Source organism: Nelumbo lutea, chromosome 1 (assembly GCF_056320005.1).
Source record: "Nelumbo lutea isolate HS-2025 chromosome 1, American lotus-T2T, whole genome shotgun sequence".
NCBI classification, from domain to species: Eukaryota; Viridiplantae; Streptophyta; class Magnoliopsida; order Proteales; family Nelumbonaceae; genus Nelumbo; species Nelumbo lutea.
The window spans coordinates 166,552,561-166,683,158 of record NC_142684.1 but is presented as its reverse complement, the minus strand read 5'-3'; the positions used below and the strand labels follow the sequence as shown (position 1 = coordinate 166,683,158).

The window sequence follows — 130,598 nt, the reverse complement described above, 5'->3', positions numbered from 1 at the left end:
GATTATGTCCATAATCCAATTTGATGAATACTTTGGACCACTTTGGATCAGTCCAATTCAATGTTTGAACTGTCCAATCTATTTAAATTGATTTTAATTTAGATTAATTCCAACCTAAACCTTGTCCATTGACACCTGTACTCTTATCTTCTACCAATGGAGCAGATATTGATTCAATCCAATCCAATCCAATCCAATATAAATTGTTATGAATGCATCAAGTCCAATCCAATCCAATAAATACTTTGGATCATTCTAGACTGGTCCAATTCAATATCTTATTGGTCTGTCCAATCCATCCAAATTGATTTTGATTTGGATGGGGTTCAACACTTCAACCCAAAACTGGTCCTTTGACACTCCTAACCAAATGAAAGCATATTGGAAGTTTCTGGATTTCCACCAAAGATAGCTTCTAAGCTTTCTTATGTGGGATCCACCTTGAAAAGCCATAAGCCGTGCACCTGCAAGAAAGCTCTCCCAAACAGGCACTTAGTAGCTTCTCTGATTGAAGGCAGCTCAATCAAAGCTTAACTGCAACCCTCTAAAACGAGCCGAAAGGCTTATTATCATGTAAACTCTACAAGCAAGAAGCAACTATCAAACCCCGCAAAGCCGCAATAGGCTTTCATCCATTGGATAATATACTCCGTGAAAAACTTAGTGATAACTATACTGATCTTAAAAATCTCAAACGGTTTCTCAACAGTACAGATGGGCTTATGTCTTCCTAATTTTGGTTTTACTCAAGGTTCATAGTATCGACACGTATCGGCCTGTATCGGCCGATACATATCATTCCAGGACCTCTCTGATACGCCCCTATAGTGGGTGTATCCGAGGTCTGACCGGTTCAAGGGGTGGAGGAGCCCTAAACCGCCCCCTTGAACCGGTTTTGAAAAATATAAAAAAAAAGTAAAAGAAAAGGTATCGATATTGTTCGACATAACCCTACCAGCATATCAGGCATAATGATATTTTGAACCTTGGTTTTACCATGATCTGAATGCCAGTGGCCCTGGGATGGACTTGAGCCCTAACCAAAATGGAACCCATTATATTAGTGGATTTCCAAAAATTAACATGTTAAGGAGAAAGCGAGAATAAGAAAACCTCTATTAACATAACTTTTTTGTATCAATTTTGACAAATAACTTTTTATATTTGGCTGTGGCAAACTTTGAATTTTCACAAAAAAAAATATATATTTTAGATCCTAAGGCTCAGTTTGGAAGGAGTATAAATATAAATATGTACAGTAAAATAATATAAAATATAAGGATTTACACTATACATATTTGTTACTCCATCCAAACTGAGCCTAAATAATTAAAAGGGTCATTTTTGCCATCAAACTATGATAGAAAGACCACTTAAGGCAAAAATAAATAATGTTGGAGATGTCATTAATAGATCCATTAGAAGATAAATAAAATAATAAAAGTATACTTATGTGTCACTAATCAAGTTTGAAAAGGCCACTTTAGACCCTATAGTTTGTTTAATAAAGTTAATTAAGTAAATTAAATAATTATATTAATTAAAATAATTAAGTCAATAATTTAAATTAAGCAATTGAATGAGTAAATTAAATAAACATGTAAACTAAATTAATTAAGAAAGCTAAGTTAATTAAGAAAAGTAAATAAATAAAGCTAATCGATCTAAATAAGTAAATTGAGCTAATTAAGCAAGGTTTTAAAACCGACTAAAAAACGGAACCACTTTGGCCACCATTTTTGGGTCAGTAGTTTGATCATCCGGTTCAAACAAATCAGTTCTTGATGCTTTAAAAAATAAAAAAACAATTAAAAAACCTCAAAAACCATTCATCAAGAGTTTAACAATTCAATAGTCCAGTCCAAACAGATCAGCCCATGACATTTTAAAAATAAAAAATTGAAAATTGAAAAGGCCTCAACCATTCACTAAGAATTTAGCTATTCAACCATCTGAGTCAATGGTTTGCTAACCAAGTCAGCATTTTTTTTGAAAAATTCCTGGTTTGTTAATCAAGTCAGTTATTTGAAAAATTCCAAGCCAAGTATAAAATGGAATCAAACATTTAACCGGCTATTGAGTTGAATGGTTCAACTGCCTAGGTCAACAACGATTTTAAGACCATGTAATTAAGTGAATTAACTATTTGATTAAGGCTAAGTTTGGGAGTGCTTAAAAATAAGTGTTTATCTGAATAAGCACTTATTTTGGGTTGGGACACATCAATAAACACTTATTTAAGTTTGGGAAATAAGTCTGAAATAAATGTTTATTCTGAGAAGCCCAAATATTGGGCTTATTTTTAAGTGTTTATTCAATAAGTGCTTATTTCCTTTTTGGCCTTTCTTGGCCCACCACATCATTTGAAAATACTTATACTACCCCTGTTAGAATAAGTGTTTTTTCACCCAACTTTCATAAGTGCTTATTAGAATAAACATTGTTTTTAAGCACTTATTTTTCAAATAAGCACTCCCAAACTTGGCCTTAAGTAAATTAAGTAAGTAGAGTAATTAAAAAACCAAAGCTAATTAAGGTAAATGATGGAGGATGATTTGACCCGACCCATTGTGACGATGACACGTGGATCTGACTCAGCATGAGCAACAGCTCAGCACCATAGCCTGACTGCAACTAAGTAACGAGCCTGTAGGACAGCTCGCTACATCATAGCTCACTATAGGGGGTAGCTCACTACAACGCGAGCTCCAAGTCCCCCCGAGCTACCGAGAAGGGAATACTCCAAGTATTTTAACTTGCGAGTTGGGGTAACCAGCTCGTTCCAACACTTAGGCAGAAGAACTGCCCCAAAGTCAACCTCGATGAGGGCCACCTTGAAATATCCTTAGGAGCTCGCTACAAAGTAGCTCGCGGCAAAGATAGCTCGCTACACTACAGGGTGGCTCACTACAAGGCAGCTCGCGATTAGGCAACACGACGCTCTCAGGAAGCTTCTATCTGACAAGACCATACCCATCAGACTGCAACACATCTCTCGACTGACGGCGCAGTCCCTACTCGTTTGATAGTCTGCACCCACATCTCTCGACAGATGGTGGTGTGCCTGACCCTTGGGGACGTGTCACTCATCCAAGTGGGTAGTACGTTATAACGATCACCTGCGCAGCCCTGGCAGGTAATGGCTGCGATAGGAGCCCAGTGGCGGTTATGCCCAATTTGACAGGAATGCCCCTATAAAATCCCTTTAATCGAAGGGGAGAGGACTGTCTCAAATCTGATATGAACTTGAATTCTTACTTGCTCACGAGTTAATCTTGAGACACAGTGATCTAGCGCGACCTACACTCTTAGCCTTTTATACTCTTTTCTTCCTCCCCAGAGTTCTAACTTAAGCTTCGGAGTATTCCCGCCAGGCAAATCCCCCGGGAATCCTTCACCTTCATCTTCTCAAGTGCCGTCTGTTGCCAGCAAGGAGCCAATCAGTAGCCAGTTAAGAGTGCTCGGATCGTGCCGCATCATTTGGTGTCGTCTATGGGAAACGCTTCTGAAAGCCTTCCTCTAAGCTTTTACGGTTTCTTTTTCCAAAAACTCGGCATTCATGGCTTCTTCCAGTAACGCCGGACGTGGTACTAGCCAGAGTGCTTCTGTGGAGCAGCCCCAGCTTCCTACTGTCTGTATTGGATAGTTCACCGTCCTCCTCTCCGTGGACGGAGTCCTCAGTTTGAATGTGCCTCTTACGGTGGCACCCGCGGTTGCTCCACTCCCTTCCACAGTTGGAGCAACCTTTGCTGAACCCTCGGTTGTGCCCCCAGCGGCCAACCCGAACAAGTTGGAGGACTTAATGCAATACATGCAAGCCATGCAGGCTCAAATGCAACAATTTCAACAATTCCAACTCTATCAACAACAAGTGTTGCACCAGGTTTCTCAATACCAGTACCAGCAGTAGTTCCCCTCTTTGCCTCAGGCCTAGTCATCACTTCCCCCTCGGCATCCGATCACAAAGCAGACCAAGCCTTCCCGCCGGAGTGAGCGACATTGCCGGGGAGAGGCCTCCCAAGCTCAAGATCCTGCTAAGAGCCAAGCCTCCTCCCATAGCAAGAAAGAGAGGCCAACTACCCCTGCCTCGCAGCCTGTGGACAGGTTAGGGGCTTCCTAGCCAACCAAGCCCGTATCGCCCCGGCCTTCATAGTTTGAGCTCCCGCTCGCAGAGAATTCATTCGAGGTCCTGGCCGCTGACTATAGGCAGGGCCCTTCGGTCTAGAGTCACCACCGACAGTCTGATCCTATCGAGTTCGTCGATATTGAAACGTCAAGCACCAATGCCGAGCCAGCGAAGCAGTAGCGGAAACGCCGGCGAGCTCACCGAACTACTTCTTGAGTCTCTCCCGAGCTCAAAGGAAAAGAGGAGGTATGCTCAGGTGAAGTGGAAGCTACCCCTCTCCTCTCAGTTTCTTCCCCGTTATCTCTAGAACTCCTTGCTGTCCCCATGCCAAGGGACTTCAAGCTCCCTCACTGGACAAGTATGACGGATCATTCGATCCAAATGACCATGTGGACGCTTTCTAGTCCCAGATGCATCTGGCAAGAGCTAGTGAGTCTTGCATGTGTGTGGCCTTTTCCACCACTTTCAAAGGAGTAGCCCACACCTGCTACCGAAACCTCACGTCCGGCTCGGTAAGAAGCTGGGCGTAGTTCGTGCAAGTTTTCACCTCCCACTTCGTCACCAACAAAAGGTGCCTGAGAACTCAGGAAAGCCTCCTCGGCATAGTCCAAAAGGAAGGGGAGTCCATTTGGAGTTACATCAAGCGGTTCAATGACGCTTGTTTGCAGATACTCGACCAGGATCCCGTAGTTCGCCTCACCACGGCCAAGCGAGGTATCACCCACAAAGAGTTCAAGTGGCACGTAGTTGTCAATCAACCCAAAACCGTGACCGAGTTCCTCAAGCTCGCAGATCGGTTCATAGGAACAGAGGAGGAAATCAACCAGAAGGGCGAGCAGGCCCTTGAGAAAAGGAAGAGAGAACCAGACCCCCCATCTCAGGGAGACAACAAGAAGAAGAAGGACCAAGCTCGGGGGGCAAAGCCAAATCAGCCTTCCCGAGCTCCAGCAGTAGAAAGGGACTATACACCCCTCAATGCGAAGCGGGCCAAGATCCTCATGGCGATCAAGGACGCTCCGTACGTGAAGTGGCCACTTCGGCTGAAAGCCGACCCTAACGCCAGGAATAAAAATTTGTATTGTAGCTTTCATAAAGATCACGGTTATAGTACCAAAAGTTATAAAAATTTCCGCAATGAGATAGAAGAACTTATCTGCCCCGGATATTTGAGAAATTTTGTACAAAATAATAACAGTAATAAAGCAGGTCGACAAGGGGAGCAGAGTAGAGATGCTTCCGAGTCTAGCAGGCAAGCGGAATAGCCGCAGAAGCAGCACCCCGAAGAGAGATCAGTTCGGGGGACCATCCATGTCATAGTCGGAGGTTTGATTGTGGTAGGCTGCACCTCAGCAACAGCTCGCAAGACCGGTAGGGAAAAGCGAAACCCATCGAAGCGGCCAAGGACAGAAGACCCCATCTTCTTCACGAGGGACGACGCGTGCGAGGGCCACTACCCCCATGACAATGCACTCGTCATAAAGGTGAAGATCAACAACTTCGAAGTTAGGCGCGTCCTTGTCGATTCAGGCAGCTCAGCAGACATCCTCTTCAAAGCGGCCTTCGACCAACTCCTGCTTCAGGAGTGCGACCTAAAGCCTGCGAACACTCCCCTGGTAGGCTTCAGCGGAGATGAAGTTCGGCCCCTGGGAAGGGTAGCAATACCTGTGGAAGTCGGCACCTGGCCTAGCATATTAAGGCTCAACCAAGATTTCCTAGTGGTCGCAACCCCCTCCCCATACAACGCCATAGTAGGTCGGCCGATTACCCATGCCTTACAGGCTGTGGTCTCCACCTACTACTTGGCCATGAAGTTCCCAACGAACTTCGGCATCGGAGTAGTGCGAGGTGACCATCTTGAGTCTCGCAAATGCTACGTCGCCGCCCTCAAGGGAAAAGCCAAGGTGGCCGTTGACCTTGAGTTGGAGCGACCTACAAAGTAAAGCGAGGAGCGAGCTGCTCCCACAGAAGAGACCGTCTCTATCCCAGCCTCAGCGGAGGACCTTGCCTGAACTCTTCAGATCAGTGCTTCCATTGAGGAGCCTCTGCGATCTAAACTGGTATGCTTTCTACTTGAAAAATTAGATGTTTTTTTCATGGTCCGTAGTAGAAATGCCCGACATAGACCCTAGCATCATAACTCATAAATTAAATACCGATCCTGTAGTCAGGCCCGTTAGATAGAAGAAACGCAACCTAGCCCCAGAGCGATGGAGGGCAGTCAACGAGGAGGTCGGGAAGCTCCTTGCAGCCAATTTTATCAGGGAAGTCCATTACCCAAGTTGGGTGACCAATCCCGTTTTGGTGAAAAAGGCTAACGGTAAATGGTGCATGTGCGTCGACTACACCGACCTAAACCGAGCTTGCCCAAAGGACTGCTTCCCACTTCCCAGGATCGACCGTCTAGTGAACGCGACCTCGAGGCATGAGTTGTTGAGCTTTCTAGACGCCTACTCGGGCTACAATCAGATCAGGATGGACCTGGCAGACAAAGAAATGACTGCCTTCATAACCGAGCTGGGCTTGTACTGCAACAAGGTCATGCCCTTTGGGCAAAAAATGCTAGGGCGACCTTTCAAAGACTTGTAAACAAACTATTTGAGCCAGTGGTTGGCCAAAAGGTGGAATTTATGTAGACGGAATGGTCGTCAAAACCCAGTTTTCATGTGATTTAATACAAGACTTGAATTTAGTTTTTGAAATCCTGCGTAGATTCAATATGAAACTAAACCCGAATAAGTGTGTCTTTAGTGTCACTTCGGGTAAATTTCTGGGATACATCGTAAACCGGCGCAACATTGAAGCCAACCTAGACAAAATAAAGGTCATATTAGATATGAGACCACCCCGAAAAATAAAGGAGGTTTAGAGGCTGAATGGCCGAATAGCCGCCCTGAGCCGCTTCATGTCCAAGTCAGCAGATCGCTACCTACCATTCTTTAAAGCAATTAAAAGCAAAGAGTTTGAATTGACCCAAGATTGTCAGCTCGTGTTTGACGAGCTCAAAAATTTCCTTGTTAGTATACCGGTCTTAACCCGGCCCGAAGAGGGCGATGTTTTAGAGTTGTACCTCTCGGCAATTGACAAAGCGGTCAGCTCAGTACTAATAAAAGAAGTAGATCGGGTCCAACGACCTATCTACTATGTTAGTAAAGTGTTGCAGGGAGCAGAAACGAGATATCCAGAGATAGAAAAACTGGCGTATGCACTGGACATTGCAGCCCGAAAGCTCCATCCGTACTTTCAAGTTCATACTGTTATCGTCCTCACCAACAAACCTCTGAGGCAAGTCTTACTCAAGCCCGAGGTCTCTGGTCGACTGACGAAGTGGGCCGTTGAGCTCAGCGAGTATGACCTCCAATATAAGCCGTGAACTACTATTAAGGCCCAAGCCTTAGCAAATTTCATTGTTGAGTGCACTTTCAGCTCCGAAGTCCCAATGCTAGTTGAGCACTGGCCCCCAGCTCGGGCAAGCCCAGAGCTTCCAGGCTAGTTGAGTCCGAGCACCATGAGGTAGTAGCTAGTGCGGCATCTCTCCTAGTTAGGCCAATCGCGAACTGGGATGAGGAGCCTTAGATCCTTCACGTAGACGGCTCCTCGAACCAGCAAGGCAGCGGAGCCGGAATAGTTCTGCACGGTCCAAGTGGCACAAAACTAGAGTACGCACTGCGCTTCGAATTCGTAGCATCCAACAATGAAGCAGAGTACGAAGCATTGATAGTCGGGCTATTAGTAGACCCAAACTCAATGCCCTTAGAGGTGGGAGTCTGGTCAGGACGCGACCTCTTCATCGTGGGCTTTTGGTTGCTCGAGAGAAGGCGACGCGCGTCAATACTGGACATGATGGCTTCCAAAAAACCACAAGGTCCCCGGGAAGGTGAAAGTAACGGATTAGAGACCTGAGTCTCTCTACCATCATGGAGGAGAGGCCACATCACCGGAGGTCTCCCGTCCGGAACCTGCTCCCAAGCTCCCCCTGAGCTCGACGGGGTATCGTCGTCCTAGTTATTGTCCCAGGAATAAACATGGTACAGATACCCAGACATGATTGACAAGATGATTAAGACTCACCGAGAAAAAATGAAACAATGTAAACAAAAGAGCTCGGGCAGACTAGATGGATGCGCGACCTCAAAATCCGAAGACAACAAGTTATCGTGAAAGAAAATGAGGCCTGGGGGCCCTTCTATTTATAGCCACTGTGCCCCTAGACCAACGGCCCAGATTGGGACAGATCTGATGGTTCGCAATCAAGCTGACCGTACGTCTTCTGAAACCGAAATGTGTCTGACTGCACGTCTCCCATGATTGAGGTAATGGTGGCTGCACAACATCCGGAGTTAAGAGCCGCTTCAGCGTGTTTTTCAGTATTCAAAAAGTCATAAATCCCCTGATTCCCGTGCACGCATTTAATATGAGCAGTCAATCAAGTTTGAACTTTGATCAAATCAACCTGTCACACTTCATGAACTCCTCACGCTAAGGTAGCACTCTTAGCCCAAGGTGTGGGGGCCAATTGATGGAGGATGATTTGACCTGACCCATTGAGATGATGATACGTGGACCTATCTCAGCATGAGCAACAACTCAGCACTACAGCCCGACTGCAACTAAGTAACGAGCCTGTAGGACAGCTCGCTACGTCATAGCTCACTGTAGGGGGGAGCTCGCTACAACGCGAGCTCCAAGTCCCCCCGAGCTATCGAGAAGGGAATACTCCAAGACTATTTAAGCTCGCGAGCTAGGGTAACTAGCTTGTTCCAACACTTAGGCAGAAGAACTGCCCCAAAGTCAACCTCGATGAGGGCCACCTCAAAATATCTCTAGGAGCTATCTCGCTACAAAGTATCTCGCGAAAAAGATAGCTCGCTACACTATAGGGTGGCTCGCTACAAGGCAGCTCGCGATTAGGCAATACGACGCTCTCAAGAAGCTTCTATCTGACAAGACCATACCCGTCAGACTGCACCACATCTCTCGACTGACGGCACAGTCCCTGCCCGTTTGACAGTCTGCACCCACGTCTCACGACAGATGGTGGCGTGCCTGACCCTTTGGGATGTGTCATTCATCCAAGCGGGTAGTACGTTGTAACGATCACCTGCGCAGCCCTGACAGGTAATGGCTGCGACAGGAGCCCAATGGCGGTTATGCCCAATTTGACAGGAACGCCCCTATAAAAGCCCTTTAATCGAAGGGGAGAGGACTGTCTCGAATCTGATCTGAACTTGAATTCTTACTTTCTCACAAGCTAATCTTGAGGCATAGTGATCTAGCGCGACCTACACTCTTAGCCTTTTATACTCTTTTCTTCCTCCCCAGCATTCTAACTTAAGCTTCGGAGTATTCCCATCAGGCAAATCCCTCGGGAATCATTCACCTTCATCTTCTCAGGTGTCATCCATTGCTAGGAAGGAGCCAGTCAGCAGCCAGATAGGAGTGCCCGGATCGTGCCACATCAGTAAATAAGTAAACGAAGTAATTAAAGAAATTAATGTAATTAAGAAAATTGAGTTAGTAGTTAACTAAGTTAATTAAGTAAATTAAGTGATTCTTAGTCTACTATTTGATGGAGCGCAATTTGGCCGGTCTTAGCTGTCAATGATTTCGCCTCTGACTGGAGCGACGGGGAGCCTGAAACGGAGAAGATGAGGGAACTCCGGGGGGAAGCCGGTGAGATAACTTCGAAGCTCAAGTTAGTATTTTCTCGAAGGCAAAGTAAAGACCAGATGGCACAAAGTTTACATACCTTGTTGTTGGGGGTAGGGGACTTTTATAACCACTTTGCGCACTCACTCCGAAGCCCCTTGTCAGGTCGGGTATGATTACCTTTGCTTCTGCCAGTTCGGGTGTCCTTTCTGCTGGGACAGAACCACCACTACTCTTTGTCGGAGCCGTCTCTATAACGGGAGATGGCGGTGTCAAGAGGCGGTGGCAAGTGGCCGTTTGGAGTGCGGCCGTCAAGCGTCAGATCCCAAGTCAATCAAGTGCGTCGCCCCTGGGTACGAACTTCCTCGGTGTTAGGCATGGTAAGGTTTGTTCGGTTTTGGCGTCCTGGAGGCGATGTGGAGTGGTGAGCGAGGTGAAGTCTTGAGTTCGGAGGTATGTCCTGTTGCTATAAGGAAGACCAGTTCGACGAGGTGTGTCCCGAACTGCTATAAGGCAGGCCAATTCGATGATGTGTGTCCCGAATTGCTATAAGGCAGGCCAATTCGGTGAGGTGTGTCCCGAACTGCAGGCGGGCCAATTCGGCGAGGTGTCTCGAATTGCTACATGCAGGCCGGTTCGGGTTACTGTCTGTCTTGGGGCTGAAAGGAGAGTTCGGGCTCCTAGTAGGGAGTTCGGACTGCTGGTAGGGGAGTTCGGTCCGCTGGTTTCTCCCCTTGGTGCTCGTGCCTTAGGCGTGCTTTTGTGTCGAGCTGTTGCCTTTGTCACATGTTGCGTAACTGTGAGGTCGGGCCAAATCTTCCTTCATCACTATTAGTTAAGATAATTAAATAATAACTTACTCTTAATTATTGTTAATCATTTATTACTAAACTAATTATTGTTTATTTAATTATTCTAATTTGATAAGATCCTTAATATAATTTATTTCAAGGTTAATAGAATTTATTTTTTAACTAATAATTTTTTTAACATCTAAAGTGACCCTTTCATACCTGAGCAATGCCAATAAGCATGCTTTTATATTTTATTCATTGTTTAATGGAATTATCAAGGACGTCTCTAACATTATCTATTTTTGCCTTGAAGCGGCTTTTATATCATAGTTTGAAGGCAAAAATAGTTCTTTTAATTTTTTAAGGTCTAAAGTGATTTTTTTTTTGGCAAAGTTCAAAAGTTATCAGAACCAAACACTATTTGATAACCTGGAAATTATGGCAATTGAGAATCTTGAAATGGCCATGATCCGCTCACTCTCCCTTGTGAGAGACTCTGGTTCAAAATTCAAACCTGAGATATTGCAGGACCTCCGTGAGTGTGGACCAATATAACTCAATTGGTCCAACGTATAGACTGCTCTGTTCCTCTTCCCCACTTCTCTTTTTTTACCTCCCCCATTTAGGCACTGAGTACCATATTTGGGACAAGAAAATAAGACCTGCTATGCTTGTATCTTATAATGTACTTGAATACATTCATAGATACATGCATTCACTGGTCACAGACCATTTTTCAGGCCTTTTGTACCTTCCCTGACAGACCATTGTATTTGCATAACAAATTAATGCATCTTTGAGTTTGAAACTTTGAATAAAATGCCAAAATTTGCAGTAGTTGGAAGCCTTAAAGAAAGGGGGCAAATAAGAAAGGAGTATCAGAGCAACAAGTGCATTACAATTCCAATTTGCCAAGTGGGTTGTTGGTTAGTAGAATTCTGATGCTTTAAACATCCTTGAGTTGTTGGTATATAATTGTACGATGAAAGCTGGGCCAAAAGTTTCTGCAATTTGAAAACCCAGATTCCTTGATGAGAAGGTAAGATAAGGGAACTGCATAATTGTCCTTTCTGCTTGTTGAGATGAGAGCCCTGATTCTAACTAGGTTGTCTTTCTAAGCTTTGGAATTTTTCAATTAGGATGTATTTGGTTTGATAGAAAATATATAAGAGAAAAGTAGAAAGTTGACCTGAGGGGAAGTCCTAAAGTCTATGTTCATAGTGTTAATTTCATTTGTACTGGTGTAAATACATGAGTGCAAATAATAAATTCTGCTTTACTTTGGCTTCAGATTTTGCTGTCTTATTTGCTTCTAAAGAAGTGAAATAGGAAGAAAAGTGATATTGTCCCCGCCTTATATGAAAGAGAAAGGAGGCAAGAGTAGGGTTATTATCTTTGGAGCGAGGTAGGAAGAGAGGTGACAGGGTTCCCCTTTGAAAAAGAATTGAGCTGGGATGGAGGGGAGCAAATTTTGCCTCAGTTCTTGAGATGTAAATTTGTATTGCTAGAATACCAGTTAGTGCAAATGAGACAAAAGGTACAAATATCGTATTAGATAGGAGCGCTGATCATAGTTATAAAGAAATGGATGCAAAACTGAACCAGTTGCAAAATTTGTAATCGGGTAACAAACAGAGCCTTAAGTAATTTCACAAAACGCAGGCTTAAGGTTGCAGGTCTATGCATAAAAACAGTTGTTATCTCGGTTTACAACAAATTATTAATTATTAATTGTTCCGTTTGCAGTTGCACCCATCCGGAATTGAAGTCCTAATCTATCCATTTTTGCCCTAAAACAGCTATTTCCACGCCATGCTTTTCAAGTGTCCTTGAATCATTGATAGTAATTGCCTGAGGAATTCTAGCCATGTGGATTGCAAGCCCTACCACAAAACCTTTGTTTTGCATTCATCTCTAGTTCTTATCAATGTTTTAAAAATCAATTCGGACGCCAAACTAGAAGGCTGGGGTGAGGATTGGACTTGATCATCAGTTGTCTGGGTCATTGGTTCAATCACCCGGTTCCAATTATATGAAATTAGTTACATAAATCTTGTTTGACTATTCCATTCTGTTCAATGCGATATCTATCCTTCCTTCTAACTCTTCTGGCCCCTTCAACCATCTCAATCTATTAAAATACCAAAATGGTTACCATTTTCTAACATACTTGGGCCGTGATATATTATTATATTGCTCTCGTCTTCTGAGATACTAAAATCTTGCATTTATACGGAAGATTGTTTGCATAATTGACTGGTTAGTACCGACATAGATCAAACTAGGGGAGTAGGCTGTGATGAAGGCTAGCTAGCTGGTGAGAGGATTGAATCATGATCAGGATCCAGTCCACCTGAGGAAAGTTCCAATAAACAGTGGCCTGTAGTGATGACCTGATCTGAATTCTGGATTGTGTCAGCAAACACATATGGCCATTGCCTATAATCCAAGCAAGCATTAACAATACAACTTGGAAAGAAGTTGTGTGGTTATCTACTAGTGGGATCCATTTTCTGATGAATCTATAATCGATATGCGAAATAATAGGTATTAGGATATTTCTAGATCTGTAGGGGTGGCTTATACTTTGAAGTGATCTACCTGTTGCCACGATGACGGTAGAGGCACCAAGAATTAGGGAATACCAATGCTCACTGGGTAAATGCATGAAAATCCAAGACTCAACTTGAAAAGAGCACGGATACAAATATATACAGTGCAAATACATACAAAATAATACAAAACATAAGATTTTCCTAACTGAGAGTATCAATACTTTGAAGAACCCTAAATTGGCATTCGCCTAAATACAATATGTATTTGTATTTACATGGTCAAAGGTGTTGAGATCTCCAAACATGTTCTAATACTCTACCAACATGATCTGACACCACACATCTCATATATATGACGGTTTCCACTTTTATGGTGGGTCTCAATGTCATGGTGAAATATATGGTGTCAGATGATGTTGATAGGGTGTTAGAACGTGTTTTATTGACAGGAGATCTGGTATCTGGTCAAAGGTGTATTCCTTTGTGGATTATGGATAGAGGTATTAATAGCTGTGCCTGTCTGCATACCTGAGCCTCCGGGCTCATACTTTATCATTACTTTGTTTTATGATTCTCTCTTCTAAGTTGTAAGGGTGATGGATTGGGTTACGGGCTTTTGAATTTTGATGATATTTTGCAGTGAAGCAAATTAAAGAAAAATTTTATGATTCTTCTTCTAAGTGGGCCTGGGTATTGTTTTATGGGATAAGAAGGCATTAAGACTGGCTGGATGGCATGAAATTTACATAAAATGCTGGACTCGGGTAATGTTTAATGGTCTGCAATCTACATTTTAAGCTCATGGGCCAGAAACATCCAAGCATTGTTTGGTTTACGGTTGGAATTTGAATTAGAATTGAAAATGGAATCAAAATTTGTTAGAATCAGAATTGGAATGGTCTATTTCCATAGTTTGTTTGGTTCAGACAGGAATCAGAATGAGAATTGAAATCAGCTGAAATGGGATTTCATTCCCAAAAGAGGGAGAGGGAGAGATTGCATTCAGTCCTTACAAAACGGTATTCACACCATACTCACAGCCACTTGCGGCTATGCACTGGGAATATCTCCTCATGAATAAAAACATACAAATAGGGGTGTCAATTGGATTGGATTTTGGTCCAATGTGAGTCCATTATAAATGGACCAAGTCCAGTCCAATCCAATGAATGTCTTGGACCAATTTGGATCGGTCCAATTCAATGTCTGGACCATCCAATCCGTTCAAATTCATTTTGATTTAGATTGATTTCAACCCAAACCCAGTCCATTGACACATATATTCTTATCTTATATCAATGGACTAGACATTGGCTTAATCCAGCTCAATCCAATATAAATTTGTTACAGACGAACAAGGTCCAATCCAATCTAATAAATATTTTGGACCGGATTGGTCCAATCCAATATGTCTTGTTGGTCCGTCCAATCCATCCAAATTGATTTTGGACTGAATGGGGTACAATCCAAAACCGGTCTATTGACACCCTTACATACAAGTATGGAGATATCCCAAATTCCCAATACACGGTTGCAAGGGACTGTGAGGACGGTGTGGGCACTGTTTTGTTAGGACCGAATCCAAGTTCAGGGAGGGAATAGCCATTTCCTCAAATGAGAGAACGCCATTCTACCAGAAATGGGAATGGGATTCTGATTCCATCCAGACCCCTATTCCTGCCAACCAAACGAGCCCTAAGATCATTTACCCTGTAAATCTCCATTATGGAATCCATGGAAGTATGGATCCAAATCCTGCCATGAGGCCATGAATTGGATCACTTCAGACCATGGCCTCATGGATGGCTCACCCCTGGTGTACCAACCCTGGCCCTAGCTCCAGGATGGTCCGGGCCGCCATTGCCACCATAGAAGAAGGGTGGAACGGTGGCAGGGGTGAAGGAAACATCCGGATTACTTAGCCAAAATTTCAACATCAGAATCCTAAACTTGATTTCTCAGATATGAGCAACGCTTAGGATACAAATCCGCCTTACAGAAGAACACGAGGAACAGGATCGCTGCAAGATGAATTTGTATAGGTGTCTCTCTCACAAGCAATTTCTTCTGACATTTGGGTTGAGCATGATTCCAAGGTGATATTGCTGGGAGGAATGGAACTGCATACGAAGGTTGTCAATGGACCGGATTTGGTCCAATCCGATCCAATTCAATAAGGATCGGAATATTCAATGATACCATATCCAGGTCAGGTGGAATCCAAATTATGAAAAATCAGAATTCACATCTGCGCCCCACAAACGCCCATAGCACATCCCAACCGTGCATTGGGAACATCTCCCAATGACAAGTACGGGAGATGTTCCCAATGCACGCTGTGATGTGCATGTGGGGCATTTATGGGGGCACCCTCAGCCGTCTGTTAGGCGCAGATGTGAACTCGAAAAATCCAGTCATATTGGTCCATAATTTGATCTAACTTATCAGCTGGTTGGTAAGGTCTGTTGGTCATAGTGGAGACTTGGGATCTGATCCTGCCTACCCCTGGATGGAGGGGTTATGGTCCTTATGAGTTGGGGGTAGGGGTGGCCACAAGCCGAACTCTTTACGAGCTATTCGAACTCAGCTTGTGAAAAACTCGGCTCAGCTTGATTTCAACCGAGCTTCGAGCCCAATTTACAGGCTCAATTAATAAACGAATCAAGCTCGAATATATATATATATAATAAAAATATTATAATTCTTAATTATTTAAATATCAAATAAAAAATATTTTTTATATATAATTTTGTATTTTCATAAAATCTTTTTTCTCAAATCGAACTCGAGCCAAGCCGAACTCAAACTTATGAGTTTTTTATTCGAGCCGAGCTCAAACTCGATGTTCTATCTTGAACCGAGCTCGAGCCTTATACCATTCGGCTAGGCTCAGCTCAAATCCACCCCTAGTTGGGGATAGGCTACCCCGTTGTGTAGCGTGTAGCCTTTCAAAAGAAAAAAAAAAAAAAAAAAAGTATTTCCCTGATTTAGTTTTTCTAAGGTGGTGGAATCCACTTTAACAAGAGAAATTCATGTACTTAAGATTTGAGTTTTCTACACTGATGAGACCCACTTTAATAAGGAAATTTCATGTATTTATTTCTTGTACAATTGTGGGACCCCCGTTAAGGGAAGAAACGTAAAAAATTGCATTATATATAGAATTCATTTCTGATGGAGCCCACTTTATTTATGCAATTGTTTTAACCAAGATTTTATGCATTTGTTCACTTGTAGGACCCACTGTAGGACAACGAAGATTAGAAAGAAATTACCTACAGAAATTGTGCAACCAAGTAGTGCTGTAGTGGGGATTCATGATACATAGTTTTCTGCAACCGCGGTAAAATGGAGTTTGAAGATATGAAGTCTACGCCCACAGCCTACCATGCAAATGTGGCATTGTTAATTCTTTATCCAGCATAAAGGTAAGCCACGAGTATCACAAGTGCAACCTCATCATCAGTGGAGTGGCAGGAATTTGTGATAACTAGGCATTACAATGTTTCTCAGGAAAATAAAATAAAATAGTTTTCAGGTTACTCCTGTTAAAATTCTACGTTTTCTCATAAACCATCTGTGAAAAATAAGGAAAAGGCCTTTAACATGATTAAAATGTCCTTCAACATGATTAATGACATTAACTTCCATAGAAAAAGTGGGACTCTGCCCCTGCATGTGCAACACCTGCTGCAGAAATCATCACAGTATCTGCTTCAATGGAACCCCCACGGCGTGCAAATAGAAATAATACCAGAATAGAGAGAGAGAGAGAGAGAGAGAGAGAGAGAGAGAGAGAGAGAGAGAGAGAGAGATCCTTAGCATGATGAAGTTGCCAACAAACTGCAAGGCCATGATGAAGTTGATGCATGTTTTGAGGTAAGATTCTCTAACACCATAATTTTCTCATGAAGATAAAATTGGAATAATTTATTTTTCATCATAGTGGCTGAAATTCATGACACCTTTCAGTGTAGTCCTTAAACTCAGCATGCACCAGTAACCATTCCATCATCATTGAACAAATTCCAGCCACAATTCTCGTGAAGGACTTAATTTCCCAATGGAGTAACTATTAAAAAAAATAGGCTTGATTACAGAAATAGGCCACATGCACAATAGGCAAAGAAAGCAAAAGTTGACTTCTTTCTCCAGCTATATGAAGAGAATAGTTGCCTTTTTTTGGTAGAAGAATGTGCTACACAGTGGGGGTAGCCCCTTCCCAACCCTGGTGAAGGCAGGATCCAATCCTAATTCCCAAGTCCCCTGGTGAAGGCAGGAGTAACTTTTTTTTTCAAGTGATGTGAATAAGTGACTTCAGAAAGACTTCTTTATTGACAAATATTTTCTAATATTTGCAACACAGAAAAATTTAATCTAGAAGATTACAATTTCTATTTTCTCAGCTTCATAGGCAGACATGTTTCTACAATAGAAGACCTGAAGTACTTCAGTCTCAATGCACTGCTGATGATCCTTCCATGAGATTTCCTTGTCCCAAAAATTCCTAGACCTCCCTCCTAAGCATAGGTAAGCTGTTTCTATTCCCAGATTCCAGCAATGCAATAATAGCTAAGATTCTATAAAGAGCAATTGCCAATATATTGGTTTTAAAGGCACAAGAGACCAAAGCATCACACTTTCACACTAGATATTTAAGTGTAGATACCAGGGGATTGCACCAAAAGAGTTTCCAGAGATTAAGAGAATGCCTTCAATACCCTTTAAAAATACAGCCCTGACAACCAAATGTTTCATCGGCGAATCAGAACATCTCCAAGTTGTAAACGATTCCATGTTATATAGTGAAGAACAAATCTCAGAAAGATTGAAAATAGAAAGGGGGTACAATTTCTAACCTCTACATCTGGGACTTGGACCCCAAGATTAAAAGTCATGTGATTTTTCAAAACATCAAACTTTGTACTAAGGTCTTTTTACTGCAGACCCACCATCAACTCCAAATTCATTAAACCTGCTATACATCAACACATGATGAATCTAGGTTGGAAATATTTACTGCAATAGAAAATCTTTTCCTAGATAAAAATTATAAAATCAGCATAACATCTAAAATAGTGCTTAATCACATTAGTCAAACAACAAGTTTCATATGTTTACCTCAACATGTTAGCAGTAACCTAACTGTATGCCCAAAGAAGTTGGACCAAAGCAGGCACCCAAACACTATAGTTATCCCCACCTCATGACTTCAATCATATTCCGAAAGTTCTCTCATTTACAAATACATGCAATGAATGGCGTTGCCCTTATTCATCAAGCAAATTTTCAGAACCCTACTCCATCTTTAACCTTTTTTTTTGGTAGAATATAGAGAACTACCCTGTGCTTTGGGGGTAGTGACACCTAGGTCCCCGAACTTTCATTTGCGACAGAGAGATACCCTGTACTTTCAGATTTCAAAACTCCACCCCTAGTGCTAGCATTTGTCAGTATTGAACTTTTATGAGACCATTTACCCCTCCTTTATCTCCAAAACCCAAGTGTTGAACTTTGTGGTGGGTGCTTTTCCTCTTGCAACTCTCTTTCATCTCTCTCTTAAACAAATGAAAAGAAAAGAAAAGTAAGAATATAGGAAAAAAAATCAAAACTTGAATTTTTTAGGGAAGCAATAAAGGAGAGGGAAAAATGGTCTCATAAAAGTTCAAAACTGATGGAATGCTAACAGTGGAAGCGAAGTTTTGGAATCTGAAAGTACAAGGTCTGTCACAAATGAAATTTGAGGACCTAAGTGTCACTACCCCCAAAAGTTCAAGGTAGATCTCTGTATTTTACCCCTTTTTTCTTCTCCATCTTTATCCTTGAAGCTTGAGTTTAAAATTCCCATTAAGAAAAATGAAACCCAAAAGTAAGGTGGTATATTGTTTATAGTGTATGTTATATATAAATAGGATTAATTTATAGAGAAGTACATGCAGAGTGCAGCATAGATCTTAAAGAACCAAAAAAAAATCCATTGCATCCCCCTAGTTAACAGAAATAGAAATTGTGGAGTTGTAAGCATATAAAGAGTTTCAAGGTTCTCTGCTAATGGGCCTTTATATGCTCCTTGCTCACTAACCAGTCCCAAGTCCCAACAAGGATAAAAAATGACAAAGAAGTAGAAAATAGAGTAAGATTTCTGCCTATACTGTTTAAATGCCAACGAGTTACTTAACTATATCTGGTCCATTGTTTTGACAGATTTCTTGTTTCTTCAAATTGGGAGGAAATTTACCCAGATTTTAAACAGCTGACCCTCCCTAGACCAGTTTCAGATCACACTCCAATTCAGCTTGTTTGCGGGAATAGGGAAAAGGTAAAGACTCCTTTCAAATTTGAGAACTCTTGGTTTGAAGAAGTTGGTTTTTTATCTCTGCTGAAATCAGTGTGGAATGATTTCCGGGTGGAGGGTACTAGCTCATTTGTCCTTGTGAAGAAGTTGGGAGCAATTAACGAAAGGGTCAAGAACTGGAAGGCAGAAAAAGGTGCAGATTTTGAAGCGGAGAAAAATAATTACTTGAAAAAAATTTCAGAAATTGATAAGGAAGAAGAGGGAGGTCCAATATCAGAAGAGTTGAGATTGAGGAGAATTCAGGCCAAAACTAAATTTGATAAGGTGATAGTGAAAGAAGAGACTAAATGGAGACAGAGTTAAGATAACCTGGCTAAGGCTAGGTGATAGAAATTCCCATTTCTTTCACAAAATGGCTAATGCCCGTATGAGAGTGTCTTCAATCAGAAAGCTGGAATGGAAGGATAAAGTAGGGGATTCAGTAGCTGAAATCAAGTTAGTAGCTACAGCTTTCTACAAAAATCTATATAAAGAAAAATGGGACAAGAGACCTTTTCCTCTAGATTTACCCTTCAAGAAGCTGAGTTCAGAGCAGAAGATGTTCCTTGAGAGACCTTTTTCAGAAGAAGAAATCAAATCAGCAATCCGGAATCTAGAAGGGGACAAATCTCCTGGGCCAGATGGTTTGTCTAATTTGTTTTATATTAAATGTTAGGATTTCATTAAGTCTGATCTGTTAAAGGTGTTCCAAGACTTACACAGAAATGCTTCTTTACACAGAAGTCTTAATGTTACCTTCATCTCCTTAATCCCTAAAGTGGAAGGGGCCACAAATATCAGGGACTTTAGGCCCATCAGCCTTCTAAATAGTTTCTACAAGATTCTCGGAAAGGTGTTAGCAGTGAGAATGAAGCAGGTGCTAAGCAGTGTTATTTCTAATAATCAGTTTGCTTTTGTACCGGGGAGACAAATGCTGGATTCTGTCTTAATTGCAAATGAGCTTATTGACTCAAGATTAAGGGAGGGTTCCCCGGGACTGGTTGTAAAGCTGGATATAGAAAAAGCATATGACCATGTAAATTGGAGGTGTCTGGATCAGGTTCTGGAGAGAATGAATTTTGGTCAGAAATGGAGAAATTGGATAAAAGTTTGTGTTTCTTCTCCCAAATTCTCGGTGCTGATTAATGGCCAGTCAGTAGGGTTTTTTGATAGTACGAGGAGGGGCCTTAGACAGGGGGGCCCACTATCTCCGCTGCTGTTTATCTGTATATCAGAAATCCTGACCCAATTCTCTTTAAAGGCAGCAGCTAATGGCTTATGGGGGTTTTGCAATTGCTCCGGAAGCGGAAAAAGTTAACCTATTGTAATTTTCTGACGACACTCTCTGTTTCCTTGATGCCTCTTTTGACCAGGTGGATGTTCTACTTGGTATTCTTTGTTGATTCGAAGTTGTTTCAGGCCTAAAAGTTAATCTTCATAAAAGTAAGATAATCCCAGTGGGCCTTGTTCCTAATCTGGATTCTTTGCTAGATTGATGGCCTGCCAAGTGGATTACTTGCCAGGTAAGTACCTTGGCCTCCCACTAGGTGCCAATTATTCTTCTGCTTTATGGGATCCAGTAATTGAGAGAGTGGGGAAAAAATTGGCATCCTGGAAGGCAAAATATCTGTCTATAGGAGGGAGAGTGGTCCTTATCAAGAGTGCCCTTGCCAACCTCCCTACCTACTTCATGTCCATGTCTCCTATGACATCCAAAATTGCAAAGAAGCTTGAGAAGATGCAGAGAAAATTTCTCTGGAGAGGGTGGGAAGAAGACAAGAAGATGCACCTTGTGAATTGGGATCAAGTTTGTCTTCCTAAGGCAGAGGTTAATTCGGCTTTATTGAGTAAATGGTGTTGGAGATTTGCAGAAGAAAGATCTTGGTGGAGGACCTTAATTGCAACAAAATTTGGTGTGGATTGGGGTAATTGGAAATCTCAGGATCCATACACAACATGGGGTTGTTCGGTTTGGAAAGGGATTCTAAAATCTTTTCCTGTGATGTATGAGGGAGTGAGACTATAAGTGGGAAGTGGAAATAGGCTGAAATTCTGGAAAGATCCCTGGTGCATGGACAGACCTTTAGCTGAGGCATTTCCCCTTTTGTTCCAATGTGTAGTTAATCAAGAAATATCAGTGGCAGAGTCTTATGTGATTTCTAACAACTCAGTGATCTGGAACCCTCAGTTCAGAAGAGATTTATTTGATTGGGAAATAGAACATGTAATGCAACTTCTGCAGATTTTACAGGAGCAGACGATAAACATTGCAGGTGAAGATGAATGGAGTTAGTCCTGGAGTAAGGATGGCTACTTCTCAGTCAAATCCCTTACCTTGAAGCTTAGTAGTACGGGTATTACTGAGTTCCCCTACCAGCAAATATGGAAGTCCTGTGCTCCCTCGAAGTCTATATTCCTTGTTTGGACTATGGTGCTGAATAAATGTCTCTCAAGACTCAACCTGGACAGAAGGGGCATTCAGCTCCCTTCTCTGATGTGTGGGTTGTGTGCCTTGTTGCCTGAGTCCACTGACCATCTGTGCTTACATTGTCCTATCTCCTCAAAAGTCTGGTACCATTTCATTGAAGCGGCTGGTCTTAATTGGGTTATGCAAAAGTCAATTAAAGATCTGCTTACTTTGCTGGAATCTCCAAGGTTTGAAGAAAAAAGGTTGTTTAATTTGGAGAACTATTCCTGCAGCAGTGATGTGGGTAGTTTGGTCTGAAAGGAATAGAAGAATCTTCAGCAACAAAGCTAAGAGCACGGAGGAGATACAGGCGGTCAGCAAGCTGATTTCTTGGGTGGCTGTTACACTTGATTTTAAAGAGCTAAATGTTCCTGTATTAGTAAGTCTAATTCGATTTGGGATCTGTAACTTGTCCTGAAATCTGAGCAGCTACTTGTGGCTTGCTCTTTTGTTGTACTGAGTTCTTTTCTGATTCAACAAAGTTATTACTTTACCTTTCAAAAAAAAAAGTCCAATAGAGGGAGTGATCACTTCTGCACATGCTGAAACTGACCTTGTGGTAGAGCTGTAGATATCATTTCCAGAGGTAAAACTGAAAAGCTAAAGAGAAACATGTTCTGTGTTTCATTGAAGTGTTACATGGATCAAAAATGTGTTACATAGTTAACCTTTATGCCATATGTTATATTGCAATGTTAACCTTTACTTAAAGAAATATACATAAGGTGACAAATAAATGGGTTTTCTCCAAATTTCCCTTTTTGACAGGGTGAATCTGAAATTTAAACATAAATGGAATTAATACACTATGAAATTATGAATGTGTAACTCATGCACCTAGTTCAAAGCATTTGTCAATTCATCAGGTTGATTAAACCCATTAACAGCCCTATTAACACATAAACTAGCAAAGAACTAAGATATCAATAAATCTTTTTTTTTTTTGAAAACTGTAAAGTAAAGTGATTTCATGAAAAATCAACTAAAGAAACCTCTGTACAAAGAGGAATGAACAGAGGATATACAAAAAACCAGAACAGCCCCATACAGCCTCAATCCCCCCCCCCCCCCAAAAAAAAAAAAACTACTCACTCCTTACAAACAAAAGAATAAACTCAAAAAAAGCACTTGGATGTCTGCCTTTAAACAATGGGTGTACAGTCAGCCATGAGTGAATCATCCCCATAATTTTCCTCTGAACATCTTTGGAGTTTTGAATTCCTTCAAATAATCTGTTATTTCTTTCACTCCACACAGCCCACAGAACAGCTGTGGGAATAATGCTCCAAGCCACCTTTCCAGCTTTACTCAAACCACTCAGCCACCAACCTCTATGAGTCCCCTAACATCTGCCGAGAAACATAGCTTTGCACCAAATAATTCCACCACTCTTAATCACATCCAGTGAGTAAAATTGCAGTGTAACAGAAGATGACTAGATGATTCCACATTCCCAATACATAGGGGATATGCGATGTCTACCACTTCTAACCCTCTTTTGACTAAATTGTCTTTGGTTAGAATCTTATCCAGCACTGCAACCAAACAAAAAGGCTATCTTTGAAGGCACAGCTCTAACCCATATTCTTTGACTTGGGAAAGAGATAGCTTCTTCCTTTGAAACTGCTTTAAAAAACGAGTTTACAGAGAACACACCTGATTTCTCAAAGCTCCACACTCTTTTGTCTTCCCCTATTCCAGATATATTCAACTCATGCAGAAGCTGGAGGAATCTGATTCGGGATGCCACCTCCCAATCATTTAAATTTCTCCTGAACTGAGGGTTCCAAGAGAACTGACCATTCTGCCTTTCCAAACATTCAGCAACAGTTGCCTTTTTGTTTGTGGTAATTTCAAACAGGTCTGGAAAAGCATTCTTTAAGGGGCCCTCTTCACATCAGTTATCCTTCCAAAAGAAAACCCTCCAACCATTTCCCACTTTGTATTTTATTCCCCTATTAAACTGGGGCTGGATTTTTTGTATGGCCTTCCAGATTGAGCATCCATCCATAGGGAGAGCTTATCCCCTCTGTTTCCCAATCCCTGCTACTTGGACCATATTTGGCTACTATCAGCCTTCTCCATAGACTTTCTGTCTGTTCATTAAACCTCCATAGCCATTTACCAAGAAGAGCTGTGTTTACCTCTCTTACTGATCTGATCCCTAGGCCCCTATTTGTCTTGGAACACCATACTTTCTTCCAATTCACCAAGTGGCATTTTGATTCCTCCCTCCAACCCCTCCACAAAAACTTCCTCATCTTTTTTTCTAGCACAGCAGCCCATTTAGCCGGAATAGGGAATAAGGTTACTTTGCTGCCCTTGGATAAATATTTTGTGTTCCAAGAGGCTAATTTCTTGTCTACCCTCTCCAACAAAGGTTCCCAAATAGATTTGGATTTACAACTTTCTCCCAGAGGCATGCCCAAGTATCTAGAAGGAAGTTTTCTGACTTTACATCCCCAATCATCTGCCCATTCATCCATGTTTAACACTTCCCCCACAGCCATTAATTCACTCTTCAAGATGTTGACACGCAAGCCTGATACCACCTCAAACCATCTTAATGTTGCCTTCACATTCCAGATTTGTTCCCAAGAGGTGTAACAGAAAAATAATGTGTCATCTGCAAATTGAAGAAGAGCTATCTTCACCTTCCCACTGCCTACTTTAAAACCTTCCAGCATTCCTCCCAATCATGCTCTTTCTACCATCCTGTACAGGGCTTCTGTCACAGAAATGAACAGAAGGGGGGAAAGAGGGTCCCCTTGCCTCAGACCTCTATAACTTCTAAACATTCCACAAGAGCTACAATCACTAGGGCTGAGAAAGATGGAGAAGATAAGCACACTTTTATCCAATTTCTCCATTTTCTCCCGAAATTAAACATCTTCAGCATATAGTCAAAAAAATTCCAGTTTACATGGCCATATGCCTATTCGCTTTATCATTGATAACTAAGTAAATAAGCAAGGGACCTAGAGGCACTTCTTTTAGCCTTAAACCACTCAAGTCAACTTGACTGAGTGATATTGCAATTAGTCTATACAAATAAGCAAGGGACCTAGAATCAACACTTTAGACTTACTTCAGAGAAAGAGACCCAACTATTGTCTACTTCCTAATAGATGTGCTCTTTGTAAAGCTGATGGGGAATCTGGCTACCACCTCATGGTCTCTTGTAAGGCTGCTAAAACTGTTTGGGAGTGGGTTTTCTCCCATTTTGGGTGTTCTTGGTATCCCCCGGAGACTGTCCAAGGTTTGTTTTCTCCTTTTTTCAGTTGGCCTAAGAAGCGAGGGAAGACTATGTGGAGGTGTATTAGGGCAGCGGTGTGCTGGTCTTTGTGGGAAGAAAGAAACTCACGCATTTTTTCTGACAAGGAAAGAACATTGGAAGAAATGTTAGATCGAATCCTTTTAAGAGCTGTCCACTGGCTAAAATCTTTGGAGTTGTTTTCAGATTTTCCTATGGATGACTTGCTAAGAAACTGGAAAGAGATTGTGTTATGGACGCATTCCTCAGGAAGACGTACTGTCGCCACCGGCAGCAACAGGCACCTGACCCACCGCCAGCAGCAGCAGTGATTCAATGATTCCCATCCTACCCAGTTCGGCAACAGCAGCCTTATCTAGATTAGATTAGATAATCTTGCTTGTTCTTATCTTATTCTATTGCTCTTATCTTATCTTGTTAGTAGCTTATCAGATTAGGATTAGCTTATCTTATCCTTAGCAAGATAGAACTGGAAGTCTCCCTATTCAGCAAGGAAACTCCCTTTGATTAGGACTCCTGTAATCTCCTATTTAAGGAGACCCCATTATTGAATGAGGATATCAAATTTCCAGTCAAGAAAGAGAGTAAAAGGAGAGTTCAGTGATCTCTTGGACAAATCACCCTCTAGGATGCCAAGATAGGTTCAGCTAAGAAGGGGAGGAACAAGGGAAAACAGGAGCTTTTCCCCGTGGACCGACCCGTGACGAGATCCTATTCCCGAGCCCATAACAACTTGGTATCAGAGCCAACTGTCATGGGAGATCTGGAGCAGCTATCATCCAGGGTCCACAAACTAGAGCATAGGCTCGAGGAAACCAGCGTGGAGGTTCGTGAGGTCAAAGACGATGTCCGGGAGCTGCGACGCTTGTTGGAATCGTATTTCTCTAACAAGGAGAGGAATCCAAAAGGGGCTGTAACCACAAACAGCCGCTGACCAGACTTGACGGAGTCGTCCGGCGAACAGCAGGTCGACACCCTGGTAGCCGCGGTCGTTCCCAAGTACAGCAGGCTGGAGTTCCCTTCATACAACGGCGCCGAAGATCCTTTGGGATGGCTGTACAGATGCGACCAGTTCTTCCGCAACCAATGGACAGGGGACAGCGACAAGGTAAGTTTGGCCACATTCCACATGACGGAGGAGGCACAACTTTGGTTTTATAAATTGGAGCGGGAGGAACCCGGGCTCAGTTGGACCCAATTAAAATCCTACTTCCTCCTCAGGTTTGGGCCCCCATTGACGAGCAACCCGTTAGATGAACTGATCAACCTCAAACAGACGGGAACAGTGGCTGAATACCACCGCCAATTCCAGACCCTCCTTGCCAGAGCAGCTTCGGTACGACCGGACCAGCAGGTATACATGTTCACCACAGGGTTAGCAGAACCCTTGAGGGTGGATGTGGAGATGCAACACCCCCCCAACCTGGTTACGGCCATGAATCTAGCTCGCGCCTTCGAACGAAAGACGCAGCTCAGTCGCGGAACCTTCAGTATAGGGCGGCCTCCATCCGCATGGGCATCCCCGGAACCACTCGTATTGGCTCCATCTTCAGCAGCCAGCCAAGAACGAAAACCACAGACGAGCCACAATTCCAGATCAGCATTCAGTGAGGGGAGCAGCATTGTTGCACCCCCCATTAAGTACTTGTCCAGGGCTAAGATGGCAGAACACAGGGCGAGGGGACAGTGTTTTAATTGTGATGACCTCTACTCAGCAGGGCACAAGTGCAAGAGACTTTTCTGCCTCCTGGTGGAACAAGAAGACGAAGAGGATGAACCCCCTTCATTGGAACCCGATCCAAGAGGGCTAAATCATTCCACCTATCCTGGATTCCCTTGACTGAACTCCACGACACATATCCAGATTTCAAGCTTGAGGACAAGCTCATAGTCCAGGAGGGGAGTAATGTTATGGACACATTCCTCGGGAAGACGTACCGCCGCCACCGGCAGCAACAGGCACCTAACCCACCGCCAGCAGTAGCAGTAATTCAATGATTCCCATCCTACCCAATTCGGCAACAGCAGCCTTATCTACATTAGATTAGATCATCTTGCTTGTTCTTATCTTATTCTATTGCTCTTATCTTATCTTGTTAGTAGCTTATCAGATTAGGATTAGCTTATCTTATCCTTAGCAAGATAGAACTGGAAGTCTCCCTATTCAGCAAGGAGACTCCCTTTGATTAGGACTCTTGTAATCTCCTATTTAAGGAGACCCCATTATTGAATGAGGATATCAAATTTCCAGTCAAGAAAGAGAGTAAAAGGAGAGTTCGGTGATCTCTTGGACAAATCACCCTCTAAGACGCCAAGATAGGTTCAGCTAGGAAGGGGAGGAACAAGGGAAAATTGGAGCTTTTCCCCGTGGACCGACCCGTGACGAGATCCTATTCCCGGGCTCATAACAGATTGCTTCCATTGCTAGATCCAAGAGGACTCTTTGTCCGCTTTGGTCCCCTCCCCCCTTGAGCTTTATAAAGCTGAATTTTGATGGCAACAGTGTAAAGAATCCAGGGCCCTCCGGGATTGGAGGAGTCTTTAGGAATGAGGAAGGGATTGTTACTTCTTTATTCTTTGGCCCTATTGGAGAAGGTGTCTCTTAGGGCTGAGATCCTTGCAACGCTTGAAGGAATTCGAAGAGCAAAGGAATTAATATCAATCGTTTGATTCTGGAAGGTGATTCGAAGTTGGTGGTTAGTTGGTTGGAGACAGAGGACAGTGGCTTGTGGAACTTTAACAATGAAAAAAAACACAGTTCTTATGGCTGGGTAGGGACATTGAGATTCAATACAGCTGGGTGAAGAGGAGTGCCAACTCATTTGCGAATGGGTTGGCCAAGCAAGGAGTGAATAGGGAGTCTGTTTTTTGGGCTAGTTTTTAATATTTTTCTTTGCTTTCCCTTTGTTTTCTGTTTTTGGGGAGCTAAGTTATTTTATCTCCCCCTTTGTATCCTTATTCCCTCTCTTCTTTTAATTTAATGAAGTTGGTGTTATTGATAAAAAAAAAAAAAATCCTGTCTGTAATTCTACTCTCCATGACTACTGTTGCTATCCTGATCCATCTTTAATTAACACCACTAGACTAATGGTGTCAAATTAAATATGGATCTTTTGCACAACAACTTCTACAGCCATACTTTGGTATCTTTAAACCAAGTTTAAGCTTCCAGGTCAACAAGTTGCTGATTCAATTTCAAATTCCAAGTGTATGTTTACTTAAAAGCTGCTTTTCAGAATCAAGATGCAGAATCATTTTGAATCCTTAGGCAATGTTTGATCTTAGGGTTTTCATTCATGCACATCATACAACATACCTTTGTCAGTTTTTCGTCATGGTTGTTGTCCATTTTGGATCAAATGTTGATAAGGTAGCTAATTGCCATCATGGTGTCTTAGTTTCTCAAATCCATATATTATGATCTTAATCAACCCATATCCACTACAAGTCTTTCTGGAAGGTCTTCATTAACACTTGATACAGCAGCAAATATGTCAATTTCCATATCAAGGAGTTGTGTATCAAGCTTCTACTCAAGAACCTGAACTATACTACAGATTTCTCCTCCAAGCTAAGAGGGTTCCTTGGCGCCTAAGATTAGAGAATGGACATTCATCACATCACCTTTCTGTTGGTCCCTTGGCAAAAAGGTTGGAAGAGAAGTCAAATATTTGTGATACTTTTCTTCCTTTGTGAGCAACTCTACTACTAAGGTTGCTGTTGATGCATCTGGGGAAACATCTCTCTCTACCATTTTATGAAGAAGATCAATCACTTTTTCAACGTCACTATTATGGCAGAAACCACGCATGAGGGTATTAAAAGTTACCACATTTGGAGCACAACCCATTTCTTCCATTTCCAAGAATAAATTGTTTGCCTTCTCCAACTGCCCACCTTTACAGAGTGCATTAATAATGATGGAATAGGTCACAACATTGGCCATCAAGCCCCTGCTAGACAGTTTATTAAATAGTTCCTCAGCAGCTTCAAGCATTCCTGCTTTGCACACTCCATGTATTAGGCAGTTGTATATCTTAATACTTGGTTCAAATGCACTACACTCAAGAGTTTTAAACAGTTCTATTGCCTCCAAAACACAGTTTTTCCTGAAAAGACCATCCAATAAAATAGTATATGACAACAAGTTGGGCTTCTGGTCATGAGCCTGCATGTCATCAAACAGCTTCCGTGCATCGTCAACTTTTCCTTGCTGACAAAGACCAGATAATAAGGTGTTATAGGTAATCATTGTCGGTCTGACCTCCTTATGAAGCATTTCACCATAAAGCCTGATAGCTTCATCTGATCTTCCACTCTTGCAATACCCATTAATCAACACATTATAGCTGACAACATCATGTTCGTGCCCCCTACATGTCATAGACTTGAACAGCTCCACTGCATCATCAATCCGACCTTCATAACATAACCCATCCATTAATGTGTTATAGGTGATCGTGTCAGGCTCTTCCCCTCTCTGAATCATCAATTGAAGCAATTTATTTGCTTCTGTCGTCTTTCCTTCCTTGCAAAGTGCATCCATCAACATATTGAAAGTTACTACAGTAGGTGGAATCCCTCGGTCCACCATTTCATTGAAAAGCCCTATGGCCTCTTTCCAATTGCCTACATTGCACAAACCATGAATTAGAGAGCTGTAAACAACCACATCAGGAGAAATCCTCCTACCCATCATCTCCGTAAAGAGTTCCTTAGCCTCATCTATGGAACCATCTTTACAAAGGCCATCAATAACCATACTGTACGTAACTACGTTAGGCTTAAACCTACCACCACCAACAGTTCCATTCACCATTTCTCTGTGCAAATTCAGTGCTAGGGCTGTGTTTCCTGACCTACATAATCCATTAATCAGAATCCCATATGTGATTACGGTGGGCATGCAGCCCTGCTCAATCATTTTTTGGAAGACCTGGGCAGCTTCATTGATCCGATTCTCCGTGCACATCCCCTTAATCAGAGAAGTGAAAGTGAAAGTGTTGGGGCCGTAACCCCGTTTCAGAATTTCCCCGAAAACTGCTAAACCGAATGGAACATGACTAGAGTTACAATAGCAATTTAATAGAATGTTTAGCGTAATGAAATCGGGAGAGATACCGATTGGATTCAATTTTCTGTAGAGAGAAACAGCAGCTAAGTAGTGTTTGATCTTGGCAGTTGCACCTAAGACAAGATTGAATATGCTAATGGGAGGCGGGGGTTGCACGAGAAGCATTTGATTAAAGAACCCAACTGCAAAATTTAGATGGATATTTCCTGATTTGCACTTCTCCTTGAAATTTTCGATTTCTGTTTGATCTAAATTATGGGAGGAGTATTCTGTTGTAGCTTCGGAGGCAGAATCAGAAATAACAGGTGGGTTTATGAACAAAGATGAAAGTTTACCTCTCGCAGCACATCTCAAAGAGGATGATGCAGCAGCAGAAGCTGAAACTCTCAACACCATTTGGAACGGAAGTAGCGCAATGTCGTGCCTGGGTCGCGGAGTTAAACACTTGAAAACTGATTCACTTCACCATAGGGATGTGTCGTGCGAGCTCACATCGTCTGCATCAACGTTGGAGAAAATTTTCTGCAATGTCCAATAAGAAAAGGCCAGGATCGCTAATCATAACTTAACGGAGCCAGGACCGCTAACGGCAGTCTGGACTCTAAAAAAAATTAAAATTCTTTTAATCTTGCCTTTCTCCCCCCACTTCACTCTCTCTCCCCCCTCCTCCGTTCTCTTTCAAACCAAATACGAGATCGGCTTCAGTCAGAGCAAAATCGGCGGCAGTATGAGGACAGCCAACATTTCTCACTCTCTTTTCCCTCGAGATTCTCTCTCTTCCCTTTTTTATTTTTCGAAAAATTTCTGATTTATACCTAGTACTTTTGGCTAGTGCTTCGATATAGGAACTTTCACGACAATTTAGTATCTAAAGTTAACCGCTTATAAACCAAATGTTAATTGATATTTAAAAATAAACAAATGTTCTTAGAGTGTCATAATTTCTTTTATTAACCATTCAAATGTTGATACAAAATGAACAGTCCCAAATTCTTTTATATTTTATTTAAGAAAATTGAAGTCAGGCCTTAATGAGCATTATAGTAATTTCAACTTTCTTGAATATAAGAGGCAAAGATTTGAGAACTCAAAGGGCATTTGTAAGAATGGCAACGGGCAGATTCAAGGAAGGGATTACATTCCCTATCCCGACCCTGATTTTCAAATCATCCCCCATCCCCGTCCTTTATCCCCGTCAAGGAAAGAAATGCTCTTCTATCCCCGACCCCGTCGGAGATGAATTCCCTGTTGGAGACCCGGACCCCAATTGCTTTCGACTTCCCCATCAGAGAAAGGAAAGCTCCTCGATGTCAGATTTGCAACTGAGATTCACATTGATTAAGTGATGGCCACGAGTTGCAAAGTTTCATATTGATTCACATTGATTAGGTGATGGCCAAGAGTTGCAAAGTTTCATATTGATTCACATTGATTAGGTGATGGCCACGACTGAGATTCACATTGATTAACACGAGTTGCAAAGTTCCTGATCTGCAACTTGTGAGCATTGAGTTGAAAGAAAGAGAAAGAGAGGATCGTTGTGGACTTGCGGTGTTGTCTCACCTGAGAGAGAGAGAGGGAGAGAGCACCAGCACCGACGGCGACTACTAATACCGAAGACAATAGGATAGACGAAGAACGGAAGAAGAGGACCTCAAAAAGGGTAGGGTTTTGAGTTTCAGGCGCTGCCCTATATTCTTTCTTCTTTGTCTTTTGAGTGTCTATGTAGTAGAAGACAGTCAAGAGACTCTCGGTAGTTGAGATTTTAAGTTTGTCTTTTACTCTTTTTTAGTTTTTGTTATTTGTGTAATTATAATACAATAATATTATAGTATAAATATTATACAAAATAATATATAAGTATTATAATATATATATATATATATATATATATATATTAATTGGGGCCGGGCAGGGCGGGGATTGCATTTCCTATCCCTATCCCCAAACCCGATCAGGGATTCAGTTTTAGCCCCATCCCCGACCCCGACTTCGACCCCAACCTCAACCCCGACCCCAACCTTGACCCCACCAAAGCACTCCCCATACCCAACCCCATTGGGTTGGGGAGCCCGAGTACCCGCCGAGGACGGGGAAAATTGCCATCCCTAGGCATTTGTGCCTTTTTAAATGTCACTTAATGGTTGGTTAACAATTGATTAATAGTAGATACTAAATAGTAGATATTAATTAAAAATTTTCCCTTTATTTTCTCTCCCATGCTTCTCTCCACCCTACTTCCTTCTCCTTCAACCACCATTGTCACCACCCAAAAATCAAAATGATACTATCACCAATGATGCCTCAATGTTCTCTCCAGTTTTACGACATTCACTTTAACTGTCCCTCCGAGTTCGTCTTTCTTCACTATCTCTTACCCACCTCCGCATCTTCTGGTTTCATAAAAGAAACTCTAAGTTGGCCAAAAAAAATAGAAAGACCATCCTCCTATCTTTTACATGATCTGCAGTTTGGTACAAAGACCAAGAGAACGAAATATTGGGTTAAAGTAGATCGAAGGGAAAGAGATAGAGAACAACTCTAAGAGAAGCAGGGAGGCAAGGCAGGATAAAAATAAGGGAAAATTCCTGACCAAGTACCCTCTAATTTGGCTCAAGTGACAAAATCAGTGGTTTAAATGGCATGTGAAAATACACAAATGCCCTTCAAGTGTTATCTAATTTTCTTTAACAATCATCTACTAAAATCAGAATAAACCTATCAAATTTCTCATCCCTACAACAATACTTTTGTCTTTCTTCTCTTCTGAATATTCCATCATCTTCACCAAAACCAAAGCAATTTCTGGGAGAAATGTTTTCCTTTAACTACTGTAATTATCTTATCCAAAAAATGGAAAAACAAAAAAGTTTTCAGCAACCATTACTGATCTCTCTCTCTCTCTCTCTCTCTCTCTCTCTCTCAATTATTAAGATAAAACTTCCATTTCTTCTCCTCTCTTTTACCTATAGGAATAAAATATTATGGTGTTAAGTTAAAGAAATAAAAATAAGTTGTATAAAACCTGAAATTTTTGTTCTTGGCAAAGATTTGCAACGACTTTGGGAGAAAGGCAAAATCGTTGCAAGTGTTTGTGATAGAGAGCTTGGACTCTGTTTCATTGTCTTGAGGAAGAAGATGATGAATAATGTGTTTTATTTTCAAGGGCAATTCTGACAGATTCAAAAGTCTTAAATTGCACGAGGTCACATGGGCAAGTACTAGATTGTCGCATTTCAAAAGTTCGGGTACTGGATTGTTGCATTTTAAAGTTCGGGGATCAAATTATCACTCGAACCAAAGTACAAGATATTGATTGGGAATTTTCCCTAAAAATAATTTTATTTTTTTTGGAATACAGACTCCGGTTAACGGTAGGGGTGATCATGGGCCGGGTCGGACCGGGCCTAACTCTAGGCCAATGTCACTCATATAAAACATTACATATCTATATATTAAATGACATAACATGCGTATAAACTTATTTTATACATTATATAATATAAATTATACATGTCATGTTATAATATTTATATATAAAATATATAATAAAATGTAAAATAACATATATACATTATACACAAAATACGTAAGTTTAAATACATGCGAGTCGGGCCGGGCTTGAAGTATTAAGCCCAAGCCCAACCCTAGAATTTGCAAGCCTGATGTGGGCCTGGGCCGGGCTTGAACACAAAACCAAGGCCCAAGCTCGGAATTTCTGAGCTAGGCTTGTGCGGGCTAGGCTGAAATGATCACCCCTACTCTGGGCTCCCGTGAAATTGTGATTAAATAAGGAAGAGTGGTGTGGCCCTTTTTCATTCGCGGTTGTAGAAAAATTTCTACAACGTTGATGTAGACGATGTGAGCTCGTATTGTGCAATAACTGCTGTTGAGGAATGAACAAGCAGTTGAGGACTGAACAACACCAATGTAGTCCGCTCCGAACCTTGTTTTAAGACGAAGTCGTTGACCATAAAAAGTGAAAACCGTTGATTTGGTCACCTGACCGGTTTTGGTGGAAAATTGGACTTTGTTTTACTCCAAAACTGTTGATTTGTTCAGTAAACCGCTGACTCAGGCAGTCGAACTATCAAACCGTTCAACCCGAGAATGGTTTTTGACAATTTTTTTGGTTTTTTAAATTTTTTATTTTTGTCAGAGAAGGCCGACCATCCGGACTTGACGGTTGGACCATTCAATCTGGGAACCGCACCCCATAATGGTTCCCTGTACGGTCCAGTTTTAAAAATCTTATTTTCAATTTTGTTTCATTGTAACTTTTTTCAATTTCATTTAATTATTTCATGTGTGAGCAATTATATGGAATAAATTTTAAGATTTGTTTTCAAGTTGTTTGTCTATCTTGCTACTTTGTTAATATTTTATTATTTTTTAATTTTTCTTAAAAAAAAGAGATCCCCATAAGGGCATGGCCTGCTATAGTGTAGGTGGCCCAAAAAAGTGTGCCAGCATTGCACACATTACAGCTCTAGCTACACAATGACTTGGATCTTCTATTCACGCACAGTACAACAGTACAACGACACACGTGATTGGTTAGTAGCAAGTGATACACCATATTGTGATGGCTCCTTCACATACCCCCAACACCAGTGGCAAGTGGCAATTGAATTTGATTTAGTCTCTATTACGTGGCAACGAGCCTAGCTTTTCATGAGTTGCTCGAGTTCGGCTAGTGAAAAGTTCAGTTCGGCTCGGTTTCAGTCGAGTTTGAGCTCGAGTTCGAGCCCAATTCAATGGCTCGATTATTAAACAAGTCAAGTTCGAACCTATTAGAGCTCGGCTCATGAGCTGGTTCAAATGTATATATATATATATATATATATATATATATATATAAAATAAAAATATTATAATTCTTAATTTTTTAAATATAAAAAATTTATATATAATTCTTTTTATAAAATATTTTTTATAATAAAATATTTTTATAAAATATAAAACAAGCTGAGTCGAGCTCAAGCCTTATAGAATAGTCTCGAGCCAAGCTCGAGCCTAGTACTATTCGGTTTGGCTCGGCTCGGCTCGAATCCACCCCTACCGATAAGTAAAGTGACTTTACCAACTAAGCCACCATTAGTTTCAATGTGAACTTGGTTGAAAGAAATTGACATAAGTATGTAATACTGAAGGTCAAATGCTTTTCAACAAGTTTACTCAGGTAAATTTATCTGGGTAGTTTATTTTTGGGAATATCTAAATAATTACATTTACTTATTTCTTTTTTCCAAGTAAATAAGGCAACAATCATTTAGTCATAAAAATCTATTATTTAAAGGGGTATTTTTGTCCCATTCAAGTATTGGCAACTCCCCATGTGGGAAAATTGTTTATTCACAAGGGAGATGGGTACAAAAAAATAAACTTTCCAAAGAATGCCCCTTGAAAATTAGGATTGTAGAAAAAAACTTACGACAAAATGTTGCCAAATTTAAGAATGTTTAACGAAATACTCCATGAAATTAATTGACATAATATCCAAATCAGGGTGGCTAAAATGTTGGAATCTAGAAGTTCCCCGGGGAGGGGGGGGGTCTTTGTCCCAAAACAAGGTGCCCGTATAATTTATCCAAAATTTAAATTACAATGACATACAATTAAATTCTAATTTATAAATAAAAAGCTAAAAATGAGATTTGAGTCCAAAATAAAAATGCACAATTATATTTTCAATTTTTATTTTTAACTATTTTTGACAAAAATATACATAGACAACAAAAAAAACCCAAAAAAAAAGATCACTCTGAACAATCAAACATGAAGATATAGCCTTCATAAATTTTGATAAGATAGGTTTTGACCAAGTGGGTGTTTGGCATCATGGCATCGTGTATCTATTGTGATTCTATTTCAATGATACATCAACACCACATAAGTGATTATACTTGCATCTTGTATGGTACATTCATCAACTGTTTTATACCTTTTCTTGTCTTGGTTATATGAAACTCAACTTTAGAGAATGGTATTTCCATTGTTGTATTTCAATTTCGTCTAAGTGGAACTGATACAATGGACATACAATGCATCCATACCAAACACCATTTAAGTCATAGGTTTTAGAAAAACTAGACCAAAAAAACACCAATTGACAGTTTGAACGGTCAATGGCAAGGCAGAGCTTGGTCTCAATGATAAAAAAAAAGGTATTGATTATTCATCTTTGTCCCCGTAAGAGCCATATATAGTTGTTAAGTGACACCTGGGCAATAAGGCGCTCTTTGAGGCTCGCCTCACCTAATCGCCAAGCAGTTTTCTACTTCCTACTATAAAATATTTATTTATTTATTCTTTTTTGATATTATAATTATAAAATAGATATTATTAAACTAAAATAATCATTTTACGTGTTTATATACTAATTTCTTTTTATTATTTTCTTATTTATTAGGGTTTAATCAACACAAGCATTGCTAAATGCTGTATCGAACCCTCAAAGACTTAAAAACCTGAACCAATAAGTAAGGAGGAATTTAAAATTTTATCTAATCAGCACTTTTTCCTTTTCCATATATTCTTCTTCTACTAATAATTTTTTATTTTTTTTTCTTTTCCTATAATAAAAATAAAGGTTCAGCCCCTATATTTTTTAAATTTTATTTTTCTTCTTCCTTTTCTTTTCATGAATATGTTGATTTTCTATACTTTAATATAAAATTTATACTTTTTTTATAAAATATGAATAATTATTAAAAATATATAATTATGGTACTTAAAAAACTACCCTAATATCTACGTTTTTAACAGAAAAAATCCATCACGTAAGCTACTAGTGCCCCAGTGGCCTAGCCTCACCTTGGCGCCTTGATTATTTAATTTCCTTGACATAGCACCTCACTTTTTATCTAGCAACATTATACTCTTCTCAAAGGTGAATTTGGAAGAGCTCGAAACCACATCTTGTCTGGGCCTTACCCAGTCAGGTGCCAACCGAGCCACAACTCGGTTTGATACCCGTCAGTTGGCGCCATCTCATCGCAAAAGGGACCTAAATAGGTGGTATTGTGTCGATACTTCGGAATTCGATCGTTGACTACATGAGTAAGTAAGAAAATGGAGACTTTTTTTTTCCTATTTTAAAATTAAATGTAAATTAATGGAGACCATCCCCTTTCTTATTAATCTTGTACTACATGCCGAATCAAGACAACTTGGTATACTCGTCCTTCATCCTATTTGCTTGCTGCGTACCAACATCGAGTCTTCGACAGGTGAACCTATCTGGACCCTTAAAACACCCAAAACGCTTACCATAACATCACAAGAATTCGATTCATTTTTGCATAACCCAACCAGTTGGTCACTCATCAAGATGAAGAATGGCAGCATCCAATGTCGCGCACAGCAGTCAATAGAGAGCTACAAGGGGGACTCACTTCCGTGCAAGCTTCCGAGCTGCTCCAAATAACAAGGCTTTCCCGATCACACCTGTCCGGAGTCCACATAGCAAAGCCACACTACCACCTATAAGCACCCATTTCCAGTCAAAACCAAGATCCACCTTGCGCTGAAAATCCATCGTTTGATCCTTTTCTTGTTCAACAGATAATGACTCAACAGAATCAGTGCTGTCATCAACAGGAATCTTGGTGGTGATCTGTGCCATCTGGGCGCATCTAGACAGCGGTGCCCCAGATTTCCTGGCAAGCTGGTATGATCTCATGCCGGAGTATAATTTCTTGACAGCTCCCCGCATCCCATGGCGGACACCCAGTTTTGCGACGTCCTTGGGGATTCCCATGTCTTCGTAATTTACTAGTATCACCTCACATGCAGATAACTGTCCATCTCCCTTACGAGATTCCACTGCATTTTTAACTCAACAAGGAAACCAATCATGATTCATGAAGCATCTTTAGAGTCTAATATATTGTGGGTTGCGGCAAACATCAAACGTTGAGTAATAATAATGTTTACCTGCCTTGATTATCCAACTTGAGAAATAAAGCTCCACTCGCTTGGGCTTATTGCGCTTTTCTAAGCCTGGATATGGAACACCCTGCAAATATTGTTGTAAATAGTTACCAGTTAACCACATGCACAGAGACATTCTTTGTCGCAACATTAATGGTGAAACTTATTTTTAGCCTCTTAGTAAAATAGTACTAGAAAATGGATTTTGATACTTCAACAGCTACACTTAATTGCATGTATTATGGCGAAAAAAATTTGTATGAACATTCAAGGTGTCAATGCTCATAGCTCATATATATATATGCCAGATGCGGAGAAATGGGAAAATCAGCAATTGCAGTGCTTCTACAGAATAGTACCACTGCTTACCACTTACATGGAAATTTCCATTTCTTAAGGTTGTGTTTGGCTGCAATGCAACAAAATTTGCACTGATGCAAAACCATGGCAGTGCAAATGATATGAGTATAAATTCTGGCCCATTTTTGTTTCAAGTGTTAACTTATTTCATTTGATTACAGTACAAATAAAGCAAATTAAGACATGAAGCAGAATAAAGTAAAATGCAAAACAAAATTAAACAAGAATTTGCATTTTTTTTACATTTGCACTCCCATGCATTTGTACTAGTGCAAATAAAATTGCACTGCAACGAAACACAGCCTAAAGCTTCTTCTGACCAACATATGGCCTTCGCCTCAGCAAAGAAGTGGCAAGGGTATGATGAGAACGCTGGGAGACCCAGAGTTAGGTTATGTTTCAAATAAATCCTTCATTTGCTTCTCTGTTCTGAAGAGCAGAAAAGCGCTGGAACATTTCAAAGAAAGTTGTCCAATTTTAAATTAGTATCAACAATTCTTCAATTGTTTCTGGAAAAACCTTCATTCTTTGCTTGGAAGTCATCATCCAACTGAAGCTTTGCCCATCCCAATTCCTATTTTCTTAAGCTTACCTTACTGCCTACTAAAAAGGCAACAAGTTCAATATCATCTGATCCAGTTACCATACTTGAAGCAAGGTAGGCGGTTTCCAGCAATTAGCTAATATTTCCCAGTAGATTTCCATAAGAAAAGATCTCCTACTATCAACGAAAGAAGTTTCTAGAATTAAATAACCTTGATAAAAATGTTGGCAATAATTCTGTCGAAGTATTCCATTTGACAATATTTTGGGTGAATGACAATATCATAAAAATGCCAATAGCTAGGGCGATACCATACCCAATACCCCAGATAGCTGGGACAAACATCGGGTAATGACAATATCAATTAAACCTAAGAATTTACATTTCGAGCTTACTAAATTTCATCTGAAACCTGAAACTAATATTTTGACTGAAACAACATTTGTAATTTTTTTTTTAATAAATGATGATTGGTCTTTTATTAGGCATAGAAGAAGTGTGCAATCAGCCTAAGAGGAGACACGAGATGTTACCTCCCCTTAGAGCTAAGCACTGAGAAAAAAGCACACTCTAGCCTGAAATTACAATTATAAGGTAGCCCAAAAAAGATCACCCCTTGTTTAGCCAATGAATCAGCCATAGCATTTGCCGTTCTGCAGACCCACTAAAAACTAATTGCCATATTCCTTGTCAGACAATTAACTTTTTTCAAAAGATCCCTGTAACCCCAAAAGACTATTTTTGGAATTTCCAGCCATCACACTATCACCTTGGAGTCCCCCTCAGTTATCAAGTTCTCAACTCCAAGTTGGTTAGCAACCTGTATACCTTGCACCACTGCTAATATCTCAGCCCTTGTAGAGTCTCCAACTCTCACTTGCCCTGAGAACAAAGATAGGATGTTGCTGTCCTTTATCTCTCAGGATCCCTCCTATACCAAAGGGCCCTGGATTACCCTGACTGCTTCTATCAAAGTTCAGTTTAACCACTCTTTCTGGAGGGGGTTTCCTTTCTGCTTGTAGTCTATTCTTCGTGGAGGCTGTGGATGCCACTACTGCCTAATTTCTCCTTAAATCATCATAAGAAAAATTCATGAACAAGTCTGAAGTTTTCAACCAGAAGATTGTCCTTGTCATTATTATACACTCCTTTACTTCAGCAAGGCTTCTCTCCTATTCTTGAAACCACATTTGTAATTTTATATAGATATTATTACGAGTCAATGGACTGGTTATTTTTTGAACTATTTTACAATCACTAATTATATCTAATTTACAATCTCTTCAATTTCAGGACTTCCACCCCACCCAACCTTCCTGGCTCTAATGATACCTTTAAGCCAGATAATTTTATGCCATTTCCAAACTTCTCTTGAAACTTTCAATATTTAAAGACAATCTCTATGCTGCTAGTAATCTGTGGAAAGGATTTCACCCTAGTTCAAGCAACATTTTTCCTTTTTTCTCTCTTCTCTTTTTTGGATCGGAAACAAATACTATATATTAAGATAAAGAAAAAATGGCATACACCCAACTCCCAATTAGGAGGACAAGTCTATACAATGAGCCCGTGCAACAACTGCTACAAGCAAAAAAGGCATTACCACTTTGAAAAAACACCCACTAGCATGAAAAAGCCCTGGGGAAATAGTTTTCAAAAAAAATTAATTCAACTATTTTCTCTCCTATCAAATATCATGCTGCTTCTTCAAAAATTAAAATATTCTTGTTGGCAGCAGTTTTGGAGAAGTGTGATGCAGGCATGCAGCAGCGCTAGAATAAGCTGACACAAGCTAGAATCTCCCCTACTCCAGCCCTCAATATCTACAGATAGAGCTTGACAGGCTACTACAGAATGAGTTGTAATCTGAGAAAGAGAAATATAGAGAGAAGATAAAGGGTAGAGAGAGAAAAGAGAAAGAAACCCCAAGGAATCACTACAAGGGACCTAGAATCATCTAGGGTTTATAGGAATCACTCAATACAACAAACTTGCAAAAGAGCTCTAGAGAAATCTTCATTAGCTTCAAAAGGAAGAAAATACATCAATTTAAAGAGACCTGTGTGACCACTGTTCGTCGTAATTACCAAAATGTCACTCCCTATCTTGTGCATCAAAAATATCAGTAACTTTCCACCTACTAATGCAATTAAGGCTCAGTTTGGAAGGAGTACAAATGCAAATATGTAGAGTGCAAAACCTTGTATTTTGTATTATTTTACTTGTATTTGTACTGTACAAATTTGCATTTGTACTCCTTCCAAACTGAGCCTAAACTGAAAATTCAAAGATAAACCCTAATAAACTAGAAAAAAACAAGATACCATGGGCCAGGCCCACATGGGACTAGTCAAAATGACAAAAATGACCCTGACCAGATCAGTTCAATTCCCAAGAATCTTCCCCATGCCAAATCAGAACCTGTTTGTTGGCCTTCTTCCTACAGGTAAGGCCTGGACTGATTCCCATCAAAGTATTTGACTAAGGACAAGCTGCAGAGTAGGGGGATGCCTTTAGACAAGTTCTATGCTCAGGGAATAAGGGGACAGCAAATCACTTATTTCCGCATTGCCCCTTTACAGTCTAGCTCTGGTGCACTGTACTTGAAATTTTGGCTGGATGGGACGTTATCCTTTGTCTATTTTCTAACTTATGCAAAGCTGGCAGCTTGGGGGTTTAAGCAAGAGGGGAAAAACTGTCTGGAAGTTGGTGCCTTCGGCTGTGTTTTGGGGTGTATGGGGGGGGGGGGGGGGGGAAGGAATGATCACATTTTCCAGAATGTGTTTGTTGATGAGCACAAAGCGGTAGGAGAATTAAAGGTAAGATATTTTCTTGGTTATCAGTTCAGAAGGACTTCAGAATTTTTGACAGACACCTTGTTTTTGTGTTAATAGCTTGCTAGAAAAATTACTGATAAAACAAAAAACAAAAAGCTCGCTGACAGAATTATGACTAGTCTTATACATATCCTGGGTGTTTTTTGAGAACCATGGTATATATATATATAGCCTCATTTCCTGAGCATGAATGAAATATTTTGTCAAGCTACTTTTCACAGTTAAGATGTCAAAAAAAAAAATTACAAGTTGTTACCCAAGGAAAAAATACATAACACCTAAGGCATATTGATGAACTTAAATAACTAGAGAATAAGAAGTCGTCAGCAGAATGAAGAGTTCAATTAAAGAAATAGTTGTCTCACCTTTGTCACACAATAATATGTCTTTCCAGACTCCCATATTTGTCGACCAATGATATACTCTCGATCACTGCAGAAAAATGGGAACTGAAAATCACAGATAACCAGGCCAAGATATCAATCAGAATACTGTAGAGACAAGACAACAGGAACAAAAGAAAAGACCATCACCAATTATGCAAATTCACAAATTGTAATTTTTCATAAACCTTTTTCACCCATTGGACAATCATTTTCCCTTCATGAGGACATTCCTCCAACACCTTGAAGCATGCAAGCATGGGATCCCATTTAGGTCGAAATTCATCATCCCAGAAGAAATCTCTAACAAGCTCAGGAGTTGCATCCTCAAAAACAGTTCTGCTACGGTAAATGGTTGGGCCTGTCTGGTAAACAAGAGGCAGTTTCAAATGCTAGTCAAGACAATGGAAGACTAACAAAAATACAATGACAACTTGAAAAGTTGATGCTGTATTGCAACAACAGAAAGTACTAAGTTTCAAGTTTATTCTCCACCATTACTGAGCTTCATAAAGTTGAACTTCAATGGTTATAGCCTTTCTAACTTAGGAAAATCTAGTTGGGATGCACATTTGGGGTACACACATTTGCAGGTGGAGGGAAACTAACAGTCATAGGATGGATAAGGATTGTGGGTCCTAGGTCTGTGGTTGTTAAGACATTTTATGAGGGAATTCATATCCTTGGTTATGAGATTACATGCATCATTAAATTGGGTTCTACAGAGCAAATTCTCTTGTTGGTTCATTAGCATGGGAAAGAACATGTAAGACACTTCTCAAACACTATTCTGGGTCCCCCCCCCCAGATTAGTGTACTACTTTTGCTTAATTTCTTGTCTTTTGGAAGTCATGTAGTTTGGGGAAGAGTATCAGTGGAGCTAGCTCTCATGATTCTTCCTGTGAGAAGGATCTGTATTATTTTTAATAAGAATATCAAATCTTATGATTTCATATTCTTATTAATAAACTTCTGACTAGTTACCATTCAAAACAAGATGTTTTTTATAGTATTAGAGCTAACAAATGGAAGTCTCTCAAAAAAATTCTCAATTAAATGATTAAATATCTATACATATTTTAAGATGATGGGTATATAATAAACTATAATGAACCAAGGAAACTTTCCAAAGACTGCAGCAGCCTCAATAGAATAGCATATTCAGTAATGAATACATCCTGGCTCCTTTTCTTTTGCACATTTGTGCAAACATATTACAACACTATTAATTAAATATGTACTATAAAGGTGAAATCCTCTGTCCATGGTAATAAAAATTAATTAAGACAAATAAAGAAAAAAAGAAGATACAAAACAACAATATTTGATGCATAACAAAGAAAATACAATATAGAATTATAGACTACTACATAGACCATTGTTTAAAAGAAATAGGAATGCAGGTGAAATCTTGCAGCATCCAAAAGATAAAGAAAGGTTTATCCAATCTAAAATGCAATATCTACCTCAGGCTCATAATGCCAAGCTTGATATGCAATATTTGGAGTGAAGCGTTCCATCATACTTTGCCATGATGCGTCCCCCACCTTCCCCTCAAGAAGATACAATAGGTGTTCTAAATCCTTTTCAGAGACCATGTCCTGCTCTGCCCCTGAAGTTATGCCACTAAAGCTGCAGAAAAGATGGAGACAAAGGATCTTTTCATTGACAATATAGCAAAATACTACAAAAGTTAGCACCCATGTACACACTAAGATTTGTACAATGGAATTGTGCAATCATAGAGGTTTTATTATAACTACGATACCTATACCTGAATAAACCTGGCATACCAGTGTTGGAAAATACCGGATACTGCATACTTCTAGGTGTCACTTTATATCATTAATAAAGTATTCAAAATGGCAATGCTTTAACAAACTATATTATTAAAAAAATCTGTATATCTTAGGAATTTAATTAAATTTCGCAAGACATGCTTGAGAACCTCAAAAACTGGATATAAATAGCAGATTACATGGAGCACCCGTACCCGTATCTGTGTCCAAGATTTTAGGAAATGGAGAGTCATATCCCCTCTTTATGGGAATCGTAGGTTACCAACTATGACTTACAAACAAATAGCCATAATCCAAAAACAAAGGGATCAAAAGATGGCTCCTTTGAAACACTTCGTGAACTAAGAACCAATAGAATGGCGTGCTCACTGTCGTCTTGGTCTTCTATACATGAAACATTTTCTTATCAAGTATTTCTTCTTTAAATTTTTTTGTTTAGGGAAATAAATGTATTTTAAATGTCAAACTTATCAAAAAAATATATATTGCAAATGTCAAGTAATATGTTTGCATCCTCTTCCTCTATATAAACCCATGTAAACACTCTTTTTAAGCATTGATTAAATGACTGAAGAGTTTTCCCGATTGATATGTTAGGTACTGACTCCATAAAGTTCACCCAGACACACCGCAAATCAATAAAATGATAATAACGTGATTAATTTGCGGATCAATTTTCACTAAAAGAAAGTAATTGTGGTCCAATCACCATATGCCACGTTATACATGTGGACGTGGGTCCCATGTTCTACCATGCAGTGAGTACCCCCACCGGTTTTACCCAAGACAAGAAGAGACCAGAGATCATAACGTGGCAACTGGCATTTATGTGGGGACCATAAAGTCCGGGCATTTCTTTTCGTAGTCTCCGCATGGTTGAGCTTGAGCATAGGTGTCATTCACCACGTGTTCGTAGATTAGTGGGCCCTTTCATGCATGTCCTTTTGTGTAAGATAAATTACAGATTGCCACGTGTTTGATTGCAATGTAAATAAATTTGCTTGATTGCAAAGTTATAACAGTGCAAATGATTTGAATGTAAATTTTCACTTATTTTTATTTTAAAATTTAGCTTATTTTGTTCGATACAGTGCAAACGAACACATGAAGCAAAATAAAATAAAACCCAAAATTAAATTAAAAAAGAATTTGCATTTTTTTTTCATTTGTCATTTGTATTTCATGCATTTGTACTGATACAAATAAAATTGGATCGTAACCAAACACATCATAAAGGAATAGAGCACTAAGCAAAACTACTGCCTTAATTCTACGAATTTCCTGGTAGTGAGAGGTGTTCTCCAACTCGGTTGGTTAATCGATGAGCAAGACAGCAAGTTGGTTTGGGACTCGGCTTAAGTCAGTGCAACACCCATTGGAACAGCCTTTACAACCTTGCATTGAAAATATCTTTGTACTTCTATGCTTTATTTCACGGGGAGATATTTCCAATATAAGATTGTAAGAGGCTGTTGGAATGGTGTGAGCATAGGCTTGCAGTGCAAAGTCCAACTCATTGACACAACTAATTGCAGTTTCTTGCAACCCAAGTAATTGTAGCTTGACCATCATCCCCTTGGCACAAAGCATCAATTTAGGCCCCATTAGGTTTGTAAGAATAGGAGTCCAGAATCAGAATTGGAATTGGTTATTTTGATTCCAACTGTTTGATTGGACAGAATCTGAATCTCATTATCTCATTCCTATTCCTGCTACCATTCCCTACTCCTCCCTTGGGAATGAAATCTCATTCCTCATTCCTATTGATTCCAATTTTCTTTCCCATTCCTATCAGACACATACTATGAAAATACATAGACCATTCTAATTCCAATTTAATCTGATTCAACTTTGGAGAGGACCAACTAATGTACCTTATAGTGCTCTTCGCCTCTTCATCGCACAACCTTATAGTGTAGCGATCATCTATGTCAATGGTCGCCTTACGCCTTGTCAATAAGACGGGCTGGGTCTGGGTGCAATACTGTCTCTTTATCAATGATCGATTTATTTCTTTGAAGCCAAATATTCCAAATAACAAAGGCCAAATTTTCTACCTTAGGCTTAGCATATATTCTCTTGAGCCAAGCTAATCTATCTTCGCATTCATGGGATCTGAGGGGTACCTGAGTGCAGTTCACAAACAGGTGGGTCCGTGTCTCCTGGTTCTCTAAACCACAAAGATTATTATTACACATTGGGTCAGCTCCCAGCCTTTTTCTTGTAAACTAGCTTTGATGAGAACCTTCCCAGCAATAGCATGCCATAAAAGAAATTTTATTTTTGGGGGGATTTTGAGTGTTCTCACGAAAATTTTCGGTTTCAATACATCTTGGGTATCCTGAAAAGATTCTCATGTGACTTTTATTACTAAACTTTCAGACTTTAGCAACAAAATACATAAAATTGTATACAGAGAAAAGAGGAAAGTATAGAAAGACAGAAAAAAAAGTATCGAACTTCGAATGAGTATTTTTGTAATTTTATCTTTGTGGTCAAGTCCATTAACAAAGTGGGGTAAATTGCTAGAATTTAAAACTTGATGGTGTTTTTTTTGTTACAGTTGAAAGTTTGGGGGAAGGGGGTGTCCTGTCCACGAAAATTCTGTCCACATTTATCGCAGTCATACATGGAGAACATCTCATCCTCTGCTTAATATCATGTAGGGGGAAATGTTCCCAATTCACAAGAGGTGGTGTATTGTGGGTAGGCATAGGCAGGAGATCCCAACTCCTTCATTTGTAATGTAATATCTTTTTCCGTAAGAGCGCATAAATGAAGGTAAAGTTTCTCATAATTTTTGTATTAAAGATGAGGGCCAAGTTTGCTTCCATTTATAAAAGCAAATTTTGCCATCAAAGTTGGTCAATGTAAAATACGTTGATTCCAGCCTTAGGATTCTTGTTTGCCTCCATCACACTTGTTTTGGGTTTAAAAAAAAAATTGCATTCACTTTTTGCCAAATAAAAACTTATTCCAATTGTTTGATACATCTAAGGACCCAGAACTTCTCACTTATATTACCTCCCCACTAAGGTTCAAAATTTTACAACGTATCAGGTCATATTGGTCATTATGTATTATTTTGATAAGAGCCCAATACATGAAACGTGTAGAAATAATCTCTTCTATTTCTTTTCGTATGTATTGCACCGATACAGACCCGTATTGAGCTGTTTTGGCTCTGTATTGACTGATACGGGCCCGAAACAATTTGATACAATTAGGGGTATTCACAGGTCGGGTTTGATTGGTTTGAGTCATTTTGTTCAATCGACTCGACCTAGTTGGTTTACTTATTAACTAAACTGAAACCGATCGACCTTGAAGCTAAACCAGCCCAAACATGAAGGGTCGGTTTGGGTTGATTTATCGGTTTAATTGGTTTTTATATATTTTAAACTGAAATATCTATATCTAAATATCTATTTATATTTAAGTTTATTTCTTTTTAGTTTTTATGCAAAACCAAAAAATATATTTAATTGATTAGTTTTTTTATGCAAAACTGATTTTTTTGTCAATATATATTTAAATTTATACAACATTGAATTAAATAACCAATTTTTTTTTTCAAATTTCAAACAAAACACAAATAAAATATATCAACACTTAACATATAGGGTAGGGACTAATTAGTAATTACTTAAAGATACAAGATCAGTTCGGTTCGGTTTAGTTTTGTTTTTCATGTATAAAAACTAAAACCTAACTGATTTGTCTGTTTATTTTCTCATACAAACCGAAACCAGTCAGTTATGAAAAGCAGACCAACTCAGGTTAGGTCAATTTGACATTTAATGTGAATACACTTAATTTTTTTGGGTACCCTTCATTCATTAATCTCTTGAATTACTTCTATATTTAATTATAACTTTTCTTTCATTAATTAGTCAATTACTCCTATTTTAAATTTAAATTTAAATTTTAGCGCCTAATTCGAATTCTCTTATTACTTTAAATAATGGCAAGATTCGAACCTTAGTCACTAGGTTTTAACAACCGTAAATTACCACTAGGCCACGCCCATTTGTTAGTTATAGTTGTATGCATTATTATTTTTAAGTAAATTTTCTCTTTTCTTAATGAATATTTATTAATAAATGCTATAATTAATTATTAAAATTTATATACTAATAAATATTAATATAAATTGATGTACACACATAACAATTATATTGGTTATTTGAAAATTGATGTATACACATTCATATTTTAGTTTTTTTTTTGTTTTCTCACATTTTATTTATTCCATCATTTTTCAACAATTATTAATTGTAATTAGTTACAATCAAATGAGTGTAAATATGGATTTTTACATTTAAATAACTTATTTACAATCATTTAAAACTTGTAATTATTGTTAGTACTATATTTTTTAGGATATATTTGAATTTCCTAACATATTTTTTAGGATATATTTAATTTTTCATCCGTATCTATGCATATCCAAAATGTATCTCGATGTCTCTTAAAATTGTCTTTCTGATACACCTTACATTTCTGATACTTTGAGCATCTCTCTCTCTATCTCTATATATATATATATCCTCCCCTCCCTCACCCCACCCTATCTTTTTGAAGGCCTGTACAACAGGGCATAACCCATTGCCTAACCTAAGTGTCACCCCCAATGGCTCATTTATTTTCACCTGCCCTTCCTCTCCATTTTAGGTCCCCCTTCATAAAAAATTCCTTACTCCACCCCTACGTAGGTTTACTTAAACCACCTCTATACTTTGACCCTAACAAAACCCTCCCTATATATTATAAACAAATATTTAAATACACCTCTTAAACAACCTCTTTTTAGATTGAGCTTTAAGGTCAACTCCATCTTGGTGTTTGTTGTTTACTTAATGAAGGAAGGAACAACAACATCCACTTAAATAAAGTGAATCACTTTTTTATAGTAATTCGAAAATTTTTCATGGGCAAAAACAAAATAGGAATTTTAAAACTTTAAAGCATTATATCATCAGTTTCCATCAAAACAATTAACAAAAGAGGTGCTTTTGCATATTTATTTAAAACATGAACGACAGTTTTTGAGAAATTCAAAATACAGGGGAAGTTTGTTTTTGTCAAAAAGAAAAAAAAAATGAAAGGTTCAAGTAATATTCCCCTTTATTGTATGTGAGTGTGTTATCAATAGGATGTAAAAAAAGCAACAAGGGCTGAGATTGGCGGCCTGAAACAAGCTTGATGTAGTTGAAAGTGTTGAAAATGAATGAGAGAACCATTGACACGTGGCAAATTTAAAGGATCTCTCATATGAAATAAAATATCTGAATCATCTAGTTTACTTTATTCTCTTTTTCTTGAAAAACTAGTGAATGACCCCGGACTAAATACAGGGAAATTATATATATATATATATATGAATAAAAATTAATGATTTTATATATGAATAAATATTAATAATTTTTATTTCCATTTTTTATTATTGTTTATAAACTGCCATTTTTTAAGTTATTCATACAGTCTACGGATCCACATAAATTTCCCCTTATATGTCAAACCCGTAAAATTATACTGGTCACTAAATTCAACTTGAACCATTTATTACTTTAATTTAACCATCATCGTCATCATCATCATCATCATTATTATTATTATTATTATTATTATTATTATTATTATTATTATTATTATTATTATTTTATTTTAGTATTTAATTTAATTTTTTTGTATATAGTATTAATTTAAGGTTTAATTACTGTATTCAGTAATTATTATGGGGCATGCTTTGAATAAAAATTAATGATAATTGATGGTTGTTATTTCGTTTTTTTATTATTTACTTAATTAAGTACTTGATGAATATTATTATTATTAATTATTTCTATAAATAATTGATTGTTATTATTATTTACTTAATTCAATTATTTTCAGGAAGTAATTATTTGATTTAATTTGGATTATTTCATTTTTTAATTATTTATAATATATATTTAGGGTAGTCTATTTATTTGATTTAAGAGACTTACCATGTTTTATCTAGACAATGACCCCATACTAAGTAAGGGGCAACTACAGTATCATTTAATTTGAAATTTACTATTTAACAATAAAAAAGCAATGTCCTATTGAGCAACCCACCCCCCAAAAAGGTATCAATAACTTTGAAGTCATTAATCTATATATAAAATAGTAAAATTAGATGAATGTTTACGATCATATCACCAATACTACTTAATATTTAGGGATATATGAATGGATAAAAAGCATTTAAATGATATCCATTCAAAGAGGCAAAGAAGGAAGAAAATCATTCAAAGAGCTGCTAAGAAAAACAATCCATGCCAAACAACATTTGCAGATGCATCCATCCTCTGAAGTAAGAGAACAAAAATATATCATGTATGGTTACAATAAATTGATAATTTAATCAGGACTCCAAAGCCCATCCAATAGATGGAACATGAAAACAAAGGAGAATAATGGGACCATCCTACGTATGGAAGTCACCTCCAAGTTAGGTGGCAACGCTTCTTTTGGTCGATCATGGTTACTGATTTTAAGTCTAAGCACCCCACAATGCACATAGACTAGCTATAATTTATCTTTAGGAAAAAGGTAGGGAAACATGTACATAACATAATGGTATGCTTGAATATGGGAATTGGGAGATAGAAATAGGAAATATAAATGTTGGTTAAAATTATAATTTTGGGCATGTTGATGTGTCAAATTCAAGTCAATTAGAATACTCATAGATTTTTAGTTCATTCATTTAGTAGCAATTTGAATATATTTTTATTCCATGTCTTTATTGAGTAATATAGATTAATAATATATTAATAATTATGAAATCAGTAATAATTATAAGTATATTATTATTACTATTATTTACTAATAATATATTCTTATTATGTGTGTATTGATTTTGAAATCAGTAATATTAAATTATTATTATTATTATTATTATTATGAAATAATTAATTTGTTATAATTATGATTTTTAGTTAATCCCTAAAATAATAATTGCTTTTATATTTCTTTTAGTTTAACAATAATGGGTAATTGAAAGTTTATAATTTAACTTTAACAAAATGAAATATTTATTGGAGAATAATAATAGTATTGATTATAATTAGTAATAATAATAATAATAATAATAATGTAAATAAGTAACACTAATTATATATTTATAAAATAATTAATATGAATTAATATAAATATAAAATGATTTTATCCGATTAATAATTAACATTATTATAATACTTATTAATTATCATTAATTGATTAACATTCTAAAGTAATAATTATCATTGTTATAATTAAGGAATTAATTATCAGTAAGTAATTATATCAGTATTTAAATTTAATTAACTATAATTATTGATAATAATAATATAAATATAATTATTGATAATAATATTTATCAACAATATAAATATAAGTATTAATTAATATAATTATTAATTATAATTATATTAATTAATATAATTTGATAAATTATTATTATTATGATAATAATAATATAATTATATTATAATTATATATTAGTAATAATTAACTACAATTATTGATAATAATAATATAAATATATAATTATATTAATTAATATAAGTATTAATTATATTTACTAATAATAATAATAATATAATTAATTATTTCATATAAAAATATGAATTATAATTTCTGAGAATAATTCTAATATAAATAATTACCATTAAATATTTGTTTTCAAAATAATTAATATGAGTTAATATAAATATAAAATGTCTATTTTAGAATTATTAATTACCATTATGAAAATCGTTGTTAATTATCATTCTAAATTAATAAAGAGAAATATTATCAGTAATTATTTAATACCAGTATTTAAGTATTAGCAGTAATTATTATAAGAAATTATTATCAGTAATTAATTATTATCAGTGAGTTATTATTATTAGTAATTAATAGCTGAAATTGATTAATTAGGAGTCATTAATTATTATTAGTACTCCCCTCTTTCAAAAAGTTTACTCATCATCATTGTCATCATCAATGACAACAACTTGATAAATACATAATTTGATAAAAATAGGTAAATATCATTAATTTATTTTTTATCTTTTGAAAAACCGAATAAGAGAAAAATAAAATTGTTAGAATTGCAAATGAAAAATTATTTGGATTTTTGCAAAAAAAATATTGAACATAAAAAATCAATTATTCAAAAATAAGGTTGCTAGTCAAAGAGTATTTAAAATTATTTAGTAAATAAAAATTTTAAGAAATTAAAATTATTAGTCAATTATCTATCCAAAATAAAATGGGTAATTTCATAAAATAATTTAAAAATTTTAAGTTTTGCTTTTAACATTTTTTAATAATAATCAGTATTATTAATGTATAAATAATACATTAATAATTATGGATTCAGTAATAATAATATGTATATTATTATTATTAACTAATAATATATTCTTATTATGTGTGTATTGATTTTGAAATCAGTAATAATAAAGTATTATTATTATTACTACTATTGTTATTATTTTATTTTTATTTTTATTAAGTAATTAATTTGTTATAAATACGATTTTTAGTTAATTCATAAAATAATATTTGCTTTTATAAATCTTTAAGTTTAACAATATTGAATAATAGAAAGTTTTATAATTTAACTTTCACTAAATGAAGTATTTATTGGAGAATACTAATAGAATTAATTATAATAATAGTATTAATTTTAATTACTTGTAATAATAATAATGTAAATAAGTAACACTAATTATATATTTATAAAATAATTAATATGAATTAAGATTAATATAAAATGATTATATCCCAATTAATAATTAACATTATTAAAATACTTATTAATTAACATTCTAAAGTAATAATTAATTATATTGATAATAATAATAATATAATTATATTAACTAATATAATATTATTAATTACAATTAATTATAATAATATAAATAATTATTTCATATAAATGTATGAATAATAATTTCTGGTAATAATTATAATATAAATAATTAATATGAATTATTTATTTTCAAAATAATTAATATGAGTTAACATAAATATAAAATGATTATTTTCGAATTATTAATTACCATTATAAAAGTATTTATTAATTATCATTAATTAATCATCATTTCAAATTAATAATGAACAATATTGTGAGTAATAAATTATCAGTAATTAAGTATTAGCTGTAATTATTATAAGAAATAATTTTTAATAATTAATTATTATCAGTGAATAATTATTATTAGTAATTAATAGCTGGAATTAATTAATTAGAAATAGTCAACAGTAATTAATTAGTAATTAACAATAATTATTATTAATAATTAATAGTTGCAATTAATTAATTAGAAATACTTAATAGTAATTATTATTAATAATCAATAGATGGAATTATTTAATTAGTTTAGTAGTTAACATTAAACAATAACACAATTTTTTAGGAAATGATTGAAAGTGGGAGCTTCCCACTTCTCACTACTTTGCTTGGTGGTACGCTCCACTCTTCATGTTAGTGGGCTCTTTTCTTGGACTACCACTAATCAGAATTTGACACGTGTCCATTTTGTTTAAATCTTTAGAATGACATGTGTCTGAATGTAAATGAGCCACATGTTTGACTGTAGGGGGCTTTGGCCTGAAATCATTTATATATATATATACATATATATTAGATAGGGCCACGTAACACATGCCATCACATGAAGGTGCCAAACTACCAGTTGGTTCAATGGGTAATGTCTTTTCCAAACTACCAATTCCCTTCTTTTCTCTTCTCTACAAATCCAATAAAACAATACGAATGGTGTTCACTCATGTGATAAGAGTCCTATCTACAACAACTAAACGTTAACACTAGGGGTGAGCAAGAAAAACCAAAAAAACCGAATTGACCGATATATATATTATGTTTTTTATATATTATAAATTAATAAATATATAAGATATATAAATATATTTATAATATATAATATATTATTTATTATTTAAAATATAATATTTTATATATATTTCTATTTTTATTATATATTTATTTATAATATATACTATAAATATAAAAGCCAAAAAACCAACGAACCAAACCAATCAATCAATTAACTAGTCGACTTCAATTCAGTTTCGATTATCAGTTTTCCAGAAACCAATAGTAGTGATTCAGTTTAAAACACAGGCCCACAATTCAAGGGCTGTTTGGCATCATTGCTATTTCCTGGAGCAACAACACCACATCAACGCCACATCGAAAAAAACAATGCTCCAAGAAACAGACATTTGTTTGAAACCGTTTTTCCATAAAAAATGGTGCTCCAAGCCACGCATCGAAAATCGAGAAGCCATGGCTTAGAGCAATGCCAAATTTGGCATTTCCTAGAGTTGCACCTCGTTGCTACCAACAGGGCAATGATGTGCAACTGGATAATGGATACCAGTGCTGAAAACGTTTTCTGGAGCAATGGTTCCAAATAGAAAAAGTTGTTGCTCCAGGAAACGTCCTACTTGGCAGCAACGATTCAAACAAAAATAAAGGCACCATTTTCTCTCCAAGCCACACATCAGCATGCAACTGCAGCATCGATGCCAAACATATACTCGATTAACCGAACCACGAGCACCCCTAGTTAACGCCTCTGTTGTATATTTTTTTAAAAAACAAAATATATTTATTTGTTATGGATAAACCTTTTCCCAAAAAAAAAACATTTTTTACACAGTCTTCATTCCCTTTCTCTCTCTCCTCTCTGCCTGTTCGTAAAAATGTTCAAATAAAAACTCTCGGTTTTCTTTTTCTCTATGAATAACGAACAACCATCTTCAAAGTTTCTGTTTGCATGGCACTTGATGCGATCAAAAGCAGGAGCTTTAATGGTGAAACTGAAATTTGTAGGGACCAAAGTAGGGGTTTAGAGGTCATTGAAAAAAGAGGGGGAAAGGATCATCGGAGTTTTGTTGGAGTTCAAGGTATGAGACAGCAAGAGATAGGGAGAAGAGTGGCAGAAGTAATGGAACCGAGCAAAGATATACAAGAAAAACAGAGGGCTTAGAGAATGTTTGGCAAGTCTTATCTTAGGGAATGCTAGGCAAGTATTTTTAGGTAGATCTTTCAACAGCCTAGTAAAAAAGATGCACTGAGCTTTTGGGGTCTTGTCTTTAAAGACCAAGACTGTTTGGTTAATTGATTTGCAATTTCACATCATGGTCTACCTGGTTGTTAAAAACAGTTGGAAAGGCTATTTTCAGTGTAGAAAGAACAAAACCTCCATTTAAAACCTTCCAGTTTTTCGGCCTATTCAGTCTTTCCACACGCTTATCTTTGTGTCTTTTGGTCTATGACTATGCAATACCAAACGGGAAAAAACCATTTTTTTGGTCTTGGGAGCTTCCTGCAGACTGAAAGATGGGCCAAAAAACACGCCAAACACCCCCTTAGTAGAGACGAAACAAGAGTGGAGTTAGTTCTTAGTAGGAAATCAGATCGATGATAAAAAGTTTGTTTCCACTATGGCAAATGGGCAAATGGGCGACCATGTAAAAGTATAAATAGAAACATCTAATCTAAACCTCCCCGCTTTCAGAGCAGGGGCGGTCATGGGCCGATCACCCCTATTTCACAGGTTTTGTGAAGAATCTTTTTTTTTTCCATTAAATTCCTTCTACTTAATTCATTATAAGTAAACCATCGTTACATCATTACATATTCACATAATATGGACAAAATTAGTAAATGAAAAAAGTTTAAATTTTAAAATGAACCAGAATAATGGTATCCGCCTCCCTTAACTAATGTTTGGATTGGTTTTCAAAAGCTGGAGAACTCCCATACAATTTTGATCGGTTTGTTCTATCACCCAAAATAAATGTGAAAACTGGACCAGGGATTGCAACAGAAAAATCTCTTTTTACGGATTAAAATTAATCTACAGGTTTCTAGTTGTTTACAATAAACCAGTTCCTGTTTTCCAGGTTCAACCAGTACTGCACTCCGATTTTTAAACATTTCCCAAAATCCACAAATCATGTTACAAGTGAACTCTACAATCCCAGAACCACAACCAAATGCTTTAAATAAACTAGAATCAGCTTTTGAATGAACCGTATTGCAGAATGCTCTTTGAAGGTTCTTAAGTATGAAGAAACAAGTTGCAAGTGGGTAGGACAATCTTGACTTTATTCCTTTCTACCAAATGAGCTTTTATTTCCTAATAACAGCAATGGAACACGTAAAAGTTCATCATTTTTTTATCAAATAAAAGATCATTTAATCCAGGAAAAATACCAAAATTTTAAAAACTGAGAAGGTGAAGATATAATAAAGAAATGAGGCCGAAGACAATTTGTACAATATAATATAATCAGGTGCAGGTGGTTTATTTTATCCAAGACATCTTTGAAGGTGTCCGTTATGGCTGCATTTTTTGTTTATTACCTTTCATCATAATCAACAATGCAATGCCCCAAATGTCTGTTAGAAACTTGGTACACAGAATGTTATGGCACTGAAGTGTTCTATTTTTATTATAAAAAGTTTTGCTGCAATTAGGTTGTGATCACTCAAAGTCTGAGATGCTTATATATTACCTTATACATAAAGCAGCATCAATCAATTAGTTGTGCCCAAACTTCTCAATGATAAATTTACCTATCCAATTTAGAAATGAAATTATTTATTCTTTTCAACATAATGACATATCTTGCTGTTCAAGTAAAGGGTACATTGAATAGAACCTTATATATTATGGTAATAATTGATTCTCCCTATAAATTTATGTTATTGAGTATTAGTGGGTTAGTATATAAAATTTGAAGCAATAAAATAAGATTACGACACCTTCTGCATGCAACTAGTTTTTTATTAGCATACCTTTGATGATTCCATTGTAGAGATTATGAATTTACTATATATCCATCTAGATACTATAAAAATTCAAAATGAAGCTATTTCACTTCATCTAGCCTACCAAAAAGCTCTGTAAGAAATGAAGACACTTCAGTCTGTGTCAAACAGTCAATTGGAGTTCGTTGTCTCACAAATTGGTATTAGTTTTCATTATTCAAAGGATGACTTATGTATTGATGGAATAGAGCTTCTATCAAAGTAATTTTACTTTAAAGTAAGAGTGTCTTATTGAAGGTCAATGGTGAATTACATCATTGAAGTTTGTGGTTTGATCCTACATTAGAAATGTGCAATTACAAGGCCAGGTAATGTTTTTGAATGGGTTTTGCAAGTGCTCTCAGAAACCAAACTAGTGCAATCGATAGTTAATCTCCTGCTAGCATATTAGTTTTTTCTTTTTCTGTTCATACTCTATTTCATGCACTTTCCTAACCTTCAATTGAAAGGACAGGCCATACAAAGAAAGGAGAAAATATGGCCGATATTTTAGTCTAGGTTTATTATCAATCGTGATGAAATTTTCCAATGATAAAAACAAGATTCCTGCAAATTTGAGAGAAAAACTGAACTCTGAAAACCTGCTCACCTTTGATATTTCGCCTTTTCTTGTCCTGAAAACAAAAGGTTGTAGAAAGGAGTTTATTCATATTTGGAATAAAAGATCAGTAGACATCATGATGATGAATCTATCTTCTATGCCTGGTTCATTTGCTGGGTACATATGAAATTACAAACTAGATCATGCCTGCAAGTGCATCACTCACCAACTTCAAATCAATGCTATGTCTTAAATTCTAGTTACTTTCATTGTGTTGGATACATCTAATCCTGCAAAATTCAACCATCAAAATCAAAGAAAATGCAATGCCAAAGTTGGTACTTGGAATACCAAATACAAATGACAAAAATTATAATTGTCAGGTACAATTATGGAACAAACTGAGGGCTGGCTCGTTGGTGTGTTAGCTGGTTTGTTCCAGCGTTGACGCGGAATCAAATCCCGCAACCAGCACTTTGGGGAAAAAGGGGTCGGGAATTTTATTGATGGTGCATAGCACCGAATACCCAAAAAAATTGCCCATGCAAATCACATAATTTAGCCTAGCCCAATGAAAACACACACACACAACAAATGTAAAACTTATTATTGAAAGAAAAAACACTAAGAACTTAACATGCTGAGAGGCATACTGAGAGAAACATAAACTTTGAAATGCTAATGAGGCTTCTTCGAATCTATATTTGGATTCAAGGTTGCTTTAGATGATTATACCAGATATTGCAAAACATTCATCAGAAGCTCTAGAGAGAGAACTAGACGCTTGTCACTACTGCAGCAACCATATGTTTGTTGATTTCTGCCACCAATAGCCAGAAAATAAGAAATTACCATTAGAAACTACAACTAATACATCCATGCATTTGTTATGGATTTTAGAGCATGAATTAAAAGTTACAATAAGATGAGAAAATATGCACTTACAGAAGCTGTTAAAATTTCAGACTTTCTGCTCATCTTTAATATTCATGTTTTAGAAGACAGAAACTCAGCTACTTGTTCTTTAAATTCTAAGCCTGGAAATTGCCCAATATCATGGCCTTCAATAGGCTGAAATGCATCATGCAAACCAATGGCGAATTCATCTGGACGGGATCCACCACTTTGCAAGTAATCAGAAATCTGTTTTAGAAAATTACAGAAACTGGTAAGATTAATCTCTAGAGCAGTAGTGTGCAGGAATACAAGGCCTAGTCCAGGCATTGTTCACTGAACCATAACTTTTCAGGATAATGACTCTAATTATCAAATGATTGAACAAGCAGGAGTATTTCACCTACAATACATAGTTGGCATTCATAAATCATATATAATGAGTTACACGTTCAGTCAAGGATTAAAGTAGCGGTATCGGGTAACTCAGATATGGATACGGATACGAATACATTTTGGAAATGCATGGTATGGAAGAAAAACATGGAAACACATGGATACACTAGGAAAATGAATATAAATTCCATAAATATATTATTAACTTTAGGTTTAATGTCAAAATAGCTACAAATAATGTATAAATACATAAGATTGTATATTTTAAAGGAATATATGAAGAAATAAATTACAATTAATATAGCGAGATGCATAGATATCATACAATTTTATTGATATGCATCAATCAAGATTCCAAGACACATATTATATTGATTTTTACAAATTAATACAAGCACAAAGCCATTATTATCTTATTTTATATTAAATTTCAAGGCGCAAAACATATGCAACTATTATATTTCAATTATTATATCAATATTTTTCTATTTTACTAATAATTTTTAACATTAACAAAAAATGTCAACTAAAAATTAATTCTCAAAATTTTGGTAAACAATATTTTCATTTTTGTAAACAATAAATATGTTATCATAAAATGCAAATCAAAATATTAATTGATAATTTATAAAAATATATAATCCTAACTTCAAATATATCAAATCTATTTAAGTTTCAAAGATACATATTATATGAAAATTCAAAAACTTTAATTACAACAATAATTATTCATTATTAATATTTTATTTTATAAATTTCTAAAATAAAAAATTAATTTTTTAATATAAATATAGATCAGTGAATTTGATAGATTCAATTTATATTACATTTTTAAATATTTTATAAATAATATTTTTATTTTTGTAAATAATAAATACATGCTTATTTAATGCAAATTAAAATATTAATTAATAATTTATAAAAATTTTAAGATATATATCATGTGCAAATTTATAAATTTTAAGTATTAAAATAATTATTCTATTATTAATATTTTTAAATTTCTCTAAATTAAAAATCAATTTTTAATATAAATATGGATTTGGTAGATTATTTACTCCATTGGTTTATAAAATATTAATTTTAAATATTATTCTTTTCAATTTGTAATTGGATTTTATGTAGATATTACAAAATAAAAGTTAATTTATTTCATTGATTGACATGAAATAAAAGTTGGCTTGGTGGTTAAAGATGCATTACTCTTGGGCGCTAGGCGACTTGACCTCTTAGATTCAAATCACACAGAGTGTTTTTTATATTGAATGCGCTTGTTGTCAAACTAAGGTTCGATACGCTTCTGTATCAGTGCGTATTGGACTGTATCGGTCAATACTGCACAAGAAACACCGATACAATAGCATATTGGACAGATACGGACGACTAGAAGGACACACTTTCAATCGTAGCACATCCCGTGCCAGTATGATCCAATACCAATATGATATGCCCCATATCAGGCGTATCGCATCGATATTTTAATCCTTGAGTTCAATATATAATGTTTAGCAGAAAGGCAGATATTTCATGCTCATTATTAGACAATGTATGCACATTAAGACATCTCTATGTATGCATATAGGGGGCTGGCAGGACTGAACAGTGAGCATGGACATGGATTAGTGTATCGTTGCATTTAAATCCTATGTAAGGAAATATAAGTGCACTTACATGATTGGCAAGAGCCATGCCACTCAAAGCTGCAGCTTCTAAACTTGAACCTAGTAGCCAGTCACCGCATATTCCAGCCCGTCCTTGGGGATCAAAGACGCAAGGAATTCCTGGACTATTAGTTGGAAGAGCTGCACCCCTATACATTCCAGGACAAGAAAAATATCTCAATCATCAGTAACAATGACAAAAATCAATAGTATTGCTCAAGAGTAGTTTCTCACCATAACTGAACACGGGTATAGAAAGGTCTAGTGAGTGATCCCTTTGATAATCCTAGTGCAATCTCAACACCCTCAAGCATGCCTTCTATCACCTTCTCTGCTGTGGCATTTGGGATATTTTCCTGATAGAACAGAAACTTAAATAAGATCAACATCTAAAAGGAAAAAAAAACTAGCAATTTTATCTGCAAAATGATTTCCATAAACCTCCATTATATTAATGCATGCTTGTTGATACGGTCAAATGTGACATGCATGGGAATAAGAAACTTATGTCACTTACCAATGAAACAGTTATGTCAATTTCCCACATTACAACTAAGAAAACTGATTTGATTTTCCTCTCTTGTTGTCTTGTAGCCTTTTCTGTTTCAGGCCAGATAAGGCTGTAATTTGATCTTTTCTGATCACTAATAAAATTTCTTGTTATTGATCAGAACAAGAAATATTCATATTCACTATAAATTGTGTTTGTATTCACACCGATAAATAATGAGTTTATGACACAGGATCTTTTTAATCCAAACTGGAATTCTAAATGATGCAAAAACCTTTGCTTGTATGAGTAATAGATACATTAGCCCAAGCGTTTGGCTTTGGATACAATCTAGTTTAGCCATTCCACTACCAAAAACATTAGCCTAGGCATTTGGCCTTATGGCCTTGTCTTTTTGGATATTTTAACTTGTACACAAATTTTCTTGCTTGGGTCTGTATTCTGCATGACCAATCCATCTCAGTCAACCCACCATAATATTGTTACCTATTAGGTCTACCCCTAGGAACATTTGAACGCATATTTCTAAGTTTATCCTTCCTGGTTTCACCAATCATCCATCTCAACATTGTAATACATGTGTTATTTCTTAATTGCCTAGGATTCTAAACCATAAAGCATGACAAGTCTCATAGCAATCACATGGAAATTTTCCTTCAATTTAAAAATTAAAATGCATCATTGAAGGAAACTCCAAACACAAATCACCTCTTCCACCTTGCAGAACAAAGATTATTATAATAATAGCTTTAAGGCAACTCTCGATGATCAATCTAAGTTTGTTACAAGTTTCTAATCCGTCTTCATAAAAAGTTTCTATACACCCTGTTTCTGTCATTGTCCAGCCTGCTTTTCAACTTGAAATTCCTTAGAATCATCCATAGTTATGAATTTTCATTTACTCCCTTTTTTTTGATAAATAATTTCCATTTACTCCCTTTATTATCTCATTAATGAAAGCTATACCACTGTCAAACAACACACACAATGGGACCTTCTATTGTACATACCCAGTTGCTTAGCTTTAACCAGAGCATAAAAGAAACAAAAAAGTAATGGACTCAATTGTAATCCATGGTATGTATTGTAACTGGATACTCATCTCTCCAATAAATGTTCTCATTCCAGCCACCATCACCTCACACTATTTCCAGATCATGTCAATATTGAGAAACACCTTATACCCTCACCTTCTAAATAATCTCTAGGAAGTAGGGGCTGTATCATATGATTTCTTTACCTGACCACCCTGGAATGAAGTGAACTTAATGTTTCAATATTCCCATTTCATGACTCAAATTCCATTAACAGAGATTCCTAATGTTCAACACATACCCCAATACAAATTGTCACAACAACCAATAACCAAACAAACATACATACAAGGATACATGTATATAGAAAGAATCCAACCAAAAACGTACAAGTCGCAATAAAAAATAGCTAACCTGTGGAACTTTGTTTCGTTTTCCATAAGCAGCAGTGCTGAAGAAAGTCCAACAGTGAGGGCCACCACTCTGTGAAGGGAATAGTTTCCTTGTGTTGTTTGCCATCCATGAAACAGAATCAACCCCTTTTACAAAAGCTCCTTCAAAAGCAGTTGAAATTCTGCTATTAGGGGTAGGAAGAGGATCTTCGAATGCTGCAAGTAGGGCCCAGATGGAACTGAGTTCAAGCTTCTACAAACACAAATAAGACATGGTCAAGTAGGAAAACAAACTTAGAAAGGCTTGAAGATGCATAGAGATGATACATTAATATACATATAGCCTGTTTGGATGCCACATAAGTAAAATGAATTGATTGTAGCTTTTAAATTCCAGAGAACAAGTTTACCACCTAAAATAGATCCATTCCTAGTAGTTGGTGAAATATTGGGATCAGATCATTTCATATTTTATTAAAAAGATGAAATCATTTCCAACTTTTCTTAATGGCCAGGATGAATCCATTTCAGGTTATGAAGATCAGGACATTGTTGTTAAAACTGGATCAGGCATCAAACCAGAAAGCTCTTCACTGGTTATACCAGTGGTTAAATAGTTCAGCCCATAAAAACCACCTGTAACAGGAAACATGAAAGCTCTCTAGGGAACTGATTCATTGGTTTATCTATACAATATGGTTCAGGTTTGACAACAAGAGTGTTTAACTGATTAAAAACAACACATAAATTTAAGGGCTAAACAAAACCAAAGCGAAATGATTTTATTTGAGGCAACCAAGCAAGTTTTTATAATTTGCATCAAGTTTGAACAATTTGCATGAACACCTTCATTTGTCTTGCTATAAGTGGTAACCCCGATGAAGCAAGCAAGCGGTTTGCGCATTTTCCTGTTTATGAGAAAGAAAACAAGGGGAAAAAAGATCGGTATCTTATACAACCACATATCCTCAGAGAAATCTAAGTAGGATCAGAAAGTCAAACAGGTGCCTAGTTATCAGATATGTGATAATGGCATAACTTAGGGTTAAAAGGAAATCTGCACATTATAAAGAAAAGGATTAATGTCATTACTTTAAATTTCTGATTTAGTAAAAGCCAGAAATAATGTTTGTATTACACCTATTAGTTTTAGGACTCAAATGTTGAACGAGTACAGATGATGCCATGAGTCATATAGTACATATGGATGGTAGCCTAACATTAACTTACCTTTATGTGTACTTAAGATTTAAATTTAATTGAGACATATACTTAAATTAATGAAACAAAATAATGATTGAATGAGATAGACAAAAAGAGTCATGTCAGCAACAAGTTAACAACCATAGTACCATACCATAAGATAAGGTATACCAATTAAAAATGCATATTCTAAAGTAGAAACTCATGCTAGCACCTAGCACTTAGTAGTTGCTACTCCACAAAACGAGTGGCAAATGTACTGCCAACTATCAAGACAATTTTTACATAGTTGTGCAACAAATGAAGAATCCATCCCGAAAAAGGTAAATAGGTTCTAAGCATTGTAAGAAAACAAAGTCAATTTTACGCACATGAAGTTAACCAGAAAGCAGACAAATCAAACGGTATGGTAGAAGCCAAAAACTGATCTATGTAGTTTTCTTTTTTTTTTTTTTTCCGGTTTTGCTTATCAGTAACAATTATTAAAGAATTACTACTAGTTACTACTAGGGGTGGCAAATGGGTGGGTTGGGTAAGGGTTGAATACCAACCCACCCATCTTGACCCACCAACCCACCATGCCCCATCATCAATGCTTGTTAAAGGGTCATAACCCACCCTAACCCTGACCCACCCATATTGACCCACTTGACCCATTCATATGACCCTTGCCCACCCTCACCATACTAACCCACCTACCATCACATATAAATACATAAACGGGTTGGGTCGACCCGTATGCCCTAAACAACAATTTTTGAGAGAATCAACTCTCCCGAGATTGTCAAGTGGTATAAACGGGTAGGATCGACCCATGTACCCAAAAATAACATTTTTGATGAAACACCTCTAAGTGCCACATGGTAGAAACGGGTCGTGTTCGCCCATAATACCGAAAAATAACAACTTTTTGAGAGAAACAACTCTCCTGAGATTGCCACGTGGTATAAACGGGTCAGGTTGACCCGTATAGTCGAAATAACAGAAAATACCAGAAAATGCATAAATTAATCAGAAAAAAATGCAGAAAATTCACAAAAAATGTAGAAAATTGAATAAAATAGCAGAAAATAATAGAAAATTGCAGAGAATGTAGAAAATTGCAGAAAATAGCAGAAAAATAATAGAAAATTTGCAAAAAGATGTAGAATATGCAGAAAATAGTAAAATTTGAAGAAAATACCAGAAGATAGCAGAAAATTTCGGAAAATAGCAAAACATAGCAGAAAATTGCAAAAAATAACAGATAATTGTAGAAAATAGCAGAAAATTGTAGAAAAATATCAGAAATTACAGAAAATATCAGGAAATAACAGAGAATGCAGAAAATTTCAGAAATTACAGAAAATTACAGAAAGTAGCAGAAAATACAGAAAAAACCAAAAATTGCAGAAAATGCAGAAAAATACCAAAAATTTGCAGAAAATGCAAGAAAAATGCAGAAAATTCCAAGAAATTGCAGAAAATACCAGAAAAATTCCAAGAAATTAATATTTAGAAACAGAACTCACAGTGGGTTGAATAGAGCAGCGGATTTGAGGCTATAAATTATAATAATACAACTTTATGAGCTTGGACTTGTGCAACATAGCAGAAGATGTGACCTCCATTGCTCCAATTTAATTAGCAATCAGTCAATGCCGTGGACCTTAATTTAAATTTACAGAACTGATGTGGGGTTCAGTGCTGGATATTAGATAAGATTGTCATAAAACAGTGACATTTTTAATGGGCATGGGCGCACGACAGCCTTAGAATCTAAGTTCAGACAAGTCATCGTCAAGCTTAAACAAAATAAAAGAAATGAAGTTATCAGGAATGGACGTTCACATCAACCCAGCTTAATTAGAACCATCACCTCTAGACAAGATATAAGGAGAAGACAAGCAGCCATTAGATATTTGATAAAAGAACAAATTGAAGACATACTTGCTGGGCCGATTTGCATTAGACTATACTATAAATCTGCGGTGTTTAATAAATGAAACTCCATTACAAGCACCAAGTTAAGGGGGACATTCATTGATCCAGTCCGGCAGCCTTGTAGTCGTTTCGTTCTTTTCTTTGTTTTATCTTTTTCTTCCAACAGTCGTCCAACACAGAGAGATCCCCATGAGCCCATGACTCAACTGGCCATGAATCATCCCACCTAACCAATGGGGATCTTTCTGTGCCCACTGGAGAGTAAATATAAGTTTTGGGCACTTTTGGCGTAAAATATATGCAACAGGGACAAGTTTCAGACATGTTTCATGTTCAACTTTTTGATTGAACAACATGACTGGGAGGCAGATAATCAATGAAGGCTGAGCAATGTCAAAAGATTTACCTATCCAAAACTCTTATGTACACACGACTTGAGATTTGAGAACTCTGAGAAACAATGGCATTGAAGCTAAGAGGACTATGAGAAACAATGGGCTTTTTCCCTCTTTGGGTGTAGATGGAACCCTCCATCAGATCTGCAGTGCCTTTTTTCCCCTTCTGTCTTCAAGTGGAGTAGGAAAAGGGGAAAGACTATGTGGAAAGGTTTGAGGGCTGCAGTATGTTGGACAATATGGGAAGAAAGAAACTTCAGGATATTCTCAGCGGCTGAGAGAGGGGTGGAAGAACTAAAGGCTATCATTCATTTTAGGGCTGTACAGTGGCTGAAATCCATGGAATTATTCACAGGTTACACAGTGGATGACATGTTGAGGAAGTGGGGTGAAATAGCAAAGTGCACACAGACCAAGTCAGTAATGAGTGTGTCTTGAACACCTCCACCTGCTGGGTTCATGAAATTAAATTTTGATGGGAGTAGTAGGGGTGTCTTTAGGGATGAGAATGGGGTCATTTTTGCCTTGTTCTCAGGCCCAATTGGAGTGGGTGACACCCTTAGAGCTGAGATCTTTGCAATTATGGAAGGAATCCAGAAAGCCAAGGAGATTAACATCAGAAAACTCTTAATTGAAGGGGATTCAGAGGTGGTGATAGGGTGGCTGAATGCAGACAGCAATGGTTTATGGAGGTACAGTAATCAGAGGAGGAAATTTGAGTGGTTGGTGCGGGAGATGGAAGTTAAAATGTGCTGGGTCAAAAGATCAGCCAATTCTCTAGCTGATGGTTTAGCTAAACAAGGGGCAGAAAGGGATTCAATGTTTTGGGCTAAGTTGTAATTTTTTGTCTCTACCTATTCTTTTGTTTTCTTGATTGTACTTGGAAGATAAGTGTGTTTGTCTTCCTTATGTAACCTCTTTGGTGAATTAATGAAATTGTTGTTGATCAAAAAAAAAAAAAAGCTAAGAGGACAAACTTGTTTCAATGGCAGAGAGGACAATCTTGCTTCAATAGTGGAGAACTTGCTTCAATGGCGGAACAAAGAACTGCAAATGGATTGAAACCCGAACACCTTTCGACCTTGCACTTGATCTAAAGACTAGTGGAACAAAGAGCAAAGATCTGAAACTTAAATAATGGATTAATCTTCAATGGTGGAAGTTCGTTCGGCTGAGAACTGAGAAAAACCCAGAGATCTTTGTTCGACAATTCAACTCTTGTAGCAACTCTCTCTCGACCCTCTCCTCTTACGGTCTTACCCTCTCTTGACCCTCTCCTTACCCAAGTGACCCTAACCCTTTTTGACCCAATGGGTACCCTCGACCCAACCCACCCTGACCCTCTTTTCCTTGACCCTAATGGGTCACTTGACCCATATAACCCACTGTTGAAATGGGTGGGTAAGGGTGGGTTTTGAAGCAGGTGGGTTGGGTGGGTCAAAAGGGTCGGGGTCAACATTGCCACCCCTACTACTACTACTACTACTATAGTAAAAGTAATGACACCTATGGTCCAAAAGATTGAACTATAGGGAATGAGTACCATTGAGGCATGCTGTTATAACAATGTGCAATATAACAACCACATGATCAAACTGCAAGTACCATTATTAATTGTAGTAAAAATTGAGTACCCACATGGTCCAGATCAAACTTTACGGAAAGCATACCACTAAAGCATGTAGTTACCATTGTGTGCAATAACAATTGCATCAAACTGCCCACGAGGTTTCCCATTCTCACTTAAGTGCCACATCCCATTAACCGGCTCAAGTTTACTTATCCAGCAAGGCCTCACCATGTTAACCATAGAAGTCTGCACCAAGTGTCCAAGTTATGGTTAGAAATGGTGAAGATGTCACAAAAGGTAAAAACACCCAATACAAGAAACAAGGAAAGAGTAAGAAAGTTATAAGGAGGCACAATAAGTTATTTGAGAAAAATCTGATTTACTAGTTTGCTGCTAACAAAGAAGGCTATAGTGCATAACAAGACATTTCCTAGGGAATTATAATCAATAAGGTGGTAATGAAGAAATAGGAGTTCAAATTTGGACACATGAGTTGAAGAACTTCAACTACATCAGGGCTGGGGCTCAGACTATGAAAAAAGATTAACCCATGACATGCCCACCCAAGCTACACTCCTACAAAGAAAAGGGCAATGCTAAGTTGTCATATAAAACTAGTAAGTGTGCACATGCTTTGCACGTGACATTTTTGATGATGATGATATTAAATAATATGTTTCCAAAATTTTCTATAATGTTGGCAAAAAAAATTCTATAATGTTTTCATATTTCTATGTCTATAAAAATTATTCTATTTATCACACTTATTTTTGTTTAGCATGTTGAATATACGATATTAGAGAAGGGCCCAAATGTTTTCTACAATTTTTTGTATTTTTTATACTTTTGTGTGTTTTCACTTTTATTAATTTTTATTATTATTTAATTGTCAAAGCAACGATTTACACATTTGACCCAAAAGGTTGAATTGTTGACTCGCCACCAAACAGGAAAACAACTCCATTTTGGGTAGATTTTAAATTTGTATTTTATTTCTATATCAATAAAAACAATTATTCTTTGTCACACCTATTTTTTTAATATGGTCATTTAATATAAGATTCAATGAAAGAATGGGAGTTAATATCGTAAATATAAGACTTAATGAAAGGGAATTGAATGAGGAGAAATGTAGTAGTTCAAATTACATTTTATGCCCTCACAATTAGAGACCAAATTCAAAAATATGGGTATTCTAGTCAAGAATAGGATTCAATGAATTCAATGAGTTAATAAACTTAAATATAAGACTTAATGAGAGGGTTTTGAATGAAGAGAAAAGTGGTTGTTCAAATTACATTTCTGTCCTTACAATGAAAGAGGAAACAAATTCAAAAAATGGGGTATTTTAGTCAAACAAAAGTTCCACATTCTCATTCACACTTTTAATAGTAGTATAGATAGTTATCTGCTCCAATCAAAACAAACTCCAAATAGCATTATTGCATTAAATCGGGATTTTACACCATGTCCTCCCCCCAACCCAGGTGCAGGCGGGATTCAATCCCGAGTCTCCGCTACGACCAATAGGAGACCTTACCAACCAGCTGGTTGGCACCTTGCTTTCATAAGGAACATTTTGCAGTGAGGGAAAATATTTATCTAAACGTCAAAATCAGCTATACTTATTGTATCAAAGTCATTCAAAGTTTATATCTATGCGGCAGCAAACATCCATCACAGCCATTGTGCCTTGGCCTTGCCCTTATCAACTTAACATACTTCAAATAATCATACTATTATCAGCAATAAAGGACAACACAGAAGAAAGTTGAAGCCAAAGTAGCCAATAAATTATGTTAAGGTGTTGGATATGGAATTTACACTTAAAAGTTGCAGTATCTGAGACAATATAGCACCCTTGTAGGTATCACATATCATAGCCAACAAATGTCACCCCACCTCATTCTTGGCATGGCTCCTTATCAAACTTTTTTTTTTTTAAGTGAAAAATGATTTTATTAATAAGAAAGGGAGTGTACATTCACCCAAAGAGGAAGCACAAGATGTTACATCCCCTTAGAGGTGAGAGCATAAAACAAACTTAACATAATACAATCAAGTGGCAGAAAATAACTCAACCCTTGAGACCCCTTGTTTTGCCAAAGAATCTGCCATGGCATTTGCTGATCTGCTGACCCACTGATAGATGACTGACATATTCCTTGTAAGCCAATTAACTTTCTTAAGAAGATCCATGTAGCCCCATAGAACTGTTTCTGGACTCAACAACCAACCTACTACCACCTTAGAATCTCCCTCAACTATCAGATTTTCCACTCCTAGTTGGTTTGCAGCATGTATTCCTTGCACCGCAACCAGTATCTCAGCCCTTGTTTAATCTCCAACTCCCACTAGTCCCAAGAATAGGGATAGGATGTTTCTACCCTTACCTCTTAAGATCCCTCCTATGCCCAAAGGCCCTGGATTGCCTAGACTGCTGCCATCAAAGTTCGGCTTTACCACACCCTCTGTAGGAGGTTTCCACTCTATCTGTAATTTATTCTTTTTTGGGGCTGTGAAGACCACCTCTGCCCAACTTTTCCCAAGATCATCAAAAGAATAACCTCTTAACAGATCTAAAGTTTTTAGCCAATGAATTGTTCGTCATAATGCACTTTGCTTCATCAATGCTTTTTTCCTTTTCTTGAATATTCTAAAATTCCTTTCCTCCCAAATAGTCCACAAAATGGCTGCTCTGATACACTTCCACATTACTTTCCCTCTCTTAGTTGGCTGCCCAAAAGTAGATAAATCAAAAAGCAAGTTTACTTCAAATGGCAAGGTCCACCTGCAACCAAACAACATAAATGCCCAATTCCAAATGTTAGCAGCAAAGTGGTGGTGATCCTTGTTATGCATTTTACACAGAACACACCAGTTTGGGGATATACAAAGGAAAGGTCTCTTGCTTTGCAGGTTATCCCATAGTATTGATCTTATCGTAAAAAGCTTCCCAACAGAAAACAGCTACTTTAAGGGGAATGGACCTTGACCAGATTTCTTTGACAGGGAACTCCAAAGAGAGAGGGGCAGAACAAAGGGACTCGAGATAAGAAGCACAAGTAAAGGAGCCATTAAGAGTTAGGGTCCCAATTCTTCTATCGAGTTTAGAGAGGTCCAAACAAATAGAGTCCAAAAGAAGCAAGAGATCAGACAAACCTCTACGAAACCCAAAATTCCAATTCAAAGACAAGGGGAGAACGGGGGGGGGGGGGGGGGGGGGAAGAAATCTTGAAATAGGCTCCTTTTTAAAGAGGGAGATAGTGCAAAGGGAGTGAAAGCAATCTTTTAGAGGTTGAGAGCCCACCCAAATACCTTCCCAGAAAAGAACAGAATTACCAGAGCAAACGTCATATCTTACATACCTAAGGAAATTAGGGAGGGTGCCTTAAATAGCCTTCCAAGGGGTTGTAAGTGAAGCCCATCAAAATACTCCCACATCCCAACCAGTCTCAAAACAACCATGAATGCTAGCCACCACCCCATGCCATAACCTCTCTTTCCAAGGGCCACCTCCAAAGCCACTTACCTAGAAGAGCTTCGTCCTTCCTAGCTATCTATCCTAGCCCTATCCCCCCTTCTTTTTTGATTCAGCTCACTACTTCCCAGCTGACCAAATGATCCTTTTTTCCTTCCCCTGGCTCCCATAGGAAGTCCCTCATCAATTTTTCAATCCTCTTTGCTTCCCTGTTAGGTACCCTAAAGACTGACAGAAAATAAATTGGCAAATTAGCCAATGTAGCTTTTATTAAGGTCACTCTACCCCCTAAAGAAGTGTAGTTCCTCCTCCAAGTCGCCAATCTTTTTTCAAACTTTTCCACCGCAGGGTTCCAAAATAGACTTTCCTTTGGGTTGGCACCAAGGGGAAGTCCTAAATAGGTCAAAGGCCACTCAGAATAAGAGCAATCTAAGCAAGCGGGGATAGATTCCAAAACCCCTTCATCCAAGTTCAATCCAACCATGCAACTCTTTTCAAAATTGATTTTCAAATTAGAGGCATTCTCAAAGAGAATAATTAGATTCTTTAAGCTTCTCACTTCCACCAAATCACAACCCTCACAAAAGATGATAATGTTGTCTGCAAACTAAAGGTGGGTTACCAGAATTCTATCTCTACATATTCTCCAACCTCTCAATAACCCAGCCCTATCTGCATCTGATAAAAGTCTACTAAAAGCATCAACAACCAAAGTGAATAAGAAGGGGGATAGTGGATCACCTTGTCTTAGGCCCTTACAGGCTGGGGAAAAATCATTAACTACCCCATTGACTAGAATAGAAAAATGACAAGAGGAAAGGCATCCCTTGATCCATTTACACCATTTATTCCCAAACTTGCAATCAAGGTTCAAAGTTTCGATACGATACAAGTTTCGGTCGTATTGTATCGGTACTTAGAAGCAGAAGGAACTTTATTTCTTTTTGTTTTTTTTTTTTTCACATTTTGGTTTTTTGGAAAGCTTTTAACATGCTTTTTATTATTAAAGAAATATTGGGGGTCCGAAACACCTGGAAACAAGCGTTTCGAACCGTATCTTTTTCAAAAGAGACGATACGATACGCCCCGTATCAAGCGTATCGTATCGATACTTTGAACCATGCCTGCACTTCATGAGCACCTCTAACAAGAAGCTCCAGTCCACTAGATCATAGGCCTTTTCAAATTTACAAACAAAGCCTTGATTACCTAATCTCCGCATCTCCTCCATGCATTCATTTGTTGTTAAAATTTGATCAATTATTTGTCTCCCCTCAACAAAAGTACCTTGAGCTTGACTGATGATTGAGGGGAGCACCTTTTTTATCCTCAATGACAAGACCTTGGCCAGAATTTTGTAAATGCTAGTAACCAAACTGATAGGTCTAAAGTCTTTTGGATGAATGACCTCTTTCTTCTTTGGAATCAGGGCTAGAAAAGTAGCATTAACTCCTTAGCTTATTATTGAGCTTTCCTCAAACTCTCTAAAGACCTCGAGCAAATCTTCCTCAATGACATTCCCACAATCTTGAAAGAAAGCCTCTTGACAGTGTAGCCGGCCAGAGATAGGTGGAAGAGGACAGAAGAGAAAAAAAGAGAAGAGAGGAGAGAAGAGAGAAGGTTTGCAATGTAACAATACTAGCGGTGCCAGTGTTTATTTTACTATATATAGGGCGACAGAAATAACAAGGGAAAAGACCCTTGTGCCCTTGAGTACAATAACAGACATAACAGAAACAAAAAAAACGAAATAAAAAATACTTTAATTAGACAAACAAGCCTTAACAACTACAACTAAGTTATTTTAACATTATTCCAACACTCCCCCTCAAGTTGGAGCATAGATGTCAATCATGCCCAACTTGTCACACAAATCTTTGTGCCGCACATGATGAAGACCTTTGGTGAAGATATTTGCAAGTTGCTCTTCCGAGTTGACATATGGTGTGCACACTTCTCCACTTTCAAGTTTCTCTGATAAAATGCTTGTCCACTTCAATGTGTTTCGTCCTATCATGCAGAACTGGATTAGCAGCAATATTGATGGCTGCTTTATTGTCACAGTAGAGTGACGTAGGATTGCTTACTGCGAAACCCAGTTCACCTAACAAATTTCTTATCCACATGATTTCCGCAACCCAATGAGCCATCGCTCTATACTCAGCTTTAGCACTGGATCTAGCCACCACACTTTGTTTTTTGCTTCTCCAATCTGCATTAGTATATACTTCCACTTTTAATTGATTGTGTTTCTGGAACAAGCCAGTCCCAGGAAACTTCTTGAGATATCTCAAAATCCTCTCTGCAGCCTCAAAGTGAGTTGTCATTGGGTTGTGCATGAATTGACTAAGGACACCCACTGCATAGGCAATATCAGGCCTGATCATAGACAAATACAGAAGTCTCCCAACGAGTCTCTGGAACATCTTTACATCTTTCAAAAACTCTCCCTGACTGTCTCCTAGATAATGATTAGGTTCAATAGGTGAATCAAACCCCCAACTTGCCTGTATCTTCTAGTAGATCTAGTACATACTTCCGTTGGGAAATAAAGATGCCCTTGTGAGAGCGGGCAACTTCAATTCCAAAAAAGTATCGTAAGGAGCCTAGATCCTTCACCTCAAATTTAGTGGCAAAGAATTTTTTTTGTCTCTGAATTTCAGCCTCCCAATCTCCTATGATCACAATGTCATCCACATACACAATAAGAGCTACAATTTTACCTTCACCTCTTTTTACAAACAAAGTATGATCTAACTGGCATTGTTTGAATCCCATTTGTTGGGCTGCTACATGGAACTTACTAAACCAAGCCCGAGGTGATTGTTTCAATCCATATAGGGACTTTTTCAACCTGCACACCTTTTGTTCACTGCCTTTGGCACAGAACCCTGGGTTGGGTCATGTACACCTCCTCTTCCAAATCACCATTCAAGAAGGCATTCTTGATGTCCAATTGGTGAAGATCCCAGTCAAGATTTGTTGCCAAGGAAAGGAGAATCCAGATGGAGTTCATCTTCGCTACAGGAGTAAAAGTCTCTACATAGTCCACTCCATATAGTGTGAAGCCTCTTGCTACCAGTCTAGCCTTGTACCTTTCAACAATTCCATCAGCTTCGTGTTTCATTATGAACACCCACTTGCACCCCACTGGTTCCTTCCCCTCAGGAAGATCTACCAACTCCCACGTACCATTTTTGTGTAAGGCATCAATTTCTTCATGCATTGCATCTGTCCATTCAACTTTGTGTTAGGCACGGTACGAAGTTAAAACATGCTCATAGGACACAAAGTTAGAGATAGGATGATTAGCGGTACAAGATCTAACACTCTTTCCCCTAGCAAACAGGAATATTAAGATCATTGGGGACATGTGAATCAACATTTAAAAGAGCAATGGGAGCAAGTGTACCTGGCTGATGAAACGGATCTGCCTCGAGTGAATGCGATGATGTTGGTTGCATAGTGTCCGGCTACACAGCTCTTGAACTCTGCTGGCTCTTATGACGACGATGGAAAACCCGAAATGGAGGAGGATCGGATAAAGGAGGTAGTTGAATCTGAGTCGTCGCCTGTTTCTCCTCAACCCTACTCTCCCCCTAAGGAGAAACCAAGAAGAACGGTTGACTCTCAAAGAATGAGACATCAATGGAAACATAGTACTTGCAGGCAATGGGATCATAGCAACGATACCCCTTTTGAGATGAGGGGTAACCAAGAAAAACACAAGGAATAGCCCGAGGGTCAAGTTTACCACGAGTAGGTGATAGGTTGTGGACAAAACAACGACACCCAAAAACACGCATCGGAATGGTGGATAGCGGGGCTGTAGGGAACAGGAGCTGATGTGGGGCCTTATACTCTAGTAGCCGAGAGGGCATGCGATTGATGATATATGTCGCACACAATGCTACATCCATCCAGAACTGTTTTGGCACATTCATATGAATCAGCAAGCCACGAGCAACTTCGAGAAGGTGACGATTTTTTCGTTCAACCACACCATTTTGTTGGGGTGTCCTGGCACAAGAGCTTCGCTGAAGTGACCCACTCAAAGCAAAGAACTTCGTGAGATCACTATGGAAATATTCCTTTGCATTGTCCGACTGGAAAATATAAAATTCCATTTGGAACTGAGTGAACACCATGCGTTGAAAATCTTTCACAATTTGTGGCACTTCATCTCGAGATCGCATAGGATAAACCCAAGTGTATCGAGAATAATCATCAATCAAAGTAACAAAATACTTATAGCTAGCAGCAGTAGGTAGAGTAACAAGGCACCAAACATCAGAATAAACAATATGAAATGGAAATTCAGATCTTTTATTTCTTAAAGGTAAAGAACTTCTACAATGCTTACTCAACTGACAAGTTTGACACTATAACTGACTCACTGACAATGATTCAAACAACTTTGGGAACATAACTTTTAACGACTCAAAAGAAAAATGACCTAAACGACTATGCCATAAATAGGCCCGACTCTCACTCGACGAACTTGTGGACTCAGTCGCCATTAGACCAGCATTATTCTCCAACACATAGAGACCATCCACCATGCTTCCTCTACCAATCGTCTTCCCCGAGATCAAATCCTGAAACACACATGAAGACGGAAAAAAGGGGACTGAGCAATTCAAAGAGATTAATACTACTAATGGACAACAAATTAATAGGTAATTCGAAACATGTAGGACATTAGGAAGAGTAAGGCCAAGTGGGAGAGATATGGTGCCTCGGCCAGCTATGGTAGAAAAAGAACCATCAGCTAGTCTTACCTTATCTCTCCCAGAGAGAAGGTTATATGTATGGAACAAATTTGACTTACCGATCATGTGATTTGAGGCTCCGGAGTCAATAATCCAAGGTGAATCAATAGTATGAGATGACACATGGAAGGCTGTGGCATTACCTGATGTAGACGCAAATGAGGTAGGAGTAGGCCCAGAATCCACCTGGCAGAGAGTCCTACCATACAAATTCAAATGTTCACGGAAGGAGTTGATAATATCTTCCTTAAGGTCAGAACCGGGATGTCTCCCCTGAGTTACGGAAGGACTAGTATCTGTCGATGCCAGATTAACTGAGTTATACCTTTTTTGATTCTGCTGGCCTGGTTTCTTGCCCTGATCCGGTGCTGACTTCTTACCCAAATCCTGTGCCCATTTAGGTTTTCCATGGAGATCCCAGCATGTATCTTTAGTGTGTCGTGTCTTCTGGCAGTGAGTGCACCAAAGTTTTCTTTTATCTTCTGTTTTTTTTTTATTGTCACCCCTTTTAAAGCCACCTCCGACATTTGTATCTGAATTTCCCCGGACCGCTAGGGCAACTGACTCCCCTTTTACACCATTCATCACACTTCTTCTGCTTTCTTCTGACTGCACCAAGGCATACACCTCCTGGACTGATGGCAAGTCTTTACTACCCAAGATCTGTACCCTGATGGACTGATATGACTGATTCAGCCCTAGGAGAAAAGCGAACACGCGTTGCTGTGATACAAGTGACTTATAGGCCTTTGCATCTTCATCACACTTCTAATTCACATTCTGATAGTGATCAAGTTCTTTCCATATTGATGTCAAATCAAAATAGTACATCGAGAGACTCCTCTCCCCCTGTTTGCAAGTAGAAGATTCTGCTTGTAGTTGATATATCTTGGCATACTGTCTCTGTTCTGAATAAGTGGACTTCGCTTGTTCCCATATCTCACAAGCAGTTTCAACCCACATAAAGGTCTTCCTTACTTGTGGCAGCATTGAAACCAAGAGCCAAGACATCACCATACTGTTCTCTTGGTCTCACCTATCATGCTCAACACTTCCATACTTCAGTTCCTTTACTCTCCCATTGATGTATCCTATTCGCCCCCTAGTAGCGATGTAGAGTTTTATCCCCCTAGACCACTCAAGGTAATTCAGACCATCAAAGGGAATGACAGCCATGAGAAAGCTCATATCCATTCCCCCACTCACTCCATTGTGGCTCCCTGAGATCTCTGAAGTAGCAGAATTCTCGGTTGACATGGTCAAGCAGTTAATCAGTCCCCCACACCGGACTTAGGACCCCTCCTTACTCCACAAAGCAATGCTCTACTCAGTTCACACCCACACACTCGGGTTTACCAACCAGATTGAGCACAAACAGTACCAAACTCTGGACAAAACTGAGGTAATATTCGACAGTTTCAGACCTGTATAGTTTTATCAGTCCCCACCTACCAGAATTCCAGAATGGCTAACAGCCACTAATCAGCAGGAGAGATCCTTCTTGCTTATAGTCAACTCAAACCATTGAGAAGACAGGTCAGCATTGACCTACAGTTGTCTTAACACATCAACAGGATCACATGATCCAAGAAAACTAGGGTTACACAGGTTCGACAGCATTCAGCCGCGCCAGATTCATAGGGTTTTCACTCGGCACATGACCAAGGAGAGTGAAGAAGAGAAAAAATAGGGAGAACTGTACCGGTCGTAGCTATTCTGTAGTCCAGAATCAGATTTCCTTTCTGCTAGTCTATTCGATCTATTCTTTGGGTTGATCGATCTTCTCTTGACAGTAGGGTTGATCGATCTGCTCTCTTTTAATCAACATTCCCGCTCTGATACCATGTTGACAGTGTAGCCAGCCAGAGATAGGTGGAAGAGGAGAGAAGAGAAGAGAAGAGAAGAGAGGAGAGAAGAGAAAAGGTTTGCAATGTAATAGTACTGGCGGCGCCAGTGTTTATTTTACTATATATAGAGCGACAAAAATAACAAGGGAAAAGACCCTTGTGCCCCTTAGTACAATAACAGACATAATAGAAATAAAAAAACGAAATAAAAAACACTTTAATTAGACAAACAGGCCCTAACAACTGCAACTAAGTTATTTTAACATTATTCCAACAAAGCCATAGTAAATCCATCCGGCCCTGGGGCTTTAGATCTATCCATAGAAAAGATAGCATGTCTAATTTCATCCTCCTAAAAGTGCCTTTCCAACCATCATTTATTTTCCTCAGAAAGTCTTGGCCAAGTAACACTTTCCAACTCCACCCTATTACCTAGAGGCCTCCTTAGAATAGATTTGAAATGGGCAACGAAACAATTGGCTATCTCTTCTTGAGACTCATGCGTCACTCCATCCACTTCAAGCTTAGTGACCAAAATTTTCCTCCTCCTCCTCCTCCCATTGGCCATCTCATGGAAGAATTTAGTGTTTCTATCACCTTCCATAATCCATTTGCATCTAGATTTTTCCCTCCAGGAAATTTCTTCCCTTGGTAGTACCTCTTCTAGATCCCTCTTCAACTTCGATCTCAATTCTCGCTCCTACATGTTCATGGTTCTTTGGGACTCTTTCCCATCTAACTCCTCTATCTAGCAAAGATGATTTTGATTCCTCTAATCTCCCAAAATGGTCTTTATTCCAATCCTTTAATTTTGATCTCAAACTTCTTAGTTTTTTGTGGAATCTCACCCCACTTATATCTTCACTCCACCATTCCTCAATCTTCTTCACAAAGTCGGGGTGTGTCAGCCACATGTTTTCAAATCTAAAGAGTCAAGGACCAAGCCTAAAAGGTTCTTATCCTAACTCAATAGGACAATGGTCAGAAGTAACTCCAGGTAAAGCTCTAGCTACCAAATCCCTCCAATGACTTTCCCAACTTTCATTAAAAAGAAATATGTCAAGCTTTGAGCAGGTTGGGGTTTCCTGGTAATTAGACCATGTAAAGTGAGCTTGTAGCAGAGGAAGTTCCTTTAACTCATAACTTCCTAATGCTAGTTGTTATGGTCTGATGGGGGTTGTTTGATTCATTAGTGAAGCGGATTAAATTAAAATCCCCCCCCAAACACCAAGGACCATCCCACAAACCCTGAATCCCTGATAATTCTTCCCAGAATTCATTCCTTTCTCTATACTTACATGATCCATACACATTGGTTAGTACCTAGCTGAAACCATCCTCCACACTTTTAAACTTGAGGGATACTCAGAAACTCCCTATTAATTCCTCCACAATCTCCACAACATCTTATCTCCAAAAGGTGACAATACCCCCTGAAGCCCCCAAATAAGGTGCTGAAACCCAACTAATTCCTCTAAATTTCCAAACACTTCTAGTCCATCTTCTGTCAAGTTCAACTAACATGGTCTCCTGTGACATTACAATATCCAGCCTTTCCCTTCTAAGGAGATCATTTATTGCTCTTCTCTTCCTTGCTCTGCCTAAGGCCCTCACATTCTAGCTGATAAATTTCGTAGGAAAACAAAGAATTGGATACCCACCTCAGTTTACAGTCCCCTACTTAGGGATCTTCCTTCTCTCCCCTCTTCCACTGAATTCTATATCTCCATTTATGTCAGAAATTAGTCTCTCCACCTCTGATCTTTTCTTTTTCCGACGGTTGTTTGCTTGTCCAGATGTGCAAGATAACACCTTTGATGCCTTTAGAGGACCCAATTTTCTAAGATTTTCCTCCGGAGATTCTTCTATAAGTTTATATTCCTCAAGGAGTTCACAAATTTGTCCCCAAATCCTCTCCAATTCCTCCTGTAATTTTTTCAATTCAGGTTTTCCTAGCACAGTTACACAGTCCTCAGTCACACTATCAGAAGCTTCCGCTTGAACTTTAAGGTTTTCTATATTTCTTTCCAACCAGTCCTCTCTTTATTTATATTCCTCAAAATAAAAACATATATGATCCCATATCTTCTCTAACTACTCCTATTTCCTTTTTCTCCTTAGTCCTTCCTCTTTGCCCTCAAATTTGACACCCAACAGCTCCCCATCCCTGGTCATTCCTTGTGGTTGGGGAGCAAGGGTACCTATTCCAGGGACAATACCCATACTAGTACCCAAAAACAAATTGACAGACGTACCTGGACTTGTGGAGGAAACAATCAAAGAAGCTAGTGTCCTAGAACGGGGAAGCGGTTCAAGGATGGATGCTTCCCTAAGGTGCAATTGTGGGATCAAGTTCGGTTCAACCCAAGCTATGTTAGCTGTAGCAGCCGAAGTGACCTTTCCAAGTTGTTCCTCAAATGATGAATCTGCATTCAACAGCATAGGAGAGTTCTGTTCCACTACACCGCTAATCACCTTGTGCTGCTCTACTGAAATGGGGTTATTTTTTGGTTTAGGTGTACCCTGACTCTCCTCTGTAAAACCTTCCAAATTTGTTGCTTCCTTGGGTGAAACCAGGTACTGAGAGGGTTTTATTTGGATACCTTCTACCGAGCTCGAGCTTTTATCTTCTAGAAACAATTGTTCGATGCTGAAACTTTCACTGTCAGGAAAGGCCATCAACATCTGCTGATCCATGCTTCCAAGGCTAATTGCATCCTCAGTGTCAGAGTCTGACCAGTTCTCTTCCTCCGACGAGAACTCCACTTCAATGAATGCAGTTTTACTGCAACCCGCTGCATTTGAAACCTTAGAAGACTTCGATTGAGCATGCAAAGGAGACTTCTGGTATTTTGGATTGTGTCGTTCTGGGGAAATGACTTGTTTTCCTTTGCTTGGGACCCAAAAACAAGATGAAGTCGTCGTTGATCTGCTGTTTCCTGTTGCAGAGAGTCAAAGGGTGTTTGAAGGGAACGATGATGGACCAAACTTAGTATCCATCATCACCCCAGCAAGCTCGGTCACGTGCCCTTTTAAAGTGGTGTGTGTCTTGTTAAGAACTAGGCCAGCCTCTTTTAAAGTATGAGGCCCACTAAATCTATTAACCGACCCATTTGTTTCAATTGGGTCAACTTTTAAATGTTTCTCCCCTACCACATGACTGCTTAAAGAGTCACCCGATTCAGATGATCCACCCGACTCAAACCCATTGTCCAGTCCAAACCATGGTTTTCTCTCAATCCTTGCTCCATTTCTGTAATCTTTTGAACTTCCTGCGCATGCCTTACAATAATTTCTCCTGCCACCACCTGGGCATCGGAACTGCCACACGTCTATCTTCTCTGCCCAACATTGTTTCCCCAGGTGCTAAAATCATCAACTTGCTTCTTTTCTTTTCTGTTTTCCACTTTTGACTTTTCCAATTTTATGCTAAAGTCTCTGCATTGAAGTCCTCCCAAGCAGACCTGCTCTGTCTCCTCATCTTCTACCCTACGACCTTCCTTCCACAACTAAGCTTCAATGGAGGTCACCAGCCAAATCGGGTATGAAAGTCCATCCACCAGTAAATTTGTCCTTCTCGGAATGTCACAAGGTTTTACTCCACCAAGCTTTATCGCAGCTGAATGAAGATCATAGACAAAAACTCCTTATCAAACATTTTTTTCCACAGCTTGAAAAAGATTTTAGTGATAATGGAAAGAGAGTACAGGAATCTATGTATGACATATCTTTATACATGTAAATTTCTGACTATAAGTTCATCTTAAACTTGAGATCCTTCAGAAGAAAACAAATAAAATAACAACCATGAGACTGGATGGGAGTTCAAAATCAGTTTGTATATCCATAAATCTTCCACAGCACTTGCAAATATATCTATACATATATATACACATTTAAGTTGATAGAATCATGCTAGTCAGGAAGGGTTGATCAAGAACATCACCTACAGTCCTGCCAAAGGCTCTTTCATTCACTTCTAGAAAGGTGCATGGTTTGGGGACAGCCGGAGGACTCTATTGCTCGCTTTCCTAACTTATTAAATATTCCCTTGTACCAAGACACATCAGTCAAGGACAACTATAAATAAGTAGTTGATCAGGTGTTATGGTCTCCACATTTGAGGTGCCATGTGAACGACCGGGGTGTCATGGTTAATTTCTTCACAATCCAATCAAGCACCTTCCACCGTGCCCTCCGCATGCCATCTAAGCATCATCTTGTGTGTCTTGGGTGGGGTTACCCATGTATTTTGTATGTTGGGGATTGTCAATGGCAACAATGTAATTACCAATATGATTTTTCACCATTTTGATGTATCCTTCTATTATACCCTCAAAAGCTTAACATCTTCTTTAGGGGGAGGTAGGTAGTTAGAAGGGAACTAAGGTGTAAAGATTAAGCATGGGGGGACCCTGTCACATTTTTTGAGGAAAGTTTAACCAAATTTCATTAAAGCAAGAAGAGTACATGAGAAGATGTATATAGCAGGGGTAGAACCCCAAAGCTTACGAAGGAGGATTTCTATAGTTCTTCCAGAAATACACCCCATTTGGCTAAACCATTTGCTCTGTGATTTAGTTCCCTAGGAATCCAAGTTAGTCTTGCATTTTGGCAGTTCAGGGAGTCCCTAGCCTCTGTCAAGTAATGATTCAGTCTCCAAGGTCCATGGTCCTTTTCCTTTAACCATTTTATGGTATTTACTGAGTCCCCTGCAATTATTAAGTTCTGAATTCCCAGATTTTTCACTATTCGGATTCCTGTAAGAGATGCCATTACTTCAGCTTTTGTAGAGTCAACCAAGCCAACTGGACAACTGCAAGTCCAGCAAGTATTACCCCTTTCATCCCTAAAGCAACCTCCAATTCCAGCTAAACCAGGGTTGCCTGAAGCGCTTCCATTAAAGTTTAGGATCAACAAACTTGATAACTTTGTATTTTGATGCCTTAACGAGCATCATTTTAGGGTTACCTAGGCCTTAGAATAGTCAAAATGTGTCATTTTCCCAATTAAATTCAATATTGTGACCTCTGAGGGTCCCTGTGCAAATCCTAGAAAAAATGGGGAAATTTCAGGGCTGAAATGCAGTTTTAGGGAAGCTGGTGTGAATTCCAACTGAGAGGGGGTGTTTCTATGAAAAACTGAGCACAGGAGGGCGCCTCCTATCTGCCAAACCCAGATAGGCGCCCCTCTTACTGTATTAGCATACTCCCCTCTCCTTAGCTAACCCTAGGACGCCTCCCCACTCATTCTTTTCACCTCTAACAAACCCTAGCCACCCCTAACTATCAAATCTCCACCCTCCACTCTCTCCTAACTTCTAATCTCAACCATCCAAGCCTTAGCAGCCCCTCATACCCTTAGATCTCTCCCTAGACAGCATCCTAGCCTTACACCTCACTCCTTAAACCTCAACCAATCACCTTAGGGTACCACATCACACAGACCAATCACCTTTCTCCAGCTATAGGCGCCCAAATCTGCACCCTCCATTCTGGGCGCCCAAATCTCAGCCCTACATAATATTGGGCGCCCTCTCCTTCTCTTTTCGGCCTTAGGATCTCCTTAAAACAATCCTAAACCTCCATTCTCAAACCCTAGGGTGCCCATATTTTTGCATAAACCCAAGAACTGCCCATCTCTTCCTCTCTAATCCCAGTTATGTCCACCCTTCTCTATAGAAAGGACCCAAGGGGCCCTTGAGAAAGGGTTGGTCAATTCACCCAGTTCACAAGGCAAAGGTTTCTTGAGGAATTCAAGGGTTGTAGAAAGGAAGGACGCCCAGATCTTGTCAGGAGGGGTTTCTGCAAGTAGTCCAGTCAATCTGCAACTACTGCCACTAAATTTGATCGACCATCCCTTTCATTTTCTTTATTTTCTTTTATGTTATTTTTATTCTGGCAATCTTTTAGATTTAATTTCGGTTAGGTTTTACCCCCAGGTAAGACGGAAGGCTGTTCTTGAGAAGTTTAAGGGTAGAGAAAGAAGAGAACACCCAGGCAAGAGGAGGGGTTCCTGCTTGCAGTTTGCCTAGCCACTACTGCCACCTCTAGATCTGGATCCCAACCAGTTTCCCATAGTTTTAGATTTACTTTTTACGCGTGTTTTTATTTTCCTTTCTTTAATTTCTAGTTTTTATTTTATTTATGCAATTTATTTTTATCAAATTTAATTTTTGTCTTCCTTTCTACAGATCTGAAACCCGGCCAAGTAAGACGGAAGGCCCAGCTCGAGGAGTTCAAGGGTCAAAGGATATATCCAGAAACTGCTACCTCTAACCGAGTTGCAAATTTTTTATTTAGTTTTTTTTTTATTTCTGTTATTTATTTATTTTTCTACAATTTTTACTTTCAACATTGTTGGAATTTTATTTTAATGGATTCTAGTTCAGTTAATTAAATTGTGTTTCTGCAATCTCAAATCTTGTTATTTTGTCTAGATTGAAGTACGTAACAATTTTTCCCTCGCTTCCCTGTGCATACAACCCCTTTCCCATCACTAACTGCATTTTGTAGTTATTCTGAGAATCGATAAATTTATAAATATTGAAACTGGTGTTCCGAAGTAGTTAACGACACACTTCTGGACACACCAAGTTTTTGGTGCCATTGCCGGGGAAGTAATGGAAAAAAATATATATATTTTCTTTGTTCGGATCTGTTTCATTATTTTTTTATTTTTGTTTGATTACTTGATCTGTAATCTCATTTTAATTCTTGTTTCTCTTTGATTTTGCAGGACGTAATAGCAAAAGGTGGGGTACACGAGAAGATGTATATAGCAGGGGTAGAACCCCAAAGCTTACAGAGGAGGAATTCTATCACTATACAGTTCTTCCAAAAATACACCCCATTTGGCTAAACCATCTGCTATGTGATTTAGTTCCCTAGGAATCCAAGTTAGTCTTGCATTTAGGCAGTTCAGGGAGTCCCTAGCCTCTACCAAGTAATGGTCCAGTCTCCAAGGTCCCTGCTCCTTTTCCTTTGACCATTTTATGGTATTTCCTGAGTCCCTGCAATTATTAAGTTCTGAATTCCCAGATTTTTCACTATTCTGATTCCTGTAAGAGCCGCCATTACTTCAGCTTTTGTAGAGTCAACCAAACCAACTGGACCACTGCAAGTCCAGCAAGTATTACCCCTTTCATCCCTTAAACAACCTCCAATTCCAGCTAAACCAGGGTTGCCTGAAGTGCTTCCATCAAAGTTTAGGGTCAACACACTTCCATTGAAAACAAGTGGATGTATCAGGCTTGCTTGTTGAGGATGTGGAAGAAACAGAAAAGTGTGAGCATCTCTGTTGAGGTCATTGACTGAAAGACCTCTGAACAGATCCAAGTTGACAGTCCAGGGGTTAAAGGTATAAGTGATGTCTGAGATCAGCTCTTCAATAGGTATGAATTTATTGGTAAACAAGCATTTGTTTCTTTCCTCCCAAACTCCCCACAATAATGCATGTAGTACAGTTTGCCAATGAACTTTGCCACTTTTGCTTAGTCCTGTACCTTGCCACTGATGCACAAAATCCATAATATGCTTTGAGAATACCCAACTGTAACCAGCCAGATTCAAGAAATGGGACCAAATCTTTTGAGTAAACTTATAGTGAAGAAGAATATGATCAGCTGATTCACCTTCATTTAGACATTAATAGGCAAGCATGGGGAGATAATAAAGGGTCTTCCCAAGTTCTTCTGAAGGAGGTCACAGGTGTTTATTCTCTGAAGACGAGCTTCCCAGACAGAGAAACAGACTCTTGAAGGAATACGGTTGCACCAGAAATTCTTGAAGGGGAAGGAAGAGCTTTGTTCACCTGCAGTTAGAGCCTTGAACATAGACTTAGAAGAAAATCCGCCTATTGGGTGGAGGGTCGAAATTCGGGTGTCAGAGGAGTGGGAGATGCAGACTTCTTCATGGGTCTGTAAAAGAGCAACTAGGTCAGAAATATCAAGGTCCCTTAGGAGTCTTCCAAGGTGTAGGTTCAAGCTGTTTTCAGCAGTAAGGTCTGGAAGGCAGGAAGAAACAGTAGCTTCTTGGTCTAAAGAAAGGTAAAAGAGTCTAGGAAAAGATGCAGCTAGGGTAGAGTCTCCCCACCAAAGGTCTTTCCAGAATTTTATTTTAGATCCATTCCCCACTTCATATCTAATAAAAGGAAAAAAAAAAAAACTAGCGTGAGTGGAGACTATACCTTTCCAGGGGTTTGTTGACTTTGTTCTGTTCAAACGGAGATTGCTATCCTACTCATTTGCATTTGACCCATATTTTCTGGAGACGACAGCAGCCCAGAGAATGTTAGATTCTTTAGAGAATCTCCAAAGCCATTTACCCAAGAGAGAGGTATTTTTCTCTTTCAAATGCCCAAGTCCCAATCCTCCTTCGTCTTTTGGCTTGCAAACTTGTTCCCAACTTACCAAGTGATTTCTTTTCTCCCCTCCACCTTCCCAAAGGAAGTTTCTTTGAAGTTTCTCAATCAGATTTCTTACTTTGGTCGGAGCCTAGAAGACTAAAAGTAAGTAAACTGGCAAATTTGCTAAGGATGCATCCAAAAACAAGATGGTACCATCAGCAAAACTGTAAGTGGGAGATGTGGATCAAGTCTCTCCCCACTTCAAAACCTTTCACCAGATTTAGAAGAATGGCTTTGTCAAAAAGATGATTGAAAATGTCCATCACCAATGTGAAGAGAAAAGGGGAGAGCAGGCAACCTTGTCTGAGTCCCCGGCTGGCCTTGAAGTAGCCCTTGGGCTCTCCATTTATCAGAACTGAAAACCAGGAATGACTAATACAGCCTTTAATCCACCTGGTCCATTTACTATCAAAACCTCTTTGCTTCAAACAGTCTAAAATGCAGCCCTAATCCACTTTATTATAAGCTTTTTCAAGATCAAGCTTAACTAGGACCCCCGGTTTCCTTGAGACTTTTCTATCTCCCACACATTCATTTGCAATTAGAATGCTGTCCACAATTTGTCTTCCTTCCACAAAAGTGAATAGACTTGGGGAAATCAAATCACCTAGGACTTCTTTTAACCTTCTTGCTAACACCTTTGCCAGGATTTTAAACGTGCTCCCTATCAAACTTATTGGTCTATCCTTTACCTCCAAGAATCCCCTTTCTTTGGGATGAGGGAAAGAAAAGTTGAGATTATGCCTTTATTGACAATGCCAAAAGAGTGAAATTCCTTGAAATAATCTATTAGATCTTCTTTTACAATTTCCCAACACTTTTGGAAGAAAAATAAGGGAAATCCATCTGGTCCAGGAACCCTATCTCCATCCATACTAAAGACTGCTTCTTTAATTTCTTCCTCTTCAAAGCTTCTTTCCAACCAGGAGCTCTTGTCTGAAGCCAGAGTTGAACCTTCCCACCTGCTCAAGGAAAACTGGCTAGAGCTGTCCTCAGAATAAAGACTCCTGAAATAGGAGAGAAAGGCTTCAGAGATCTCATCGGGATTCTCCACTTCCCTTTGATTCACTTTCAGCTTAGAGATGAAATTTTTCCTGCACCTTCCTGATGCATAGTTATGGAAGAATCTGGAATTGTTATCTCCTTCCTTCAGCCATCTCACTCTCGATCTTTGCCTCCAAAAAATCTCTTCTCTTCTGACCACCTTCTCCCATTTTTTTATCAAATCAGCTCTTCTACCTTTGCTTGGGTCATCTAAGATGCCATTTTGCTCTCTTCTATCTAACTCACCTAGTTCCAACAGAATTCTTTTCTTCTCAACTTCAAATGCTTTGAATTCCTCTCTTCCTCAAGATTTGAGTCTTTTCTTTAGATGTTTTAATTTCTTTAACAGCCTGAAACCCGCCCATCCCTCTACTTTGCATTCTTCCCACCAATCTACTACCTTCTTGTAAAATCTGTGTAGAGTCCAGAACTTTTACAATCTAAAAGGGGTCTTTCCTTTGATAATCCGACCAGTGTTCAACAATATTGGCCAGTGATCTGAAGTGCATCAGAGCGTAGTTCCTGGAAAAGATTGGGAAATCTCTCCAACCAATCCTGAGATAGAAGAAATCTGTCTAATCTGCAACTTATAGCATTTTCTTGCATGTTTGACCAGGTGAAGAGCCCATTGTTAAGGGGAAAATCACATAGATTGTGTCTAGAAATGAATTTGGAAAAGTTTCTCATGCTTCTAGTCAAGGCTCTACCATTTGAGTGTTCTTGACTACATCTGGTGACACTGAAGTCTCCGGCTAAGCACCAAGGAATGTCTTTGTCCTCGTGCAAGGAATCCAGTTCATCTCAAAACCTTCCTGTTTAAGGGGAAGTTAGGACCATAAACTCCAGTTAGAATCCAGTTGAACCTATCTTTATTGTTGGTGAATAAAATCGACACTGAGAATTCACCTCAGTCAATCTCCAAACCCGATATTTCATCTTCCTTCCAAGCCAGAATAATTCCACCTGCAGATACCACCGCAGGAACAGCAGACCATTTCCTTCCCCTTATCCCCCAAATAGCTTTCATTAACTTTCTATCGACTACTTCCTTTTTTGACTCCTGTAGGATGATTATGTCTGGATTTTCTCTTTTGAGAGTCACTTTCACTAGACTTATTTTGAGTTAGCTTCCCAATCCCCTGATGTTCCAGCTTAAAATCTTCATTTAGACTCTCTTATAGAAATTCCCTTGTTCGTCCTACACCCATCAGATGCACGATCCAACAAGCCCCATTGAAGCCTTTTAATTTCCCTTTTGGAGCCCTTTTTTCCACTTCTTCCCTGGTGGAGTCCCTTTTTGGTGATTTCTTTTTGAAAATTTTCTTGAAACTCTCCACTGTCCTCCCTTCTTTCAATCCCAAGGGACCCTAACACATCAACTTTGTGCCTGTACTTAACATATCAATACAATACAAAGTGCCTTCTGCTAATTCATGTGCCACCTTTGTTGCCTTTGTTATGTTATTTGCTTTGTCTCATAAGCTTACTCAAAATGCAACAGTTGGTAATAAAGCGGACAACTATTGTCGTAGTTAGTATCAGAGCAAGAGATCGGCAACACATTTGAACCCTATTGATCAATATTTGCTTAGCCACACCCAGCTTGGCACAATGAAGAGCAACAGTGGGATCTCAAAAGAGATGCAATTTGGACTTTCCCAAGCTCACAAAATCAATGAGGCACTAGACGATGACACCACCAAGGACTAAAATCCCAAAAGGGCCGAATAGCTAAAGCAAACAAGTGGGATAAGCCAGTTGATAAGCTAGCAGCCATGGACATGTATGTCTTACATTGCGAGGTCACCGTTGGTGAAACATGAGATCGTGTGGACAAACTCCACCTCAACATGGAGACTATTAAGAGAACTATGGTGGAATTGGAAGGCCGCCTAGATGAAGCCCTTAGGGAGACCCATGAGACCTTACAACACTCAAATGCTTGCCCCTCCCAAACTAGCCTTCAAGGCATGATGGACAAGATTCCAAGCTCAATTTGATGAGATGAAAAGGGAATGGGAAACCATGAAGCTAGCCGTATCCACTTCCACCAACATGCAAGCACAACTTGATGAGATGAGGGATGAGCTAACAATCCTGAAAAGGGCAATGGCCAACTCTTTCGCTTCCTCATCTATTTCAACCATCACACACATCAAGATACGACAACCAAAGAACCAATGCCGTACTCATGTGCTTGAGATGCTCAGGAGCTTGACAACCATGTACCACTAGCTTGAGTGGGGGAAATCGAAAGGTGAACTATACTCGGGAAAGGCCGCCCTACACCAACAAGCCAGACAATTATCAAGAAGGAAAGAAGCCACAAAAAGACCATAGCTCCCAAAACTACAAGTACACAAGGAAACCCACAACTCCTCTTTCACCTTGCTTCATTTGTAATGAAATGCATTGGACCAACGACTACACTACAAGGAAGAAAACCAATGCCCTCAACACCCAACTTAGTGATGAGGAGAAACTCACTCCGGCGCCAAGGGTGGGTGCCCTTGGGTGCCCTACAACTTATCAATGCTATGGCAAAGAAAGAGGCCACATCTAAATGGCCCAACAAGACCCACAAGGGGCTGAAATATGTAGGCATCACCCTCAGTGGGAAGCCAACTTAGGCCCTAGCAAATACATGTGCAACTCACAATTTCATCTCACTCGCCAAGGCAAGACAAATTGACTTGACCACCCTCAAAACAATCAGGGTGGATAAAGGCCATTAGCTCAAGGGCCAAGGTAGTAGAAGGCATGGCTTGTAGGGTAAAACTCCAAGTCGGACCCTAAAAGGGGAAGATCAACCTATCTATGGTACCCTAGATGACTTTCAAGTTGTTATGGGAAGTAGCCCTCATGCCACACATTGGCAGTCTACTCATCTTTGACGAGAGTTCCCCGTGTATGATCCCGATGACAACTATAGTCAAGGTACATGGGAAAGCGAGTCTTAGTTCTACAATTATACCAAGGAGAAGACAGCCAACACCCGCTCCACCCCAGGAGTAAAGAATACTCCTACTCTTGAACCCACACCATTGCATCAAGGATGGATATGGATGTCATCATAGCCTTCGTCAAAGTCGTTTCAGCACCAACCACAACACAACAATCATTCAGCTAAGAAGGCTCAAGGAAGACCCAAGATCATCTCGAACACCATCCCAATCTACTACCAATCTAATTGGGAGAGAGCACCAACCACTCCAATTAGGAACTACAGCCCAACATTGCCTTGATCCAATATTTATAGTAGCCATGTGAGGAAACACCCTTGGGGAACCAACACTCCCACCATCCAAAACCTCAATCCATCCTAAACATGGCTTCAACATATCATAGAAACAAACTCAACCTTCCGATGTCCTACCTTGAAGCCGCTCACCAAGCCCTCAACTCAAATTTTAGCCACTAGATTCCCTAACCTAACAAGAACCATCAAGCCTACCACCCAAGCCTTGAGAAATTAGATGTTCGTGAAGAAATTCAAGAATCCTCTCACACCAGCACAATCAAGGATCAAGATGAAGCTAATCTCCAAGGACATAGATCAAATTGAGTGGGGGAGACTATCACAATTGATCTCTTCACCATGCCATCAAGCACAACCCACTGTGCCCTCAGCATGCCATCTAAGCGTCACCTTTTGTGTCTTAGGTGGGGTTACACATGTATTTTGTATGTGGGGGATTGCCAATGGAAATATTGTAATTACTAGTATGGTTTTTCACCATTTCAATGTATTTTTTTGTCAGACTCTCAAAAGCTTAACATCCTTTTTAAGGGGAGGTAGGTAGTTAGAAGGAAACTGTTATGATTCGACCTACCTTGGAGTTCTGTTTGTCTGAGATCAATCACGTAGAGAGAGGTAGAAAGGTGGAAGAAAGAGAGAGAGAGAGAAAAGAAGAAAATCTGGTTCGAACTAGAAGTCAAAGAACATAAGTCCCATTCAGCCAGACGTGTGCTTTTATTATTAAAATTAATGAAAAAGACATATGTGCCCTTATTTAAGTAAGGGGCACTGGTTCTAACACAATATTACAGATCAACAACCATAATCTAAGTATAAAGACAGAAATACCCCTACGCTAACACTCCCCCTCAAGCTGGCGAGTATAACATATGCAATGTCTAGCTCTCCATTTAGCACCTTCTCCCTCACAAAGTGACAGTCAACCTCGATGTGCTTGGTTCTTTCATGAAACACCGGATTAGAAGAAATATGAACTGCAGCTTGATTGTCACAATAAAGCTTCATTGGAGTATTGATGTTGTACCCTACTTCCTGTAGAATGTTCCTTAGCCACACTAGTTCACAAGCAGTATGCGCCATAGTCCTATATTCTGCTTCTGCACTACTTCTTGCCATGACTGTCTACTTCTTACTTTTTCATGTCACTAGGTTACCTCCCAGGAAAGTGCAATAGTCTGTGGTAGACCGCCTATCAGACATAGAACCGACCCAGTCAGCATCAGAATACCCTTCTATTTCAAGTTTTCCGCCACTTTTGTATATCAAACCGCAACCTGAAGCCCCTTTTAAATACCTTACAATTCTCAAAGTTGCATTCCAATGAGGAATCATAGGTTTCTGAATGAACTAACTCACCACACTAACCGCAAATGAGATGTTTGGCCTAGTAATGATTAGGTAGTTCAGTTTACCTACAAGTCATCGGTATCTGCCAGGGTCTTCAAACACTTCACCCATATCACTGCTTAGCCTAGTATTTGTGTCCATAGGTGTTTTAGTTGGTTTAGTACCCAACAAGCCTGTTTCTTCCAGCAAATCAAGCACAGATTAATACCATACTTAGATCTTGCTACCTCTATCCCCAAGAAATATTTCAGTTTACCAAGATCCTTTGTCTGAAAATGATCCTATAGATAAGTCTTTAGCCTATCAATACCCATGTTATCATTCCCGGTAATAACAATATCATCTACATACACCACCAACAGTATTTTTCCTCCCGGAGAGTCATGACTGAATACAGAATGATCAACTTGGCACTGTTTCATACCAAACTTCTTTACTACCTCACTGAACCTACCAAACCATGCTCGAGGAGATTGTTTAAGCCCATATATAGGCTTCCTTAGTCTGCACACCTTACCATCCTCCCCCTGAGCAACAAACCCTGGAGGTTGCTCCATGTAGACCTCCTCAAGTAAGTCACCATGCAAACAAGCATTCTTGATATCAAGCTGATATAGCGGCCAATCATACATAGCTGCAAGAGAGATCACAACACGAACTGACCCTATCTTAGCAACTAGTGAGAAGGTCTCTGTGTAGTCAATACCATAGGTTTGGGAGTACCCTTTTGCAACCAACCGCGCTTTCAGGCGTTCAACAATACCATCAGGCAGATACTTAACTGTATAAATCCATTTACAACCAACAGCTTGCTTCCCAGAAGAAAGAACGGTGAGGTCCCAAGTATGATTATGATGAAGGGCTGAAAGTTCTTCTTCCATCGCACAGCACCACCCTGGAGAGGCAAGGGCTTCCTGGACATCCTTAGGGACAACGACTGATGATAACATGGTGACAAGCTGGCGATGGGAGGCGGAAAGGTGAGTAAGTGAAACATAATTAGAAATAGGATGAAGGGTGCAAGTGTGTTTACCTTTCCGCAAGGCAATGGGGAGATCAAGCTCAGATGCTAGGTTTGGATCTAGAGCCGGATCTGTCGACGGAAATGTAGCCGGAGTAGTAGCTGGTACGCGTGGGCGATGTGTATACACATGACGGATAGGTGGGCGTTCAATAGGTGGTGGCACCGGAGGCAAGGATTTGGTCACGGCTGGAACAAGGGGAAGAGGGTCGGCAACGGGAAGTGGAAGAGGAGGTGATGAGGAGGAAGAAGCATCACCGGACCCCAAAAAGAACGGAGTAGACTCAAAGAAGGTGACATTAGCACACACAAAGGACCACCGAGAACTAGGATGGTAACACTTATACCCTTTCTGGGTCCGGGAATAGCCAAGGAAGATGCACTTGAGAGAACGAGCATCGAACTTGTCGTTCCCGGGACCCAGATTATGGACGAAGCAGACACACCCAAATACCCTAAGCGGAAGAGGGAACAGAGACAAGGCTGGAAACAAGATCGTAAATAGAGAATGACCATCAAGGATGAACGTGGGCATCCAATTAATCAGAAAGCAAGAGGTAAGCACCACATCACTCCAAAAGGGTTTGGGAACATTCATATAATGCATGAGGGATCGTGCTGTTTCAAAGAGATGGCGATTCTTTCTCTCAGCCACCCCGTTTTGTTGTGGGGTGTAGGTACATGAGGTCTGATGTATAATACCGTGTTGGTCCAGGTATTCTTGAAATGATGAGGATAAATATTCATGGCCATTATCAGAACGAAAAAATTTTAATGTGAATACCAAATTGATTACGAATCTCAGCATAAAATTTCTGAAAAATGGTAAACAATTCACTTCTTTCTTTCATTAGGTAGAGCCATGTCATCCTTGAAAAGTCATCTACAAAAATGACAAAATATCTATATCCATTATATGACATCACTTTATAAAGACCCCAAACATCGGAGTGAATCAAAGAAAAAGGACTCGATACACGGTTGTCAACCCTAGAGCTAAAGGGAACACGATGGTGTTTCCCAAACTGACACGACTCACAATCCAAAACAGAAAGTTAACTCAAAAACGGAACTAAAGACTTCAAGACTTTTAGCGACGGATAACCAAATCGGCAGTGCCACTAGAGAGGAGAAAGGGATGACTGGAGAGTTGTTGAAGTTCTTCCACCACCGTCAAGATAATACAATCCACCAGCTTCATGCCCTCCACCAATCTTCATCCCCGTCTTGAGATCTTGAAAAACACACATAGAGGGATAAAAAGTAATGGAACAGTTAAGTGATTTGGTCAACTACTAACAGACATAAGATTAAAAGGCAATTTAGGAACATACAAAACTGAGGAGAGGGATACAAGATCTAGGTCAACATTACCAACACCACAAATTGAGGATGTGGAACCATTAGCAAGGGTGACAGATTGTGATGTTGAGCAATGAGATAGGGAAGAAAGCACACCTGGAGTTCCAGTCATGTGATCGGAGGCTCCAAAGTCAATGACCCAGGGATTGGGTGTGGATGCCAAACAAGCCATACCTGAGTGAGCGAAAGTCGTCGTGTTCTGCTGTGATTGGATAAGCCTCTTATATTCATCATGGGGAACACTCACAATTTCCTTCACGGGACCATCTGTGGATGTAGGAGTTATCTGATCAGATGAATGATTCTCCTGTCTAAAGCTGGAACTGGTGTCACTAGTCACAGCATGATTGGCCCAGGTTGAGAGTGGACCATGTAGATCATAACAATAGTTAATGGTATGTCCATCCATACCACAATGAGTGCACCTCCTTGAGCCTGAGCCACGTCTTCTACCACGGACTCCCCCTGAATCTCTGCCCCCAGTACGACCACCACCATGATTATAAGTAGGCCCACCATTGCCACTTCGGCCATACACCGAACCACTACTACCACCACGACCAGACTGAGCTCCCTGAGCTCCACCTCTAGCACCACGGCCTCTCGGCACACAAAGGCAAATCTATCTGAGATATTAGAGTTCTCAGTAGATCCGATAGAAGTCCTCCGAAGTCGAGCAAATACCTCTTCTAAAGAGGGGAGAGTTGATCCTCCTAGTATTTGAGCCCGTACTGGTTCATATTCAGATTTCAGTCCCACCAAAAATCTAGTCACATCAAGTTGTTCTCTCTGTTGTTGCTAAATCTTGACATCAGAAGTGAGAGGGTGATAGATATTCAACTCATTACGTATGTTTCTCATACTGGCATAGTACTCCTCAAGACTCTGATTGCCTTGTTGCAGATTAAAGTACTCCTGATACAGCTGATACACTCTGGTTGTATTGTCCTGACCCGAATACAATTTCTTCGCATGGTCCCACACATCTTTGGCAGTGTCAAGAAACATGAAGTTTACATTAATCCTGGGTTCCATACTATTCCATAACCATGTGATGATCTGAGCATCCTCTTGCTCCCAGTCTTCATACTCGTGAGAGTCAGTGGAGGGTTTCTCCTCTCTTATATGTTTTACCTTCTTTGCCTTCAGAAAGACTTCGACGGATTTAGCCCAAGGCACATAATTCTCTCCATTTAGTTTAATAGAGGTCATCTGAACATTCAGGTAGTCTGAAGGCACCATCACATTAGGTTTACAATCATTGTTATCTCCCATTCTGCACACTTGCTGAATTCTATTACCACTGAATTCTGCACACTGCACCCGACTAGATCACACTCGCCACACTGATTTCAGCACTTGTTGTTGCTGAAAAGTGTACTCTTTACACCACAAACCCTACTCCTACGGTTACCTGAAATCTCACCACTATATGATCACAACTCTTCCTTCGAAATACACAAAAACAACATAAACCCTAGCACGCTATTGTCTGAAACCCCAGCATATGATCTGAAACATACTTCCTATTTGATCCACAACAGAAATCATGCACAAAAATCTCTTACCTTATCACTGAAGGAACAACCACACGAGCAGAAAATCAGTCCACACAAGACAGCCATTGTACCACACAGATCGGCCCTCTTCTCTTCATCAATTAGGGGAGGGCGATCTTAGAAACCACAGCAACCAACTACACAAGACACGACTGGAGGCATAGAAACCTCCAAGGGGAGAGGGTGATCACTCCTTTTCAGTCCTTTCCCTTATCTCCAGTTGAATGCAGGAAAATGAAGAGAAACCCTAGATAGGGTGCGCAGAGAATAGAAATCTAGGCCAGACAGAAATCTAGGCAGATTCAAGTGGCTCTGATACCATGTTATGATCCGGCCTGCCTTGGAGTTCTGTTTGTCTGAGATCAGTCACATAGAGAGAGGTAGAAAGGTGGAAGAAAGAGAGAGAGAAAAGAAGAAAATCTGGTTTGACCTGGAAGTCAAAGAACATAACTCCCATTCGGCCAGACATGTGCTTTTATTATTAAAATTAATGGAAAAGGCATATGTGCCCTTATTTAAGTAAGGGGCACTAGTTCTAACACAATATTACAGATCAGCAACCTTAATCTAAGTATAAAGACAGAAATACCCCTACACTAACAGGAACTAAGGTGTAAAGGTTAAGCACAAGGACCCCTAACACAAAACGGTGTGCCTATACTTGCCTTTTACTAATTCGCATGCCACCTTTGTTGCCTCTGTTGTGTTATTGCTTTGTCTCATAGGCTTACTTGACATGCAACAAGTGCCACACCCACACAGGGCCTCAACAATTAGCCCTGTGACAAGGGGGTGGGCTTTTTTATTATCTACTTAAAGACTTCAGCAGAGCCAAAATTCAAGTGGGAGTAGATGGTGCAATGTCACAAGGACCTAACCAAGATAGCAATTTCTGTGTAAAATCTTTTTTTTATTCTTTGATTGGACCAGCATGACAATTCTCCCCTTGGAAGTGGTTGTGGGCATTCATGTGCTATACAAGGTATCACTTTTTCATGTAAACTGCTATTTTGGACAAGTTCAGGGAAGCAAGGTAACTCCAACAAATTCTCTTGTTGACTCTCTAGCTTGACAAGGAATAAGAAGACAACGTCTAGTTTGGGGCAGTTTATCCTTTAGAATAAAACTGCTCCTGTACTTGAAGCTGTATCTGAGAAGTGTGGAGAGCAGCAATTGCTGGTTCAGCTTGTAACATAAAGAAATATGCACTCACCTTGTACACTATTTTCACATTTATTTTTGGAACAAATGCAAATTAAGAAAAAAATTTAAATAATTTTGAATTAGGCGTAACATCAAAAGGTCGCGCATCTTTCGCTGACGTGGTTAAAAAAAGAAGTGGGCTGTGAGTTAGAGTATCTAAACCAGTAGGAGGTCCGACCGGTTCAAACTTTGGGTGGAACCCCAATCCACGTGCATGTTTAAGTGCACACGTGATTCGAGGTTTGTAGCGGGAGACTATAGATGATAGCGACCATCTATTTTCTTCCTCCTCGAAGAAGGCTTGCAGAGAAGTTGCTACCTCTTCCAAAAGGTCTGTGCGGAACTCGAGCTCCTTACAGTGGGTTTCTCGCACAACTTCGGATGATCCTAGGGTGGGAAGATCTTCGCTAGACCGGTCAAATCCCAGATACGCCAGAGATTGTAATGTAGAGAAGGAGGGTTTTGATGAAGGTTGGGTAGACTGTGATACCAAAGATGTAGATACGGAGGAAGATCTAGAAAGCCAATCTAGCCTAGGCAGTGCTGAGTTCGGTAAGGTCGCAGAGGAAGAAATCGCCGGAACTCTTAACTTGGAAACTCTGTTTCAAGAAGTGCAAGCTGCAGAACCTCATTACTGTGCCAGGAAAGAGCTAAACACTCAAAACAGCGTGGAACATCTCTCTAATGCTATCGATGAAAAGCCTGACTCATTCTCAGAAGCCACTTCTCCCAATCTTTTTGTCGTACAGGAAATTGGTAATGAAGTATCTGAGATTTCCCAGAAGCAAAACAAGGGTACAAAAAAGGAATAAATAGGAGGGTGAGAGAAGTGATCTCTGTTTAATAGAGGAGGTGGAAAGGCATTCTTACCAAAACCGAACCAAGGAGTTAGAAGAACCCCACTTTCAACCTCAGGGTCCGATAGGCTCTACTTCCAATTCCAGTAGTCCCATTCTTCCCTAAATCAACCCAGGTAACGGTGTCTTTTCAGTTTGTAATACTAATGTTTGTTCTTTGTCCTATATGCCAAATACAGAACACAGTCCAGAAGTTGCTACCCGTGAAGGCGAGGATGGGGCAAGAGATAGCAGTGGAGACAAGGAGGGTCAGGAGGGTGAGATAGGAAATAACGAAGAAGCAAAAGGAAATAAAAGAATTCTGAAAATACTTGAGTGCCTGTTAAAGGAAGTAGTTGTGAGCAATAAACAGAAGGAAGGGCCAGAGGGAATTAGAATAGAAGGAATTAAGGAGAATGGAGACAAAGATGGAGAAACTGAATAAGGAGGGAGGAATAGAAAGTCAGAAGAAAGATAGTTTTTTTTTTCATCAAAGAAGAAAGATAGTTGACTAGTGAGGATTCCGTGGCAACTTTTGTACAGAAGTTGGGATGTAAAGTGAAAAATCCAAATGACCTAAAAATGTTTCTACAAAAAAAGGGAGAAGAAACTAAGGCTGAAAGAAAATAATTAAGTGAAGTTGAAAGATTGATGAAGGATGTGGAAGGAGATAGTAGTCTTGGTGTTAAAAGGGACAGGAGGAAAGGGAATAAGTGAGGGTAAGAGGAATAAGGGGTCAAGAGTACAGCTAAATGAAGATCATAAGTTGGAATGTTAGAGGGCTAGGAAGTGCTAGGAAGAGAGCAGTAATAAAAAAGGCCATAAAGAAAACAGACCCGGATCTAGTACTCTTGTAGGAGACTAAAAGAGCAGATTTTGACATTAAGTGGGTAAGAAGTGTATGGAGAGGTAGGGAGATTAATTGGGCGGTTCTGCCCTCATGGGGGTCTGCAGGGGGTGTTCTGACAATGTGGAAGAAAGAAGTAATGGAGGATAAGGAAGAACTAATAGGCCAATTTTTAGTTTCCCTGAAGTTTAGACAGGTGGAGGATGGGTTTGAATGGGTGTTAACCAATGTCTATAGACCGAATGACTACAGAGAGAGGAGGCAGTTATGGGAAGAATTGGTTGATATAAGGGGTCTGTGGGAAGGACCTTGGTGTTTAGAAGGTGACTTCAATGTAATCAGATTCATGGAAGAAACAAATAGTCCTAGGCAGAGGTCAACCATGAGCATGAGAAAATTTAATCAATTTGTGGATGCCTATGAACTTAAGGAAAAGTGTTGTCCAATAGAATTAGAAAATTGCTCCCAACATATAACAGACAACCAAGGAGCTTTTGTGAAAGGGAGGCAGATAACAAATCAAATACTTATAGCAAATGAGAGTTTGGAAGAGTTCAAGAGATCCAAGAAAAAAGGGGTGGTATGCAAATTGGATTTGGAAAAGGCTTATGACATGGTGGATTGGTCTTTCCTGTTGGAGGTGATGATCAATTTTGGGTTCGAAAACAGGTGGTGTAAGTGGGTTATGGGATGTATCAGGAAATGCCATTATTCCATTTTGAAAAATGGGACAATGGTAGATTTCTTTCCAGCTTTGAGAGGAATAAGACAGGGAGATCCTCTTTCCCCATTCTTATTCACGATGGTTGCAGAGGTTTTGGGGAGATTAATTTCTAGAGCAGACTCCAGGGACTTAATAAGAGGATGGAGAGTTGGAAGGGAGAGTGTGTCACTCACATATTTGCAATTTACAGATGACACAATACTCTTTCCAGCTTAAGGTGAATTTTGAGAAGAGTTGTCTAGTGGGGGTAAATATGGAGGAGAGGGAGACATCGGAGTGTGCAAACATCCTGGAGTGCGCAGTTTCTAATTGGCCCCTAAATTACCTTGGTTTGCTATTGAGAGACAACCCTCAGAAAGATGAGTTTTGGATTCCAGTTGTGGAGGGTTTGAAAAGGGACTTGCAACTTGGAAGAAGAACTATTTGTCTCTTGGTGGGAGAATCACTTTAATTAGATCTACATTAGCTAACCTTCCTGTTTATTTTTTATCAGTCTTTAAGATTCCAACTAGGGTGGCTAGTAGGTTAGAAAAATAAATGAGAGATTTTCATTAGGAGTCAGGGGAGGAGAAGAAGGACCATATGGTTTGTAGGAGCAAGAGGGAGGGAGGTTTGGGTATTGGGGATATAAGGAGTAGGAATTTGGCACTACTAGGGAAATGGTTGTGGAGATTTTCTTTGGAGAAGGATAAGTTGTGGGTGAAGATAGTGAGCAGCATTCATGGGGTAGCAGACAATGGATGGGATTCTGGGATTTTGGCAAGGACTACAAGAGCAGCACCTTGGAAAGCTATTCAAGCTATTTTGCCTTTGTTCTCTCCATGGATCAGGTATGACTTGCACTTAGGTAATCTCATCAATTTTTGGGAACATATCTGGATTGGGGATTCTCCTTTAAAAGACCAATTTCCGAGTCTTTTCACTCTTTCCACTCTTAAAAAAGAACCAGTTTCCTCCTTCCTTGTTCCTTCTAACTCAACTTCTGGGTTCAGCTGGAACTTGGGCTTTAGAAGGGAAATCAGGGACACAGAGTTTGATTGTATCTTATCCTTGCTATCCATTCTTGAAGGGATTTTTTTAGAGCCAACAAAGACAGACAGTAAAATTTGGTCTCTCATCTCCTCCGGTTCTTTCACACGTGCTTCTTTCTTTAAAGCTCTAACACAACCTCCTTCTTTGGGTTGTCATTCCCTGTTAAAGAGGTGTAGTGTCTTGCTATACCCCCTAAGATTGGGAGTTTCTATTGGGAAGCATTTCTGGAAAGAGTTAATACATGTGATCTACTTCAAAGAAAAAGACTCAACAGTTGTTTGTGTCCTCACTGGTGTGCTCTCTTTAAAGCCGATAGCGAGTCTGAATACCATTTACTGATTTCCTGTTAGTTTACTAAAAGCATTTGGGAGTGGTGTACTTCTTTGTTTGGGTGCAAGTGGACCCCCCCCCCCCCCCTTAAATGTGCAGAGTTTATTCAGGTTCATGCCGAGTGGGCCAACAAAAAGGGCCAAGGTTATGTGGAGATGTATGAGGGCTGCAGTATGCTGGACTATTTGGGAGGAGAGGAACTCACGGATATTCTCCGAAAAGGAGAGAACCTTGGAAGTAATTTTGGAGGTAATCCATATCAGGGTGATACATTGGCTGAAAACTTTGGCTTTGTTTGCAGATTTCTCAGTAGATGAGATGGTAAAAAACTGGAAGGAAATTGCAGAATTAGCTTCAGCTAAGAAGGCATCACTTTCTTGCTGGAGTCCTCCACTTAACGGCTTTATTAAACTGAATTTTGATGGCAGCAGTATGGGTAATCCAGGTCCATTAGGAATAGGGGGAGCAATAAGAAATGAACATGGGAATCTGTTAGCTATGTTTTCAGGACCAATAGGGGAAGGAGACTCCTTGAGGGCTGAGATTCTTGCAGCCCTTGAAGGGTATGAAGAGCCAAGGATCTGCAAATTAGTAAGCTGATCATTGAAAGAGATTCTGAAGTGGTGGTGAACTGGTAAAAAGAAGATAACTCAAGGATATGGAAGTACAGCAATGAAAAAACAAAATTTAAGTGGCTGACTAAGGATGTTGAAATTCAGTATAAATGGGTTAAGAGAAGTGCAAACTCACTGGCAGATGGTTTAGCTAGGCAAGGGGTTAATAGGAACTCTTTGTTTTGGGCTTTATTGTAATTGTATCTGCTGCTCATAGACTGTTATAGGGAGCTAAGATGGTTTAGCCCCCTTACTTTGTAATTCTTCTTACATTTCACAGTTATTGATCAAAAAAAAAGAATAACAAATGCAAATCATTATTGATAAAAAATGATATCTCCAATTACAGTTACACTTTTTGTGGAATCTTCCCCCTTTCGCATAGGATGCCCAGAAATCTGGCTCAATGGTGTTTGATTTTAAGAAGTTGAAGGCTTCTCTTTTGATCGTATCCAGAACCAATTGGAGGATTTAATCTTAAATTCAGATTTTGATCCCGTTTTGATTAATAGTAATATATTTTTTAACCTGCTATGGAGGCCCATTTTACTTACCATGGAGCAAATGAGAAGAAAAAAAGTTCAAGAATTTTCTGAGAAGTATAATACAACAGGAAAAGGTTGAGGGAAGTGCATTAGATAAAGGTTAGCAAACTATCTTTGGTATGACTTGTGATTCCATCATGAAAATTAATACCAATAGTTGAGCTTGCTATTGTTTGCATTTCAGGTTCCCATATTGTGTAACCTAGACAAATTTTTTCTTCTCTAGGATCCAATTTATTTCACTGTGGTTTCTGTGCTTGTGCACTTGTTTTGTTCTATTTGCTTCTATTGTTCTTTCTCCCTTTGAATTAAAGTATCCAAGAAAAAGAAACGTGTTGAGAAGATGAACAAGCCATATCTCTAATACCTTGAATGAAGCACCTAAAATATATATCAGGAACAGAAACATGTTGAGAAGATGAACAAACTGTATCTTTAATAGTTTGAATGAAGCACCTAAAGTATATATATCAGGAACAGAAACATGTTGAGAAGGGCAACTGCTTGATGTAATGCTAAAAGCTAGGGTTGAAAAGCACGAGAATGCATGCTCAAGTTTGAGAGAGCCACTTTGTGCAAAATAAATAAACAAATGCCTAAGGTTAGGTTCATGTTATCTAGAGGAGAAAAAGGAAGAGACAGAGAGAGAGAGAAGAGAGAAGAAAAAAGAGAGACAAAAGTTTGGAGTCTCAGAAAGATGCTGGTGGCGCCAGCTTTTTGTTATTTATACTAGGGCGACACAACTTAAAATAAAAAAAAGCTGAAAGTACTAAAGTACCCCTGTGGTACTAAACATACAAAATAACAACCATTTCAACACTCCTCAAGTTGGGACATAGATATCAATCATGCCCAACTTGTCACATAAATCATAATGTCGCAAGTGATGTAACCTCTTTGTGAAGATGTCTACAAGTTGGTCTTCAGAACTAACATAGGGAGTACACACTTCCCTTGTGACAATATTTTCTCTGATGAAATGTTTGTCAACTTTGATATGCTTAGTTCTATCATGCAGCACAGGATTAACAGCGATGTTTATGGCTCGCTTTGTTATCACAGTAAAGAGTCATAGGTCCATCAACTGGAAAGCCCAACTCACTCAACAAATTCTTTAGCCACATAATTTCTGCCACTCCATGAGACATTGCCTGATATTCAGCTTCAGCACTATAAAGGTACAATAGCCACTTGTTGACTTCCGGTCATTCAAGGATCCTGCCCAATCAGCATCGGTATACACTTCAACTTTCAAATGCCCGTGCTTTTGAAACAACAAGCATGCACCTTGGAACTTCTTAAGATATCTAAGAACTCTTTCTGCTGCTTCAAGGTGAGTAGTCTTAGGAGCATGCATGAACTGGTTAAGAACTCCCACTGCATAAGCAATGTCTGGTCGAGTGAGAGAAAGATATAGCAGTCTTCCTACAAGTCTCTGAAACGGTTTCACATCCTCGACAGGTTCACCTTGACAGTCTCCTAACTTGTGGTTAGGATCAATAAGGGAATCAACAGGCTTCACTCCCAATTTTCTTGTATCCTAGAGTAGATCTAAGACATACTTTCTTTGGGAAATGAAGATACCCTTTTGTGAGCAGGCCACTTCAATCCCAAGGAAGTACCTTAGAGATCCTTCACTTCAAACTGGGTAGCAAGGAAACTCTTCAACTTTTGAATTTCATCATTCCAATCACCAGTGATAACTATATCATTAACATAAATTATTAGTGTTGCAATCCTTCCTTCCCCTCTTTTCACAAACAGTGTATGATCAGATTGACACTGCTTGTATCCTCTTTGCTGAGCTGCTACATGGAATCTATTGAACTAGGCTCTTGGTGATTTTTTCAGGCCATATAATGATTTTTTTAACTTGCACACTTTTTATTCATTACCTTGAGCCTGGAAACTAGGGGGTAGAACCATGTATACTTCTTCTTCAAGGTCACCATTTAAGAATGCATTCTTGATATCAAGTTGATGAAATTCCCAGTCAAGATTAGCAGCCAAGGAGAAAAGAACTCTAATGGAGTTCATCTTAGCAACAGGTGCAAAAGTTTCTGCATAAATCACTCCATACACTTGTGTAAACCCCTTTGCTACTAGACGAGCTTTATACCGCTCCACTGTGCCATCAGCCCAATGTTTTACTGTGAAAACCCATTTACACCCAACTGGTTCTTTCCCCTCAAGAAGATTTACAAGTTCCCATGTACCATTCTTATGTAAAGCATTAATCTCTTCCTTCGTAGCATTTGTCCATTCAGGTATCAAAAGAGCTTCTGCCACATTCTTAGGAATAGGAACACTATCAATGGAAGAGAGAAAGGCTCGAAAGGAAGGTGAAATGCTCTCATAGGAAACAAAGTGGGACATGGGGTGTTTAGTGGTGCAAGACCTACACCTTTCCAATGAGCAATAGGAAGGTTAAGGTCATCAGAAATAGAGGTATCAATGGCAATAGGGTCAAGAACATCAATGGGAACCAAGATACCTAATTGGGAAGGATCCACCCCCAGAGAGTTTGATGGTATTGGTAGTACAGCTTCTAGATGCTCCATCTTGGCAGGGTAGCCGGCCAGAGATAGGTGGAAGAGGAGAGAAGAGAAGAGAAGAGAAGAGAAGAGAGAGAGTTTGCAATGCAACAGTACTGGCGGAGCCAGTGTTTATTTAATATATATAGGGCAACAGAAATAACAAGGGAAAAGACCCTTGTGCCCCTGAGTACAATAACAGACATAATAGAAATAAAAAACGAAATAAAAAAAAAAACTTTAATTAGACAAACAGGCCCTAACAACTGCAACTAAGTTATTCTAACATTATTCCAACACTCCCCCTCAAGTTGGAGCATAGATGTCAATCATGCCCAACTTGTCACACAAATCTTTGTGCCGCACATGATGAAGACCTTTGGTGAAGATATCTGCAAGTTGCTCTTCCGAGTTGACATATGGTGTGCACACTTCTCCACTTTCAAATTTCTCTCTGATAAAATGTTTGTCCACTTCAATGTGTTTTGTCCTATCATGTAGAACTGGATTAGCAGCAATATTGATGGCTGCTTTATTGTCACAGTAGAGTGAAGTAGGATTGTTTACTGCAAAACCCAGTTTACCTAACAGATTTCTTATCCACATGATTTCCGCAACCCCATGAGCCATCGCTCTATATTCTGCTTCAGCACTGGATCTAGCCACCACACTTTGTTTTTTGCTTCTCCATGTGACAAGGTTTCCTCCTACAAAGGCACAATAACCACTGGTGGACTTTCGGTCATTGACTGCTCCTGCCCAATCTGCATCAGTATATACTTCCACTTTTAAGTGACTGTGTTTCTGGAACAACAAACCAGCCCCAGGAAACTTCTTGAGATATCTCAAGATCCTCTCTGCAGCTTCAAAGTGAGTTGTCATCGGGCTGTGCATGAATTGACTAAGGACACCCACTGCATAGGCAATATCAGGCTTGGTCATAGACAAATACAGAAGTCTCCCCACAAGTCTCTGGAACATCTTTACATCTTTCAAAAACTCTCCCTGACTGTCTCCCAGATGGTGATTAGGTTCAATAGGTGAATCAGATGGTTTTACCCCCAACTTGTCTGTATCTTCTAGTAGATCTAGTACATACTTACGTTGGGAAATAAACATGCCCTTGTGAGAGCGGGCAACTTCAATTCCAAGGAAGTATCGCAAGGAGCCTAGATGCTTCACCTCAAATTTAGTGGCTAAAAATTTTTTTAGTCTCTGGATTTCAGCCTCCCAATCTACTGTGATCACTATGTCATCCACATACACAATAAGAGCTGTAATTTTACCTTCACCTCTTTTTACAAACAAGGTATGATCTGATTGGCATTGTTTGAATCCCATTTGTTGGACTGCTACATGGAACTTACTAAACCAAGCCCGAGGTGATTGTTTCAACCCATATAGGGACTTTTTCAACCTGCACACCTTTTGTTCACTGCCTCTGGCACAGAACCCTGGGGGTTGGGTCATGTACACCTCCTCTTCCAAGTCACCATTCAAGAAGGTATTCTTGATATCCAATTGGTGAAGATCCCAGTCAAGATTTGCTACCAAGGAAAGGAGAATCTGGATGGAGTTCATCTTCGCTACAGGGGCAAAAGTCTCTGCATAATCCACTCCATATACCTGTGTGAAGCCTCTTGCTACCAGTCTAGCCTTGTACCTTTCAATAGTTCCATCAGCTTTGTGTTTCACTGTGAACACCCACTTGCACACCACTGGTTCCTTCCCCTCAATAAGATCTACCAACTCCCACGTACCATTTTTATGTAAGGCATCAATTTCTTCCTGCATTGCATCTGTCCATTCAGGTTTTCACAAAGCTTCTGCCACGGTCTTAGGGATGGGAACACTGTCCACAGAGGAGAGGAAGGCACGGTACGAGGGTGAAACATGCTCATAGGACACAAAGTTAGAGATAGGATGATTAGTGGAACAAGATCTAACACCCTTTCTCTTAACAATAGAAATATTAAGATCATTGGGGACATGTGAATCAACATTTAAAGGAGCAATGGGAGCAAGTGTACCTAGCTGATGAGACGGATTTGCCTCGAGTGAATCCGATGATGTTGGTTGCATAGTGTCCGGCTCCACGGCTCTTGAACTCTGCTGGCTCTTATGACGACGATGGAAAACCCGGAACGAAGGAGGATCGGGTAAAGGAGGTAGTTGAATCTGAGTCGTCGCCTGTTTCTCCTCAACCCTACTCCCCCCCTGAGGAGAAACCGAGAAAAACGGTTCACTCTCAAAGAATGAGACATCAATGGAAACATAGTACTTACAGGCAATGGGATCATAGCAATGATACCCCTTTTGAGATGAGGGGTAACCAAGAAAAACACAAGGAATAGCCCGAGGGTCAAGTTTACCACGAGTAGGTGATAGGTTGTGGACAAAACAACGACACCCAAAGACACGCATCGGAATGGTGGACAGCGGGGCTGTAGGGAACAGGAGCTGATGTGGGGACTTATACTCTAGTAGCCGAGAGGGCATGCGATTGATGATATATGTCGCACACAATACTGCATCCATCCAGAACTGTTTCGGCACATTCATATAAATCACCAAGCCACAAGCAACTTCGAGTAGATGACGATTTTTTCGTTTAGCCACACCTATTTGTTGGGGTGTCCTGGCACAAGAGCTTCGCTGAAGTGACCCACTCGAAGCAAAGAACTTCGTGAGATCACTATGGAAATATTCCTTTGCATTATCCGACTGGAAAATATGAATTTCCGTTTGGAACTGAGTGAACACCATGCGTTGAAAATCTTTCACAATTTGTGGCACTTCATCTCGAGATCGCATAAGATAAACCCAAGTGTATCGAGAATAATCATCAATCAACGTAACAAAATACTTATAGCCAGCCGCAGTGGGTAGAGTAACAGGGCCCCAAACATCAGAATAAACAATATGAAATGGAAATTCAGATCTTTTATTTCTTAAAGGTAAAGAACTTCTACAATGCTTACTCAACTGACAAGTTTGACACTGTAATTGACTCACTGATAAGGACTCAAAAATCTTTGAGAACATAACTTTTAACGACTCAAAAGAAAGATGACCTAAACGACTATGCCATAAATAGGCCTGACTCTCACTCGTCGAACTTGTGGACTCAGTCGCCACTAGACCAGCATTATTCTCCAACACGTAGAGACCATCTACCATGCTTCCTCTACCAATCGTCTTCCCCGAGATCAAATCCTGAAACACACATGAAGACGGAAAAAATGTGACTGAGCAGTTCAAAGAGTGAGTAATACTACTAATGGACAACAAATAATAGGTAATTTCGGAACATGCAGGACATTTGGTAGAGTAAGGCCAAGTGGGAGAGATATGGTGCCTCGGCCAGCTATGGTAGAAAAGGAACCATCATCCAGTCTTACCTTATCTCTCCCAGAGAGAAGGTTATATGTCTGAAACAAATTTGACTTACCGGTTATGTGATTTGAGGCTCCGGAGTCAATAATCCAAGGTGAATCAGTAGTATGAGATGACACATGGAAGGCTGTGGCATTACCTAATGTAGATGCAAATGAGGTAGGAGTAGGCCCAGAATCCACCTGGCGGAGAGTCCTACCATACAATTCCAAATGTTCAGGGAAGGAATTGATAATATCTTCCTTAGGGTCAGAACCGGGATGTCTCTCCTGAGTTACGGAAGGACTAGTATCTGTCGATGCCAGATTAGCTGAGTTATACCTTCTTTGATTCTGCTGGCCTGGTTTCTTGCCCTGATCCGGTGCTGACTTCTTACCCAAATCCTGTGCCCATTTAGGTTTTCCATGGAGATCCCAGCATGTATCTTTAGTGTGTCGTGTCTTCTGGCAGTGAGTGCACCAAAGCTTGCTTTTAACGTCTGTTTTTTTCTGAGTGTCACCCCTTTTAAAACCACCTCCGACATTTGTATCTGAATTTCCCCAGACCGCTAGGGCAACTGACTCCCCTTCTACACCATTCATCACACTTCTTCTGCTTTCTTCTGACTGCACCAAGGCATACACCTCCTGGACTGATGGCAAGTCTTTACTACCCAAGATCTATACCCTGATGGACTCATATGACTGATTCAGCCCTAGGAGAAAGGCAAACACACGTTGCTGTGATACAAGTGACTTATAGGCTTTTGCATCTTCATCACACTTCCAATTCACATTTTGATAGTGATCAAGTTCTTTCCATATTGATGTCAAATCAAAATAGTACATCGAGAGACTCCTCTCCCCCTAGTTGCAAGTAGAAGATTCTGCTTGTAGTTGATATATCTTGGCATACTGTCTCTGTTCTGAATAAGTGGACTTCGCTTGTTCCCATATCTCACAAGCAGTTTCAGCCCACATAAAGGTCTTCCTTACTTGTGGCAGCATTGAAACCAAGAGCCAAGACATCACCATACTGTTCTCTTGGTCCCACCTATCATGCTCAGCACTTCCAAACTTCGGTTCCTTTACTCTCCCATTGATGTATCCTATTCGCCCCCTAGCAGTGATGTAGAGTTTTATCCCCCTAGACCACTCAAGGTAATTCAGACCATCAAAGGGAATGACAGCCATGGGAAAGCTCATATCCATTCCCCCACTCACTCCATTGTGGCTCCCTGAGATTTCTGAAGTAGCAAAATTCTCAGTCGACATGGTCAAGCAGTTACTCAGTCCCACACACCAGATTTAGGACCCCTCCTTACTCCACAAAGCAATGCTCCACTCAGTTCACACCCATACACTAGGGTTTACCAACCAGATTGTGCACGAACCGTACCAAATTCTGGACAAAACTGAGGTAATAATCGGCAGTTTCAGACCTACCTATCAGAATTCTAGAATGGGTAACAGCCACTAATCAGCAGGAGAGATCCTTCTTGCTTATAGTCAACTCAAACCATTGAGAAGACAGGTCAGCATTGACCTACAGTTGTCTTAACACATCAACAGGATCACACCATCCAAGACAACTAGGGTTACACAGGTTCGATAGCATTCAGCCGCCCCAGATTCATAGGGTTTTCACTCGGCCCATGATCAAGGAGAGTAAAGAGGAGAAAAATAGAGGAAGAACTGTACCGGTCGTAGCTATTTTGTAGTTCAGAATCAGATTTCCTTTCTGCTAGCCTGTTCCACTAATCAGTAGGCTTGATCGATCTTCTCTTGGTAGTAGGGTTGATCGGTCTGCTCTCTTTTAATCAGTATTCCTGCTCTGATACCATCTTGGCAGTGTAGCCAGCCAGAGATAGGTGGAAGAGGAGAGAAGAGAAGAGAAGAGAAGAGAAAAGAGAGAGTTTGCAATGCAACAGTACTGGCGGTGCCAGTGTTTATTTAATATATATAGGGCGACAGAAATAACAAGGGAAAAGACCCTTGTGCCCCTAGGTACAATAACAGACATAACAGAAATAAAAAACGAAATAAAAAAAACACTTTAATTAGACAAACAGGCCCTAACAACTGCAACTAAGTTATTCTAACATTATTCCAACACTCCACAACTCTTGAACTTGGCTGGCCTTTGTGACGTCGAAAGAAAACACGAAAGGGAGGAGGATCAGGAATAAGGGGCAGCTAAACTAGTTTCTCCTCATTTCTACACTCCCCCTGAGGAGAAACAGGGAAGAAAGGCTCACTCTCAAAGAAAAAGACATCCATAGAAGCATAATATCTCCGGGAGACGGGATCAAAGCATCGGTACCCCTTTTGAGTGAGTGAGTACGCCAAGAAGATGCAAGGAATAGCACGGGGATCCAATTTTCCATGAGTGGGAGCTAAATTTTGAACAAAGCAACGACAACCACACACACGAGGAGGAATAGAAAGAAGATGAGCCTTGGGAAAAAGAAACTGATGTGGGGACTTGCACTCTAACCGGCGAGAGGGCATACGGTTTGTTAGTGTCAAGTATGTAGGGGTATTTCTATCTTTGTGCTTGTGTTTAGGTGCTGATGTGTAAGTTTATGTTAGATTTAATGTCCCTAACTTAAGTAGGGGCATATGTGACTTTTCCACATTATTTTAGTAATATAAAATACATATGGCTGAATGGGAGAGTGTACTTTTGCTCTCATTCAAACCAGAATCTTTTCTCCTTGTTTCTCTTCTGCTCTTCTCCTTTCTCTCTTTCTCTCCTTCTCTCTTCTCTCTTTCTTCGTTGACAGTTATCAGTCTAACAGGCAGACCGAACACTAACATGGTGTCAGAGCTAAACTGAACAAATCGGATCTGCCCAGAATTATGCTATCTGCACACCCAGCCTAGGGTTTTCTCTTGTTTTCTTCGCCATCAGCTAGAGATAAGGAAAAGGGCTGAAAATGAGTGATCGCCCTCTTCCCTTGGAGATTTCTATGCCTCCAGTTGTGGTGTTTGTGGTCGGTTGCTGCAATTTCTAAGAAGCCCTCCCCTAATCGATGAAGAGAAGAGGGCTGATTCGTGTGGTGCAGTGGGTGTCTTGTGTGGTCTAATTTTCGGGTGATCAGGTAAGAAGTTTTATGCATTTTTTCTTGGTGTGAATCAAATGAGAAGTCTATTTCAGACTATATGGTGGGATTTCAGATTGTAGTGTGCTAGGGTTTGTGCACCGTTCAGTGTGATTCGAAGGGGGGGTTCCTCAAACAGTGTTGTGAAGTTTTAGGCAGTTGTGGAGTAGGGTTTGTGGTGTAAAGAGTGCAATTTGCAGCAGTAGTAAGTGCTGAAATCAGTGTGTAGTGTGATCTAGTGTGCAGTTTGCCAAATTCAGCAATGGGAGACAACAGTGATAGCAATACTAGCGTGATCGTCCCTACTGACTACCTGAATGTTCAAATGACCTCAACTAAGCTGAATGGAGAAAATTATGTACCTTGGGCCAAATATGCAGAAGTCTTTCTTAAGGCAAAGAAGAAGGTGAAGACGAAAAACCTTCTGCCGATTCTCCCGAGTATGATGATTGGGAGTAGGCAAATGCACAGATAATCACATGGCTATGGAATAGTATGGAACCCAAGATTAGTGTAAATTTCATGTTCCTTGATACTGCCAAAGAAGTGTGGGACCATGCTAAGAAGTTGTATTCGGGTCAAGACAACACAACCAGAGTATATCAGTTGTACCAAGAATACTTTAATCTACAACAGGGTAATCAGAGTCTTGAGGAGTACTATGCTAGTATGAGAAACATTCATAATGAATTGAATGTTTATCACCCCCCACTTCTGATGTCAAAATTCAGCAACAACAAAGAGAACAACTTGATGTGACTCAGTTTTTGGTGGGGCTGAAATCTGAATATGAACTGGTGCGGGCTCAGATACTAGGAGGGTCAGCTCTCCCTTCCTTAGAAGAGGTATTTGCTCGACTCAGGAGGATTTCCATTGGATCTACCGAGAACCCTAATATTTCTGATAGATCAGCCCTAACAGTATCCAGAGGTCGTGGTGTTAGAGGTGGAGCTTGGGGAGCTCAGTCTGGCAGTAGTGGTAGTAGTGGACCGGCATATGGCCGGAGTGGTGGTAGTAGACCTACATATAAATGTGGTGGTGGTCATACTAGAGGTCGAGATTCAGGGGGAGCCCGTGGCAGAGGATGTAGTTCAGGTCCAAGGAGGTGTACACACTGTGGTATGGATGGACATACCATCAATTATTGCTATGACTTGCATGGTCCACCTTCAACTTGGGCCAATCATGCCGTGACCAATGACAGTAGCTTCAGACAGGAAAGCCATTTAGCCGATCAAGTAATTCCGACATCCACAGATGTTACTGGGAAGGAGATTATGAGTATTCCCCGTGATGAGTATGAGAGGTTAGTACAGGCCACATCTCAGCAGAACACGGCCACTCTTGCACACTCAGGTATAGCTTGTCTGGCATCCACACCCCATCCCTAGATTATTGAATCTGGAACCTCCAATCACATGACTAGAACTCCAGGTGTGTTTTCTTCTCTCTCTCATTGCCCAACATCACAATTTGTTACCCTTGCTAATGGTTCCACACCCTCCATTTGTGGTGTTGGTAATGTTGACCTGGACCCTGTATCCCTATCCTCAGTTTTGTATGTCCCTAAATTTCATTTTAATCTTATGTTTGTTAGTAAGTTGACCAAGTCTCTTAATTGTTCCATTACCTTTTACCCCTCTTCGTGTGTTTTTCAGGATCTCAAGACGGGGATGAAAATGGTGGTGGGCATGAAACTGGTGGATTGTATTATCTTGATGGTGGTGGAAGTATGTCAACAACTCTCCAATCGTTCCTCTCTCCTCTCTAGTGGCACTGTCGATTTGGTCATCCTTCACTGAAAGTTTTGAAGTCTTTGGTTCCTTCATTGAGTCATCTTTCTGTTTTGGATTGTGAGTCGTGTCAGTTGGGGAAACATCATCGTGTTCCCTCTAGTCCTACAGTTGATAATTGTGTATTGAGTCATTTTTCTTTGGTTCATTTAGATGTTTGGGGTCCTTATAAAGTGATGTCATACAATGGATATAAATATTTTGTCATTTTTGTTGATGATTATTTAAGGATGACGTGGCTCTATTTAATGAAAGAAATAAGTGAATTGTTTACCATTTTCCAAAAGTTTTATGCCGAGATTCGCAACCAATTTGGTGTTCACATTAAAATTTTTCATTCTGATAATGGTCATGAATATCTCTCTTCATCATTTCAAGACTACCTAGACCAACATAGCATTATCCATCAGACTTCAAGTACTTACACCCCACAACGTAATGGGGTGGCTAAGAGAAAGAATCGTCACCTCTTGGAAACAACTCGGTCCCTCATGCATCACATGAATGTTCCCAAATCCTTTTGGAGCGATGCAGTGCTTACTTCCTGCTTCTTGGTTAATCGGATGCCCACGTCTATCCTTGATGGTCAATCCCCATTCACCACATTGTTTCCTAGTCTCCGTTCCCTCTCTCCTCAAGTTTTTGGATGTGTTTGTTTTGTTCATAATCTGGGGCCAGGAATGGACAAGTTAGATGCACGGTCTATTAAGTGCATCCTCCTTGGCTATTCCTAGACTCAGAAAGGGTATAAGTATTACCACCCTAGCTCTCGACGTTCCTTTGTATGTGTTGATGTTACTTTCTTTGAGTCCATTCTTCTTAGGGTCCGGTGATGTTTCTTCCTCCTCATCACCTCCTCCCCTTCCTCTTCCAGTTGAGGACTCTATTCCCCCTGTTCCCGTAGTGACCAAGTCTTTGCCTCCGGTGCCACCACCTGTTGAACGACCATCGATCCATCACATGTATACACATCACCCACGTGTACCGGCCCTCCTCCAGCTTCATCATCGTTGACAAATCCAGCAGTTGTTACCACACCAGCCCCGACCCTAGTAGATGATCTTGATCTTCCCATTGCCCTGTGGAAAGGTAAGCGCAGTTGTACCCTTCATCCTATTTCTAATTATGTTTCACTGACTCACCTTTCCACTTCCCATCGCCAGTTTATCTCTTTGTTATCCTCTGTTGTTATACCTAAAGATATCCATGAAGCCCTTGCCTCTCCAGGATGGTGTCATGAGATGGAAGAACTCTCAGCTCTGGCTCATAATCATACATGGAGACTCACCACTCTTCCTCCTGATAAGCAGGTTGTTGGTTGTAAGTGGATTTATACAGTTAAGTACTTACCTGATGGTAGTGTAGAACGGCTGAAAGCTAGATTGGTTGTCAAAGGGTATTCCCAAACCTATGGTATTGATTACACGGAGACTTTCTCCCCGGTTGCTAAGATTGGTTTAGTCCATGTTGTGATTTCACTTGCTACGATGTATGATTGGCCCCTCTATCAACTTGACATCAAGAATGCCTTCTTGCATGGTGATCTGCTCGAGGAGGTCTATATGGAGCAACCACCGGAGTTTGTTGCTCAGGGGAGGATGGTAAGGTGTGCCGACTACTGAAGGCCATTTATGGACTTAAACAGTCTCCTCGAGCATAATTTGGTAGATTTAGTGAGGTAGTAAAGAAGTTTGGTATAAAACAGTGCCAAGTTGACCATTCCGTCTTCAGTCATGACTCTCAAGCAGGGAAGATCCTATTAGTGGTGTATGTAGATGATATTGTCATTACCGGGAATGATAAAATGGGCATTAATAGGTTGAAGATCTTTCTGCAGAAACATTTTCAGACAAAGGACCTTGGTAAATTGAAGTATTTCTTGGGGATAGAAGTAGCAAGGTCCAAGCATGGTATTAACTTGTGTCAGAAGAAATATTTTCTTGATTTGCTTGAAGAAACAAGTTTGTTAGGTGCTAAACCAACTGAAACTCCTATGGAAACAAACACTAAGCTGAGTAGTGATATGAGTGAAGTGTTTGAAGACCCTGGCGGATATCAGCGGTTGGTAGGTAAACTAAACTACCTAACCATCACTCAACCAGACATATCATTCACAGTTAGTGTGGTAAGTCAGTTCATGCAAAAACCTCTGGTTCCACATTGGGAGCGGTTATAGGTATTTAAAGGGGGCTCTTGGTCGCGGTTTGATATACAAAAGTGGTGGAAAACTTGAAATAGAAGGATATACTGATGCTGATTGGGCCGGTTCTATATCTGATAGGATATCTACCATAGGCTATTACACTTTTCTTGGGGGTAATCTGGAGACATGGAAAAGCAAGAAGCAAACAATTGTGGCAAGAAGTAGTGCAGAGGCAGAATATAGAGCTATGGCACATACTACTTGTTAATTAGTGTGGCTAAGGAACCTTCTACAGGAGATGGGATACATTGTTGATACTCCAATGAAGCTCTACTGTGACAATCAGGTTGCAGTTCACATTTCCTCTAATCCGGTGTTTCATGAGAGAACCAAACACAGAGGTTGACCGTCACTTTGTTAGAGAGAAGGTGCTGAGTGGAGTTATAGACACTGCATATGTCAACACAGGGAACTAGTGGGTAGGTTTGTCTACTAAAGGGTTGAGTCGGGGGAGAGTGGACTACATATGTAACTAGCTGGGATTATATGATATATACTCTCCAGCTTGAGGGGGAGTGTTAGTGTTGAGTATGTAGGGGTACTTCTGTCTTTGTGCTTGTGTTTAGGTGCTGATGTGTAAGTTTATGTTAGATTTAATGTCCCTAACTTAAGTAGGGGCATATGTGACTTTTCCACATTATTTTAGTAATATAAAATACATCTGGCCGAATGGAAAGAGTGTACTTTTTCTCTCATTCAAACCAGAATCTTTTCTCCTTGTTTCACTTATGCTCTTCTCCTTTCTCTCTTTCTCTCTTTCTCTCCTTCTCTCTTCTCTCTTTCTTCCTTAACAGTTATCAGTCTAATAGGCAGATCGAACACTAACACGGTTAATGAGATAGGTAACACAAAGGACCGCCCCAAGCCAAAAACGTTTTGGAACATTCATATGGATGAGTAAACCCCTAGCCACTTCAAGAAAGTGTCGGTTCTTTCTTTCAGTAACACCATTTTGTTGTGGTATTCGGGCATAGGAGCTATGATGAAGTGATTCGTGTGAAGCAAAGAATTCCGTAAGATCATTATGAAAATATTCTTTTGCATTATCGAATTGGAAAATTTGGATTTCAGTTTGAAATTGGGTGAAGATCATTCAATGGAAATCTTGGATAATTTTGGGTACTTCATCCCTAGTTCGCATAGGATATATCCATGTGCATCTGGAATAATCATCAATAAAGGTAATAAAATATTTGTAGCCACTCTTGGGCGGTAAAGTAATAGGACCCCAAACATCGGGATGAATAATATGGAAAGGAAATTCAGTTTTATTATTCTTTGAAGAAAAATGAGTTCTACAATGCTTACTCAATTGACAAATTTGACATGTAAACTGTGACACTGACACTGACTTAAACAACTCTGGAAACACCAATTTTAAAGACTCAAAAGACAAATGACCGAGACGACTATGCCATAAATAGACCTGACTTTTACTAGACTGACTCTTAGACTCTGTGAATGTAAGACCAGCCTTATTCTCCAGCATGTAAAATCCATCCATCATACGTCCTCTACCAATCGTCTTCCCCGAGGCCAAATCCTGGAGTACACAATAATTAGGGAAAAAGGTTACTAAGCAGTTTAAAGAATTAGTGATACTACTAACAGAGAACAAATTAATGGGGAATTTTGGAACATGTAAGACATTAATCAGGGTGAGGCCAAAGGGAAGAGAGATGGTTCCTTGACCAGCTATGGTAGAATATGAACCATCAGCTAGTCTCACCTTGTCTCTTCCAGAGAAGAATTGATGGGTATGAAAATAAGTGGACTTACCAGTCATATGTTTTGACACTCCATAATCAATTATCCAAGGAGAGCCAAGGGGATGAGACGATACATGGAAAGCTATGGCAGAGTTACCTGATGTAGACGCAAATGAAGTTGAAGGAGGAGAAGAATCCATCTGACGAATTGCTCTACCATAGAGTTCCAAATGGTCACGGAAGGAGTTGATAATATCCTCCCTCGGGTCAGAACCAGAAGTGTATGTCCGAGTCATAGTAGTAGTGGGGGGTTGATTCTCCCGAGAAGCCATATTTGTTGTGGTGAACTTTCTTGGACCTTGTTGTCCTGACTTCTTATTCAGGTCTGAACCTTGTTTCTTGCTTAAATCCTGGGCCCATTTGGGCCTCCCATGAAGATCCCAACATGTTTCCCGAGTGTGTCGGGGTTTTTGGCAGTGGGTGCACCATAACTTGTCTGCCTTCCACCCTTTTTTGAGGGTCCCCCTTCTTAAAAAAAATTTCCCCCACTTGTAGCAACATTCCCTTTTGCTACCAATACAACTACATCCCCTCCGGAGCTGTTCATCAAATTTCTTCTACTCTCTTCCGATTGTACTAATGCATAAACCTCCTAGACAGAGGGAAGATCCTTACTGCCTAGGATTTGGACACTGATGGATTCATATATTAGATTCAAACCACGGAGAAATGCAAACACTCTCTGTTGGGAAACAAGCTTCTTGTATGCTTTTGCATCTTCATCACACTTCCAATCTACACTCTATTAGTGATCTAACTCCTTCCAAACGGAGGTCAAACCTGAATAATACACAGAAAGGTTCCTCTCCCCCTGTTTACAAGTGGATGATTCTGCCTGTAATTGATAGATTTTTGCGTAGTGACGCAGTTCAGAATAGGTTGAATTTGCCTGCTCCCAAATCTCATAAGCTGTTTCAGCCCACATAAAGTTCCTTCTCACCTGAAGTTACATAGACACCAAAAGCTAGGACATAACCATGTTGTTTTCCTAGTTCCATCTATCATACTCAGCACTCCCGGGATTCGGTTCTTTAATTCTCCCATTTATATGCCCTATTTTTCCCCTTGCTGTAATGTATAACTTGATCCCCCTCAACCATTCTAAGTAATTCAGACCATACCGGGGTACAACAGCCATAGGGAAGGACAAATCTATTCCCCCACTTGTTCCGTTTTGCATTGAGGAGACTCCAGATGTGGCAGAGTCTTCACCACTCATAACCACAACTTCAGGTTACACTCCAACTGAACACAAGGAAGACCAAATAGAAGAAGTCGAACACCCCAAACAAAATATTTTGCAATAGGGAATTAGAGACAACCACTCCCCTCCTTTACCTTCTTTTAAATCTCAGTTCTTCAACCAAAAATAGCTGCTGTTACCGGACTCACATGTCATCACTAGCCTACCATACATCAGGTATGGCTGCTGTAGCAGCATATACAGGTCCTCTCTTGACCAACAAATCAATTGTGGCTGCTGTTGCAGCATATACAGGTCATCCCCTGACCTACAAGTTCACCAGAAGACTGTTGTCTCAGCATATAAAGGTCATTACTGACTTATAGTCTGTTACAGGGATCAGCCGATCCCACAAAAAAGGAAAGAAGAGGGACTACTCGCCTCACATTAACAATCTAACCTATTACAGGTTCTGTTCTGGCACACGACCAAAAAAAATAAAAAAAGAAGGGAGAGAGAGTACTTCAGTCCGATCTGAATCTGGATCTGGATCTGGTGAATGGAGAAAACAGAGAATGTATGCTTGATCTCTTCTTCCAGATCTGACAGTCCCGCTCTGATACCATGTTATCTAGAGGAGAAGAAGGAAGAGAGAGAGAAGAGAGAAGAAAGAAGAGAGACAAAAGTTTGGAAGCTGTGAAAGATGTTGGCAGTGCCAGCTTTTTGTTATTTATACTAGGGCGACAACTTAAAATAAAAAAAAAGCTGAAAGTACTAAAGTATCCCTGCGGTACTAAACATACAGAATAACAACCATTTCAACAGTTCATATCCCGTCCACCCTACCCAGGGCGCCAGGGAGTTTGGAACAACATTGGGTAATGACCTTTTTAACAGAAAATTTGAAAGTAATGAAATTACATATTCTAATGGGCACAAGACATATAACCATATATCCAAGAAGTCCTTATTTTTGTTTTGTTTTATTTGCTTTGCCTACACTTCAATATAATAAAGTGATAGGGACATCAAAAATATACTAGGAGAAGATCATTTTTAAAATAGGAAATAAGAAGGAAACCTCACATAAGTTCCTAAACATTATATGTAAATATGCTTACTTTTATCATTTCAGTGAAAAGAAAAAAAAAAAAAAAAAAGCCCAGGAGAGAAGAGTCACCTCAGATAGAATTGAATCTGCAAGGGGACGCATCCCATTAACACCTATATATCTTGGAGATAAGGATGGAAGTGGAACAAAACAACCACCGGCTTCGAGCTCTCCAATTGGACCTTGCCACTGCCGAACCAAACCCTTCTCCAACCATCCATTAACCAACTCAGCAAATCGAGAATCACCTACCGTAAAGAACTGAGCTGCATGGTCAAAGATCAAAGGCTGAGGATCAATTGCTCTTGTAGCCATTCTTCCACCCAACCCATGAAGCCCCTAAATAAACAAACATAAAGAGAACACCTCAGCATCAGAAGTTTAGATCTTGCATCTGAATTTCCAAAATGCACCAAGTTGCAAGCATCCACAAAAGAATGGAAAAAGTAAAAATTGCCAAATGAAAAATCTTATATTTTACTGCTCATAAGTTGCAAGATTAAAAATGGAGGAAAAATAATAAAAAAATCTTCAAAGAAAAAAGCTACACAAAAGAAATTGTTTAGAATCCACAAACGAGCATCCATAAACCCAACAAACTATTACAAAGAGAGCTTAGAAAACAGCCAAGAAGACAAGAACAACAAGAGAAGCAATGCATGAGATTTATGTGGTTTGGTCTTGGTGTACTGAGCCTACGTCCACGGAGGATCCCTGAGAAATTTCTCTGTTTCTCAATCAACTGTTACAACCCTAGTGAGAATGCCAGTATTTACCATAAAATTACGTTTCCTTTTAGTACCCTAATGTGATTAAAATAGAAATTGAAATATTCCCAAATACCATGTACGGGTATTGTACGGACAAATTTACACAGCATCCCTTTTGCAGGAATAGTTGTCTTGTCCTTAATAAAAAACATTCTATCAACAGTTGTGGAGCACATACTCTAAATGTAGTCAGTATTCAACATTTAAAAGAAAAGGTTAAATGAAATAAAACTCTCAAGTATGTACAGTTCCAAGTGGGGAATTAACTCAAGAGGAAAAAAAAAACTGAAAGTTTATAAACTGGCATGTTTTTGCATTTTAGAACAAAATGGAGTCATGCGCTGTTGTTACTTGTTTATAAATGAAACCGACACCATTTCAGAAGCGAACTCATTCCCACTATTTCCTACAACTGTTAATGAATCCAATTTCAGGTAGTACAAGACTAAAATGAGATAATTCCATTTCACGATGCATCCAACGTGCTATACATAATGTAAAGGATGACAACGAACCGTATCGAATACCGTAGAGCGAATTCCCCGTTTCTCCAGACTGAGGGCGCATGTTAATCCCGAAAGCCCTCCACCGATGATCGCAACAACAGGCTCTCCTGGGACTGATTTGGTGAAAATAACCTGCTCCTGAGTGAATGATTTCTTCAGAATCGACCTTCTAGAACTTCCATACGATGATTTCCTGGGGTTTCTGCGTGTGGGTTTGTTGCCTCCCATGTCATTTCTCCTGCTGGGGTTGCTGGGCTTGGATTCAGCTCTGCAAATTAAGGTTAGGTTTCTCGGATTTCTGATAAGGATGGGTCTCTGGGAGGTGGGAATTTTGATAGGTTGCAGGATGAAAGCAGAAGCAGAACCAAACCCAATGCAAGCGTTCATGGTTTCAGACGGTTGCAAATTTTGGAGGGAATACGTGATGAATGAAGGATAAGCTCTCTGCGCACTCCGGTCATCCAAAATTTTAGGGCTGAAAAGCGAAAACGGATCGAATCGGATTCGAACCAAATCTTATCCATCAAATTTACATCGGATTGCACTCCCATGTTAATATATTATCCCATAATAACATTAAAAAACTTAAATTAAAAATAATCAAAATATATACTATTGATAATATGAACTTTAAATTTAATATATTTTATATCATGAACAAAATATATTCAAAATAAAATTTATGAAATTATTTTTGGTGAAAATTGAAATAATGGTCATTTAGTAATATATATAAGAAAAATCTATAATACCATAAATATATGGTACCAAAGAGTTTTGACCAATAAAAAACCATTGAATTTTGATACATCCCATCTGATTGGTTATCACGATAGTAATTGATTGGTTACTAGTTTTTTGATTTCATATTTTCTTAGTATCATAGTTCAACTCTAAAAATATATAGGGTAAATTTTTTAAACTACTCTTATGATTTAATTAATTGATCAGCCGTTAAAATCCGTCATAACCCATACACACATGACACTGACGTATAATTTTTTAAAATCCAATTTTACCCTTCATTTCTCACCCTTTCTCTTCTTCTCCTCCTCCTCCTTTATCATCTTTCTTCCTTTCAGCAACGACAAACCGAACTAACTCAATCCTTAACCCCCTCCACCTCCAGCCCTCTCTCTCTCTCCTTTATTCTCTATCCCCTGTTTTAGCACCGCCACCACTGCCACTGCCACTGCCGGACCCCTCCACGTCCGGCCCCTCTCTCACTCCCTACTTCAGCAAGAACTCCACCCTACTACAACTCGTCCCCATCAACCGTCTTAGTTCATGCAATTCCATCATGGACTGCGAAATCATGACTAACTTATCCCCATCCTTCAACAATGATATCTTTGGGTTATACTCGAGGTGAGACGCATTCGGCTTTCCGACAAGTGTAATGTGGGATCCTAGAGTCAAGCCACACGGAAGTAGTAGAATCTTACCCTGGTCCAGAAATTCTGATTCAAAAAGCATAATGGAGTACGGGCAAGCCTCTGATCAGTTCTCGGCTTTGCTCTTGTCATCGAGCCGAATCTCCCAGATTCAAGCTCCTCCCAACATCCCAACATCCCAAGCATGCTTAGCAGATTTCTGAAGTTCAAAGAATCTATATTGAAAATTCAAACTTGACACAATGTTGTACTCATCCATCCATCCCTCCCTCGGACGTTCCCTGATGAGATGGCTGAAAAGAACCCTGAGAAACCCTATGGTAGGTTTGGTTTCCGAGAAAGGGAAGGGATGGAAAACATATTGGTGAAATATTCCACCTTTCTAGTGTTTGTTTTACAAGAAACACTAGCAAGTGAGAGGGATGCGAGTTATCAAAAGTTAAAACATGGGGTCGCACCGAAACAGTGAGACCCTACTAAGAAGAAAATATAATGTTTCAAGTGGGAAAATTTTGTCGAGCCTGGCAGAGCACCAAACTCGTGTCTTCATCTTCCGACTATACATCCTCCAACGGTTAGTACAGATCCGACATCCTTTTGCATTTTACTTCTATTGTTGTATCATTTTGATGAGGTTTCATTGATTTCTTCTCCTTCCACAACCCACTGAATTATCCCTCCAACCATGGTCGGCCAGAATAGTTTTTCATCGCCGGAAAACTAAAACATGACACCAATGTTCCAAATCTGCTATTATTACCCTCTGGTTTAACACCGGCACTCCAGATCTGGCAAGGGATATGTATTTGTTCCAGATCTGTTGTTTTTTCCATGCATTTGTTCCGGATCGGGTGTATTTCAAGTGGTCGTTCCAATTCTGTTACGAATTTTTTTCCTCTTGATTTTTGTTTATTAAATGTGTTGTATTACTTATTCAATTAGTATTTGATGGGTTCTGTTGTGTTGCTTTATTTGGTTCCATGGATTTTAGTTTTGGTTTATGTGACTTGGACATACTTCATGAATCTTTAGTTTCAATTCAATTGTTTTGATGGTTTTAAAGAACATGAAGTTTGTCATATTAAGCCAATGGTTTTTTGTTTTTTGTTTTTTCATTCCTCAAAACAAAAAATAGAGCTCACAAATCTGATGGTTGGCCTTTCCAATATGTTCCGATTTGGATGCTTTGAACATTTGAACTTGTCCTAAAAGGAACTAAGCCCAACGGTTTATGTGGATTAAATAGCATGAGTTGATGACCAATAGGACTAGTCCTTAATAGTACTTTTTCAATGAAATTAATTAAGTCCATATTCATGTAAGAATTAATTGGTGTAGTACTTGTTCAAATTAAGGTTGCATCTCAGTTTCTCCATTGTTATCTCTGAGTTCTTTCTTTCTTTTAAAATATGCAAGTTTAAATTAATGTAGCCTTAAACACATACACATTACAAGTCTATAGCTTTTCAACATGCCATATTACTTATGCCATCATATGTTAGAACTTTATCTCCCAGGCATGAAAGAAACTCTTCTCCATTCAATCAAATATTATTTTCCAAGTTTAAACCAAGCTTGAACATTGAATTGATTTGATAACCATGGCTATCCATAATTGTTAATTTCAAGATTGAAACCTATAGAAGGGTAAACCATTCATTAATTTCAAGATTAATACAAACTGATCAATGGCCAACTAATGGTGGCTCAGTTGGTGTGTAATTGATCAATGCAGATAGTGTTGTGTTGTGGAGTTCGAGAAAGCATGGACTTATCCAAGTGGGCTAAAGTCAAACATCCTGCAAAATTTTCTCATCAACCAAACACTGGAAACAGATTCATTGGATAATAAGTCTCAGCAAACAAATATAAGGACCAAAAATAAGAAAATAAAATTTTCCTTTCTCATCCCACTGTTTCTCGGCAATCAAACGGAACAAGACACCTTAGAAGGTAGGACAGGAGCTCTTCTCTTCTCCAAGTCCACTTCGCTGTCAAGCCTAAGCGGCCAAGGCAATGCATCGCTATAGAACCCATTAAAGCCCTCTCCCAATGCAACAAAGGAACCACTCCTGAAGACATATGGGATTTCCACGCTCACCAAGAAAATATATAGAAACCCTACACCAATAACAACTGAATTGATCTCTACCAGCTCAGAGACAAAAATGTATCCAATTTCCCCCGCTTCATCGTCACTTGCTTTCTTTCTCCCCTTGGGGAAAAAGAGAAAATTAGGGGAAAAGGAAACGATAGCAAACCCATATAAATCCTATGGTGAAGAAAAGAAAATAACCACTGATTCGATCAAAATGATTTGTATATGCAGAATCCCCTGCTCCCTAGACCTACCTTTTCGACGTTCGAGAAGAAAAAAGGTAGGTCAGCAAGCAAGCTCAATATGAAAGGGGGGGGGGGGGAGGAGAGAGAGAGAGAGAGAGAGAAAATGCTCTTGAATATAAAAAAGAGATTAGAAAGAGAGTGAGAGTGGGAGTGAGAGAGGGGCCGAAGGTGGAGGTGGTGATAGCCTCCACTAGTTAAGGATTTAGCCAGCTCGGTTTGCCACTACCAAAAGCAAGAAGATGGTGAAGGAGAATGAGGAGGAGAAGGAGAAGATGAAGAAGGGAGAGGGAGAGGGAGAGGGAGAGGGAGAGGGAAATGGACGATGGGCAAAATTATGTTTTAAGAAAATTATACATCACATGGTGCCACATGTGTATGGGTTTTGACAGAATATTAACGGATGCAAACAATAAGGGTAGAGCTAGTCAATTGTCAAAAGCAATAAGGATAGTGTTAGACAATAGTCAAACAGTAGGGGTATACTTAGTCAATTAACTAAACCAAAAGGGTAGTTTAAGAAATTTATTCAAATATATATTTCAAATCAATTTGAAGCCTGAGAGATCATGGATATGGGGGAAGGGCTGAGCTCAAATTTCCTACCCAGAAAATGTTCCCACATCCATAACCCATAGGACACTAAAGGGGTGCATTGGAAATATCTCCCTTGTCATGAATGTGGATTTCCTCCTTTCACTCACCACACATAGGGAAATCTCCCTTACTTGTATGTTCATGGGTGATGTTTCCAATACAGGTGGTAGTGCCTTGTGGGTATGGATGCAAGAAAAGTTTATGGGTATGAGATGAAAATCATTGAAGGAACAAAAAGAAAAAAAACATCAAAGCGAACTTTACTAATGGATGTACTACAAACTTCGTGTGTATATAGTTATATACATTTTTATTAAATCTAATAAAAAAATAGTATGGTAAAGATGAGATCAGCTAACTTTGCCATGGAGAGCTTGCAATTAAGCAAGGTTGATGATCTGCCTAAGTCCCTTCATATTTGGAGGAATTCTAAGTGACCATCTCAGCTATTTGGTCATTGGTGATGATGATGGTGTAGGAAAAGCTATCTACCTTACCCAACTACTGAACCCCTTTCATGTATGGAATTAGGTTTGCTAGTTGGACTGCTTAATGAGCTTCCTTAAATGATCAAGGAATTAGGATTGCAAGTTGCAACTTGGGTTGGCTTGGGTTGATGTCATTAAAATCTTCAACTCAGCTACCTGAATTTACACCCTATAAGAAATCTTACATGTGGCAAACTAGTTTGGAGCTTCAAAGAGTTTCCTTTTTTAATTTGATAAGAGTCTCCAATTTATTCTCCCCTCAAAAATAAGCCCACCATATATATTGGGCAATGTTGTATTGGGGTATTAAATAGGAAAGGGCTAGTTCAGATAAAAAAAATGAAAAATTAATAGATAAATACAAAGAAAGAAAATTATAAAAATTTAAAATATTCATGGTATGGCAATGCAAGTATAAAACATGCCTTAACCTAGTTCATCAAACCAAATTCATCAATTGCCGACAACCAAGTATAAGGCTGCAACTTGGGCCGGGTTGGCCTGAATCCAATCCAAAAAAGTTGGATGGGTTGGGTCGGGTTAGGGTTGGGGTTGAAATTCATGAACCCGATTTTACTTCGGGTTGGGTTAGGGTTGACCCCTTAGCCAATCCGATTCAACCCGAACTCGACTCTATAGTACATGCCATATATAAATATATGTTATATATAATATATAACATACGTTGATTTGTTTAGATGCATGATATTTGTATAGCCCCCACCAAATAGTATCATGTATTTCTTTTAAGATAATCACTTCACTTAATCCTAACCAGAAACACTAAAACCTTAAGAACATTATTTTATGTTTTTTGAAAATTTTATTCTTCATCTCCTCTATGTTGTTTTCCACCCAAGAAAGATCTATTGTAAGTCATAACTCATAGTAAACTATAATCATTTCTAACACTTGTTTTTCTGAATTTTGTATTAAAAGAACAAAAAAAATAATGCCAACAAACAAATACTAATGAAACATAGGATTAATATATGCAGTGAAAGTTGAGTTAAGATCTAAATTCGAGAAATTCTATGAGGTTTTAAAGGATGGGAAGAAGGTTGGGTTGGACTCAACCTGAAATTGACTTCGAGTTGGGTTGGGTTAGAGTTGAGGTTTAGAACTTAGGGTTGGGCTAGGGTTGGCCTCAACCCAACCTAACCTGGCCCGTTAGGCCCGACTTGCAGCCCTAACCAAGTAGCTGAGTTGTCACTCGACATCACTCCAAATATGGAGGCCTAGGATCAAGTCCATGTAACTACATTCCATAAGGCTACAAGCTCTCCATGATAAGGCCAATGGACTTCACATGCACCCTGCTCTGTCCCCATCCTCCCTTAATTCCCTTGTAATGAGTTCAAATCAGCCCCCCACAAGATTGCCCCCACAATATCCCACAGCACATCCCCGCCATGTATCGGGAAAATCTCCCGATGATGATACTAGAAATGATAATGTCATCATCGGGAGATGTTCCCAATACATGGCGGGGATGTACTGTGGGACTAGGGGGCAATCTTGTGAGGGGCTGATTTGCTCTCCCTTGTAATGTGTACTTTATTATATAAAAGAGTGGAAAAAAATAACTCTATATCAAAATTAAAACCCAGCCCGTGTGGAGTTTGAATCTAGTCCCAACAATGGATCCAACAGCCATTACAGCCATGCAAATTAGAAACATCTCCCTTGTTCAAAGTCTAGATCCAACTCCATACGATACATTAGACCATGGTTCAAAGGAGTTCACACCAGCACCCCACAACATATCCCAACCATGTATTGGGAACATCTCCCAATAACAAGTATGGGAGATGTTCTCAATGCACGCTGATCAGATGTACGTGCATGTGGGGCACTGATGTGATCTCAGTTCAAATTACTGAGAGTTGCAAAACTCTTTTTCATATAGGGATAATTTGACTTCAATCCCCCTTCAAATGATTAATGCATTCATACAGTTTGTATTAGTGTCAATTAGGGAAAGATTCCCAATTCACAGGGGATGGTGTGTATAAGGAGTATGTATACATACATTTGGAGAACCAATAAAACAAATCTTTTTATATATTTGTTTGACAACTTGACAGAATACCTGTCGCATCTTATATGTATGTTTAAAAATCAAAATCTTACAAATGACCCAAAAAATACAACAACTTTTTGATAAGTACCCCAATATAGAATATGATACACCGGATAAATACTTTGGATCTTGCACCAAAACCATACTAGATAGGATGGGACAGGTTATCCAAATAATCAATCCTATTGACAATCCCCACCTATATTTTGATATGTGTTTAGTGTTATTATCATCATCATCTAAGCCTTTGTCTGGCTTATCATGATAATGATTTTAACCATAATCATAATCTAAGACATACATACATGTATATTATATTATATATATATAATGGTTTCAATCTTAACCTGAATATTCATAGTTCAGGCTTGGGCAGAACGAACCTTTATAGTTAGTCTCATTCAAAAGAAAGTTCAGAGAAGAAAGAAAAGATATTCACATGTTTCCTTTTGGTTTACATTAGTGTAGAAATAATTTTTTTGGCTCACATCAAGAAAGAAATAATATTTGGATAATGTAATATAACCTTTGTGTGTATATATCTCAAGCTTCTAATTCTGAGACTCATCATATGGCCCAGAAAGCAAAATCTTTTGAGAATGCTACGGTTTGGTGTGGCATAGACCACCATTTTGGGAAGACAAATTAAGTTTCTGTTTATAGAGGAGTAATTTTGCAAAGAGCACTCTAAGATGACAAAATATGTGCAAAAGCTCTCAACCAGAAGATCTGTTTGAGACTGGATCCGCTCGGTGTTATTATTTATTAAAGCTTGACTGACCATTCAGGGGGTGAGGGTTATCAGAGCTGAGAATAATGAATGGTTCTGTTTCAATCAATATCTCTTCATATAGTTCAATCTTGATGCAATTACATGGCATCATTGCCTTCTATGAAATCTCTCTTTTTCCACCAAGAATCCACATTCAAGAAACTTTAGGCAGATGCCTTTATTTGTACAAGTGATCTTTGCAATAAAGCTCTTTACGAAAAAGCCTATATAGGCGGTTAGCATTGAGTGACTAAAATGTGGAAAGAGGAAAATAAATGGAAAGAGAGAGATAAAGAGCATTTGATATAAGAAAAATAAATAAATAAATAAATAAGACAAAAGGAAAATAAATGCACTAAACTTTGACTCAGGATCTGCCGCGAAGACAAATGTGTATAACAGGCAAGGAAACCAATTGAGAGCGAACATGCCATGTGGTTTAGGCCCATGTGAGTCCCATGAGTATAAAACACTTGCATGTTCACTCTTGATAGGTTACGTAGCCCATTATACACATTTGTATTCATAACAGATCTTGTGTCCTAAATTTTTTGTATGGTGGTTCATGCACAAGACCAACAACCTCTTATCTGAATGAATTTATTTGGGTTTTTCTATTTTTAAGGGATGACTACTAAAATCATTGATGCTCTTTCAATCTTTTCTAACTAGGCCAAACAACTACTTAGGACACGGTCTACTTACATCTACTCCCATGGCAGTAGACAGATATACGAGTATATATATACACACTTGATGGATGGCTTAAACACCACCCAAAACAGTCATCAAGTGTAGCGTTGATCTGTCTTATGCCTACCATATCAGCAGCGGTAGCAAAATTAAAACTAACTGTATAAATATCAAACTGGTTATTATATGATGTTGTACTATTAATTCATAGAAAAATAACAGCCCTTGTGGGGGATTTTTTTTTTTTTCTGTATTTAACACAATACACTTCCCACTTTTCAACGTTGGTGGTAATAGCAGGACTCAAATCCATGTTTCCACTGAGACTAACCAGTTAAAATACCAACTGAGTCACCATTCATTTGGCCCAATGGGGGGATTCAGGCTTTGATTAATACCAAAAGAAAAAAAAATATTATCCAAGTGGTCGGGGCTTGACAGCCCTAAAACCTCAGCTTCTTTAGCAATACTGGATGCTGGAGTCGGGAGCTCTAGCTGCAAAACAAAATCCACTGGTTCATTATGAGAAGAGTTGTATTTGTTTAGGCTGCATTTGGATGCGATCGATGTAAATTAAGAACTGATGTAAATTTTATATTGGTTCGGTTTTGCATATGTTTGGAAAGAGGGTGTAATTATTATCGGTTTTACATCAGTTCGGTTCAGTTTCATGTACGTTTGGATGGAGTTTAGTTTTACGTCGATAATCAATGTAAAACCTCATCAACTGTAAAGTTTTACATCGATCATCGCTATTTTCAAAAAAGTAACAGTCACTTTTTGGTTTAGTGATTCCAAACACAGCTTTAAGTGCAATACTTCCTATATCATGTTTCTAGATCTGAGCCATTTAGGACAAAAGGATACAGCACCAAGTAGCTAGCTACCAACAAAAAACCCCCTTTGCAGATAATAATGATAGTGATGGGGTGCTGGTGATGATGATATTAATAGTTGAATGCCAAAAGCGTTTTGTTTTTACAAGTGGAGAGATGAATATATAGAGTGGGGAGGGAATAAAATTAAATGGAACAAGATTTCAGGATTGTCATCTTAACATGAGGCCAAGACAAGTATCCTCCTCGTATAGTAAATATAATCTTCTTCATCATCTTATGATGCTCATATTTGTCTTGATCTCATGCCAAGATGACTATCCCAAAATATGATGATGATAATGATGATGATAATGATGATAATGATGATGATGATATAATTACTAGTTGAGTGTTACATGCATTTGCATGAGAAAGAGAGAGAACTGGAAGTTTTTTGGGATGGTCATCTTGACATGAGGCCAAGGCAATATAAACATTGTATGATTAAGATGACGATGATGATAATCTCACCTCTCTTTTGTGTATAAACATGCTTAGAGGCAACTGTACATGTAAAGGCTTTTGAATTTGATCCTGACATTATTTTTAATCTACTTTTCAAACTCAACAGAATATCTTGCTGTATGTACAAAAGTAGCTGATTCAGCTAAGAAAAGAGAAGAAGGTAAAGAAAAAAGAAATTGGAAGGATTTTCAGCAACAAATTAAATCCCCAAACAGGGGTGAAGTCGTACAAAGATGTTATTCAATCTCCAAGAAGATTTTGGAGCTAAAACCCTGAAACAAATCTAGGGTTTTGAAAATCTTACTAAAGTAACAAACACATTTGCCTGCTTAATTAGAAAGTGAAGTGAGAATCAAGATCCTTGATGAAGCAAAAGTAGTAATATTTTTTGTTAGAGGAGCCCACAAGTATGCATGCATTAGAAGTGATCTCCTTTTTTATATCTAGTATGGGAAAGCAGCATTTCCACTACTTTAGTTGGAAACAAGAGATGCTGGAGAGAGGACTTTTTTAAAAGAAAAGTTGTAGGAATGGGTCTCTCTCTCTCTCTTGTGTGTAAATCAAATGGAGATCATGAGAACTTTCAACTCTGATCAAGATTAGGTGGTATGAAAATAGACCACATGAATGCTATATAGTCAAAAGTGATGGGCTGCAGAGATCCAAACAATGGATATTGAATAGGCCCAAACTTCCATACGGATTTGTAGACCATAAGAATGGTATACAACAGGGGTAATAATTGTATAAAATTATTTGAAACCCTACCAATAAAATTTCTTCATGGGACCAACCT

At 39.0% G+C, this 130,598-nt stretch overlaps 4 protein-coding genes and 1 long non-coding RNA gene across 17 annotated transcripts in view; 1 reads left to right on the top strand and 4 right to left on the bottom strand.

The window, feature by feature from the left end:
• Positions 1-16,136: 16,136 nt before the first annotated feature.
• On the bottom strand, positions 16,137-31,200 carry LOC148878977 (uncharacterized). 3 transcript variants are annotated; one of them, XM_088960329.1, is made up of 3 exons: positions 28,513-31,200; positions 17,981-18,096; positions 16,137-16,504 (listed from the first exon to the last, which is right to left on the bottom strand). In XM_088960329.1, exon 1 carries the CDS (start codon positions 30,664-30,666, stop codon positions 28,768-28,770), a length of 1,899 nt encoding a protein of 632 aa, XP_088816455.1. In that variant the 5' UTR covers positions 30,667-31,200; the 3' UTR covers positions 16,137-16,504; positions 17,981-18,096; positions 28,513-28,767. The 3 variants fall into 3 exon arrangements, with proteins under 3 accessions (XP_088816455.1, XP_088816456.1, XP_088816454.1); XM_088960328.1 differs by lacking the exon at positions 16,137-16,504 and adding an exon at positions 17,434-17,859; XM_088960330.1 differs by lacking the exon at positions 17,981-18,096.
• Positions 19,829-21,748, top strand: LOC148878978 (uncharacterized). The gene is made up of 5 exons (XM_088973744.1): positions 19,829-20,099; positions 20,235-20,607; positions 20,717-20,779; positions 20,947-21,380; positions 21,576-21,748. Exons 1-5 carry the CDS (start codon positions 19,829-19,831, stop codon positions 21,746-21,748), a joined length of 1,314 nt encoding a protein of 437 aa, XP_088829870.1.
• Positions 31,201-37,337: 6,137 nt separating the features above from the next.
• LOC148878976 (uncharacterized) lies at positions 37,338-43,979 on the bottom strand. Its single transcript, XM_088960327.1, has 5 exons — positions 43,796-43,979; positions 42,518-42,694; positions 42,312-42,395; positions 38,209-38,290; positions 37,338-38,097 (listed from the first exon to the last, which is right to left on the bottom strand). The coding sequence occupies exons 1-5, from the start codon at positions 43,925-43,927 to the stop codon at positions 37,664-37,666; spliced, it is 909 nt and encodes a 302-aa protein (XP_088816453.1). The 5' UTR covers positions 43,928-43,979; the 3' UTR covers positions 37,338-37,663.
• Positions 43,980-55,980: 12,001 nt separating this feature from the next.
• On the bottom strand, positions 55,981-120,855 carry LOC148878975 (FAD/NAD(P)-binding oxidoreductase family protein). Of its 11 annotated transcripts, XR_016104075.1 has the most exons (12): positions 120,102-120,642; positions 118,886-119,155; positions 67,636-67,762; positions 63,272-63,333; positions 62,448-62,678; positions 60,723-60,844; positions 60,499-60,637; positions 58,483-58,680; positions 58,273-58,357; positions 57,764-57,827; positions 57,586-57,610; positions 55,981-56,301 (listed from the first exon to the last, which is right to left on the bottom strand). XR_016104075.1 is itself a non-coding variant. In XM_088960326.1 (9 exons), the coding sequence occupies exons 1-8, from the start codon at positions 120,477-120,479 to the stop codon at positions 58,525-58,527; spliced, it is 1,485 nt and encodes a 494-aa protein (XP_088816452.1). In that variant the 5' UTR covers positions 120,480-120,642; the 3' UTR covers positions 58,272-58,357; positions 58,483-58,524. The 11 variants fall into 11 exon arrangements, 1 of the variants encoding a protein (XP_088816452.1); XR_016104076.1 differs by lacking the exon at positions 57,764-57,827 and having other exon boundaries at positions 120,102-120,855; XR_016104073.1 differs by having other exon boundaries at positions 57,586-57,827; positions 120,102-120,712.
• Positions 120,856-130,526: 9,671 nt separating this feature from the next.
• LOC148878974 (uncharacterized) overlaps positions 130,527-130,598 on the bottom strand; it is a 4,275-nt gene continuing 4,203 nt past the window's right edge. The window contains exon 3 of the long non-coding RNA XR_016104067.1: positions 130,527-130,598. This exon is cut by the window's right edge and continues 432 nt beyond it. This is a non-coding gene — a long non-coding RNA (uncharacterized LOC148878974).

What these genes read in the sequence shown, in the direction of transcription:
- LOC148878978 (XM_088973744.1), top strand. Translation starts at nt 19,829, where the DNA reads ATGGCTAATGCCCGTATGAGAGTGTCTTCAATCAGAAAGCTGGAATGG. An exon ending in CAAATCTCCTGGGCCAGATG is followed by an intron (nt 20,100 to 20,234) that starts GTTTGTCTAATT and finishes TAATCCCTAAAG; the next exon opens with TGGAAGGGGCCACAAATATC. An exon ending in TCGGTGCTGATTAATGGCCA is followed by an intron (nt 20,608 to 20,716) that starts GTCAGTAGGGTT and finishes TTCTCTTTAAAG; the next exon opens with GCAGCAGCTAATGGCTTATG.
- LOC148878977 (XM_088960329.1), bottom strand. Translation starts at nt 30,666, where the DNA reads ATGGTGTTGAGAGTTTCAGCTTCTGCTGCTGCATCATCCTCTTTGAGA.
- LOC148878976 (XM_088960327.1), bottom strand. Translation starts at nt 43,927, where the DNA reads ATGGTCTCTGAAAAGGATTTAGAACACCTATTGTATCTTCTTGAGGGG. An exon ending in TTGTCCAATGGGTGAAAAAG is followed by an intron (nt 42,396 to 42,517) that starts GTTTATGAAAAA and finishes TGTGATTTTCAG; the next exon opens with TTCCCATTTTTCTGCAGTGA. An exon ending in CATATTATTGTGTGACAAAG is followed by an intron (nt 38,291 to 42,311) that starts GTGAGACAACTA and finishes CAATATTTGCAG; the next exon opens with GGTGTTCCATATCCAGGCTT.
- LOC148878975 (XM_088960326.1), bottom strand. Translation starts at nt 120,479, where the DNA reads ATGAACGCTTGCATTGGGTTTGGTTCTGCTTCTGCTTTCATCCTGCAA. An exon ending in TTATAGCAAGACAAATGAAG is followed by an intron (nt 62,679 to 63,271) that starts GTGTTCATGCAA and finishes TTGTGTTTGTAG; the next exon opens with AAGCTTGAACTCAGTTCCAT. An exon ending in GCATGGCTCTTGCCAATCAT is followed by an intron (nt 58,681 to 60,498) that starts GTAAGTGCACTT and finishes TTTCTAAAACAG; the next exon opens with ATTTCTGATTACTTGCAAAG.